At 41.8% G+C, this 144179-nt stretch overlaps 1 protein-coding gene, 1 long non-coding RNA gene and 1 pseudogene across 4 annotated transcripts; 1 reads left to right on the top strand and 2 right to left on the bottom strand.

Annotated features, from left to right (window-relative positions):
* Window positions 1–26772: 26772 nt before the first annotated feature.
* LOC148028681 (solute carrier family 40 member 1-like) lies at window positions 26773–85414 on the bottom strand. 3 transcript variants are annotated; one of them, XM_087687467.1, is made up of 9 exons: window positions 85107–85414; window positions 84492–84642; window positions 83645–83841; window positions 67276–67794; window positions 67013–67184; window positions 58784–58834; window positions 27495–27632; window positions 27215–27325; window positions 26773–27123 (listed from the first exon to the last, which is right to left on the bottom strand). In XM_087687467.1, exons 1-9 carry the CDS (start codon window positions 85412–85414, stop codon window positions 26992–26994), a joined length of 1779 nt encoding a protein of 592 aa, XP_087543593.1. In that variant the 3' UTR covers window positions 26773–26991. The 3 variants fall into 3 exon arrangements, with proteins under 3 accessions (XP_087543593.1, XP_087543594.1, XP_087543595.1); XM_087687468.1 differs by lacking the exon at window positions 58784–58834; XM_087687469.1 differs by lacking the exon at window positions 84492–84642 and having other exon boundaries at window positions 85107–85238.
* LOC148028682 (uncharacterized) lies at window positions 27178–85214 on the top strand. The gene is made up of 3 exons (XR_015692305.1): window positions 27178–27315; window positions 83637–84345; window positions 85079–85214. It is a non-coding gene; the product is annotated as an uncharacterized LOC148028682 (long non-coding RNA).
* A 50975-nt stretch (window positions 85415–136389) lies between the features above and the next one.
* On the bottom strand, window positions 136390–137468 carry LOC148028680 (plastocyanin pseudogene; annotated as a pseudogene).
* Window positions 137469–144179: the final 6711 nt, after the last annotated feature.

Below are 144179 nucleotides of genomic sequence, written 5' to 3'. Positions count from 1 at the left end.
TCTGGTTACCTCAGGTTATCATGCATGTCCATTGTGCAGGCCACAATTAGCTCCCCAAGGTCACAAACTATGAAGAAGATAGTATATCAAGGACATGCTGCTTTCTTGCCGGAGGATCATGAACTCAGGGAAGGTTTCCTTGGACGACCTCCAATACGTATGAATGCCGCAAGCTAGTACGAGCTAAAAATAGTCCACGCGGAATCACATCCAAATGGAATGCGACGGTTCTCAGTTTTCTACAAGTTGCCATATTGGACCCACTTACAGGTCAACCACTTGTTGGATCCCATACATATTTTCAAGAATGTGGGCAGCTTGTTATGGGACCACATCATAGGAAAGAGAGACACTATAGGGGCACGAATGGATTTAAAGGAGGTAGGTAAGATGGAGGCGCTTTGGCCGCAATCGAGTGTTGATGGTCGCGTGCAGCTTCCTCATGCTCCTTGGGTTTTGTCCACTAAAGAAGAGCGCATTGTGAAGCAAGTAATCAAGTCTATGCACACTCCGACGGGTATGATGCGTTCTCTCAGGCCCGCATTTTCTAAAGATGACCAATTATCAGGGCTAAAATCCCATGACTGGCATAAGATATGTCAGGTTTGTACTACGAATGGATTGCAATTAGCATGGGCATTTTGCTATTTGGAATGTAGCCATTATTCATAATGCTTTCTCATTTGTGGCAGTTTGTACTACCGATCGCGATTGCAGGATGTCTTACTCCAGAAATACGCGGGGCCATTTACAGGTTGTCGACTTTTGTGCAATGGATCTCACAGAAGGAGATTAAGACGTCCTCTATTGAATCTGCGAGGCGGGGAGCAGTGGAGACGGTCTGTCTCTTTGAGAAATACCTGCCCACCAGCATGCTCACGATACAAATCCACCTTTTTGTGCATCTTGTGGATGAAGTGGAGATTGTTGGACCTATCCATACGCGATGGATGTTCTTCTTGGAGCACTTCATGAAAACCCTGAAAGGCTTTGTGCGACAATGAGCTCGACCAGAAGGTAGCATGGCCGAAGGTTGGTTGGTGTCTGAGGCGCTAGTGCATATTTCACAATGGCTACCAACGGTGGAACCAGAAAATGAAATGCTATGGTCGCTGAAGGACGATGATAGACTGACTGGAGATGTGGTGGTTGAAAATGGGATAGAAAAAAGAATTGATGCCTCAATGGAAGAGAAGGTGAATCGCTTTTGTATATTGCACCATGCCTCTATGGAGACGTGGCTCGCCAAGTACCAGATCGCTAGGCAAGATCGAGAGGAAGTGCGAGCTGAATTCTGACGTAGTACGCGTCATCAACCGATTCGATATCCCGAAGGCATGGAGGAGATGCCATGGTTTATGTCAACGCGATGGTTGCATGGAGCTTTGACCGCAGCATCTCGCGAAGGAACAGAGGTCTCAATGGAGAAGTGGGAATTCTCGAGGGGATGTAGTCCAAAGGTGATGAGGGGTTTAGAATCTATCGTATCTAAATTTTATATGTGACATCTAATTTGAGTGTTTCAATGTACAATACAAAATATATAGTGCAGCCTGGTCGCGCGGACGACATTTTCGCGTGCAGCGTATTGACAAAATGCACTCCACAATGGACTGTGGTATCATAGCAAGAGAGACGGCGACGAGCAACAGATCCAAACACGATTGTGGATGAGATGGAGTATTTTGGGAACTTGCAAAGTATTGTTACGCTGGATTACCGTAGCTTCTCCATGATATTATTTGATGTGCAGTGGTTCAAAGTGGTACTTGGAGGAGCTGGAGCAACAGTTCGACGAGGTCCATCTGGATTTCTCGAAATAGATTCCGAAAAAAAAAAGGACGGAATTGCGCGACACATTTGTGTTGCCGGCCCATTGTGAACAGGTGCATCGACTCATTTGCTTGTTAATTTATTACGACATGGTTTATGTCACAATGGTTTGAACTCTCTTGTACGTGTTTGTGAATAGGTAATCTTCTATCCAAACCCCCCATAACCTCGATGGTGGTATGTTATACCTTCAACTCCCCGAAGTGCGAGAGTATATGATCAAAGTGATGTTACAAGCATAGATGAAGATAATATGCAAATAGAGGGGTTGATATTGCAAGGGGTGGAGGCCTCGAAAGCTTGGAGCCAGCATCGACTAACAATGATGGAAATACAGGAGTCCAAGAATTCTTTGAGAATGAGACGGACTCATTCTTTTGTGGTGACATGTCTATCGACCTTCCAGTGTATGCGGAATTGTGTCAGGAGATTAACATGTGACCATAGGATACTTCATACTTGGAGCATCCACTTACTCAATTCGTTGATTAATCGCTTATAAGGGTACATAAGATATGCATTTTAAGTGATATTTTTTTAAATGATTTATATTATTGTGCTTTGTATGATTTAAATTAATTATTCTAACATCATTTTTTATCTGTGCAGGTGATATTTTCAAGATGAGTTGAGGGATGAGCGATGATGAGTTACATGACATCTTTGCACGCATGTCTCCAGACCAGATCGCGAGATTCAGAGAGATGGCAGACCAGGAGCTGTCTCGGTCTTCGTCAGCAGGGCGCTCTGCTAGATCTGCTTCAGCGCGATCGAATGCTTCAGCTTCGAGCTGACGAGCTCAACGCTCATGACTTGGGCCAAAGGGGGGGAGTGCATCGGGATCAGGGGGATGCTGCAGAGATACAGAGGCAATGAGCCCGCAGTCGACACGGGATACAGGTGCGACTCCTCGCTCTCGTGGCCCTTCCAGGGAGTGTGTCTCAGGCTCAGGTGGATGCTGTGGAGACACGGACGCGGTGTCTCCGTCTCGTCATTCAACTAGAGCTGCGTCACCTCCAGGATTTGTCACACCTGTGGGGACGTCTACTCCAGTTACTCCGGCTTTTGCGCAGCTGTCAGCAGGTGGCATCCCTGTGGGTGCCACTCCAAGAGATATTACCCCCGTCGGTACACTGGATGCATAGGGGTCTCCTGGCTATGCCCAGGAGCGTGGACGCAGATGGAAGAGGACCCATCTTAGGCAAACTCCAAGGGGTTATGGATATCTAGTCAATAGTAGGTCAAGAGCCATCATCATGAATGATGAGGAAAGGAGGGTGATGGCTCGCATGAGAGAGTTGTGCCAACAAGTTTTTCGGCACAATGTCTTAGATCATTGGAAGAACGTACCGGAGGGGAGCAAGGACTACATAGTAGCATCCTTGCACGAGGAGTTTCTAGTGCCAGCCTCAGTAGATAGATTCTCTACGGGCTGGATGATGAATTGCATGCGTGCATACATGTCACATAGACGATCCGACGCACGCAAGGCAATCAAGAGTGGGGCTGCAAAGCCCGAGTGGTTAGATGCAGACGACTGGCGCCGACTGAGGGAGGAGGCTACAAATTCTCCAAGACGTTGGAGTCAGCAGCGCGAGGCGGCGAGGACATGACTCGAGGCCGGAGTGGTCCATCATCTTGGGAGTGGCGGGCCACTGGACATATTTGGAGGACTTTGTAATTTTTTCTTTTGTTTTGCTTGTTTATTTTTTTGAAATATTCTTTGTACTGACAATCATGTTTCTAACAGTTAGCATTTTGTTTTCTTTGCAGCACTCCATTACAAATCGCAATTCGACTGGCCTTGAGACTCGATATGCAGAGAGGCACGGTCTCACTGCATTGACCGACCAATTGTATAGACGTGGTGGCCATGTAAGTCACTCATCTTTCTTGTCCGTAGTTACCATGAGATATTTGAATGCATTATTGTATGGTGGACTGATGTGTTGTTTCTTTTTCTGCAGAGTCCGTTCGATGCTCCTTTGCGACGGGACGAGCTTTCGGGGGACGAGGATTTGTAGCTCGCCCTTGGATCCTTGGAGCTCACACACCTTTATTTTTGAGTCGCCTGATCTATGTAGACATTTTCTATATATTAGTGATATCCTGTCATGATTGTATCAATCGCTTATTATGCGATCATGTATTTATTTCATGTATCAGTTTTATGATTTCAGTATACATTGTTTTTGTTTGCAAGCGCATTGTACACATTAGTGCAGAAACTATTTTGTATGGCTCTCATAAAGCACACAGTGCTATATATGGCAAGGCAGCTTACTGCCCTGCCACAAAATTCTTTTTCCCTGTTACCGTCGCTATTAGTGTCGCAAATTTTACTGCTCGCGTCGTTATTGGCATTGTTATATACGTCGCAAACCATCGCTATCAGCGTGTCAGTATTGGCATTGGTACAATAACGACGCTTTTTGTGATGACGGGGGCAAATTTTGTTATTTGCATTTTCATTGCTTTAAACTTCGGTATAAGGCCCATGTCTTATAGTGCAAGCTCCTCCAATAACGTGCAAAGCCACACTATCTTAGAGGTGGTAGAAGACGCCACCTAATACTCCACCTCAATCGAATATAGGGCAATTGTGGGCCACTTCTTACTGCTCCATGAAATAGCACCTACACCCAAGGTAAAGCAATAACATGTCGTGGACCTCCCATGATCCACATCACTAGCCCAATTTGAATCACTCCATCCTGTAAGTACCAAGTCAACATCACTTGAACCTGTTGGATAATAGACCCCTAGATTAGGGGTCCCCAAAAGGAACCTCAAAATTCATTAAGCAACCTACAATGCACCATCTTGGGTTCACTTATGAACTCAACCAGCACACCTACAGCATAACATAAGTCAACACGAGTGTTGAGAAGCCAAATCAAGGAGCCAACCAACTACCTATATCGGGTAGCATCTGCCAACGGAGCATTATAATGGGGGTTGTGGCCTTCCAATTCAGATCCATAGGGGTTGTAATAGACTTATATCCCTCTATCTCATACATAGTCAAGAGTCCATGCACATACCGTTGCCAGGAGACAAAGATCCCCCTTAGAGTTTGATAGATCTCATGACCTAGAAAGAAGAGAAGAAGTCCCATATCCGTCATCTCGAACTTCTCAAGTGCTACCTTCGTTTGCTCTTCCATTTTGGCATGGTCACCTATCATAATTAAGTCATCCACATAAAGGACAAACAACACACGACCTCCACCCAAGGTGTGGACATAAAGTTGTGGGTTAGCCTTGGAATGATGATACACCAATCTCTCTTAGAGGAACAAGTCAATCTTCTTATTCCAAGCATGGGGAGCCTGCTTAAGGCCATAGTTGGCCTTTCTCAACCTATACACCTTACTATCAAAAGAACCAAAGCCTGGAGGCTGCTCAACATAGATCTCCTCCTTCAACTCCCCATTCAAGAAGGGAGACTTCACATCCAGGTAATTGACTAGCCATCTCCTATGGCTAGCCAAGGCAAGAATAGCACAAAGACTAGCCATCTGAGTTGTAGGGGCAAAGATATCATGGAAATCAATGTCGGGGTGTTGTGCAAAACCTTTAGCAACAAGGTGGGCCTTCTACTTGTCCAACATAAAAAGAAAACCTCCTAAAGGAAAGATTCCAAAAGAAAATGGAGGAGAGGGAGAGTTCCTTGAAGGTAGAAAGTCAAACTACCAATCAAAAGAAAGTAGCACTTTAGAAAGAGCTTGAGTATAAAGAGGGTGTCCTCCAAAACACCAAGGAAAGGCTTGAGGAAGTACAGACAAGTTACAAAGCATACTAGACAGAGAATGAAACGCTAATGGAAGAAAACCTACGATTGAGCCATGCACTCATAGAATTGAGCAAGTGCAAATGAGCTACAAAGCATATCAGACTGAGAATGAAAGGCTCAAGGAAGAAAACCTATGATTGAGCCATGTGCTCACTAAAAGTAAAGTGGTTATTTTTTAAGAAAAAGCCAAGCTACAATAGCAAGAAAGAGGTCACGAATTGCATCTACAAGAATGAGAATAGTGGAAAACAACCTTCAACACCCTACCAATAGACCATCATTAGTCCATTAGGGCAAGCTACAAATTCTATGGAAAAAGAAGCCTTGAGACTACAAGGAAAGATGCTCCTCAAATTGTCCAATGATTTAGTCATCGCCTTGTATCAAGAAACCTAGTGTAAGATCAAGATGGATGCTTATAAGTATATCCTTTTCAAACAATAGGAAATCTACGACGAGGCAGCCTGTAGAGCATGCATACCACTGTGCAAGAATCCCAATGAGCTTAAGGCATAGCTAGGGACAAATAGGATATGTAGGAGATTTTTGGGCCTTGCCTTATCTAACTTCATGCAAGTCTTCTTAGATGACTTTGGTGTCTGTGGAGTGCTCCTACTCCACTTATATCACTTTTGACTCTATTTCATTAGATATCAGAAAGTCAATCTCAATTTGAGTCCCATGAAGTGTTCCTTTATAGTGAAGAGCAATGTCCTATTGAGTCACATGATTTTTGGCGATGGCATTATCGTGGACCCTAGTGAGGTAGCAACCATCATGCAGGCCCTGATTCTTGACTCCTCAATTGGAGTGCCATGGTTTCTAGGGCAAATCCGATGGCACAAATGATAATTGCATCTTTTAGTGCATGTCACTATCCCCCTTAATTAGCTGGCGCACACTCCCAAGACTGAGTTTTGCTAGAATGAGATAGCAGACCTTGCATTCTGATACCTCCGATTGCTATTGTCTAAGGCCCTAGTACTGAACCTACAAGACTGGACAAAGCCCTTTCATCTCTTTGTGGAGGCTTTCAATAGTGCAATCAGTAGTAGTAGTGTGCTTATGCAACATGATCATAACAATTGGCTCTACCCCCTTTTCTATGCCACCAAATGACTGTCCACTAAAATTGAGAAGAATTATTATGTAATAGAAAGAAAATGCCTTGGAATTATCTACTCCATCAAAAAATTCCACCACTACTTACATAGCCACTCTTTTATCTTCCATGTGGATCACGTTACTCTTGTCTATCATAGGACAACTAGCTCGTTGCATTCTATTACTATAAGAATTTGATTTCAAGGTCCAATATTGGCTTGGTACCCAACATTGAATCTGTGATTTCTTGTACTAGCTTGATTCTAGAAAACGTCCGATTAGGTGATAATGATGACTTTTCAGATGTCCACTTATTCCATATAGTTGTTGGGGCCTAGAACCCAACCCACTCAATTCCCCCTGGACCTAGTATAAGAATTCTTGGTTTTTCTCGACTCAAGACAATTCCTAGATCACATTCTAATGGGCTAGCACAAGTGACTAGCTCTTCAGAGCCCGCACCTTGAATCCATCCCAAGCCATCTCTACCACAAAGCACTATCCGGAGTGCTGTAACATGTGGTTCTATTCAAGGAAAAGAATGGGGTCATGGAAGAAGCTCATTAGGGCATTGTGGGAGGTCACTTTGTGGCTAGTGTTACACTTTGGGAGCTCCAACAAGTAGGACTGTGGTGGCTAACTATGCATAGTAGTATCCCGCAATTTTTATAGGGCTACGACACTTGCGATCAACTATTATCCCACAACTAGCTACCCTGCATCTAATTCTACCCATGGAGCCCTTTCAAAACTAGGGACTTGACTTTGTCAGTCCTATCAAGCCTGTTGTAGCATACACCCACAATAGGTACATCTTGACAGCCACAAACTATTGCACCAAGTGGGTTGAAGCATAGGTACTATCCAACAATTCTGCACTAATAGTATCCAACTACCTCTTCAAGGACATCTTCACCCACTATGGTTCTATGATTGAGTTAGTCAGTCACAAGGCAAGCCACTTTGCCAATAGGATCATCAAACATATGACTTTCATCTTCCTAGTCCCTTATAAGAAATCCTCCTTGTACTATCCACAAGCTAATGGCTTGGCTAGATCTACCAACAAAGCTCTCTACAAAATACTTACCAAGTTGGTCCAGCATCATCAAAAAGTCTAGAGTACCAAGCTCTCAGTAGCCCTTTGGGCTTATCACACTTCATTTAAAGTGGCTGCTAGCCTCAATTCATTCAATCTTGCCTTTGGCATAGAGGCCATCACACCTCTCAAATTTGTAGCTACTAGAAGGCACGAATATGGCAAGTTTTGGTGCAAAAATTGCAGATTAAGCCTTTGAGACACAAGCGTAAAGCCCGAAATTTTAATAAGGAGGATTGGGTTGAATTGGATGAGTTATGTAAATCTACAATCGTTTTGCCACTCTCTAAGCAAATATTCCGCAATGTTGTTCTTGAAGGGCAAATTCCATGGCAACTATGATACATAGAGCTCTCCCTCTTAGATATCTTGGCTAAAGCAACTGATGGACCTTCACATGAAGGAGGAGACTTCCATGTCCACCCACTTAATTGAGTTTCATTCTATTTTTAGCCACTTCTCTTTGCAAGGGATTGACTTTAAGGAGGATCTTCCACCATTCTTCTTGCTGGTTACATTGCTTGAATTATGGGACACATTCCATCTGCTATATGTGCAAATATGCCTATTGATGGGCTAAAATTATAGGATGTAGAGGCTGTATTATTGAATGAAGAAGTTAATAGGAAGAATGTTGATGCTTCTTGTAGCTCTTATGCTTTGAAAAATTAGAGATAGTAATGCTAAGAGTGGTAATGATTGCCTTGGGAGAGACTCTCAAAAGTCTCGTTCTTAGTCACATGGACAATATCACAATAAGTCTTACGGCCATAAATTCACATTCATTTGTCATTATTGTGGAAAGACAACCAGAGTATCACAAAATGTATGATGATAAGTGTAAAGAAAATGACAAAGTGCACAGAAAGAATGATGATCGTAGCATTGTTCCCAATAAGTCCAGCATCAAGATTGAAGAGATTAATGTAGTGTTAGCACTAACCAAGAAAAAGAGGAGAAAACAACGAAAACAACAATAGTTGCAGGTGTTTGTGGATCCCAAGAACATTGAGACGAAGAGCACTGGAGAGTTGATGAATGAAGTATCGAGTTCATCCACCAATGAACCCATTGATGCCTTTCCTAATAGCGGTGAAACTTCAGACACATCCGTGTGCTCTGAAAAACCAAAGCAGTCGTTACCATCAATGGCTACTGGTCACACTCAATCCAGCGACAATAGAACTTGCATTGACCAATCAAGAGTGGACATAACGCTATCACAACAGGGTGACAAACCTATACTAGTCACATCCAAGGAGAACGATGACGCAATAACGAAGCCTCAGGAGAAACATGGAAACCCCAAGAGCGTAAGAAATCCTAGCATTGGCCAAACTTGCGCATTTGGGCCTGAGCCCCCAGCTACGCTAAAGCCTAGGTAAACTCCTAAAACCTTGTATGAGATAGCAACCGAGCAAGCCCTCGTTGAACATAGAAGTGTCACAGAGTGCTTAACTGAGTTGGATGCTAAGCTCAAGGTATTCGCACGTGTCTATGTCCTGGCAGACATACATGCATTCCCTAAAGAGCAGCTCAGAGAATACTTGCCATTTCCATTATCTTGGGAAGAGCAAGAACATCTTGATGAGCACTATAACAGGCTCCTGCATGAACGCATGCAACTCATCTCTGGCGAGGAAGCCAACGAACTGCGCTTAACTGTCACATTCAATGATGCGCTCTGCCAACCAAATCTCTTAGAGATAGGGATTCAGATGTTAATTACATACTTATAGTTTCATCTCTTGATGGTTCATAGTTGACTGTTACCTCATTTGCTTATGCTCAGTGTTGACTGATTGATTCAGAGGCTTCATTTCTTCATGTTACCCCTCATTGAGAGTGGTTCCACTCCTATCACAGCACGATAGGATCAGTCTGATTGGGTAATGACTTGGCATTCGATGTTGTTAATATTGGAGATGTACAACTGCAATTTGCTTTAGGCAACATCTTTACTTTGCATGATGTATGCCATGTTCTGGATTTGATCAAAAGTGTCTACTAGATAGCTAGATGATGCAGGTTACTTTATATCTTTTGGTGATTCCTCATAAAAGCTTACCCATGGGGATCTTGTCCTTGCACGAGATGCAAAGTTTATAATTCTTTATCCCTTAAAAGTATCCCGATCCATTGACCATGTTTTGGCTATGGCTGCAATACCACATATATCGTTATGGCATTGTTGCCTTAGGAACACGTCATTAAAGGGAATGAGAATGCTTACCCATTTACAGTATCTTTTGTTTCTTAACTCTAAATGTTGGGATTCTTATGATCATTGCCTTTATGGCAAGCAAACACGTAGTTTGCATAAGATGTCTAGCATTACAGGCATGGGCAAGCTTCTAGCTCTTGTTCAATCTAATGTTTGTGGACCTTATACCCTATCATTAGCTGGTGCAAAGTATTTCGTTAATTTCATCGATGATTACTTACATAAGATCTGGGCATACCCAATAAAGTAGAAATAGAAAGTCTAAGCTACATTTCAGCATTGGTTTGCTCTTGTTGAGAACTAGTTTGGGTATAGGTTGAAAAGCCTATGATCTAACAATGGCAGTGAGTATGCATCTAAAGCCTTTGAGTAGTTTTGTGATAAGAAGGGCATTAAGAGTCAATTGACCGCCCCATACATCCCACCCTAGAATGGTATGGTTGAGCACATTAATACAAAAATTTAGTAGAGAGTCTGTAGTATGCCTAACCAGACAGGATATTGTGGCATTTTTTGGTTAAGGCAATTGCAACTACCATACATTTGATTAATAGATCCCCATGCATTGCTATTGGCTATCAGGTTATAAAGGAGGTATGATTTAGAAAACCTCCATCCTATGCTAGTATCTTTGGTTGTGGGGCTTTCTAAGGACAAGTACAATAAGCTAGATTCTAAGTTAGTGAAATGCATCTTTCTCTATGGGGATATAGGTGAGATGGGCTAGCCTATAGGATTTACATGCTTGAAAGGTCATCTGTGACCATGAAGTTATTTTCCATGAAGAGAAAATGCATAAGTAGTCTAAGTAGGTAGTTGAGGTACATAGGTAATATTTTAGGAGGAGCCTGTTGCTCTCATACAACTAGCTAAATAGCTTGTAGTAGTTGATGCTCTAGTAGCCCATGATCATGATGTTAGACGAAATGTACAAGCTCCATAGCCTGCTTTGAGATGTCCTACTAGAGATAGGCATCCTCGTGAGTGGTTTGAATCCTCAATGGACTATGCTATGGTGATAGATGCTAGTGAGTCTTACTTATGATGAGGCAATGCGTAGAGGTGATAGTCACTCTTGGACAAGGAAGGTGCATCTCTCAACGACTCAGGACCCTGGACTAGGTCAACCGTTGATGTGCTTGGTTGGGCCTCAGTATTTTCTTTCTCTAGTGTGTCCTCATGGGACATAGCCGTGGCCTGCTGAATAGCCTCGCTAGGTTGTGAGGGTACAATTGTCTCCCTTTTGGGAGAGTAGCTCTTCAGCCAATTCCCATGTGTTTAACTCCTCTAGCCCAGGCTTTAGGCACTTTGGAAGGGCTGGAGTTGTCAAGGAAGTTGGTTGCGACACTTCCTTCACAGGTAAACTGCTAAGGACACGTTCCGCAAGGGGCATTGTTACAGCTAAGGGCTGTGACTGCTGTGATCCCTGATTGGAAGTAGTAGCGGCTAGTCCAGTGGGCTAGCTACTCTTGGTGGATTGCGGTGTCAGGTCCCTAGGGCGATCGGAAGTGGTCGCGTCTTTTGTTGCCCTTTGAGCATTCATCTGTGTAGATCAAGCATGAGTTGATCTGGTCACATTGGGTTGCACAGGCATATCCTTGGGCCGAGAGCTACGACTAGTGTCATGTCCCCCCTCTTGGACATTTGGAAGCTTTGATGGAGATAGAGATTGGGAGTGAGCAGCTGCCATTGACGACCGCTGTTGTGCTTCCTGTGTCCGTTTGGAAAAAGAGGATGTAGGAGATCTAGGACTCTTAGATGGACTTGGCATTGGGGCTGAATGATTTGCTCAAGGCTATTAGACGATTGTGCCATTTGCTTTGTTAAGCAATCAGCCTTGCCATGAGCAATGTTGTGCCTATGGTGCATGTTATCCTCTTGGAAAATCAAAGGCTCTTTGGGCACTAATGGCTTTCGTGCATGCTCAATGGCTACTGATGACATCTGCTTATTAAGCGTGCTAGGTTGAGGCTCTTTCTTTCGAACACTCATGTCTGGTTTCTTGCCTTGTGACCTAGAGTTTCTCTTAGATTTCCTCATGTGCTTCATTGCTTTTGATGCAATCTTGCCTTCAACTGATAGAGAGGGTTTAGCAGGGGATTTTGGTATCCAAATCCATTGGTTACCTGCATAATACCCTTGGGCACGTAGCAACGCTTTGGATATCCATCGTGGCGTTGTGCTGACTCTACATCAATGCCTTCGTCTATAAGGCTTGGGCTTCTTTTGGGGTCTTCTACGATATTTGTAAGTCCAAAGCCTCCATCCTTGGCATTGTCTCTTGACCTTCTTGTTTCAAGCATGGCCTCGCTCACTGGTTCTCGTTGTTCAACCTGTGCTTGTATCAACTTTTTCAATAAGTCCTTGCTCTCGTTAGTAGACTTGACTGCTACGTCAGCACCTTCCTTGCCTTTCCCTCGAGGTTCGATGAGGTCACTCTTGCTAAAGGTTGTGACTATCCTCACACCTGGTAGTGTCAGGTGTATCCTCTGTGCTGCATAGTCAGCCTCACATTTGGTCGCCCTTTTGAAGGGTCTTCCCAGGAGGGTTTCCTTACCATATTTAGCACTATTTGGAGGAACATGAAATAGGATAGGCAAGCTTTCAGTTCCAATTGTTGCAAGGACATTGCACTTTCCTATGAGTGCTTGTGGAGGTCCCCCATAAGGGTTAAGAGTTGCATTAGTCGGTGTCAGCTCTGGTTGGCCTAGTAGGGTCCATGCCTCATAGGTCAAGACATTAAAATCTGCTCCTTCATCAATCAGAGCATCGATAGTATGCTCTCTTTTCACGGTGAGTTTGACCCTAAGATAAGCAGGTGGTACTATGTCTTCCTCTTCCGGGTCTTGGCTTGTAAATTTAAGCCTTCTGACAAATGCCCTTGAGTCCCCAACTGCACGACCAGATGTGGATTCTCCACTGATGTCTTGGCTTGTCAGTGCAGTGCTATTCAAGGAGCATCTATTGTTAGGACTGTCATATCTAGTCATTCTCGCTATTGTAGCTTGATATTGTTGCCTTTTTGCCCTTGTTGGCTAGATTGGCCCCTTGAGGTTCTAGGATCTTTGTTTCTCTTGGTTCGAGTATGGGATTTTGGTTGCTCTTTTGTCAGTGAGAGTCCATGTTCGTGTAGAGCCATTACTGCACTAGGGTCGAATTTGAAGGACATGTCATGGCGCGCGTTTCGTCTCCAACCCACTTAGGGGAGGTGCAGAAGGGGCAGAGCCCCCTTTGCGGTGGTATGGGGTTTTTCTAATATGTTGCCTTGTTTGTTTTTGGCCAATCAGGTTTTAACTACTCAACGCTTTGCGTCTAGGTCTCTGGGTCTCGCTGTTGCCTACTTCAAGCTGTCAAGCGGCTGCTCCCTACGATTCTGTCTATTCCATGTGCCAGAATCAAGTTCTGAGTGTCAGAAGGACTTTCGACAGTTTGCGCTGCTGAGCTCCAGCCGGATTAGGTCAAAGTTCTGAGAATTTGATAAAAATTTTCACTCGGCCCAGCTGGTCCGAATTGCAGGGTCCGAATGGGTCACTCAGATGGGCCGAGGTACATGGGCCGAGGACGGGCCGAATGGTCAACTCGGACGGGCCGAGTAGGTCTGGGCCGAGGGCCAATTAGGGTTTCGGGCCGAGTGGGCTGAGCGAAAGAAGGCCGAGGGCCGATTCTGGGAATCGGCCCAGAAGCAGCCGCTTGGACGGCTGGCTGAGCGCGGCGCGACGACAACAGCGAGATGTCGATCTTGCTCGATTCTTGCAATTTAACCAATCATAGCCGGCATAAACCTCCAGATCCTATCTAGGGGGATAGGGGAAGGGATTCATATACCTAAATAGAGAAATAGGCTCGTCGATGGCGAGATCGAAGTGAATCGTTTGATGGCTCTCTCTCTCTCTCTCACTGAAATGGTCACAAATGAGCTCTCCCTTGGCTTCTTGGCTCTTATGCCCCTTCCCGGGTTGCTGTTGATGCCCCCCAATCACTCACTTGCTGATCTTAGGCATCACAAGCGAGCTTTTTACCGTTTTTTGCACGATTTTTGCCCTGTTTTACCCTATTTTGCAACAGTGAACCCTAGTGCTTATTTTCTTTTTTTTTTCTTTGTTTTCTCCTACTCTAATGTATCCAATTCACAAAGTAAATACCTACACTACTCCATCTCACAACATAAATCTCAAAAAAGCAAAAAACCTACTTGCCAAGGAGATCGAATACCATCTTCAACCCCCTCACTTCCTACCTATCTCAAGCACCGGTTCAGGGAAAACCCTACTTCAATGCTCGATTCGAAGCGCGCAAGCGCTCAAGGCTTGAATCTGTTGTCCCAGCAACGGAACCAAAATGTAGTGGGAGCTCACGCTCAACCGCCAAGACCCACGGACCGCTTATTGTTTCAAGCGTTCCAAGCCGAGCACTAATGGCTACCTCTCACATAGTCGACGCGCCATCCATATCTACGGGTGTAGTGAGCTTACCTCCATGCCGATCGAGTTACCTCCTCTCCCGCGCACTCTGGTAGCTCCACGATCCAAGTACAAGCTTCAAGCAAGCTCGATCCTCCCACTCCAAGCTCCAAGCTCCATCGCCGCGAGCAAGATAAGAGAAGAGAAGGGAAGAGAAGATGAGAGGAGAAGATGGAGAGCTTCTCCACCCCATGGTCCCTCACCCTCACACACTCACTCCCTCACACTCTCACACTCCCTCTCTCAAGCACAAGCTCAATCAAGCAAGAAGAAGAAGAAGAAGAAGAAGAAGAAGAAGAAGAAGAAGAGGAGAGCTACTTTTGGCCACACACAAGAATGAGCTTCTCATTCACTTTTCAACTTTATATACAAAACCCTAAATCCCTTTTGGGCGGTCATCCCCTTGTCCCCTTTTTTACATGGCCGACCGTGGCCTAGGCCCTTTTTCCCATTACCCTTCTATCTTCCTAGCTTCCTTCCTACTGCCCATCTACCTTTACAAATTGCACGGGTGAGAGCCCGACGCTCTTTAAATTAAACCATGATGCGCTTGCACTCTTTTACAAAAGTATTGATTCACGCTTTTTCTTGTGCGCCCTTTTCCTTTATTTAGGACTTTTTTGCATTTCTTGTGCTTCCATATTTTTCTTGGCGCGCCTTCGTCTTCCGTTTCACTTTTGCCTTGGCCTTTGTCTTTTGCTTTAGCTTTTTCAGATTTTCCACCTTGTTCGTCTAACGGTTAACAATTAGTATTGCATATCTTCAAAAGTAAAAAAGCTCTTTCTATCAAACTTGCATTGAATACTGTTTGATTAGCATAGTGTGCTACTACCATGTCTATTTCATATAAGGAAAAAGGTTGATGCCAAGTGAGCTGGCAAGACAAGAGTGAGGTGACCCTCCCTTGCCACTAATGACCCCAAAAGGATGCACAACCTGACTTGAGGAGGAACTTTACATACCCCTCAAGTTTTGGAGCCTACATACTTATTTGCAAGTGTAGGTACATGCCCTTTTTCCCATCCATTCTTCTCTTTATTCCATTTGAAGAGATTGATAATGGCAATTGGTGGTATACAAAAATGTATTGGCAAAGGAATGGATGTATGGCATTTTGGGCTTTTGCATGGGTTGCTCAATGAATTGCAAACATTCGCAGACAGTGTATTGAGTCCCCAACATGTTTGCAGTGATATGTACGCCTTACAATGGATCCGATATGGAATTTAGTCCCTAAGGAGGTTAAAGAATGGAAATTTAGCCATAAATAAATAGTAAATAGGGTGTAAGAATTTCCAGACAGCCACATAAATCTATTCACAAATTTTTTTGAATAATTATGTTGAGAAGCTTTATATCTGATTTGAAGGAGGGCATTATCTCCTTCGATTTGAATTAGAAAGGTCCTCAATTAGAGCTACAAGTTAAAAACTATAGTAGTTTTTGTGCAATAAGATCCTATGGATTGCACTAAAAATGGCAATACATAAAGGAAAAGAGAAAGCTCAAAAATAGGTTCAAAGGGAAACCAAATTCTCTCAAGCATCCATGAATGATGAGCCTAGCTCAGCCCATGAGTACAATGGAGAGATGGAAGAAGAAGTACCTAATATGGACTCCTATAGCATGCTCAACCACACCCTATATTAGCATTAACTTTACCATATGGAGAGATATAATGACATGGTAGCCATCCACCACCAAATGCTCTCTAAAATAGATCAGGTGATCAAAAAAATGGCCCTCTTCGACTCTCAAACTCAACAAACACTGAAGCAACAACTCACCATTCTTTTCACCCAGTTAGCCACCACCACTTAGGTGCAAGAGAAGGTGAATGAGTCCAAGCTTGAAGCATGATAGCCTCCGCTTGTTAGAGTAGGTACATGGCCCATAGGGGCATTATTGGAGCTGGGGGTATCCCATCTAGTACTTATGAGATTGGTGAGCCCTCACACAAAAATGAAGAGCCTCTTCTGAGCTCTCCTATTCTAAATGCAGCCAACCCCCAATGAGATGACAACGCACCATTAGTAGAATCTTGTGCTTTTATCCAAAAAGCCCTTTCAATAATGGTGGTCCAAATGGTAATTATCTAGCTCAAAAAAATCATGTCCCACATGGCATTAATGGACATTATGGCTTTAATGGGCAACATGGTATAAATTTACATCATGGCTTTAATGGATAGCATGGTATAAATGCACATCATGGCTTCAATAGGCAATATGCATGACATGGTTTTAATGGGTAGCATGGCATGTATGGACAACAAGGATTGAATGGGTAGCAAGGCCCTAATGACCTCCATGATAAGGTCATTCTCACTACATATAATGGGCAGAGTCACCATCCCAATTTGATTTGGAAGAATGGATCTCTAAGCTTGAGTCATACTTTAATATCTACATGCACCTTGATGATTAGAATATCATATTTGCTTCTCTTCATTTGGAAGGATTTGCTCACACAGGGTACTATTACATAAGAAGAGAAAATCGGCAGTTCATTGATTGGGAGTATTTTACAATGCATATGGTTCAAGTATTTGTATCTCTGGTGGAAAAGGAGCAGTTGCAAGGCAATGGTACCAACTTGACCATAGGAACCTCACAGAAAGAGAGTACACGATGAAGGGAGAAACCCAAGTCAAGGCACAGTAAGTGGAACAAGGGAGGTGCAAGCCATGGAGGATGGAGCAAAAGAGCAAGAGAGAGAGAGAGAGAGAGAGACTCAAGACGTGGGAACTCCCATAGTTACAATGTGTGACCAGCCTTCCCTTATTCGTTAGTCATTGAAAAAATAAAGAATGAAGTGATAGTGATGGGCACTTGCCACATGTAGTGTACAAGTATATGTGTACTATAAGTGTAGTGAATACATGGGCAGTGTAAGCACAAGTACCTTTACCCCTAACAACCTCCCACTTAAAGGCAAATGGGCCTCTAGTGAGGAGAGAACAAGAAAAAAGTAACAAAGTACAAATATCCGTTAAATATAATAGGATGAGGAATAGATGTCATCTCATCCAATGCCCATCATCTTCCTAAGGAAGGCAAAGCACTCCATTGAGAGACTTTTAGTGAGCAGATTTGTAGGATTTTAGTCAATTGAGCTCCTTGCAAGCTTAGTGGACTTGTCCTCAATGACCTCTCTGATAAAGTGGTAATTCACCTCAATGTGCTTTGTCTTCGTAATTGAAAGACCAAATTCTTGGCTAATTGAATAGCACTCATAGAATTCGAATGCAATGTAGGGACCACATCAGTGTATACCAAGGTTTGCCACCATGTATGACCTAACCAAAGAGCCTCCTTATAAGCCTTAGTAGGATACCAACATACTCAGAGGTAGACTTTCTATTGTCTACACATCTTATATAATCAGAGTCAGTGTACCCCACAACACATGTATCTTGGCCACATAATGTATGCGCATATCTACAGTGTCTTTAAGGTACCTCATGATACCATTCATGGCATCCCAAATGCCGCCTGCCAAGTGTATCCATGTAGCGTGCCACAACTCCCAGTGCAAACGCTATGTCAAGTTGAGTGGCTATCATGGGATACATCAAACTACCCACTACTATAGATGCATAAGGGATCTTGGACAACTTGGCCTTCTGCTGATGATTAGATTGCGGATAATCAGCCTAACTAACGTTTCACATGAGAAGGTAAAGGATAGCCAATAGGCTTAACATCGTGTATATGAGATTGCTTAAGGACCTTTTGAATGTACACAAAGGAGCCCCTTAGAGCGATCATTCATGATGCATATCCCAAAAATATGTGAGGCACGTCCCATGTTCTTCATCTCAAAGCTCTTCTTGAGCTAACTTTTCAAGGCATCCAACTCATCATCATGAGCTCTCTTAGTAATCAACATATCATCCACATAGAATACCAAAATCATAAGATTGCTATCACGAGCCTTCTTTTGCATAAGCCCAGTATATATCATTGTAGATATATCCCTAGGAATGAATGAAAGCATCAAAATTGTAGTACCATTTCCTAGGTGCTTGCTTAAGGCCATAAAGGCTCTTTCTCCATTTGTACACTATGTGCTCCTTGCCTTTTTTCTTAATGCCCTTAAGCCACTACATATAAATCTCATCATGCAAGTCCTCATGCACAAAAACCAGCTTTATGTCCATTTGATAAATGTCCAAATCTAACTAGGCAACCAATGTCATTACCAAGCATAGGGTAGTCATCTTGACTACATGAGAAAAGACCTCATCAAAGTTAATACCATGCTTCTGCTTAAAACCCCTACCAACCAATCTGGCCTTACATGTTGGCTTAGGGCATCCCAGGGTACTTTTCAACTTATACACCCACTTGTATTGGAAAGCATGCTTTCCATTAGGCAAAGGAACCAAATCCCATGTATGATTTTTTTGCAATGAGTCATACTTTGATTGCATGGCTCTTACACCTTTTTCCCTTCCCGGTCTATCCTTCCGAGGATGAGCCCTGCCCCAATCCATGATCACCAATCCCGTAACTTAGCATGAGCCAAGATCTGCTAATGGCTGAAGGCTAAATGAACATCATCATGGGGGCCATCCCTCTACAACAAGCACGTCATATACGCTTGATAACCCACACTATAATCCCTTACATGCGAATGATTTTATCCTATATCAAGGCCTAATCCTTGGTTCGCATCTTGTAGGTCCCCCTACGAGGAAGACATGGAGCACCTAGGACAGCTGGCTTGCAAAGACACTCTCCGCTATCGATGGGAACATGCAACACATGCCCCTCCGCTAGTGCGCTACGTGCCTACCCTCAAAAGGTATGCAAAGAAACGAGGTCCCAAGCGACACCGCCCCGGACGTAGGCTGAAGAATCCCCAGGTCAGGGGAGTAGAAGCTCAAAGAAGCACACAAGGTGTGGCAACACCGGTTGTGCAAGCCCCCAACAGGCGCTCGGGCATCAAGTGCTCAAAGGCTAAAAGGGCAGCTCGAGACAAGGAAGAATTCGATGCATTGTTCAAAAGCATCTTGGAAACGGTCACGGCCAGAGACTACACCATTCAAGTCCCGGCCGACATCTTCCCTACCCAACCTCACAGGAGCCCCTCACCAGCAGAGCCTCAGTCGCCTAACCACCCGAACTCACCCCGCCTTGTGCAAATCGAGTAGCTCCTATGATATACAAGGAGCTTAACAAGCCATCCTACCATAACTTTTTGTCTTTTGATGATTTAAGGGGCAGGCTCCCCACTTGTACACACTTCCTTTACCTATCGTTAATGTATGTCACATCTTTAACAAGCACTGGAATAGGCATTGCAATCAGCATCATAGCATTTTGAAAAGTTATATCTTGACATGATTGCATTTGTTCTTTGTACTTGGCGCATGCGACTTGCATATACTCTCATGAAGTGAGAAGTGGATGCAGGATGACACAGGTCTTTGTGCAAACGTGTTCAATGCCCAAGTCACCGCAAGACCACCAAAACCGCACAAAGAACCGCAACAAAGCCACACTGCCGAACGTGAAAAATCACTCGTGCGAGTGCCCACATCACACGAACCAAAGCATAGTCATGGGCTAGGCTCTCTTCTTGGGTCAAACTCTACAGTGAGCTCATGACAATTGTTACCTCAATCGTACCAACATCACAACAATGGCTTCTCTAACAACGAGGCTAGGGCACAATCATCACTGTTATATCCATTTCCTGAGCCTTCGAAGCTTCACATCTCCCAACCCATTGAAAGGGCTGATAGCCTCAACATATTACAATGGTTGTACTCAGGCAAGTCCAAAAAAATAATAATAATAAACAAAAGAAGGAAAAGATAAGAAGCACCCACGATCATAGCACCGCACTTAGGAGTCCTCAAACTAGGTGCAGTCCAGTGACCTTGGTCGGCTGGCTCCGTCCCTAGTCCCCTAGCCCTTTAGCATCACCCGTAATTGTTCAGGGCACATCAAGAACATGACATACCTAGGGAGCTTGTCTCGCCTATGGTTAGACCTGTCACCCTGACCCACTTGCACAATTCCCTCTTGCACTCTGCCTTAATACCATTGCAATCAATTGTGGTAAGCACCGCACGATTGGCCATGAAAATTACACCATCCTCATCAAGCAAGTCCAATAGCTTCCAGCTACCGAAAGTGCGGTGTCCCTGTATTCAATTATGCTACGTCGTGTAGTCACAATGCAAAGGATGGCTCATATACCTTCACGTGTACTTCTTCTCAACATGGACAACTTTGCTTCATCCACACATTGTTACGAGAAACTAGCCCGCAGTCTTCTAACTACGTAATATCTAAGTATGCACGAGCACTCACATAATATCTGCACCGAAGTATATACACAGTTTGGGTCCTCAAGTGCAGGACAATACTCTTAGCTTTCTTAGAGTTCGACCTGTCTCCCAAACTAATTGCACTATGTCTTGTGCACAATAGAGAAGACTAGCACTACCCCTAGGGAGAGACCACCTACGAGAGGTTTTCAATTGCAGGTATTGAAGACTCCAACAACAGTGTCATTCGCTCTTTATCGACACCTAACTCTGAATTCTTATCCTTTATCGTCCTCTGTAGACCCGCCAAGAATCGTCATGTGCCAAATCCCCAACAAAGAACAGCCCTACCACCAACTCCAACAATCCTACCACCAACCACCTAGGCCACCAACGTGCCCCCAACGACCTTCCTCCACACCACCACCAACACTCCTCCATGACAGCCACCAATGTCCCTGCCACCCACGTCTTCGGTGCATGCTAAAGCCTGCTACCTACGACAATGAGTGCCATGGGACTAGCACTCGTCTAGGAGGGGGGTAATGTTAACCGTTAAATGAACAAGGTGGAAAATATAAAAAAGCTAAAGCAGAAGACAAAGGCCAAGGCAAAAGTGAAATGGAAGACGAAGGCGCGCCAAGAAAAATATGGAAGCACAAGAAATGCAAAAAAGTCCTAAATAAAAGAAAAGGGCGCACAAGAAAAAGCGCGAATCAATACTTTTGTAAAAGAGTGCAAGCACATCATGGTTTAATTTAAAGAGCGTCGGGCTCTCACCCGTGCAATTTGTAAAGGTAGATGGGCAGTAGGAAGGAAGCTAGGAAAATAGAAGGGCAATGGGAAAAAGAGCCTAGGCCACGGTCGGCCATGTAAAAAAGGGGACAAGGGAATGACCGCCCAAAAGGGATTTAGGGTTTTGTATATAAAGTTGAAAAGTGAATGAGAAGCTCATTCTTGTGTGTGGCCAAAAGTAGCTCTCCTCTTCTTCTTCTTCTTCTTCTTGTTCTTGCTTGCTTGAGCTTGTGCTTGAGAGAGGGAGTGTAAGAGTGTGAGGGAGTGAGTGTGTGAGGGTGAGGGACCCTGGGGTGGAGAAGCTCTTATCTTGCTCACGGCGATGGAGCTTGGAGCTTGGAGCTTGGAGCGGGAGGATCGAGCTTGCTTGAAGCTTGCACTTGGATCGTGGAGCTATCGGAGTGCGTGGGAGAGGAGGTAACTTGATCGGCATGGAGGTAAGCTCAGTACACCTTAGATATGGATGGCGCGTCGGCTATGTGAGAGGTAGCCATTAGTGCTCGGCTTGGAACGCTTGAAATAATAAGCGGTCCGTGGGTCTTGGCGGTTGAGCGTGAGCTCCCACTAGACTAATAAGGAAAATGGGTTGAGGAAGGGATTACCTTAGTAGCTCAGTGACTCACTAGCTACTAACTTACATTTTACAAATTTTCTCAGATTTACTCAAATAAGCACACAACTCAAATGATTATAAGTTAGGATACAAATTTTGATTCAAGTAGCAATTAACCATTCATGGATATAGTGAATCATTGAATGGGGTTGGTGCTTTCATTTGATCAAATTCATGATATGTGGATGATTAAGTAAAGAAGAAGAGGACTAAATGCCTAAAGTCTCTCAAACATTTGACATAGGCTCAACAAATAGATAAAGAGAAATACTAGGATTCATTAGACATACCTCTTTCATGCTTGAAGAAATTGGATGATCATGGAATTTGAATCCTCCACCAAATCAGTCTGTAGGAGCAAAATGTCTTCAATATGTTATAATCTTCAAGAAAGAGACTTATGCATTGATATAGGGGACTCCCTTGAGGTTTTCCTAGCTTCCACTTCAAGAACATGAAATCTCATGCAATGTTTTCATGGCTGCCATGAAGAATCCTTCAAATTTTGAGCTCCATGTCTTCAATCTCGAGCAAGCTTAAGCAAGAATGGTTGTAGATAGGCCCTAGGGCTGAGAATCAGAGGTTCTCAAATGATTTTTAAGCTTAAGTTGAGTGTCTATGGTTGCCCTTTATTGTTCACATTAGGGTCTCCAAGAAGGTCAAAGATGTCAAGAAGGAAGGAGAAAAGCTTTAATGTTGACCATTTGTAGGTGCCCAAGCCCTGGGGAGGCCTTCAACTACTTTATGATGGTCCATGTGCTCTACAATAGCAACAAGGGTGCTCCTAATGCTTAAGGGCAATTGAGAAAGCCATTCATAGGTCATTAGTGTTGAAGATCATAGTTGGAAGCACGAGAAAGTGTGCACAAGAGGGAGAGAGAGAGCTCAAGTACAAGAATAAGATCTTGCTTAGTTAGTTGTTCAAGGTACAACTAGTACACTCTCCTCAACATTGAGTGTGTACTTTAGGATATTTATACAGCCTTTGGAGGAGTTAGGTTTAGGGTTTCCCTTTGTTCCCTTGCCCTCCACTCCATTTACACCTAGCTACCCTTATCCTCTCCAGTATAAGGAGAGTTCCCATTCTTACTTCTTAACACCCCCCCTCAATGCCAGGTGGCATTGGATAAAGTGTAATAGGATGCCCCCCCCATAATCCACAATAAGATGCCTTTATAAATTAGGCTACAAAAGAAGGTTATAGGTAGAGAGTGTTACAAGACTCAAAAGAGTCGATCATCTGTGGATTGGGAGGCAAAGTTGGCCTCCAATTCCTTAGGTACTTTTGGAACACTAGGCCACTTATTACTGGTGATATGCCTGGTCTTTTGAATTCATTGCACTTCATTTTATCATGATATTTCTTCCAGCAATTGCTTACAATATGTCCTTTTTTGTGATAGAAGGAGCACTTAGTAGAAGCTGTATGGACTAACACTTGCTCACGGGAAGTAAATGCTGAAGTCCCTTCAGTATGGTTTCTCTTCTCTTCATCCAAGCATGACTGGATGGTACTTGCCAAAGTTGGGTTTGGGATATTAGTTAGGATAGTCACAAGGGTTGGAAATACCTTCTTCATAGACTTTAGAAGGATGGCAATGGCAACTTCATCATGAATGGGTGCTTGAACGGAGGCCAGTTGTGCCATAAGTCCCTTCATATGTGAAATAAACTTGCTAAGATCTTCTCCCTGTTTATACTCCAAGCTAAAAAACTCAATCTTTAGAAATATCTTGGAGTTCTTCTCGATAGCGTAGTAGAGCCTTTCAAGTTCATCCCACTTCTCCTTGGTAGTGCAAAGTTGGTCAATATGATGAATTAAAGATTCATCCAAATGAAGCATGATGATGGCCTGAGCCCTTTCATCATCTTCTACATCAAGAGGACTAGATGGGTTAATAACTTTGGTCCCTTTTATGAAGGGACAATAGCCTCGTTTCATCATTTTATATTTTACTAGGACTTGCCAAGGATGGAAATCTTTTCCATTGAACTTGCGAATTTAAGGCCTTACATCTGCATAGGCCATGGCCACTATAGGAAGGTCTTACCTATTGCCTTGAGCAATGGCAGTGTCTAGTCCTTTACAAGTGGCCAAGTACAAACCAAATAGCAGAATTGATAGCCCTACAAATGATAACCAACTTTAAAGCTGTAGACATGAAAAAGGTTGGAAATCATACATATGTAATATCTCAAGATAGGATTTTGGAGGTCCTATTCTTCAAATAGCCCTTGATTTAAGCTTTACTGTTTTCCTAGGTTTCAATGAGGTGAGCTTTGACTGGACTTCAGGCTCCTCCTGATAATGTGGCATATTAGAGGAGTTCTTGGTGGAGCACAGCTTATCAATCAACTCTATGCTATGGGATGAATCAGAGGAGAGTACAATAACGCTCATATATTTGATTTACCAGCAACAAACAGTATGGAGCATCAGTTGAATGCATCAATAGTGTAAAGAAACACTCTTACCAACATCCATTCTAGTACTCATAATGTAGGTTGATCTTTACAAGCTTAATATTGCCCATGGATTGAGAAGCACTCTGCATTTAAGCTCCACAGGGCAGGAACAAATCTTGACAAGTGTTTTTCAGTGATTAAAATCACTGTTGATAATGCCCAAGTTGCGAAAAGTTGAAAATGAGTGAGCTTGAAGCTCCTTGGCTATGGCTGCTAGAAACCCACAGTTAGGGTTTGGCTCATAGCCACCAACACAAGAGGAAATTCTTCAAACCCTCTTAGAAGGAGATGGCCCACTGGGGGGGCTTTGAAAGCCCTATGGTGGCCCCCATGATTGCACCTTCTACAGATCGTGCTTTAGCTCATATCAGGCCGCCTGCAAATCTGCACTAGATTTCACGATTTGTGCAATGCTGCCCTCCACAACGCCTTATGTTGGCCTCTGATGTGCCACGCCAAGCCGCCCTGAGCTGAGGAGAATATCTCTAGAAGAAGTCAGGAGCTAAATGCTCTCCTCTGCTCTCCCCAAGTCCCCCAACAGAGGTGGGTCAAGCTGGCTATGGTGGAAATGAGGGCAAATGAAAATACGAGATTTCTTCTTGTGCACTTAGGTGTGTAGAAAGGCTTAGGGAAGCTGGGGATCAGAGATGGCTATGATACCATGTTGAAGATCAGAGTTGGAAGCATGAGAAAGTGTGCACAAGAGGGAGAGAGAGAGCTCAAGTGTACAAGAATAAGAACTTGCTTAGTCAGTTGTTCAAGGTACAACTAGTACACTCTCCTTAACATTGAGTGTGTACTTTAGGCTGTTTATATAGCCTCTGGAGGAAGGGTTAGGGTTTCCCTTTGTTCCCCTGTCCTCTTGTCCATTTACACCTAGCTACCCTTATCCTCTCTAGTATAAGGAGAGTTCTCATGCTTACTTCTGAACAATTGGTACATGAAAAGTAAAGATCCAGGAGAGAAGTGATGGTTTCTTGTGCTAAGAATCCATGGCAGCTTGATAGGAGTAAGAGAGAGAAAGTTTTCAACAAAAATGTGTGGTGGCCTCCTTTACCAAGAACCCCTAAAAATTACATGAAACTTAGTGATGACCCACTAAGTCAGCCATATTACCTCCAAATACATCTAAAGCTTTAGCCATGCCTCTTATGTGTCTTCTAAGAAAGTTGGAAGCTAATTGTAGTCTCCCATTGTTGTACCAAGTACTTGCTGTCTTGAGTAATTAGGGTTCCTTGTTTTGAGAAGAGAGCTAGATTGAAGAAAAGGAAATGGAGAAAGGATCAAAGCATGATGCTTTGATACCAATTGTAAGAAGAGGACCAAGGAGGGAGAAGATTGCAAAAGGAGAGACAAAGACTACAGAAAGAGAGAGAAAGGCAAGAAAAGAGAAAGGAGAAGAAGCCATAAAATCTATGTAGAAGATGGAGAGACTAGTTGATTTCAAATTCTAGATGCTCTAATTGAGTACCCTGTTAGTGTGATCACGTATTTTCTCATGGTTCCCATGCAATCCCACTCTTTACAGATGAGTGTTTTAAGTTTTATTTTCAAGTAAAAGAAAGTTCTTGAAGACTTAGGGTGGAGACCATTTGTGCAAAAGAAACACTCTCAAAATTGTATACCTTTACATCATAATGAAAATATCGATTGCAAAAGTTAAATCTAAGTGTAAAAAGGTTCTCTCTTTTTCGCATGTTTTGTGTGTGTGGAAAATCTTACCACATGCAACTAAATTTCATCTTAATCTTTGAACAGAAAGTCGAATTGCTCTTTTGACTTCTAGCTTACACATCACTCATGACGATTCTATTCTCTTTATTAGAGTGTTTTTAAAAGTAATAGATTGTAGGGGATTAAGTGTACAAAGAATGATGTCAAGATCTTTTATTCCTACACCTACCGCCTCATAGATCCTCAATCCTTGAGGTTTGATTAGCAAAGAGCCTAGAAATCAAGGAACAATGCACAATGACGGGAGAATTAGGGAATTCCTCCTAAAAAGGACAAATCATTGCTAGAAACATACTACATGTCCTCTCAAATCAACCAAAGGAACCTCATTCTTTAGTTTGAGGACCCTTAGCTATATCTCTCATATTTTTCACACGACATCCTATTCATATATAGAATAGCATGTGCTCTAATACATAATATAAATCCTTCATAGATGCCATTGTGCATGCTTGGAAACCAATAGCGCCATACACGACATCCTTAGTATTGTGTTGTCGTTCGTGCAACATAACTATCGGTGCTCTTGGTCATGACGAACAAGGATCGTAATAAAGGTATACAAGGAGTGGTCTTATAGGTCCCTCAACTGTCCAAGTCACATGAAGATTTGCTGAGAGAGGCTCCCCTCGACTGAGTGATGTAGACCTGGATGGCATATAAAATGGCTGCCATGGTGACAGATCCAAATGACATGCAGATTAGTTTCCAGAATTCCTGCAATAAGTTTTTAGCACGAGAAAATAATCAGCACACAGCAGGAGGGCCTTTTCAAGCCAGAACTAGAAGCTGCATATTCTTGGCACACCTGTGGATGAGGGATAATCATGCCCACAGCAAAGGATAGCAGCTGACAAAATGATTGAATAGAGTTTTGAACTCCTGCAACTACCCCTCGCTCAAGCTCAGGTACTGTTTCCTGCAATTTTGCAACTCAAACATATGACAGCCTTGTGGATAAAGATATTTCAATAGGTTTTGTTTTAGGTTATTTCCTGCATTTTCCAATCATGAGCACGGATTCCGAATAAGGTGTGTCTGTGCAAATGATTGATTGTTAGTGTTGTCCATGCTCGTGAATGTTATACCTGCATTAATTGTGTTACCGACAAATCAAACATCCAAAGCCCAGCTCTTGCAGCAGCAGCCCCACCCATAAGTAATGCTGTTGAAGCAGTAGGGCTCTGAAGCCAGGTTGAGATGACACAGAACGCAAGCAAGCTCCACTGATTCAAGGCAGAATTTTAGTCAGCTTAAATGGAGAGAGTGACATCAAGGATGCTCAGTGCTGTATTTTGGTACGAGTTCTCTCTTTAAAAATAGTTTGAAGTAGTATAAATTCACCACAGGTAAAGCCCTGACTACTGCCCTAAGCATTCCAGTTGTATTGTGGGCTCCGTAGTACACTGGAGTTTACATGCACTTTCACACAATTCTAGCAATTTCATATTATACTGCATTGCAATCACCCTGTCCTTCCTCAGGCAGAGGAATAAGCTATGGTTTTAAAAGTACACCAATAGAGAAGACATACGAGAAGCTGCAAAACATGAAATCCTTGTAAACCTATTGTTTCAAGTTGCGTACTGACAGGACACTCCTAGAGCACAGAAAACCTCTGAAAGGTAAAGAAGCAAAACACTACAAGTGAAACTACATTTGTGTTAAGCAAAGACCAGTTTTCACAAGCAATCACAGGTCACAATCACAATGTCTAAGTTATCATCAGCTGGCAGCACAGAGCTATTGGCAAAATTCAACATCAAATTATATTTGTGCTCCCAGCTGTATGGACATTCAAATTAACATTAACATCCTGTATTAAGATCTTTTCATCTCCACCTTCTTTTTGAAGTATGTGACTTATTTGATAGAGATTCAGATGGCCATAATAGTTTGAACAAGACATGTGCATTGCTCTGCAGAATGACTAATCAGTTAGTATTTGTAGCAGGCATTTTAAACGAACAGAATGCCACTGCCAGCCTGTTTGGGGATTGGTTTCTGACAACTCATGACTTGCAACCAAATGTTGCACCCATGAATCAGAACCTTTAGCTGTGAAACAAATAGCAGTTTTCCAAGAAACTGTGCAATGTAGTCTATCTGGTTGATTAGGGATGGGGCAACACTTTTGAGATCACTGGCTCTGTGTTGCCCAAGAGTGGGTGTTTGCAGACTCTGCAGTCAAGAATCTCAGGTTTCTAGGCACAGCCAGATGCTCAGTTGACTTTAGAGAATCAAGGATGACTAAACTTGGTAACCACATGTTTGATGGAAATTTTGAGGCGATGCTTGTGAAGCAGATGCCAAGGCGTTGAGTGGCAATCCATTTATCAGCAATCACTATGGCGTGTGTTGACATGGAGCAATGGTGGGTTACAACTATGAAAGGTTGAGGTGATTGTCAAGAAGTGTTAAAGATTTCTTTGGAAGTTGTTGAAGCATGATGTTGGTACATCATGACCTCAATTCATGCATTCCACACACACACACACACACACACACATTGTGAAATCAATGTTTTAGTTAATTTGATTTACAAAAGGAGGATGCTATCAAGGAGGTCAGTACCACAAAAATGTATCAAAGCAGTTGAGAAAACACAAGTGTATGGAAATATCTTCATCAGCAAGTGAAGTACAATGGTGTAGTGATGGTTATAAAGTGTCAAAGAAGAAAGGAAAAGGTTGAAAAGAAGTGATCCAAATTTTTTATTGCCGGGTGCTGTCTACATTTACCACAAGGCCCAAAATTTGGTCATGCAAAGAAGTAATAGGACGATGAATGATTGGATGGGGATTACCAAACTGCCATAAGTGTGGCCATGAATTAGAACAATTCCAGTGGAGATAATGCTTGTCTTCATAGGCTGCTCCACATCTCTTTCACTTGGCAGGTTCAAATTTTCTTTTCTGTATAACACCTTACCCTTTGGGAAAGACCCACCAAACATCTTGAAAGAATCAACATTGTTTCAAAGGGAACTTGCTTTTCCATTCTGTTTGAAAGTTCAAAGGTTTCATGTTGTTCCCTAGGTAAGAGACTCATGTTAAGCTACCTAAAATTGCCTTCCAAATTAAATTTTTTTTGGCTCTTGAAACAGCCCCAAAAAGCATTTTTCTCTTTCAGACACCATATGAGACTTTTCAGTAGGAAAACTGGCTTAGAATGTTCTGTAAAAAGGGACTCAGTGTGCAGTCCCCTTTTCATCCCACCTTCCTTGATTCTGAGCCAGCTCTCAATTGTCATTATCATCCTTTATCATCTCCCTCTTTGCTGCTGTCCCTGCCTTTATTCCTGCTGCCCAGCCAGCTGTGTCTTTGTCCTGCTCCGCCAGCTGCTGCCTCTGCTGCTGGTGCTGCTGCCTTTGCTGTTGGTCCTGCTGCCCACACTGCTGGACAGCTGCTTGCCACTGGAGGACTGTCACCTTCTTTTCCTGCTTTGTTTACCATCCTACCAGGCTAAGCGACCTGTTTGACCGCAGCTGCTTGTTCAGACAGCTGGCATTCCTTCATTTTTGACAGGTGTTGCTTCTGTTCTTAGCTAACCCATCAGATAGGCTGCATTTTCACTTCCTACTATGGTCTACATCTGTGGGCTGTTGCATTTTGGTTATCACAAGCCTTCTCTTGAGCTCCTCGATATCATTCTTCATCAACATTGGTGGTTTGTTGCATTTAGGATCTGTTTTCATAGGATGGCACTCTCCAATACTCTCCCTCAGTCCACTTCCATGAGAAAGAGTGCTTGTTGGATAGCCTTGGCTCCTTGAGCATCCTTAGTTCTCTTCCATGATCATTCATTCATTCAACTTCTTCTTCTTCTCCTTCTTTTGTATGCTTGTTTGAGTTCATTGTGTGCTAGTCATGTTTGTGCACTCTCAGTGTTTCTCTACAAATGCTACCATGTGAAGTCTTCGTCATTCTTTCATTACAATATCCATTCATCCTTCAATCTCCTCTTCTTTTGCGTGCTTGTCTGAGTTCACAGTGTGCTAGTCATGTGTTAGAATAGGGGGTAGCAATGCAAGCGAGAGATGCTGCTGTGATAGAGTGCAAGAACACAGAGAATAGAGAAGAAAATTGCAAAGAACACAAGAACTCAAAGAATGAATAATGGGCATTAGAATCCATAGCACAGTACAAGAGATGTATCCTGGCATGTGTGATGACCAGTAATACCTCTAGACTCCCTCTCTCTAGATGGATGTGATGTGACACAACTAGAATGGAGGAGTGAAGTATAAATAACACTGGGGAGAGACCTGAGACAAATGAGCTAGCCCCGAAATGGACTGCTGGATTGTCCATTAGGTGTGAAGTGGGTGCAGCGATGGAAGCATGAGAATTTGCTGTAATAGACTGCACAGCATGAGAGAAGAAAAGAGAAATACTGTGAAGAAAAGAAGAGTATTGCAAAGAGAACTTAGAAGAAAAGAGATGCTTGGGAGATGGAATCCATATACCAAGACGAGACAATATAGAAACAATAGTGAGTTATGGATTGTGTGGGCACTAGCACCAGCTTCATCTCTCCAGTGGAACCTATTGTAGGAGTATACAAAATGAATAAGAGAGGAGGGAGCGCCTGGCCTATAAATAGGTCATAAACATGAATTGGTTAGCTAGCGTTTTGGATCACCAGAAATAAAGTCAATCAGCATAAAATATGCCACTTGGCCACAATCCAACCCAAAATAAATTGGCGTCCAAAACCGTATCATGATTGGAAAATGTGTCCATCCCATTGGGACATGCACAGACTCGCACATGAACTGAAAAATCTGCTAACATCCTCTCTCACATCATGGGTAATTTGGTACAATACAATATACAATTTAAGTTTCTCGTAATAGTACATACAACAATAACACTTGGATGGTACCATGGATACCCAAGCAGTGGATGGCCAATCCACCACCAAGGATGCCTTGGAGAGAACCTGATGTTGATGTTGATCATACCAGCTCTTGAATATAGAAAGAAATCATAGCAACTCTCTGTTTGCAATAATGCCTCAGAAGTAGTACGTGACCATAGTTTTTTCCATACGTTTTTATACAGCATATGCAATGTAGGTATGGAAGTATGATTGGAGTACGGTTCATATGTGGGCCTAATTTTATCTTTAAAAACCTAAAAAATAAAAAACGATACACATTTCTAATCTTCAAAACTAGTAACTTTAAAGTAGCATAGAAGATCAAACTTCAAAGCATTATAATCACAAATTACAATGTTACACAATTACACACTCATTGATCACATGTTTTATGAACACAAAGTCTCAACATTCAAAAAGTAATAACAAATTTGATTGGGTGAGGGGAAAAAAGTGACATATGATATCCCCAGAATTTCCCACTCCCGTTTTTTCGATATCCCATGTTTGGTAAACTTTTCCACTCCACTCCCCCTTTTTTTTTCAAAAAAGTCAAGTATGATATTTTTTCCATACCCCACACCTGGAACAAGTTTTCCCATGTGGGAAATTTGTATATCCATATTTGGAAATCCAACTATGCACATGAAATCCTGCCACCAATACCGTAGTGCATAAGTGACCATGGATTCCCCTTCTTTGGGCGGTCTTTGGCCAAGATCGCCAAATTGTCCCCTCATGTAAACTTGGACTAGGAGCCAATCCCACTCTCTATCACATAGCTCATCATGAACGTGGATGTCAATTGTAGCTCCAGGATTTCAAACTGCTCGATGCCTCAAGAAAAACCCCTCTCTGGATCTTGTGCATCTATATGAACGTATAGAGGAGGCTTGTCTACCTCTACCACCCTCTCACACTCTCTCTTTGTCATTGGAGAGTTGTAAGGGATGACTTGCATCACCTATACTAGCAAGTTGGAAAGAAGGCCCTTGTAGCCATTGTTGGGGCTGCATGGCTAGAGCTAGAACTTGGACCTATAGACAATGAGGACTCATCGTTAGAGTTGTCACTTTTGCTTTGTCCGCTCCTCCTCCTTTCGCAAAGCTACTAATGTCTTGTAGTCCTTCTGGAGATGTCCCCTCTTTCCACAATAATAGCACTAAGACTTCTTTTTCTACTTCTGTATGTCACCCCTCTTTAAAGCTGGAAGATTTGGAGTACCTAGAGATAGCATCCTCATCGAAACCTAAATTTAAGTATAGCAAGTCTCCAACATAGCACTTGTAGATGAGTAAACAATGTTTGCATGCTGGTCATTAGTAGTAGAAGCTGAAGGAGCCATGATGAGGTAGATATAGAGAAAATAAATGAAGAAAAGGGATCTTGAGGGATAGATGTGTGCCAAAATAGACTCATATTGTTGGCCTAGGTATGGAGTAATTGCACAATTAACTTAATAGAGAACGAATGAGAATGAAAGAATTGATCAATGCACAACAATATTGGATTACAAATGAGAAGAGATGTATTAATGAGTGAGAGAGAATACAACGCTCAAGGTAACTAAAATGACTAATGACACACTTGTGTGCTAGTGATGCATAAAGTGTCTTTCTATAATAATAGAAATGCTAACAGTTTAATTGTCATAGAAACCCCAACCCTATTGTCACTTAGTGTCTAGGACACTAGCTAAGTGACACTAGGACACTAGGGGCAACAACTGCATTTAATGGCAGTTTAAATGCCCAGGGGGCTCGAATCATGGATTAAAGGGCATCAACAAGTAGCCCATAACATGGCCCACAAAACTCCCCTCCATGAAATGGGCGGATTGATCTTGGAACAATAACAAAATCCTAGAAAAAATGATATATGTGGTCATAGTTGCATATGATCTTTCATGGGGATGTGAAATTTTGAGATGCTTTAATCTTGCCAATAACATTTGGTTAAGTTTTTAATCAAATGTGTAAGATTGTTCAGCACATGTGATACACATGGTAGTTTTTCCATGGTAATAGGCTAAGGACCCTAAGGATCTAGTAGGTGTTAAAGGTAGAAGTTGTGATTGGTGTCAGTATTGACCCTAGGACAGGTGTTTAGCCAATAAGTATGAGTGGTGACACTAGGGACTAGCATTAATTAAGTTAATGCTAGTTTAGGGATCAACAGAGGTCGGGGATTACTCCAGGTTGCAAATGGCCTAGCCAATTGAATTATGGATGGGTACATTTAATTTTGGGTAAGGTTAGAAGGGCTGAAATTAATTTTTTAGAATTATTTAATTTTGAAAATTAATTTAATGGTTAGATAATGCTAAAAAATGGGTTTAGAAGGCTGCCACTTGGCAAAAATGCCCATGCAAACTAAGGAAACGTTTTTGGGGGTGGGTCTCAGCCATTCAGTCTCAATATTTAGCTTGGGAGAGAGGGAGAAGGTACTATTGGTCAGATTTTAGACCGTTGTAGACAGCAGCTAGGAGGTCAAGAGCAGCATGCAACAACAATTCTAGCACTAGGAGTTGTTGGCGACAACATTTAATGTAGGTGGCAGTAGATTGGAGAACTCTAGGCAGAAGGAGGTGACAAGATTAAATGCTGATTGGTGTAGGCTATAGGCTGAATCTAGGGTTTTCTCATGTGAAATTTTGAGTTTTCTCTCTCTTTGACATTCTCTTACCTATTTCAGCCCATTCTTAGGAGACCTCAGCATTTGGAGCAGAGCTCAGCTATATTTGGTGGATAGTATAGGGTTTCTTGTCGTAAACCCTAAAATTTTGCAGAAATTAGGGTTTAGCAGCCACCTGGGGACTTGTGCCAATAGGAGAGGGCATTGTACATTGAAAATCTGCACTTGCAATTTGTTGTATTATCAGGGATTTCAGATGCCTAGCCATCTATTGTAAATTTGGGGTAGCATTTTGTTTGCTGATTGTTGGAACATCAAAGGGCTTTTGGATTAGCCAAATAGATCATGGAATCTCAACTTGTATTCAATCCATTGGCAATTGAAGTTAAAGAAATACCAAAAGGGGCGCTTGTTTTGGGGCCAACAAGGTGTCCAATGTCCAAGATTATTAAGGTAAAGTGTGCATTTCAATTTATGTTTATTCATTGATTGTTGTAATTAAGTGCTTGATTAGGTAATTACCACCCTCTTCGAGAAAAAAGGCTCATCTTGGTGGATATAGCAACCTATGACAATACAATGAATGACATATCATGTTTTAAATTTGATGGAGGAATAGCCTTCATAAAAAGATTTGTCAAAATGTCTTGTGAATAACCAGCCCAATCACAATCCATGAATCCATGCATAAGTGAAGAAATGGACTTGAAGAAAAGGCTTAAATCCTTGGTGTCCTTGAGGTCATTGAAGACACTCTTGGCTACTTGCCAATGATTTAGAAAAGGGTTGTTAGATGATGCTTGATTAAGGCAGCTGAATACTTTGTTGGTGATGGAAGTATGCCCCCCTCAATGGTGACAAATTGGGGAGCCAAGGTGGGCAAGTAACCTCAATATAAATGACAGTTGGTGGTTGCAGGAAATGATGCTATCATGCTACGATTTGGACACATTGATCCCAATATTAAGCAAATCGTCAATATATGCAATAAAAATCAGCAAATCTGAAATATATGAGATTGAGAGAACATGGGCCATAAAAGGATCACTCGCTTATGGAGCATGATCAAGAGAAATTTCAAGATGTTGTTGATCATAAGTATCAAGACAATAAAGTCTTGGTATGAGAGTGCTGAGTAATACAATGAAAGAAGGTACCTGATCATCATATACCGCATGCTGAGGACCATCAAAGAGAACCCAAAAGCCCGAAGTAGCAATGGTTGAGATGAAAAGAAGGTTCTTCTTAATGCTTGGCTCATAGAGGAAATCATGTAACATCATGGAAGTGCCTGAAGTAGTATTAACTTGCACATTACCAATGCCTTCAATTGCTTAAGAGGCATTGTTTGCACACATGACTATACCCCCCTTAGGCATATAAGAATGGAGGAGAATAATTCTCGACAAGAAGTGATTTGCTTAGACGCACCACTGTTGAAATACCAAGTAGTAGCCACATTAGTGATAAAAGAACAATCATCATAAATAGATGGATTGTACTGACACTCCATGAAGAAAGTATATTCCTTGTGTGTGGCAAGGTTGGCCGGTCATGTTGGTGACAACAAGAGAGGACGACTCCTTTTTCTTATTCGATGCAATGCACTTATGACATTTAGTGATGTTGTGCCCTGTCTTTTGGCAATAATTACACCTTTTGGGTTTATTGACTATACCCTTTGAAGGGTTGGAAGAGGATGGACCTATATGGAAGGATGTTTTGGAGGAATTATTTCATGAAGAAGATGAATGACCAGCATGGGTATTTGCTGGTTTTTGACCAGCATGCTTGTTGTTCACTTGATTTTCACTTTTTTCATGATGGTGGATAGAAAAGGTTTGTTCGGTTGCCATGATAGCATTGTGGTTGGGACGACTTTGTTCTTCCTACAACAAAAGAGACATAAGTCACGGACACAAGTCGATCGAAACTGTAGGTAACTTGGTCGCCCATAGTTACTAACCGCAAAGTGGTAGCAAAATCTTGATATGACTTTGGTAGACCATTAAGAGTAATGAAAACAAGCTGATTATCTGGGACTACTATGAGAGTACGCAGCCCATAGCCTCAATGAGGGCACCAGATCAGGCTGATGATGATGACAGCACCAGAGACGGAGGAAGATGATAGAGTTGGAGTGTGCACTTGCGAGGGAAGGAGGAAGATGAATGATCTACCAAATGAGTGGGGGAGGCTATAAATAACAAAATATGCCTACATCTGGCGGGCCTAAAATCTAGGGCTAAAAATATGGCAGATAACATTTGGTAAAAATGCCAAAAATGCAAAAAAAATCCCAAAAAGGATGGACAATGTCCGGTAGGTGTCTGCAAATTGTAGAAAGCAATAATTGCTCGGGAAATGCACACAAACTTGAGTGCTCTAGAATGAGCTACCTCCTCCATCAAAACAAGTGAAACAAGTTAGAGCTTCTAAAGTCCTCATCTAACTCAGATTGAGGCTCACATGTAGGAGATGACAAGGCATGACAAACATGACTGCTAACACCTCCTTTCAAATCCTGGATGTGGCGGAAGGCCAAGGAAGAAACGGATCCTGGGGTGGCAAGAGGAATGCCAATTTCGATGAAGTCTGCTGTCGATGTAGACTACTGATGAGGAAGCTTCTCATGATCTTGGGAAACCCCCTCTAAAACACTAGGTGTTAAGGAAACTGCTAGGGTTTGCACTGAGGACACACAGAGTGTATGACCACGACAGAAACACAAAGAGACAGACACAGACACAGAGGGCAAAACACTAAAACTCAAACCCTAAACGCAAAACTCAAAACTCAAACACAAACAGAAGAAGGGAGAGAGAGAACACGACTCTGAAGTGAATGAATGCTGTAAATGAATGTAAGAGTGTACAGTGTGCTCAAGGGCAGAGTAAACCGAAGATGGATCCCAAGTCAGTGACCACCAGTCGGAGTGTAGGAGTACTGAATAGTGAATGGCAGTAGGCTGGTCACCAAAACGCAGCAGTCTGGAGGCTGGAAACTGGTAAACACAGCAGTGTATTACCGATCGGGGGCTGGAAACTGTGCACAATCCACTGTAAACAGCAGACTGAAACAATGTTTAAGTATCAGGGCCTGCAATGCTGAAAATGCAGGCTGGCTGACCGTGGAGATGATGGACAACAGGCTGAACAGTAGTCTGGGATAGTCTAGAGCAGTTGTCAGCGGCTGAGAGCTATCGCCTATAGCAATGGACAGACTGAAGATAATGTGGTTGCAGTTGATGATGGCTGGACAACAGAGGGAGGCAGGCTGCAGGCTGGAAACTGGGTGCCAACAGCAACAGAGGGTGTGTGGGCTGGTGTAACCTGCAAACAAGGATGATCGCCGCTGAATGGGAGCAGCCTGTCTATTTATAGATGTGGAAGGGTGCCCCAAAAATTAGTGTTTCCACTAAACTCTCTCGAACAGTTCCCCGTTTTAGGGTTTCCATTGAACTCTCTCGAACAGCTCCCCGTTCTAGGGTTTCCACTGAACTCTCTCGAATTGCTCCCTGCTTTAGGGTTTTACTCTAAAAGAGTATTTTTAGTGTGTGTTGGGGCTGTTTAAGAGGCTAATCAGCAAGTAATGCATATTTTAGCTCAACACTAGGGGCCAAGGAATCCATAGCTGCATCACCGAGATCGTCCCTCTCTAAAAGGGATGGGGGGTACAAGGGAACCACTGGAGGAGAGGGTGGGGGATGGGAAGGAGCCTGTGGAATAGATGGTGCATAAGTGGGAACAGGTGTAGCAATAGGCAATTGCCTCAGAGGACCCTACATAAGAGAAGGGACATGGAGTCTATAAAGCCCGCTCTCCTGCCAACGTATCACGATAACAGCACTCGTAGAAGAATCCTCAATACAAACGGCTTCCTTGGTGAAGACAACTCGAGTACCAAGCCTTGTAAGGCCATAAACTGAGAGGAGTGGAAAGCCCAAGTTTGGAACATAAAGGGCATGTGAAAGGGAGCTCAAAGTGCAGTTGGGAAACAAAGGCAAAGTGCCAACACCATAAATATGCATTGATACAATATCACCAACAGTGATTGAACCCTCAGAAGGGCATAGATTCTACAACAAATCACCTCGTGGAGTCATATGACTAGAAGCTCCACTATCAACCAGCCAAGGTTTCTCAGAAGATGAGGCAACCATTGAAGAAGGCTCCTCCAACTCAACAATATGAAGGAACACAGACTCATGGGTAACTGCTGGAGTAGAGGTAGAAGGTTCAGATGTTTGAGCTCCATTCTTCACTCTTGGACGAAGGTAAGGGTACTTCTTCCAACATTTCTCCTTTGGACGTGTCTACTTCCCATAGTAAGGACATTTGGGCTTCTCCAAATTGGAGTCAAAGCTTCAAGAACTCTCTGATCTCTCAGGCTTTGACTTCCCTTTCTTATTCTTCTCCCCTTCCAAACCCACAACAAAAGCTTTGGTGGAGGTGGATCCATTGGCAACCTCTTCGGCATGCTCGTCATGCTCCAAAACAAGCGGGGCAAGCTTCTCCCATAAAAGCTTCTCAAGGGTCCGCGATGTAGGAAGGCTGGTGTAGAAGACATCAAACCGTGGAGATGGCAGCTGAGTCAAAAGAATCTTAGCCATATCCTTTGAAGAGATTATCTTACCAAGGGATGCAAGCTCATCCCTCATATCCTCCAACCTATCAATATGATCATGAAAGGAGAATCATCAGCAAAGAGCATTTGTAGTTTCTTCTTGAGAGTAATCCGGTGGGCAAATGTCTTTTGATGGTACAAAGAAGCAAGCTTTGTCCACACTTCCTCTACTTTTTGCGACCTGCACACATGCTCTAGGATAGAATCTTGTAAGCTCATAAAGAGGAAAGATCGGGCTCTAGAATTGAGCCAATCCCATAAGGTTGCACAATCCATCGGTCATCCAACGGTGGGATTCCTCCATGGGACGGGGAATAGGGTGGGTAACAAATTTCCAAAGATTGAAGGTATCAAGGATACACTCCACCTTACGTGACCAAAGTGAGTAGTTTGAACCACCAAGCCGGTCCTCTCTGGGTAAAGAAGGGAGTACGGGCACTTGCATAGAGGGTGCCATGGATGGCATATGAAGGCTAGTAGAACGGGCCGTCTGTGAGACGTGTTGGAGCTCAGCTGGATGGAGCAATTTGAGGAGTGAGAGTGACCGTTGGAGAGACTCAGAGAGGGAGAGTGAAAGTATGATTAGATTTGAGTGTACCAACAATGTGTTGGTACAAAAAAAATAAAATGTATTTATACTTAGGGCATGTAAGGGTGCATTCACATGTACAACTAAATAATGTGCGTGTACTTTACATGGAGGTCAAACGGGCCTTTATCCCAACAAGGTCCAAAGTGAACCTCTAACCAACACCCACTAGTCGTATGCAATGCTCATGCTGAGCTTTGCTTAGACTTTTAGTGAGAACATTTGTAGGGTTGTCCTGTGTTTTGATCTTGGTCAATGTGATTAGACCATCTTCTAGAATCTATCTGATAAAGTGATATCACACATCTATATGCTTTGTGCATGAATGATACATAGCATACATAGCACTCTGTCTATCACATCCCAAAACTGCAGTATCCATAGACATGCCGAAATCCTCTGCAAGTCTGCTCAACCATATAGCTTCCTTAGAAGCTTCAGTGGTGGCTGATATGTATTCAGCTTCAGTAGTACTCAGTGCGACGATGTTTTGCAACCTGGAATACTAAGAAACAGCCCCATGAGAGCAATTGTAACGACATATCCGTTGGTGGGCCTACGAGTGTCCAAGTTATTTGCCATGTCTGCATCACAATAACCCTGCAAACTAAGTGCACCTTGCCCATAGTAAATACACTTGCTTTGTGTACCCTTTAGGTATCGAAGAATACACTTGACATCCTCCCAATGTGTTTTGCAAGGATTTGACATAAACCTACTAACAACTCCCACTGCATGAGCATTGTCTGGACGAGTAGCAACCATAGCATACATAAGAGAGCCACAAGCTGCCATCTGTATCCTTTTTCATGTACAAGCAATGATTTGCATGGCTATGTGTAAACTCATGAGATAGCATAAAAGTGTCAAACTTTTTGTACCACTGCCATGGTGCTTGCTTCAGCCCATACAAGCCCTTTGGGCAACAACACAAGATCCCAAGTATCATTTGTATATAGAGATTTAATCTCTTCTTGCATAGCTAACTTCCACTTATTGCTGAATTCGCATGACTTGGCCTCTTTGTATGTAAGAGGCTCACCCTCATCTATAAGCATCACATAATGCAAGGAGGGGTAAAACCTATGTGGTTGCCTTCTTAAACGTATAGACCTACGTACCCAATGATCAACATTTTTAGGAATTGGGTCTACATCTAGAGGTATGTTATTTTCAGCATTTATTGGCTGCTGTAAGCCATTTTCAGCATGCTGTTCATGCTATACAGGACCTTCATTTTCATTACCAGCACCTGCAATTTCATAATCAGCAAGTCTATTTGCTGTCCATGATCTCCTTGTGCTTCTATTTGCTGTATCATTATCTGGCTCAAAAATAACCGGCTGATCATCAGTTTCAGCGTGTGGTACAATACCATGAGGCTTATTTTTTGAAGTAATAGGTGGCTGCAAATTCTGAAATTTGACCTTTTTCATATCTTCTTAAGAGGCTAGAGTACCTTTCAGCAATTTTTCCTCATTAAACACAACATTATGGCTGCGAATAATTTCCTTGGACTGAGGTAACCATACTCTGTAGCCAAATTTACCCTCATTACCATAGCCCATGAAAATGCCTTTGGTGGATTTTGGGTCAAGTTCGTTCCTCAGCTTATCTCTAACATGCACAAAAGCCTCATAGCCAAATATGCGTAAATGGTCATATGAGGCTGATTTGCTAGACCAAACCTCCTCAAGGATGCCATTATTTAAGGACCTGTTTGGAGAGTGGTTGCAAACGTGAACTACGGTTTTGAGTGCCTCTCCCCAAAATTCATTAAGGAGATTAGCAGTGGACAGCATGCACCGCACTCTTTCACATAAAGTCCTATTATATCTTTCAGCTGTTGGGAATAAAGGCTCTCATGCCTTTAAATGTGCTCGGGTGTGAACACATCCTTAGCACTTGTACTTACACATATATATCTATCTAAAAACCTAAAGGTACATACTCGTCATTGTATCTAAAAATGCGCTCACTCTCTACTCTGCTCTATCTCACTCTCTTTGTCTCTCCACGCCTGATGAACACCTACTGTCTCGATCTTCGTGCCTGACCCGTCACTACAAATTGGTATCAGAGCGTTGGTAACGGTGTTTGCATTTCTAAAGGAGTGTCAGGTCGCAACACTTGACAAGTGAGCTAGGAGGAGTGCATGCTTTTGGAGGAGAAGTGCGGGCAGGCGTAAATAAGTGAGTAGTTGACTGGCTAGGTGAGCAGGCAATTGCTTGACGAGTAGTTGACGAGCATGGGGCGGGCTGGGCGAGCAAGCAACGGCCTGGAGAGCATGCGACGAGTGGGACCAGCGGGGCATGACCAATGACGAACTGTAAGCGACCAGACTAGGGTCAAGTTGACGGGCAGGCGAGCTGACGGGCAACAACTAATGACTAGCGGAGGGGGACCAACCAGCGCTGACGATGCGCAATAGTAGGCACGCGACAGACTATGTTCCGCCTGAAAAAATGGGACCAGCCGCAAACCTTCTTCCACAATCGCTTCAACGACGCGCATGCGGAGCCGCAGGACATCAAGCAGGTCTGGTTCGCCGGCGTGCACGCCGACATCGGCGGTGGCTACGCGGAAAAGGAAAGCGCGCTGTCGAAATATCCGCTGCTCTGGATGATCGCGGAGGCGGCGCAATGTGGCCTCGCCGTCAACCAGCAGACGGTCAGGCAGCTTGCCTGGGGCGTGCAGCGGAAGGGCAGCCCGTTCTCCTATGAATTCTTTCAATTTCATTGAAATTAGTGCACGCAATACTTAGGAAATTTGGGGATTTGTTTAGATTTGGTGCAAGCAAGATGCAATAGTGATATCTGTCCTAGAAATTGTAGGAATTTTATGACATTTTGTCCTTGACATTTGGGGCTTTTCATGTACATGCACAAATTGGGCTGAAAGTTATCCAATTTCTCGACATTGATGCACATTGAACCCCGTGCAATTAGGGGCTTTTGCAGTTTGGGCAAAATCTGTGCAGCATTTGGTCATTTTATGTACATGCAGGTTCAATTCCATGCAATTTGGACATCAACACATTGTAAAATTTGGGGGTTTTGCTGAAATTGCTCTATTTTGGCAAAATTGACTTGTCCTATGCATGATAGAGAAAATGCAGATGTGTGGTTGATGCTTTGAGCACAAAATTTTGGGGCTTTTGACCGTTCGTGTCAAATTTTATGCCCGTGGGTACATGTACAATAGAAATTGCAGCTAAAATTTGGGATTTCTCATGTAATGTGATGCATATCCCCTTGCAACAGTTGTAATCAGTTGGATAATGCTGTAGCACATGGCTTGGTGCTTCTAAAAATTTAATCACAGATCTGAAATCTATACTTCTATGTGGTTATTTATTGCTGGTTGGTACTTGTTTGTACCTTGGTCACTTGGGTGACAGTTTGGGCCTGCATTTACTGGTTTTTTGGTCACATTTGGGCTGAAAACCATGGCTGGCAACAATGACAGCAGTAATTTGATGCATATAAAGAAGCTTGAAGGCGCACATAATTTTGCAGTTTGGCAAAAACAGTGCTACAATATTCTGTTACAAAAGAAGCAGGCAAAGCTGATCAAAACTAAAGGGGCAAAGCCTGCGGACATGGATCAGGACGATTGGGATGAGTTGAATGAGCTTGGACGCTCAACCATAGAGCTATCGATTTCTGATGCCTTGCTCTTCAACATTGAAGGTTTGGATTCTGCATATGCTATATAGACTAGACTGGAAGAACTGTATGCACAGAAGACTGCTGCAAGCAAAGTGTATTGGCTGAAAAAGCTTATGGATTTACGTATGAAAGAAGGTACAACAATGTCTACCCACTTGAGTGAGTTTAACTCCATTTTCAGCCAGTTGGTTGCCTTGAAGTTCATGATTGATAAGGAATTTAAGGCTACTTTCTTGCTTTACACTCTACTAGAGAGTTGGGATACATTCAAGACTGCTATGAGCAATTCTAATGTGATCCTTTTGTATGCTGATGTAGAGAGTGCTCTACTCATGGAATAAATGAATCAGCAGAACAATGCATCCAGTAAGTCTTCCAGTGCTTTGCATACTAGGGGCAAATCACAGCAGAAAGGCAAATATGATAGCAAGGGACGTAGTAAATCACGTGGCAAAGATGTTGAATGCCATCATTGTGGTAAGAAGGGTCACTTTAAACGTGACTGCTACAAATGGAAGAAAGAGAAAGGAAAGGGTAAGAAAACAAATGATAGCAAGGAAGAGAAGAAAGACAATCAGCCTAAGAAGAGCAGGGTCAAAATTGAAGAGGTGAATGTAGTGACTAGGCAGCTAGATGATGATGGTTTTCATACAACCTTTGGTGATGGAAAATGGAATATCTGTAAGGGACCTAGAGTGATTGCCAGAGGTTGCAAGAGTGATACTTTGTATCCACTTCATGTATCTAGTGTGCGTGACCATGTTGTTGCTGTGAATGAGCAGCCAAGTGTTTCTTTGTGGTATGTCCGGTTGGGACACATGAGTCAAACATGAATGAAAGTGCTTTCTCATTTGGATTACTTGCCTTGTCTTCGTTATGCTGATTCTGAGCACTGTGATCATTGTATTTATGGCAAACATGCACAGACGTCTCATAAAAAGTCTCTTTCTTTGAAATCTTCTCCTCTAGAGTTAGTACATTCGGATGTATGTCAAATGCTAGGATTATGTTTAGGGGAAAAGAAATATTTTGTCACCTTTGTCGATGATGCTACATGGAAGGTATGGGTTTATCCTATTCGTAGCAAGGATGAAGTGCTAGATAAGTTTAAAAAATTATTGGCATTGGCTGAAAATCAAATAGATAAGACACTTAAGTATCTTCGCTCTGACAATGGTGGGGAATATGTGCCCAAGGCCTTTCAGGCATTTTGTGACAACAAAGGGATAAAGAGGGAGCTCACTGCCCCTCATAATCCACCCCAAAATGGAGTTGCAAAGTGTATGAATCGGAGCATACAAGATAAGGTTCGTACTATGCTATCTCATGCTGCATTACCCCATGGTTTTTGGGCAGAGGTTGTTATGACAGCCGTTCACTTGATTAATCGGTCACCAAACAGGTCTTTGGAGGGGGGAATTCCCCAAGAAGCGTGGTCGAGCAAGCCACCTTCATATGCTCATGTGAAAGTGTTTGGCTGCGAGGCTTTTGTGCACATTCGTAAAGAAAAATGCAGCAAACTTGAGCCAAAGTCCTGTAAATGCATTTTTAGGATATGGCGATGAGAGTGAAATGGGGTATGGATTATGGGATCCCGAGAAAAGGAAAGTAATACGCAGCAATGACGTTATCTTCCGGGAAGATCGCATGCATAAACAACCTGAAAAGACAAAGGAGGTCCGTAAGGTTGTATTCCGGGAAGAAATACCTTTTGGACAGCAAAATGTGCCCGCTGTACAGCAGCAAATACCTGCTGTAAATGAACCTGTAAATGCAGAAAATGATGCTGGAAATGATCAGCCAGCTATTGCCCATGATAATGAGCCACTACATGTGCAGGAATAGCCAGGACAACAAGCTGTTAATGCTGATTTGCAGGCTGAAATGCCAGGACAGCATGCTGAAAATGGTAATTTGCAGGAATAGCCAGTAAACAATGACCATTGGGTTAGGATATCGTCTAGGGCTCCTAGACAGCTTGACAGATTTATTCCTGGTGCAAACAATGTGGTTGATTATGTCATGTTGATAGACTGTGGTGAACCGTCTTGCTTCAAGGAAGCAATGGACAGACATGACAACAAGAAATGGTATAAAGCCATGTTGTTAGAGATGGAATCTCTTGAGAAAAATGGCACTTGGGACTTGGTGCAGTTGCCTAAAGGGCAGAAAACACTTCCATGCAAATGGGTTTACAAGATGAAAGTCACTTCTGGTTCCTCACCAAAGTACAAAGCAAGATTAGTTGCAAAGGGGTATAAGCAGAAGCATGGAATTGACTTTGATGAGATTTTCTCTCCTGTGGTCAAGATGACTACATTGAGAACCATTTTGAGCTTGGTTGTAGTTGAAGATATGGAGCTCATACAGATGGATGTAAATACTACATTTTCACATGGTGATTTGTATGAGGACATATATATGTAGTAGCGTGAAGATAAGAGCATTGAGCTTGTCAAAGTGCATACAGATGATAATCCTGTAGACCTTCTCACGAAGGGTCTTCCAACAGAGCGGTTTGCTCATTGCCGACAGATGATGGGAGTTGGATAGATATATGTATTTCAGCTTTGTACATACCTAGACTTAGACGGTCCAACCCTCAGAGACTCGCTCGGGACCCCCTGGGGACCCCGTCTAGGCCCCGGGGCAGCACTAGACCCTTCCCATAACTTTGCCATCTCGACCCCTCAACACGTCACGGGGCACCCCAACACGTCACGGAACGCGACACGGAACATAACACGGCACAAGATTCACCCAAGGGCCCATCTTGAGGGCATCACGTCATATTCATAGGTAGAAAGCATTTACAAGTTCGCCGGGGCTCAGCAAGGGACTATGCCACAGTGGGTGGGTGGAGCTATCAATGCGCTGCGACACGACGCCTACACCGTGGATGAGGGAGCTCAAGAAAGCCGATTCTTTTCTCCTCTTAAGGCACATTGCCTTTAGGTGGGGGGTTGTTGGGAATAAAGGTCCTTATGCCTTTAAATGTGCTCGGGTGTGAACACACCCTTAGCACTTGTACTTACACATATATATCTATCTAAAAACCTAAAGGTACACACTCGTCATTGTACCTAAAAACGTGCTCATTCTCCTCTTGATGAGGGGACTATCCATAAAAATTTTTGGTTTATGAGCAACGAAGAAGACAAATATTTCTTTTTGAACTCAAAAGAAGGTATGCAATTGAAAGTAGAAGCTGTAAGTATCCCTTCATCTCCTTTTTCTTCAAATGCTTTTGTTTCTCATGGTCAGAGTGTAGTACATGTATCCTATTAGAGTGCGCAATGGAAAAGAACGGAAACATAGAGACAACATGGTAGACAACGAAAGATGACGGAGCTTGAGTGTGCATCTGCGAGGGAAGGAGGAAGATGAATAAATGATCTACCAATTGAGTGGGGGAGACTATTAATAGCAAAGTATCCCCATATCTGGTCGACCTAAAATTTGGGGCTAAAAATATGGCCGACTAGCATTTGATAAAAATGCTAGAAATGCTAAAAAAAAATCCCAAAAAGGGTGGACAATGTCCGGTAGGTGTAAGTAGACTATGGGAAGTAGTAATTTCTCGGGAAATACATACAAAAACTGAGTGCTCTAGAATGAGCTACCTGAAGGGGGGGGAGTGTGCAATGGAGTGCGAGCTGCAAAGTAGAGCTGAGAGTTAGAGGGAGTGAACGTAGAGATAGGTGTACCAGATTGTGATGGTACACAAAGAATAAAAGAATGTATTTATATGCTAGGGTACAAGGTACAATAAGGGTGTGTTCACACCCGTAAGACTATTTACACGGAGACGAAGGGACTTTACACCCAACAACCTCCCACTTAAAGGCCTGAAGTGGTATCTTTAAGCTAACCAACTCCCACTAAACGAATGCAATGCTCATGCTGAGCCTTTGCAAGATTCTTAGTGAGAACATTTGCAGGGTTATCTTGGGTTTTGACCTTAGTCAGTGTGACAAGACCATCATCCAAGACCTGTCAAATAAAGTGATACCGAACATCTATGTGTTTGGTACGTGCATGGAACATGGCATTCTTAGCTAGACATATTGCACTCTGGCTATCACAACCGAGCACTGGAGTACGTGAAGAAAGACCAAAATCCTTGACTAGACGGCCAAGCCAAATAGCTTTCTTAGAAGCTTCGGTGGCTGAAATATATTCAGCTTCTGTAGTACTCAGTGCCACAATTTTCTACAATCTTGAACACCACAAGAGATAGCCCCACCAACCAAAGTAAAAACATACCCACCGGTAGATTTCATAGTGTCAAGATCTCGTGCCATGTTTGAATCACAAAATCCCTACAACTCTAGTATACCCTTTCCATAGCATATACACTTTTCTTCTGTACCTTTCAAGTATCGGAAGATATATTTCACTGCTTTCCAATGTGGCTTGCCAGGGCTAGACATGAATCTACTGACAACTCCCATTGCATGAGCAATGTCAGGGTGAGTTGCAACCATGGCATACATCAAAGATCCACAAGCTGATGCATAAGGTATACCCTTCATGGCACTAGCAGCTGCATCATCCTTAGGGCAATCAGCTTTGCTAAGCTTTGTATGTGGTGGTAAAGGCACACCAAGAGGCTAAGCATCAACCATATTAAACTCGTCAAGTACTTTGCTGATGTACTTGTCCTGTGAGAGAAACAACAAATGCTACCCTGTGTCTCTTTTAATGCGCATGCCCAAAATGTGTTCAACTGCCCCCAAATCTTTCACGGAGCAGGCTGAACTCAGCTGCCTTTTAAGAGCATTCAAAGTACTCTTATGCTGTCCTGCAATCAGCATATCATCCACATATAAAACCAGCACAATAAGGCTTCCATTATCAACCCTTTTAGTGTATAAGCAGTGATCTGCATGACTGCGTTTAAATCCATGGCTGAGCATAAAGGTATCAAATTTTTTGTATCATCGTCTAGGGGCTTGTTTCAGCCCATATAAGTTGTGTTTCAGCTTACAAACCAAATGCTCTTTTCCTAGAATAGCAAATCCTTCAGGCTGCTTCATGTATAGCTCTTCAACCAAGTCACCATGAAGAAAAACAGTCTTCACATCCATCTGATCCAACTCTAAATCCAAGGATGCAGCAAGAGCAAACAAAACATGGAGCGTAGTCATCTTCACCACTGGTGAAAAGACCTCCTGGAAGTCTATGCCTTCCTTCTGTGTATAGCCCTTAGCAACCAGTTGTGCCTTGTACTTAGGCTTCCCATCAATACATTTCACTTTGTAAACCCATTTATTAGGAATAGCTTTCTTATCCTTGGGCAAAGGTATAAGCTCCCATGTGTTATTTGCATATAGAGACTTTACCTCTTCCAGCATAGCAAGCTCCCACTTTCTCTTGTTTTCACATGATTGTGCCTCTTTAAATGTCAGAGGCTCACCCTCATCAGTCAACAAAATGCAATCCAAAGATGGCTGAAACCTCTATGGCTGCCTTTTGACACGTATAGAGCTTCTTACCCAATGATCTGTATTATTAGGCAGTGGGCCTACATCCTTAGGTATGTGTACACCATCAATTGGTGACTGATTTTCAGCATTTTCTTGCTGCTGTAACCTGTTTTCAGCATGTTCTTCTTGCTGTCATATTCCATCATGTGCATCAATTTTCTGTCCATTGTCTTCTGGCTGTAGCAGAATAGGTTGCTACTCATTTTCAGCATCAAAAGGGACATAACTTTCAGCTAATGGCTGTTGAATGGTTGGCTGTTCATGCTGAAATTTGACCTTCTTTTTGTCAAGATCACCATATGTAGCATTTTTCAGCAGCTTTGCCTCATTAAATACTACATCTCGGCTGCGTACTATCTTCCTGCCATGAGGAAACCAAACTCTATAACCCATCTCTTCCTCCCATGAAGATTCCCTTGATGGATTTCATGTCTAGTTTGGTCCTTTGTTTTACAGGTACATGCACAATAGCATCACGACAGAAGACACGCAAATGGTCATATGAAGCAGGTTTGCTAGACCAAACCTCTTCAAGAATGCCATTTTCCAATGCACGATTGGGAGAGCGATTGCATACATGAATTGCAGTTTTAAGAGCCTCTCCCCAAAATTGTTGCAAGAGATTAGTTGTGGACAGCATGCATCTGATTCTCTCACAAAGTGTGCGATTAAATCTTTCAGCCACGCCATTATTATAAGGGGCTATCAACCCCCTCTTAATGCTATACATCTCACAAAACTTGTTAAATTCATTTGAGACATACTTACCCTCATTATCTGTTCTTATGGCTTTCAACTTAAGCCCTTTTTGTGTGGTAACAAAAGCATGAAACTTTTTAAAAGCATCCAACACTTCCTTTTTGCTCTTAAGTATATACACCCATGACTTTCTACTACTGAAATCATCAATGAAAGTAACAAAGTAGCGTGCACCCCCATACGAATTAACAGGCATAGTGCACACATCAAAGTGTACTAAGTTAAGAGCATTAGACTTCTTGACGACACCATAGTAATAAGGAGAATTCACTTATTTTCCATATAAGCAATCATTACAAAATTCAAGACTAGAGCCTTTTACATCAAATCTCCCTAAAGAGGGGAGAACTTGAAGGCCTTTCTGGCTCGTATGACCAAGTCTTTTGTGCCAAAGCTCCATCTGTGAATGGACTTCAGCCACAACTAAGAACTTACCAGGTAATGCTTTACAATGGAAGCAATATAAAGTCCTCTCTTTACTGCCTTTAACAATTAGCATAGAGCCCTTATGGACCTTCCAAGATCCACCGCCAAAGGTAGTAAAATACCCTTTAGAATCAAGTTGCCCAATTGATAGTAGACTTTTCGTTATGTCAGGCACAAATCTGACATCCTGCAAAATCGGCTCTTGGCCATTTTCAAGGGCTAAGTGAATGGTGCCAACACCCTCTATCTCACATGCATAATTGTTGCCCAAGTAAACCTTGCCTAGACAACCTGAAGTGTATTTAGAAAATGACTCCAAAGAGGGAGTGACATGAAAAGAGGCGCCGCTGTCCACTATTCATGACTGAGACAGCCCATCATGGGCTGAAAGTAAGGCATCAATCACCTCCTTTTTAGTGATGTGCATATCACTTGCTGTTGCCATAATATCTGCATCATTACATGAGGTTGCAACAAGTATCTCTCCAGTGTTAGAGAGTTCTTCAATAACCACACTAGATACAACATTTGCCTTTGCAACTTCAATTGAGGGAGAGCTGTTATCATCTTTCTTGTCATCCTTCTTTTTCTTTCCTTGTTGTTTCTTTCTTTCTTGCTCTTTTTTGTAGTAGCGACGGGCTTTTTATGCCTTTTACGTCCACATTGATAGCAAGTGACATCCTGTTGTTTGCCATTGCTTTTACTTCTGCTTTTGCCTTTATTTCTTGCATTACCCCTCTTTTTTGACCTGCCTCTCAGATGATAAGCTGAACCAGTGCTTTCTCCACTGGACTTTCTTCTAATCTCCTCATTGAGAATAGAGCCCCTAACAACATCGAAGGTTAAGCAGGATTGTTGCTCAATGAAACAACCAAAGACTCCTAGCTATCAGGTAGAGTCATCAACAAGAAAATGGCCTTCAATTTATCATTGACAGGCTGCAAACTAGAGTCCTGTAACTAGCTCAAAATCCCTGTGAAAGCACTCAAATGCTCCGATGTGGGCTTAGACTCATCCAACTCCATGTTTATGAGCTTGCGCATAAGATGAACTTGATTTACTGGAGTTGTATTTCCATAAGTATCGATCAGCTTTTCCATATGGCATAAGCTATATCAAGATGCTTAATGTCCGTAAGTACATCATCAGATACGGCCATTTTAATGTATGCAATGGCCTTCTTGTTGAGTCTAGCCCAATCCTCATCTGTCATAGCTGCAGGCTTGACTTCCAAGAGAGCATCATCACAATCTTTGAGAAACAAAATGCCTTGCATCCTGTCCTTCCACAAATCAAAACCAATGCCATCAAATCTCTTGATTTCAAGAAGGGATTTTGTGTCACTGCTGCTTGAAGCATTTGCAGCCATTGTTCAGCAATGTACCCAAGAAAAAACTGCAATTTATAACAGCAAAGGATGAGCTGAATATTCAGTTAATATCAGCCCAAATTTTCAGGCAATGAGAGCAAGGTTTAATCCAAGTATATGTACAACAGTAGGACTGATGACTTTCAATAGTATAACTGAAATTTCAGCACATACTCAACGCATACATCACTGCCAAGTGACTCCCACTTCGGCAATATCACCAAAAGTACATTTGCAATAATCCCAGATTTGCAAATGATCACTAAGACTGCTGCAAAATGACTGTTCAGCAATACATCAACTCAATGGAAGCTGCCCAACATATGTACTGCATATATATGTAACCAAGTACTTCTGATACACAAAAGAAACCAAGATTCTTTGCAATTTCTTCCATATTTCACAAGTGGGGAATGAATCTCACTGCTTATAGCACCAAGATTTCATTAGCAATGTTTCCAATGTACATTTCAGACATCATTTTTGCCAAAATTCTCAAATTTCAGCAAAACCGCCAAAATTTTACTGACAAATCTGAAACAATTGCATCATTACATAAACCCGATATCATAAAATGGGCAAAACTAGCAAAGTTTGCCAAAATTTTGCAAAAGCCCCCAAAAATTCTCAAGTCAATTGTGCATCAATGTCAACAATTTGACTCTGCTAAGCAAAATTTCATTGATATGAGATAAGCCCCAACATTTTGGAACTAGTGTGTACACTTTCTTCAATTTTCTAGTCAAATTGTCTTGTTATGTGTAACCAACATCAGATATGGGAAAACCCCCAAATTTATGGGTATAAAAATGCAATGGTTTGAAGATTGTGCTTGCACACGCGAACTAGGGCTTAGAATAAACCACTTCACCATAAAATTGAAAGATAGTCTGCTGGTCGTCGCCTGACACGTGACGTGGTTGACTGTGCTTGTCCCCGTTGTGCTTCCGTTAGGTCTGAAAAACTGGTCGCCCGTTGGTCCCTGTCGTATCTACTGGTCGTTGCCCGGCACGTCAGGTTCGAACTAGTCGGCTGCTGGTCCGACTGGACCTTGTCAACTGTCTGCCTTACGTTGCAAGTAGTCCCTGCCTCGTACAGCCTCAGTCTCCTGTCGCCGCCTGTCTGCTTGCCTACTTCTCGCCTGTCTGTTCGCTTGAGGCTTGGTCATGCTCCTGCGTGTTAACTGCAGGAGTCACCTTAGTCTCCTCTGTCTGCGTGTCACCTGGGTCTTACAACTGTCGTTGTCCTGTTGAGCTTGCAACTGGCGAATACTGCCTGTGGTCTGCGTGAACCAATAAGCTCTGATACCAGTTTGTTGCACTTGAGTGCTAAATAGAATGCGAGCTCGGAGTGAGTAGAGAGCTTAGAGAATCGTGTTAGAGTGTATCGGTGTGTTGCATGGTACACAAATAATAAAAATGTATTTATATGTTAGGGTACAAGTAAAGGGTGTGTTCACAACCGTATATTTATACACGCGGGAGTTTACACCTGAAGGGGCTTTACACACCCAATACTGCTAACACATCCACATCCTCATCACAATCATCTTTTCAATTTCATGCATTTAATGGACAAAAGGAACCCACTTTATTTTCCATTTCCATATCCATCACAAATCCTTTTGGGCTCCTACCCATCCTACCCTCACATTTTACCGCACCTTTCTTTTAGCCTCTATTAAGTGTATCACATGTTCCATCACACAACACCTTGGGGGGTTTTGCACACTTAGGCACAACCTTTAGGACACCTTTCCCTATTCAGGCCGCTTCCCCTTGATGGAGGCCCAATCTCTTTCTCCCCTTGGGAAAAAAAAAAAAAACTTTTTGGGTGTTCCTTTGGGAGTGCATCCCGCCTCCATGGCCTTACCTAATGGCTCGACTGATCATTCTTCCATTTCCCAGCCAACATTTGGATAGGGCTTACGTGTCCTGGTGCCTCCATCCCCCCCATCGGCACCTTATGGAAACGTTCATGTTCCCGTTCCTTTGTATCAATTGACACCCATTGGATACTCATAGCCTATTTCTGCCATCCCCTTCCTCCACTAAATCCACCTTATCCACCTCCATATTCTACACCATCCATGATATCCCCCTAGCTTTCATCTCATTCACCAAGCATGCTTTTTCGGAGAAGACTCGTTTTAACGGGTCAAAATTTACCATTTGGTCCAATTTGATGATTCACGTATTGGATTCCCAAGGTTTGTGGGAACTTGTCCTTGGACAAGGACCTCAGCTTGACCTTAGCTGGTATCCATATGAGATTTGTCACTCTTGAAAAAACAGAAATGCCATGCCATTGTCAAGTTGATGCAAGGTCTCCTTCTTGAATTGCACTCATAGCTCTAACACTTTGATCTTGCCTCTGATATGCAATGTGGGATCGAACTTGTTGCATCAACTTAGATTATGAGCTTTAAAACTTCACTATCATTGATAAGGATGACTTGAAAGTCAAGCTGGCTGAGTATCAGCGTTTCTTCGCTAAATTCTCAACCACTGGGATCCCTGAATCCTGTGACAACTAGGTTACATTGTTCCTTAATAAGCTGCTATGGAAATATTTCCATTTGGTGTATCAAGTGATATCACAGTCTTAGATGCCCACGTTCTATGAATTTGAGTGTCACCTATTGTGTTACACTCGCTGTTCAATCAGTTTCATGGGACATCCTCCATAGAGGGGGTCTTTGTTGCATCTTCTCTGAAGGGGCAGCAAGGGAAGGCAAGCAAACTCAACCTTCCAATCAACATCCAAATCCAAACCAACTAGTGAGTTACAAGGAACTTCCTCGTCAAAATTGAAATTTGGGTGGTAGAATGTACGAAAGGAAAATCAGTATTGTCAACATTGTCAAAAGGCTGGTCACTTTGACGACGAGTGTCGTTTAAAGTCTAAGGGGAGTCCGCCCAAGACTCATGTCTCGAGCCCATCTAGTGTGGGCACTCCTGCCCCCCCTCCAAAGTCGATACAACAAGGTAGATCCATTGCTCACATGGTAGTTGGTTCTTCTACTCCCTCTTCACATAAGGAGTCGTCAGCAATGTGTACCCACCCTACTGTTATGGAATTTAGTTATCCTCGGGCATGTGTTGTCTCTCTTAAGGACTGACTTGTTGAGTCCCCTTCCCTCTCCTTTGAGTTCATAGCTAGAAGCACTTGACACAACTTTCTCTAGAGATCATTCGGTCCAGCAGATTGTGGAGCCTTCCTTTGGTTCAGATCTCCGTGATACTGACCGTGATTCCTTTCCACTCCCCACCTACACATCACTTGATCTTTGTAGGGCATGCTCTAGATTGTCTTCTCTTTTCTACTACACATTTCTACTTTTACTTTCTTACATTCTTAGCGTGTCTACCTTTTGGTAGTGGGAGTCCCATTCACATTTTTCCATAGTACTCACTTGCATTTAACATTGAAGTCGAGGTTTGCATGTTTTATGATCTTATGTAGTTGTTTTTGCTTCCTTTTGCTGGATGACATTTGCTTCTATAGGATCTACCAACTAGCGAAGCCTTGGATCGTTTGGCACTCCTTCCCATGGTTGCATCTTTTGGTTGTATTTCTTTCCCAAGATTTGTCACATCCTCTTTGGAGGCCACCTTGGAAGCTATTTGTTTCACAGGTTTTCAGTTGGACATGTACCTCACTCTTCTTCTTTGGATGCTACTCTTTTTTCTTATCGACATCGACATTTTGGGGATAGAGGGGGTGCTTACTTCTCCTTCCACCATCTGATGGTGAGAGGGGGTAGTTTTCAGTTTTCACTTCCACTTTGAGAAGGGGCAACTTCTTCTCTTGATAGTGACAATGATGATACTTCTAGATTTTGTTTCAGATGTATTAAGTGACCCAGCTATGTAACATACATACACAATAAGAATAATGTGATTGGGGGAAAAAACCTTTCTTATGGAGAGTAAAAAGTGCCCTAGTGTCCTGTGCGGATCATCGACACTCCTCTGTGTGAGTGTAGGCGTGAGTAAAACCCAACAAGCCTGGTCAATGTGTATTCATGGCTGGCATATGTGATCCATTTATTTCTCCATTTTAGCCTATTAATAGGCCACCTCTCCTCCATCATCATCATTCATGCATGAAACATGAGAGTAGTCTAGGAGCACTCTGTTGGTTGCCTACGATCTATGTGGTTGTATAGACTTGATCTGTCTGAAGATCGTGGTCTCCTCCACTTCTGATTTAGTGGCACAAACTGATTGGAGCTATTCCTTGATAAGGATGATATGCAAGGCATTTGATTGTGGGACACTTGTTGAGTGCTATGGCATCGAACTGGAGGTTTCCATTGCGTGTTCTCCAAGGACTCACCCATGCGTGTTGCTAATTGCTAAGGGGGAAAGTTGCTATAGAGGGAGGGAGCAGTTGCTATTTAACCAATTGAGGGGAGGGGAGCGTTAGTAGATTAGTCTTCTCATGAGTGGGTCTGAGCATTGTAGGCTGACTACTTCCTCCTCTTGTCATCTTAGTATTCACCATACTCGTAGGATCTCTTGGAGAGAGGGAACCAATGCCCACAATGTTGCCAGGTGGCACCTATAGCACCTACACGAGGAGATGAGCGCTTTCAATGGTTCTTCCTTGTGTGCATGTTAATGAGATGAGTGCCTTGAATGGTTCTCCGTTATTGCGGGGCACGTTTCTAAGAGCAAATTACTTTTCGTCTTGGCTAGAAGGTTGATGGGGACGCCTATCCTTTCTAGACATGAGACTTGTAGATGTGAACGCGGGCGAAGCGGTATGTGGGTGATGCCACAATATTCATATCTCAAGTGCTAACGTCTACGTGATTTGATTATTTAATGGAATTCCAATGATTAGTTAATTTATTATGGCTCGCTACATTTATTCAGTTAATTATTTTTCTAAGATGATTTTCTGAATTTTTGACAGTTGATGTTTAGAGCAATATGAATTGGATACATGCGGCAACCACAATTTATTCCAAAGACTCATTCATTGAATTATTTAAGTAGACACACTGCCGTTTATTCTAAGGCGTATGTACATTCTCTTTGTAAATATTTATTGATACTTGAGATTTTAGGAGATATATTGAAGATATTTTAGAAATATTTTCTTTGTAAATTTTTATTAATACTTGATTTCAGGAGATATATTAAAGATATTTTAGAAATATTTTACGACTCTTAGCAGGTGTGAGTTGTGCAATAGATTGCAATCATTTATTTAGTTAACTCAAACTCTTTTATCAAAAGAGTGATTGTAAAGGAAGCAAGATTCATTTTTAATATTATAAATATGGCATGGAGGAGATGCCCGCTCCATGTATGGGGGGAAATTGCAACCAATAGTGTATTGCTCAATTTTGCTTTACTCTTCTTTAAGTCTATTTTGAGTTTTATGAGTCGTGCTTTTATTTTTTTAAAAAAAAGAGAGTGAGAGAGAACTTTTTCTACTTGCTGCGTGCAAATCTCGCATCTGATTTGTGCAACAATGGTATTAGAGCTCAGCTTCCAATCACTTACCCTCTTGTGCGAAGGCAAGCTTTCTGAAGCAATCGAGCTCTATGGCCTGCCTCAGCTCAAACCGACTTCATGGCTAGATTCCCAGGGCTTCAAAACCCCAAACCTCTCTATCTTTGCTTATAAATTTTGCAGTTTAGTTCAACATACCATGGTGCCATTATTCTAACAGTCTGTGGCCAAAAGAAGGCTTATACAAGCTTAATTAAGCCTTATTTAAGCTTTAAGAAGCTTAAAGCTTTGTTTTTAAATTTTGGGGGAAGGGGGGGTGTTTTGTTGGCCACCATGATTAGTGACGATATCCTTAAGTCCTTTAAAGTCAAGTTTTTCTTATAAGGCTTTAAGCCTTGATTAATCTTTGTTCACTTAATTAGCTGCAATCTCTTCTACATCAAGTCACCTATTTACTTCTTTGATCAGCCTAAATCACCCTTTAAGAGGGGATTCTTGTGTGGTCATTCTAGGGCTGCGAAACTTCATCAATACACCATCAAAATTCCTATTTTTCTTACCTATTATGTCTCATTATTTTGTCAAGAAGCCGCTCTTTATTTTGGTGCCTAGATGCCACAATTTTATTGCCATGAGTGAAGCGTCTTTACAAGGCGTCTTTATTATTAAGATATCTTCATTAAGCCATAAGTAATCACCATGTCTCATGAAGGACCGTCCAACATTGCAAATTTTGATTTCACATCGCTGCTTTTTGCTCCAACCATGGAGCACCATGGATTTATTGGCCATGCAATTAGAAGAAGAGCGCCAACATCGAGCCTAACTGGAGCAACAACTGCAACCTCTCAAGTGTCCCTCATCCCAAATTTCCTTTGCTGACGATGCTATGGTCCACACCAAATGCCACCCTTGGAGCGCAATCCATCCACAAAGAGGCAAAGATAAGCAAACGTACCTTTCAATTTAATACTTATGATGGCATTAAAGATGGTCGTAAGGTTCTCTCTTGGCTAAGTCAATTCAACTCATATTTTAATAATGAAAGTTATGCTGAAAATAATAAAAGCAAGCTGCTTCACATTATTTTATTAACAAAGTTTCTTTATGGTGGGATGTCACATGCAAGAGCATAGATTGTTCTCTTACGTGGGAAGCATTCCGTAAGAATGTTCTCACTAAATTTCTTTCTATCCAATTCAAGCTTCACGTGCAAAAACAATTGGATATCTTTATGCAGTGAGAACAAGAGACCATTTCTCAATACACCGAAAGATTACAGAGTACTTTGTTGCAACTTCAGATGGTCGAATCTGTAGTTGGATTGACTTTTAAAAGGAAGTATATGTCTGATCTTCTTTAGTTTTTCTAAGCTGAAGTCAACATGTTTAATCTCAACACATTGGAGAGGCTATCTCTTTGGCACATGACACCGAAAAGAAACAAAAAGTCCACGACAACTTCCAACTTTCACAGAAAATAATATGGGTAATAACTCCTTTCTTTTTAATTCTTTTTGTGTTTCCAACTTTCAATTGGAAAGAATCGTTCTAATCTCCCGACCTTGAATGATAAATTTTTATAATAATGTAAGCCAGTCTACTTCAAATTTTAATCCCAATATTTCTCATCTACCTTCTACTTTACCTAAGTTAACTGAACCTAAAAATATCAATTCAAGTGTTTCAAATGTCAATTCCAAGAATATAATTTATTACAAATGTAATCGCTTTGGCTATATTGCGAGTCGTTGTTTTATGGGCAACACTTGTGATTGAAAAAAGTCTAATGCATATTTAATTTATCTTGAGTTGATGAAGCAACTGAAGACCTTGAAGTGATACTTGATTTTGATGAAGCCATGTTTATGGAAGAAAACTCTAATGACGCTAACGAAATTGTTGGTAAAATTTCTATCCATGTTTTATTGAAAATGAGATGAAAAATCCATAATAATGAAATAATTGTTTTACATGATGACATTAGCATTCATGACTTTGTTTCAGAAAAGGTAGTAAAAAAATTGCAACTTAAAACTATTTTGTCAACTTATAAAATTAAAACTGCATTTTTAGGGCAATGATTTAATGGAACTAAAGAAGTACATGGATTAGAAATTTGCATTGAATTTTATAGAGAAAAATGAAAATTTTTAGAAGCACTATTACAATTTGTCGATGTAATTTTAGGTATGCCTTGGCAGCGTCAATTTAGTCTTAATATTGATTATGACACACATTCGATGCGTATTCAACATGAAGATAAAATTTTTCTTTTTGAAGGACTAACAAATCTTGAGCTATATTCATTAATTAGTCACACTTAGATGAAGCGTGCCATTCGAAAACAATCTAAGGCTTTTCTCGTATTAATTAATAAAGTTGAAGCTGCTAAGTCTAAGTTAATCATAAGATAGTAAAATTTTGTTAATAAATTTTTTGATTGTTTTTCTTTTGACTCACCTCTTCAACTTCCTGCATCACGATCCGAGGATCATCAACTTGACCTTCTACCTGATAGTCAACCTCCCTGTAAAGCTCCTTATTTCCATAATCAAGTAGAACAAAAAGAAATCCAAAAACAAGTTGAAGAATTATTAGATAGAAAATTAATCCGACCTAGTAGTTTACCTTTTGGAGCTCCCGTTCTTTTAGTAAAGAAAAAGAATCAAACCTATCGTATATGCATAGACTATAGAGCTCTAAATAAAATTATTGTTAAAAAACTGATATCCAATTTCTCATGTGAATGATCTGTTAGACAAATTGTAAGGTGCTACTATGTTTAGTAAGATTGATCTTAAGTCTGGTTATCATTAAGTCCGTATGGCTACACTTGATATTTATAAAATTGTCTTTAGGACCCAATTTGGCCATTACGAATTTCTAGTAATACCCTTCAGTCTTAGTAATGTAAGTGTTACTTTTAGTAGAATGATGAATTGAATATTTTTAAATTTTCAGTATTGTGTTATTGTCTTTTTCGACAATATAATTGTTTTTAGTAAAATCGAAAGAATATGAAAATCATTTATTTTTAGTTTTTGGTTTACTAAAACAAAATTATCTTTTTGCTAACCTAGACAAGAGTACTTTCTTTCAAATAGAAATTGAATATTTAGGTCATATTGTATTTGCTAAAGGAATACAAGTTGATCCACGCAAAATTGAGGCTTTTAATATATAGCCTACACCCAAAAATATACATGAAGTCCGTTTATTTTTAGGCCTAGCTAGTTTTTATTGTAAATTTGTTAAAAACTTTTTATTACTTGCTTTGCCATTAACTTTGTTATTAAAGAAAGGTTTTGTGTTTCATTGGAGCGACAACCAACAATGATCCTTTGATTTACTAAATCATGCATTAACTCACGTACCTGTTTTACAATCCCTTGATTTCAGTAGACCATTTTTTCTAGTCGTTACTGACGCTAGTGGTTTTGGCATTGGTGCCATATTGATGCAAGATGACCATCCAATTGCACACTTTAGTTGTAAATTGAAACCCTTTAAATTAAGAATAGTACATATGACAATGAACTTCTCATTGTAGTACATGTATTACGAATATGGAAACATTATTTAATGGGATCAGAATTTATGATTAAAACAGATCAATAAAGTATTAAACACTTTTTTTCTTGTATGACTTTGATTTTTATGATTCTTGGTTGAATTTTTTTCAAAACTAATGGATTATTGTTAATAATTTTTGTGTCTCTGATGGATTCCTCTTTTATGAGAAATGTTTGTATATTACTCACCCCTTCTGTCATATTATTCTCTAAGAAGTTTACAATCCACCTTGTAGGGGTCATCGTGGCATCATTTCTCCTCTTCATAATTTGCAAGACGATTTTTATTGCCTTCACATGAATCAATATGTTTCTGTCTTTGTTTCTGAATGTCTTGTTTGCCAATGCATTAAAAGACATCATAGTAAGCAGTATGACTTGTTAATGCCTTTATCTATTCCTAACTCATCTTCGGAACAAATCTCAATGGATTTTATTATTGGTTTGCCAATGAATTCTTCGCAAAATAACGTGCTTTGGATGATTATTGATAGATTTAGTAAGCAAGCATATTTTATTCCATATAAGAAAACTTCAACTGCTTCACAAGTTGCTAATCTTTTTTTTAACCATATCTTTGTATGTCATGGTCTATCAAATATTATTGTCTCTGATCGTGATTTTTGTTTTTGCAATAAATTTTGGATAACTCTATCATCCAATCTTGGTACTAAAATTGATTTTAGTTCAGTCTTTCATTTTGAAACTAATGAGTAATTGAAGTTACTAATAGCATCATTCTTGATTTAATTTGTGCCTATACTATCTCTTCACCGAGCACATGGGATCGAGATTTATATCTTTTACAATTTGCTTATAATAATACACCTCACTTTGCCACCCACAAAGCACCTTTTGAAATGATCTAAGGTTGTAACATGGCAACATTGAAATTTCATTTAAGTCAAAAAGTGCCTTCTGCTGATGATTGGGTCTATACTCATTCCGCTATTTTTGAACGAGTTAAACAATTAATTGCTAAGACCTAGCAATCCTATATTACGCAAGCTAATAAGAAACAACAAGCTATGTATTTTAAATAAGGTGATTATGTTTGGTTGCGAATTGAGAAATGTAGATTGCATAGTGTTGAGAAGAATCCTAATGTTAAACTTGCACCTAGATTTTATGGCTCTTTTAAAATTCTTCATTGTATCAATGCTAATGCTTTTAGCTTAGAATTGTTTGCGTATTGGAAAATTCATAATACCTTTCATAGTAGTCTTCTTCATCCATTTAAAGGTTTATTACTTGCCCATCCTATGTATGATTCTCCACCATTGCTTGAAGATGATCACGAGCTTTTAATTCTTGAATCTATTATTGATACTAATTATATGACCACTTGCACTGGCAATACTTATCCTCGCTATCTTGTAAAATTTCACAACCATCCTATTGAGGAAGCTCAATGGGTAACTACATGTGCTTTGCGTGGTTCTCCACATTTATTGACTCCACATCTAGCTAATAGCAATTGAGGACAATTGCTATTCCACCCCGGGGATATGTTGCCAAGTGGCACCTATATCACCTACACGAGGGGATGAGTGCTTTCAATGGTTCTCCCTTGTGTGCACGTTAATGGATGAGTGCCTTGAATGGTTCTCTGGGGCACGTTTCTAAGAGCGAATTACTTTTCGTCTTGGCCAGAAGGTTGATGGGGATGCCTATCCTTTTTGGACGTGAGACCATAGATGTGAATGCGGGTGAAGCCATATGTGGGTGATGCCACAATATTCATATCTCAAGTGCTAATGTCTATATGATTTGATTATTTAATGGAATTTTAATGATTAGTTGATTTATTATGGATAGTTGCATTTATTCAATTAATTATTTTTTAAACATGTTTGATATGTAGAGCAAGATAAATTGGATACATGCGGCAAGCACAATTTATTCCAAAGTGTTCTTTATTGAATTATTTAAATAGATACATCACCGTTTATTCTAAGACGTGTGTACATCCTCTTTGTAAATATTTATTAATACTTGAGATTTTAAGAAATATATTGAAGATATTTTAGAAATATTTTATGGCTCTTAGCAAGTGTGAGTTGTGCAATTGATTGCAACCATTTATTTAGTTAACTTAAACTCTTTTATCAAAAAGGTAATTGTAAAGGGCCTATCTTTGGGCAAAGTAAGATTCATTTTTAATATTATAAATCCGGCATGGAAGAGATGCCTACTCCATGTACAAGGGGAAATTGCACCCAATAGTGTGTCGCTCAATTTTGCTGTACTCTTCTTTAAGTCTATTTTGAGTTTCATGAGTCACGCTTTCATTTTTATAAGAAAAAGAGAGTGAGAGAGAGCTTCTTCTACTTGCTGCGTGCAAGTCTTACATCTGATTTACGCAATACACAGCCCATGACTTATTGCTCGATCTTATATTGTCTCATCTTGGTATATGGATTTCATTTCTCGAGCATTCTTTTGAGTTTTCTTTGCAGTGTTCTTCTCTTTCTTTACAGTCTCTTTCTTCTCTCTTGTGTTGTGCATTTGTGAGCTGTCCTCTGTGAAGAAGTATTTGGGATGTTTGGAAGTAACTTGGAGTTTCAATTCTACTTTTTGTCTAGTCATGATATCTAGTCTTGTCTTGTCTTCCATCATACTCCTGTTGTCTTGTCACCTTGTAATCTTGTCCAGTATTGTCTTGTATCTTCATTCTCGCCGAGGGAGATGTTGTAATTCTGATATCTTGTATCCATATCTACAGTCCCAGATTGTGGGATCCTTCATATCCTATTGAGTCTTTTGGTCTATACCTAAGGTCTCGGATTATGGGATTTTCCTATCTTGTTAAGTTATCATTGTACCTTGTATCCTTGCATGGGATTACTTTGCAATCGGAATTCTCGTAACAAATCTTGTATCTAGTCTAGTCTCTTGAGCATAGTTTAGTACTCCCATAATAGTTTGGTAAGACTACTTTCTAGCCCTATTGAGCACCATGGAGGCAATCCTTGAAAGAATCATGGCCTCCCTTCAAAACCTCCAACAACAAATTCAAGACTTAAATGACAAGGGCAACTTCAAGTAGAACATCCTATGCATCTAGGCCTTGCGCTTCAAGAGATACAAGACTAGATCCGAGACTTGTAAAATAATAGAGGAAGTGATCAGATGATTCTGTGTGTTTATTAACCCTCAACAAGAGAACCCAAGATTAGCATGTCAGAGAAGTTCAATGGTGACCGTTCGAAGTTTAAGGGATTCCTGCAATAAGTAAAGCTCTATATCCACATGCAACTGGATAAGTATCCAGATGATGCTTCCAAGGTGGGATTCGTTGGGACTTTGCTTTGTGGTCAAGCTTTATCACGGTTCGCTCCAATCTTGGAAAAAAATATACCAGTACTTCATAACTATGAGGCATTTCTTTGCAAGCTCACTTTCACATTTGGAGATGTAGACACCGGTCGACTAGCAGAAACAAAACTTTGGAAGCTACGACAAGATAACCGCCCTACCTCTACTGATGCGTTTGAATTTAAGTAATTAATCAATGACCTCATTTGGCACGAGGACTATTTTATCAGTCAATTTAGATGGAATCTTTGAGATAACATCAAGGATCTCATGCTCACTATGCCTGAGGCAAAAACACTCAATGATTATATCATGCAAGCCATTCAATGTGATAATAGATTGTTCGAGAGGAAGCAAGAAAAGTGAGAAGAATTAAGGTCTCGCCAATGGAACACAGCCCCAATTAGAGATGAAACTAAGCCCGAACTGATGAAAATTGATAATACCAAATTCTAGCCCTTAACCCCACAAGAAAAGCAAAGATGAAGAGAGAATCATCTATACCTATATTGTGGAAACCCTAGACACATCACCCTAAATTGTCCAAATAAGAGGGCAAGAACCCTAAGAGTTGCTGCAACTATCCTCGAGTAGGAAAACGAGGATGTCCTGTTGTGAATGAGACCGTACAACCGGACCTTGATATAAGAAAGGGTCTCTTGATTCTAGCCACACCCATGGAAACTTTCCTTGTCATAGTCCAAATGATCCTGCCGAGAAAGACTCTTTTTCTCAAAGCCCAATTCTACACTAGTTGAAGTTGTGGATGGAAGACCTTTAGCATTTGGAGATATTACCAAGGAAACCCAACCACTCATGGTAACTCTTGGCGATCACAAATCTCGTGTATGCTATAATGTCATATCCTGTTCCACAAATCCAATCATCCTTTGGATGCCTTGGCTAAAGAAACACAACCTAGAAATTGATTGGATTTAGCAAAAGATTACATGTGAAAAATCAAGGAAAGTCGGTATATCTAGGAGCCAAAGCCTTTATGCACACAGCAAGGTAGGAACTGACCTACATGATATATCATATACCAGCTCAAGAATCTAGTAAGGATGAGACAATCAAGTTACCAAGCCAATATAAAAAATTCCAAGATGTCTTTGAAAAAAAGAATGTAGATCTCTTGCTCGAGCATAGACTATATGATTGTGCTATAAAACTCCATGAGGAGGCTCAACCACCTTTGGACCCCATCTACAGGCTATCCCCTGATGAACTAGCTGAACTATGCAAGAACATTGATGAGAACTTAGCCAAGGGGTTCATTAAACACTCAAAGTGTCCTGTTGGAGCTCCAATTCTATTCATGAAGAAGAAAGATGGGTCACTTCGAATGTGTGTGGATTATCGAGGACTCAACAAGATAACAATCAAGAATTGATACTCTTTGCCGTTGATACTAAAGCTCTTGGAACGCCTTAGAAAAGCCAAGATCTTCACAAAGATTGATCTACAAGGGACTTACAATCTTGTACGGATTAGAGAAGGAGATGAATGGAAGACGGCCTTCCTCACAAGGTATGGTCACTTTGAGTATGTTATGCCATTCGGTCTTGCCAATGCTTCTGCAGTGTTTCAACATACGATGAATGATATCTTTTGAGAACATCTAGATGATTTTGTAGTTATATACTTACATGATATCTTGATATTCTCAAAAGATCCAAAGGAGCATGAGCACCATGTAAAATTAGATTTGGAAAAGCTCAGAGAAAAAAGACTATATGCAAAACTTGAGAAGTGTTTTTTTCATCAGACAGAAGTGGAATTCTTGGGGTACAATGTCTCCCAGAGAGGAATCTTCATGGACCCCAAGAAGATAGAGACTATTCTTGACTGGCAGACACCTACATGTGATGTGGGATTACTTTGTAATTAGAATTCTTGTAACAAATCTTGCATCTAGTCTAGTCTCTCGAGCATAGTTTAGTGCTCCCATAACAAAATGTCTCTAATAGGGTTCCTATTGTAGATCTTCGTATGGCCGTTTTGGTACCATTAGTGTAGGTAACCGTTCTTTCTTGTTTTCACAAAGAAGACCTCCTTGATGGCTCAAATTACTCCCATTGGTCTTGCAAAGTGGAGTGCATCCTTGATACCTTTGATTTGTTACCTCCCCATACCCCATTTAGTGGGGGATCCCCGTACTGGTTCTATGATGGATGAAACTACTCATTGGGATTGACTCAACTCCAGAGCTTGATTTTTTTTCTTCATGAATTTGTAGGATTCTATCCTTGTATATGTGTGGAGACTTAGGACTCCAATGGAGGTGTGGACAAAGCTAGCCTCTCTCTATGAGGTGAAGATCTTTGCTCACTATATTACCACAAAGAAGAGACTCTAGATGCTTTCTATTGACGATTCTCCTTCCATGAAGGATAACATCAACAAGATGGAGGAATTATGGGATGAGCTTGCATCCCTTGGCAAGCGGATTTCATTAGAGGATATGGTGATGATCCTCATGACTCATCTCCCCTCGCCAAAGTACGATGTCTTCTATACTAGCTTGCTTATCTCCAGTGTTATGGGAGGAGTTAGCTCTGCTTGTTTTGGAGTACGAAGAGCGACTCTAGAAGATTGGAGTTGTTAGCAAGCATGTGTCTTGCAGTGTTATCTCTTGCCTATGAGCTTCAGTTTGAGTTAACAAGGACATTAGGAGCTCTAACATTGTATTTGTTTGCCACTTTATGTGCTTTAGGTACTTTACATGGAGAGCACATTAGTGCATTTCTTTTTTGGCACTATAGGCTGTCTTGGGTGCCCACGTTATGGGCTTGGCCACTTTATTACCAGTTATAGGTGCCCACATTATTGGCTTGGCCACTTTATTACTACTTGTAGGCCCCAGTTTGCCTATTTATAGGTGGCCTGCCCTCTCACTCTCATCATCCATAATTGATTCTTTGTGATCAGCCAGCCCTCCTCATTCTCTTATCCCCTTGCTACCATCTGGCACCCATAGTAATGTGTAGAACTGCGTTTTGGGGTTGATTGTTGCAGCCTTGTATCTTTCAGCCATTGCAGTCAGATTGTTCCATCTATTACCTGCGTTCTCTTTTAATCTCCTCTCCATGTTTGCTTTCCTTTGTGCTGTGCACTCTCACATGGTATCAGAGCCATGCGTGGGAGCTGGAGTTCTTGAAGAGGAGTAGCTGTCCATTGTGCAAGCCAGCTGGGTGACATTTCTCAGGCACGAAGATCTGCATTCGATCTACAATCAGTGCAGGATGGCCTGTTTCTTAGCTCCTCACTTCAGCGTTTTTGCAGGGACAGGCTCTATTTCACCTGCATTTTCTGCAGATCATCATTTTAGGTACTGCATTTTCTCTCTGGGATATTTTAGCTGACTGTGGCGGCAGATATACAGCCTGGGCACAACATTTTTCAGGTGGACACAACTCATTGAATTGCGCCTTTCAGCCTTCATACCGAATGCCCATTGCCTCTTTGAATACTGAAAGCAAACGTACTTTTTGGCAAAAAAGTGCATAAGGGTGAAAATTTGCTTATAAGATTTTAAGCAGAGAATGCCATTTAAAAGCGTGTATGTATGCATGCTGTGACTAACTTCAAACTGGAGATCGATGCAAATATATGCAGACAAACTAAACCATGTTTTTGAAGAAAGCTGTTAAGGTGAATTCCATTTCAATTTGGGAAAGAAAATTGTTGCAAGAAAGTGTGTGAGAACTCATTATTTTGAATGTCTTTCCTTTTGGCCCTTTAAAAAAGAAACATACGAATTATGGAAACTACTAGAGAGAGGTCACTATTCTCTTACCTGCAGTATTATGGCACATAGTCCTGCTTTTAATGTTTGTAACCGAGCATGTAGAATTGGATAAGACAGGGTAGCACATATTCCTACAAGAGCAGCACATCCACGAGCAAGGCCCAAGGCATAAGCAGGGACTCCTCTCCATTTTAAGCTTGCAGTCATCAAAGTGCCAAAGCTGTGGAGTAACAAGAAGCGCTTAGGAGATAATCTTTCCCACTCGAAGCAATTTGAATTCAGTAATAATTCTAATAAATTGAAGATTCAACCTCAAGACACTGACAGATAGAAGGGATAAAGCAATCCCTGCAAGCATCATTTCCTGCCTTGTGTAGATTCTCCAACCTTCAAACAAGGGTTGCCTCCAGAGTTTCTCCCATAAGGTGAATCTTTGCTGGACAGTATACGATAGCTTTTCTTGAAAGGACTTTAAGTTTTTTGTATATGACTCATCAGGGGAAAATTTTCTATTGTTTGCTTGAGAAAAGTCCTTAAATTCTGAAACTGCCAAGGGGTTTACTTCCAGTTTTGCTGCTAGGTGGTAAAACTTTCTTTCACGAAGTCCTGGTGTCCCATTGTACACGTGCAGCAAAAGCCAGTACTCAATTCCAACGCATGCCACATTCCATGTTGCAATCAGAATTGCAGATGCTGGAACTGATGCCAAGCTCATCACAAATCCAACAAAAATTGCAGCAATCAGTTTGCACGAGAGATCAATTCGACGCATTGTAGCATTCATCCTTGTAAGTTTCCAGGAAGGATTGCTTTCAGCCATTACAACTACCCTGCCAAAGACAAACAACTCAAGGTGACAAAAGAAAAAAAATATTTAGCTTAGATTGCCTTCTCTCTTCTAACCACATCACAACTTAATTAGAGGTCTAAGATAACCAGGTAGCAATACTTGCTATGTTACAGGCAGCTAAGTCAGATGCATCTTTTCCTTCTTGATATTTTGTTGAAAATAAATGGAAGAAGCATAGAGGCCACTCAACTAGGAGCAATGGTACAGGTAGCTAAGTCAGCTGTATCTTTTCTGTCTCAATGTTTTGTTGAAGATTGAATTGAAGAAGCAAGGTGGTGCTTATAGAAGGGTTTAAGAGTCCATTTGGAAGCTAAGAGAATTAAAGGCTGCATTGTATCAGCCTTCTTTATCACTTTTGCTGATGATTCATTGCCTCCATCAGCTCTTCACTGTCTAGTCATTCTGTTCTCATTTTCCTCTTTATGCTTACATTCTAACATGAATAGAGCACATCCCTCATATGCAGGAGATGCTGAGCAAGGAGTTTGAGATGATAGATCTTGGCCTACTTCATTTCTTCCTTAGGCTAGAGGTGTTTCAACTTTCAATTAGTAGAGCATTTTCATCTCACAATAGAGATAATGTAGCTGAGTTGTTATCAGCTTTTGCAATCAACTTGCCATCAATATTTTGCATGGCTGCTTGTAGGGCTATCTCTTGCCTCGTTACCCAAGGTCCAAGTTGCCCAAGCACATACAAAGTGCTGGTAGATGCCACTGAGTGGGAGATTAGTGGATCCCTGATTTGGCTTATTGATACCCAATTGGATGTTTCCAGTATCTACTTCAATAGCCATCTTGAGTTCATTCATACTGAGGTGATTGCAGCCTCATTGGCAGAGGTGGCAATGTGGATAGCGATACTTATTGCACACTGGAACACATGGGACTATGTGTGCTGGTAGATGCCATTGAGTGGGAGATTAGTGGATTCCTGATTTGGCTTATTGATACCCAATTAGATGTTTCTAGTATCTACTTCAATGGCCATCTTGAGTTCATTCATGCCAAGGCAATTGCAGCCTCATTGGCAGAGGTGGCAATGTGGATAGCAATATTAGATTGGGGATGTGACAAAGAGGCCCAGAGATTAGTACAGTTTTTTGTTTTTTTTTGGATTAGGTGTGATAGTAAGTGACAGAATACCATTGCTCTTTCTTCTATGGACACAGCACAAAGTTGCTTGTTTTGTAGCTTAGGATGTTGTTTAGTTGAGGCAGATGCTAGCCGAAATTACTTTTCCACAAAGATAATTCACAATTCATTGGTATGATAGTTTAGAGCTATCTGTCCATAGCCATGTTTCACGCTCGTAGGAAGCATATAGAGGTCTATAACATTATTTTTGACACAGGATATTGGATCAAAAGCTGGAGCTTTTATACAGTCCTAGTACTTATGATGAGCAATGTCATAGACATTTTCATGAAGGGTCTTCTATTGCCTTCACTTCTCCCTCATTCATGCTCCTTGAAAGTTCAAGCGCACCTGGGATCTGACAAGGGGTGTTAGATGTCATGTTCAACTCCTATTTCTGAACCATACATTGAGTCATCGATGAGGGACATTACGAGTTATTGTCTAGTTTGGCCCATTTTCTCTAGTTTTGCTAAGTGTGTCCAATATCTTTGGTCTGCCCAAACTTTTTTGGGGCTAGTAGGACACTCATATGACAGTTTGCTCATTGAGTCGTGTGCATCTATTTTTGGACAAACTACAAGTTGGGTGACTGATAACTATCCACTTAGTCATTTGACCTCCTATCCTTCACTCTCAATGCTCCTATTGCAGACACAATGTAGCATACAAAAGTTGCATGATATCAGCCTTATTCATTGCCTTCATTAGTTCTTTAGTGTCTAGTCATCTTGTTCACATATTCTTGTTTATGCTTGCATATAGTACACATTAGGATTAATGGACATGCATATGTCATTTGTGTGCTATAAGCTGAATGCTGACCACATCATACAAGATTTGGGTTGAGATAGGGAGATACTACGGAGAAGTCTGTGGGGGATAGGATATGTTAGAAATACTAGAGGGGAGACGTGGGGATGGAGCACTGCACAGGTGGGGTAAACAAGAGATGTGCACTTTCTACAACTATGTTTTGGTTGTGTACATAGAGGAGGTCTAGACTTTGCTGATAAGGGAGGCAATACTTTGATACTCATCAATGCTGATGATATGTTGAGCCATCTAGATGCATTACAAGCATATGTTGAGGCTAGAGACCTTAGAATGAACCTTGAAAGACCAAGACCATGGCCTTTACTACTAGTACTTGCTAGGTGAGCTACTCAATACCATCGTTTACCTATAGGTGTGTAATGGTGAAGTACACTTCTTATACATACTTGAGAATTTTCTTAATTATTTGGGTGAAAGCATGTTAACCTATTATATTTTTTGTGCTTATTAGCACTTACAACTTGTAAAATGGACACGTAGTAAAATTGCTACAAATAAAATTATAATTTGTTGGAGATTGTACATCAAGATTCTTTGTTTCAAGAGCATTCTAATGATAGAGTGAGATGAGAAATTTCACATTGTGGATCATCCTTAGATCTATAGTTAGCATAGCCAAATTTGTGCTAATTAGCATTGTCCATGGACAAGCTATTTTGTAATAGGTTAATAGGTTTTCACCCATTTGCAAGTCTAGGAGCCCAAGACCAAGCTTTGAATTTGGACCTTTTGATTTGAAGTACATCAGTAGGTCTAAATTGTTAGGATTTGGTAATTCTAGGTAAAGCCCAATGTATTTCATGTGGTGTGGGCAATTATTAAAGTGTCAAAGTAGGGTATGTACACCTAGTGTCTTAGGAACTTAAAGTAGGGACACTAGGCTCTAGAGTCAATAAACCTAACTCTAGTTAGTTCGTGGAAGGTTGGTTAGGTCAACCCATGACCTAAATAGGAGTTGTACTTTCACTCTATCTTTCAGTTCAGCAAGTACACTATACTCTTGCTTCACCTCACTCGCAGTCGATCTCATTTCTCTCTCCTCCATAGCTGATTTTGATTTCTCATAGTTGGTATTAGAGCAGCTGTTGTGTGGGTTTTGAATAGCCATCGCCATTGGTGCTGCTCCGCCTGAGGTCCTGCCACCATCAATCTTGGTTAGTGCGAAGAAAAGAAGGAATAGTGAGCCGCTGAGCTCTGCTGAGCTTTTATAGCTCTCCGGTCAGCTTAGCCCGCCAATGACACCACCACAACAGCTCAATCCGCCTGCTGAAGGTGCCACCCAGTCACTAGCTCTCTGTCCGTGCCGCCAGCACAGCCATCTGTGCTCGGTTTGCTCGCTGTCCTGTGCCACTTGTGCCCAGCTGGTGCTGCTCTGTCTGTGCTGCCCTGTCGGTGCTCTGTTCAGTTGCTTGTGCAAGCGCCATTGCTGCCACTTCTGTGCCTCCTGTTCCGAACTGTTGCTGTTAGTTACTGCTTCCCGGCCAGCCGCCCATTTTCTTCCTGCTTGATGCCATTGGTGCCTACTTCAAGTGCTGTTGCCACCATCTCCTCAATGCTGCTTGTGCTGCCTCTACAGCACTGCTTTATGGACCTCCATAGCCCTGCCTATCTGAAGCCCTACGCATCGTCTGCTGCCACTATCTCTGCCATATCTGCCAATGCTGCCGTTGCCACCCTGCCAAGCAGCACCGACTACTAAGCTCAGCCCGTGGAAAGGGTTAAACTTTGCATGTAGATCACAAGGCATCCCAAAATTTGGGGGTTTTGCTTGATTCCTCTTCCAATATGCGAATCGATGTTTTGACAACTCGACATTTTGTAATTTCTACCTGATTTGCACAAGAAATTTGGGGCTCTTTGGCCTAGAGGCTCCAACATGCATTCCAAGGTAGATTCCAGTTGTTATTCATTGTTAGTGTGCATCCCGAGGTGACATTCTGCAGAAATTCAAGCTGTAAGGTACAAATTTCTTCAATTTCTTTGAAATTTCAAAAAGAATTTAGGGCTTTTGCCCTACATGCATTCCAAGGCACGAAACAAGCTTTACAACAACATTTAATTGCTACTATAGTCAAATTGACCAGAAAATTTTGGTGAGAATCGGCATTAAGTTGCTATAATTTGTACTTTTGTGGGCATGCGTTTTGAGGTAGATGTGGTACAATAGTGTATGGCAGTGCATTGCTGTTATTTCTTGGCAGAGTGCTGATTTGGGTGACATTGTGTACACTTTGGTATATGTGTGACAATTAGATACTTGTTTCTTAATCCTGTGGGGATTTTTGATACTTTGAGGACACTATATACTTTAGCACTTAAATATTTGGTTGTAGATTTTTATTCATTACTAATTGCATGGCACATCAGGGGAATAATGATCAAAACAACATTCTTGGTGTCCTCACTGAGGAGGAAAAACTTGATGAATCAAACTATCTATTGTGGAGTTTTATGGTTTGCAACCTTTTTGTTTTGCAAAGGACTCGTGGGACTATGTTACAGGTGACTTGCAGCGACTAGGAGGTCTCACATCTCAAATTTCTTAGCGTCATGCTTAAGGATAGGTTGCTGGTGTTGGTGTTGCCCCTCCTTCCCCTCCTATGGAGAATCAGAGGAAAGGGGATTCGAAGGATGCATAGGCACTTTCTTTGATTGTATTGTTAGTAAAAAGGACCATTATTCTGCACATTCGGCATGGGATATACTTGAGTGTATGTTTGCAGCTCGCAATGAGACTAGGATCTCCTATCTTCGCAGAGAGTTGGCCAATGTCAACATGCATGAGGGTAATAGTATGACAAATCACCTTACTTACATACAAGATTTACGTGAGCAGCTCCTCAATGTTGATGAGGCTATTGAACTCTCTTCTAGAGTCGTATCTTGGTTTCCACACCTCTTTGATGTTTTGGGGGGTGGGGGTGGGGGAAGGGACAATAGCCTCTTACATTTGTCGGTTGGAAGACCTCTTATTAGAAGAGGAGCAGACTTGGAAGAATGTTATATTGCGTTCAAGTGATGTGGCTATGCTTTTCAAGTTCAAAGGCAAAGGTAAAGTCGGGCGAAATGAAAAAAATCAACAAAAGGGTGATGTTGGATATCAAACAAGGCTGTCTAAGACTCATAAAAGTCTAAAAAGAAGGGGAAATGCCATGATTGCAAGAAGCTCGGTCACTATATTGATGAATGTAGAAAGAGATTGGCCAAAGAGAGGAAGGACTTCGGTTTGGTTGTCCAAGAGACATCAGCGAGCAAAAACGGATGGTGATCCCTCAGTCAACTTTGTGGAGGAGGATTATGTATTTCTCACATGCAGTTATGATTTTTCTATGGCTGATTCAGCATTTAATGTTGTTGAAACGCAGCAAACATGGCATTTTGATAGTGGAGCATCAAAGCACATCACTTCTAAGAAGTGCTTGTTTATCTCTTTGCATTCAGTCCGTGCAGGGAAGCGTATTACATGTGTGAACAACAACTGTTATGATGTATGTGGCATTGTGATAGTCCCTATTACTAATGCAAATGGTTTTGATTTCATGCTTCTAGATGTTTTGTATGTGCTTGGTATTACAAAGAACTTGTTGTCTATCTCTACTTTTAATAAGCATGGATTTTAGGTCATCTTTGAGGATGACAAATGCATTGTCAAAGACAAAGAGATGGATTATACACTCAGGTTGTCTGGCACCTTGTATAAGGGTCTCTTTTTGTTGGATAACTATGATAGATAGTCTCATGATGCTCTGATAGTTACTACTCTTTTGCTTGCAATGTAGAATGCGGAGCTATGACATGCCTGCTATGGACATGAGTTTTGGGAGTTTGATGACCCATAAGATGTGTCATATGGTAGATGTATTGCCTCTAGTGGAAACCCCACCTCCTCATGCATGTGAGGGATGCATTTTGGGCAAAATGCATAGGTTTGCTTTCAAAAAGGAAAGTGCAGTGCGTGTTGTGGAAAAAATGTAGCTTATTCACTCTGATGTTTGTGGTTCCATGAGGACACATGCACTTGGGGGTCATCTTTACCTTGTCACATTTTATGATGTGTAGGCTAATTAATTCACAATTTCAGACCAAGGATGCCAAGCAGTCGTGTGGATGTCAAAGTTTAATATTAGGAACTAGGCATTAATTGATAAATTAATGTCAATTCTGTTGAAATATCAGAGTGAGAGCAAGAGACTGTGCAGAAGAGGGAGAGAGAGAGCTCAAGTACAAGAAGAAGATCTTGCTTAATGAGTTGTTCACAAGTACTACTGGTATACTCTCCTCTATATTGAGAGTGACCTTTAGGCTGTTTAAATAGCCTCCGGATGTCTACCCTCTAGTTCATTCACACCCCCTACCCTTATCCACCCTTGTATACATTGGATTCACATGCCTATCTCTCAACACCCCCCCCTCAATGCCAGAGTGGCATTGGACTACAAGACATGTTAATGCCCCCTCTCAAACAAAGTGGAATGCCTTTATAAATTAGGCTACAAGAGTGCTTATAGGTAGAGGATTTGTAGATTTAGAAAAGTCGATTAGGTGGGTTGGAGAGAAAGTTGGCCTCCAATTCTTTTGGTACTTTAGGGATGGTAGGACATTTACTGTTAATATGCCTTATCTTCTTACATTTGTTGCACTTCATTTTGTCAAGATATTTTTTCCAACAATTAGTGACAAGATGTTCGTTTTTGTTGTACGAGCATTTAGTGGATACAGTATGAACCAAGAGTTGGTCATGGGCTGTTGAAGTGGATATTTGACTAGTGTTGCCTTCTTTCTGATTTCTTTTCTCCTCAACTAAACAAGATTGGATGGTGCTTTCCGAGGTTGGATTAGGGATATTTGTAAGAGTAGTTACAATGTTTGGAAATACCTTCTTTATAGCTTTTAAGAGAATTGCAATGGCATCTTCATCATGAATTGGAGCTTAAACAGAGAATAGTTGTTCGCACCCGTCCCCCTTCTATTCATATTTCACAGAAGGCTCCGTCCTTAGTGAAGATACCGTCCTTGATACCTTCGATCACAGTTGTCAGGTAAAAAAAGTACGGTATGGTACGGTACAATAAAATACGGTACTAAATGGTACCTTAAGATTTTATAAGGTACGGTACGATATTAGTACAAAAAAAAAACAACTTCATTATTTTGAACTATAGATGATAGAATAGATGTTTAAAGTCTAAATAGCAATGCTATTGGAGTATTTAAGATGAATACTTGAGGGTAACATGCCAAAACCTCTATAGCATATGCCGCATGCGCAACATGCGCTACAACTTACAAGTACATACATAGGAGTGGATACATCATACATGAATGATCATACAAATAAGAGGCATGTATGCTTGAGAGAGAGAAGGTTGAGAGAGAGAGAGAGATGAAATGACATGAGATGCTTTATTAACGTCTACAAGAGGCCAAAATGACTTGTGAGACCAACAATTACCAAACAAACCACCAAAGGTTTTGGTAAAAGATTTATGAATTTTGTTATGGTTTTGTTTGGCATTGCTAAGGCTTAAGTAGCTACCGATGGTACATTCACTAATTCGTGTACTCTCAGAAGGTACATTAGGCTAAGCTATCCTCTAGCCTAGTTTTATTAGCAATGTGTACTAATGCTTTGGGTTGGGTGGTGCAAAATGAGTTGTGAACAAAGGTAAAATCAATAGGATTAAGCTACTTGATGATTCTCAAATGGTGCTGAATTTATTTATTGATGACACTAATATATTGTGAAAAATGATGGGACATCAATTAGAAACGTTTGGAACTGCTTGAATACCTTATGTATGGCCTTTGGCTCTAGGATAAATCGTAACAAAACATGTTGGTACGAATTCGTACGGTACGGTACTACGAACCATATAGTACGAACCAGTTCGTACTACGTACGAGTGCAACTCTGCCTTCGGTACATGTGCGTGTCTTACCTTCATTACCCAAAGAAGACAAAATCGGTGGTTCGAACTATGTGTTGTGGCTGTGTAAGGTGGAGTGCATACTCCACACCTTTGATCTTTGGGCTCTTGTTTTAGATTCCATTTCTTGTCCTAAAGAGGATCCCTCAGATGGAATTTCTATGGACTGTGCAGACTTGTGGGATTGGCTCAACTCTTGAGCCCGATCCTTCCTCTTTATGAGTTTGCAAGATTTTGTCCTTGTGCATGTCCGTAGGTTGAAGACTACAGCGGAAGTGCGGAAGAAGCTTGTGTCTCTGTATCAGCATAAGATGTTTGTCCACAAGATTTTCTTGAAGAAGTTGCAGATGCCCAACCTTGTTGATTCCTCCTCTATGAAGGAGCATATCATGAAGGTGGAAGACATGAGAGCTGAGCTTGCCTCTCTTGGTCGGATGATGCTCTTTGAAGACATGGCTATGATCCTTTTGACTTAGCTGCCATCTCCTTGGTTCGATGTCTTCTACACTAGCCTTATCACATCAAGGACCCTTGAGATGCTCCTATGGGAGGAGCTCTCACTGCTTGTCTTGGAGCATAATGAGCAACTCAGAGAGGTTGGGACTTGTAGTTTTGGCTCCAAAGTGGCGGGAAGAAGAAGAAGGTACAGGCCAAGGACAAGAAGGATGAGAAGAAGCCGCCCAAGTGCCCACATTGTAGGAAGGGTACTCATCTTAAGGAGAAGTGTTTTCAAAAGTATCCCCATTTGAAGCCAAAGGAGAAGGGTTTGAAGGATTTGACGGTTGCCCTGGGGACAATAGAGTCTGTCTTTGTGTATGTATTTACCGAGGAGGATATAACTCTTGCTTCTTTCACTTAAGAGAAGCCTTGGCTCGTTGATAGGGGCCTCTTCTCACATGACTAGGGTTGTTTATGTTTGATGGATGGGTTGACTTGTTTGATCTCTCCTGTCCCATCTGAAGGTGATCGATGGCTTTATTGCGTTGGTCCTGTTCGAGGTCAAAATAGTTGTTTGTTGACCATTTTCAGTTCTTTTTCCTCCTGTTTTCTCCAACAGCTCTCTCTTCTCTACCACCTAGTCTCCTCCAAGAGCTCTCTTATCTTGTCTCTCTTATATAGAGTCTCTTTTTTTCCTCCCCCTTTTCTCTCTCTCTCTCTCTCTCTCTCATGCCACATATACAATGTGACAATGCAGCCACCTTCTCTCTCTCATCCACACACATACATCCAAATTTGAAATCTCTCTCTCCTTCCCTCCCCCTTTCTTTCTTTCTTTTTGTCTTCCTCTCTCTCTTCCCCCCCTCTCTCTCTTTGGTCTCACCAAATCTAAACCATAAAACACACTCTCTCTATAAAAACCTCTCCCTTTCCCCATCTCATTCATCCTTTCTACTATCTAATCACTTGACTCTTGAGCTTCCCACACTCTCTTTTGCACTTACTTTCGAGTAAAATCTCTAAATTTATATTTTAAGTCCAAACGTTAAGTATAGCCTTTAAATTGCACGTTAAATTTTTTTAATTGGATGTAGCATCGGACATAGGTCCAAGATTTATTAGTCTGATTAGTATTGTACTAGTGTCGGACGGTACTAATCGGATGCCATGGGACATGACAACCCTGCACATGATCTATAGAGAGGATTGGCTTCAGGACGACCTAGAGTGACAGAGGGGGCACAATCACCATTGGTGATAACTCTACAGCTCCTGTTTGAGGAGTGGGGACTATTCCTTTATTGCTTGATAGGCAATCTTCTTCGGCCAAAGTTCTCTATGTATTGTATTTAGGTTTTAACCTATTGTTTGTTCATGGTCTTACACGGCTTGGTACTTGTGTGGTCTTTACACAGGACACAATGACAATGGAGAATGCTTCTACAGGTACTGTTCTTTGGACAGGCTCCTAGGAGAGTGGGCTTTACACGCTCACAACCTTAGCTGCGATGTCTTCCCATGAGCTTGGGCTCATTTGGCATGCTTGTTATGGTCATCTTCACTTTGATGCGATTAGACAAGCTTCTCGAAAAAAGATGGTGGAGAGACTTCTTGATTTCCCTCCTATTCACACTTTGTGCCCTCGTTGTTTGAGGGGCAAGCAGTATAGGCAGCCCCATCCCTAGGTTGCCACTAGGAGGTCCCTGCTTGAGTTGGTCCACACCGACCTTAGCGGCCCTATGGTCATGACCTCCCTTGGGAAGGCCAAGTATTTGATGCTAATTATAGACAAATTCACTCGTTATGTGTGTGACCTTATTTTCTAGAGTATAGGAGTGAGGCATACTTCCGTTTCTACAAAGTGGAAAGGTGTTTGTGGAGATACATATTACTTCCAAAGTTCGTGGCGTACAAGCAGATCATGGTGGCGAGTTTACTTCTAACCTCTTTTCTCAGTTTTATAGGGATCATGGCATACAAGTGGAGTATACCTATCCGAATACACCTTTGGAGAATGGTGTGGTGGAGCATGCGAATTGGACCATTCTAGAGATGGCTTGATTGATGCTAGAGCATTGGGGTCTTCCTCATACCTTATGGAGTGAGGCTGTGGCTACTGCGGTTCACATATGCAATCGCTTCTCGTCGACTTTTGCATTACAAGACATGACACCTTACAAGGCTTTCTTTGGTCGCAAGCCTTCCATGTCTCATTTTCGCATCTTTGGATGTGATGCATTTGTCTATGTGGACAAGAAGAAGAGGAAGACGAAGCTTGACTTGGAAGTCAAGGAAGTTTATCTTCATAGGCTGTAGCACTACCACGAAGGGCTATTGACTCTACGACTCGACGACACGGGAGCTTGAGGTCATTAGGGATGTGATCTTCGATGAGGCTTCAGCCTTCGAGGATCTTATTCATGGTTCTATTGCAAGTAATTCTTCGTTATTAACTATACATCCCCCCCCTCCCCCCAAACAGTTCTTATTCTCCCCTCTAGGTTGCCTTCGCACCCCTTCTTTGTCTTTGGCTCCTCCCCCTCCTCCACCTCTCTGTACTCTGGCTTCCCTATCACCATTGATGGATGCGACTACTTCTACTTCGTTGCATACTTCCATCCCTTCTGCCTCTTTTAGAGTCTTCTAGGGGTGCTCAGCCTTCAGAGGGGGAGTCTTCTTCAAATAAGGAGGATTTACATTCCCTTGGTGAGGGGGAGTCCCTACCCTAGACAGGTGCATTATAGGTACTGGAGACTAGTCAGTTTCCCTTGTAGCCAGATGTGCCTATTTGGATTTCCCGTTGGTACTGTCAACTCATGTAGGATTCCGGTGTTTCTCACTTTCTTGCTTCTCCTACAAGTCCATGCAGATCAGCTCGCTTATAAGCCCAGTGTAATAGTTCACATTGTGTGAAAGAACTATACTCTTATGTCACAGATTCTTCATGACAGTGAGCCTACTACCATTGAGGAGGCTCTTGCACAGGATATTTGGTGTCAAGCCATGCAGGAGGAGGAGCCCAATTCCATCGAGTATAATCAAAATTGGGAGTTGGTTCTGTGTCCTCCAAGCGGAAGGTGATAGGTGTGAAGTGGGTCTCTAAGACCAAGTACCTTGCAGATGGTTCCTTGGACAAGTATAAAGCTTGGCTTGTTGCCAAGGGTTTTGCTCAGAGGGCAGGGTTGAAACTATTTTGAGACTTTTGCACCTACGGCTCGGATATCTACTATTTGGGTTATTTTGGCTCTTGTAGCCCACCTTTGCTGGCCTATTTATCAGATGGACGTAAAGTCTACCTTCTTGAATGGTTATTTCCCAGCCTCTTGGTTTTCTTGTGTTGGGGAAGCAAGCTCCAAGAGCTTGGTACAAGAGGATTGATTGATATTTTCTTTAGATTGGCTTCCATCGATCAGCTCATGATCCCAACCTATACTTTTAGGTAGGGGTGACTGGTGTGTTTTGCTCATCTTGTATATGGATGTATAACAAGTATATTTTTGAGGTTCTCTCGGAGTTTGGTATGGCCGATTGTCAGCCTATTTCATGCCCCATGGACCTAGAGTCCAAGCTTTTGGTAGCCGGAGTTCCCCTCACAAATGCCATACGTTTTAGGTATCTTGTGGGCTCCCTTATTTGGCTTATTCACACTCTGATGGATATTTATTTTGTTGTGGCTTTGTTGTCTACTTGCGTGAAGATTCCTACTTAGGAGCATTAGAGCACAGCCTTGCATGTTCTTCGTTAATTATAGGGGACTCGATCCTACGGGATCATGTATGGAGAGGGGGTTACTCTCTTTGGTTAGAGTGATTCTGAATGTGCAGGTGATGTGGATTCACGGAGGTCCACTACAGGTTACGCCTTCTCCTAGGATCTAGAGTTATCTCGTGGAGCGGCAAGGAGGAGCCTATTGTGGCCCTTTCTTCTATAGAGGCAGAGTATTGTGCCTTACGTTCTATAGCTATGGAGGCGGTTTGGCTTTGCCGCATGTTGGCAAAGATTGGCTTTCCTCAGCTGGGACCTACGGAGTTGTGTGTGGACAACGAGAGTGCTCTACCTTTGGCCAAGAACCTTGTGTTTCATACTTGCACGAAGCACATTGAGGCTTAGTACCACTATGTTTGAAAGCGGATGGTGGATTTTGAGTTGGCGGTGGCCTATTATCCCACGGAGAACAATCTAGCAGATCTCTTCACGAACCCTTTGCCCCAAGCTTCTATGCTTCATCACATGAGGTTTTTGGGTCTTTAGACATTGCCAAGATCTGAGAGGGGGTGTTAGCCTACTTGTGTTAGTCATGTCAGTTTGTCATCTCTTGGTTGTGAGCTCCTGCCAAAGTGTGACAAAGACATAGGAGCTCTGGCAGTTTAGGTGCATTTTCTTTATTTGTTAGCTTCTTGTCATTCCTAGACTAGATACTGCTTTCCATAGTTTGCCTACACCCGCCAGACGTCGTCTTTGTCATTTGGAATTTTTTAGGGTGTCCCCTATTTTTTCACCATTTTTCTTCAATGGCCAGCATTTTTGGCCTCCATAGGTGTAGGTTGGCCAGATTTGGGCATTTATAGCTATTTATAGCCAGCCCCCCACTTGGCACGCACACACTCTTTAGTCCTTAGTCTTCCCTTTGCAGTTGCACGCTCTGACACTCCGACTCTCCGTGCTTGGTGCTACCATCATCATCAGCCTGATTTGGTGCCCTCACTGACACTTAGGGTTGCGTGCAGGGACTGATCAGTTCATCATCATTGTATCAACATTCTTCTTAAGTCAGTGCAGTATTCTTCCCTCATTTTTTGCTCTCTCTCTCTCTCTCTCTCTCTCTCTCTCTCTCTCTCTGTGCTTCTCTTTGTGTTCGTTTTTCTCTTCCGTTGCACACTTTCACACCAACAACATGCTTACCTATCTTCATGATCATCCATCACGTGACCTTGCTGCCCACGATTTGCTGCACACCATGTTCTGTCTCGCCTTTCGCCTTCTGCGGATGCATCTCGCCTCTTGTGGGGTCCTTCTTGCGCATGCTTCCTTGGCCATGTCATGCACCTCGACCAGTCCCCTCTCCCGTGTGGCATGTAAGCACGTGTATGTGGCATAGTAACATGGAATGGCCAGTTTTGGGTCCCCTGTCCTGGTTCCGTGTCCCCATTCCCTGTTCCATGCCTATTCCATGTAACTATATAGCCACATGGAATGGCAAATCATGGCGTTCCCCGTTCCCGTTTGCTGTTCCATGTTGCTATGGTATGTGGGTTGGGGCTGGGTGTATTACGCCTGTTGAATGAACATAAGGTGGCTTTTGACTACCCCATCTTCCTTCAACTGGTCTCTTTGTAGAGGCATGTGGTTTATTCCTAGACTAGCTTCCGAATCAGTGCTTTCATATCTAGTCTCAGCCTCTAGGGCCTTTGCAGTGTGTATCAATGATTCCCTGATGGTTTCCTATAGACCTGTAAAAAGGGCGCTGCAACTGCTCATGGAATTATTGTAAGTTTTGACATTTGTAGGTTGGTGATAGGCTTGGGAGTCTCTGCTTTTCCTTGAGCAAGCTACAACCTGCTTTCTCAGCACTAGCTCTCTCTCTAACTCCTCCATTAGGTGCATGATTTCTTCCTATCGACTTCTAACTACTTGTTCCTGTTCTTCCAAGGTTGCTTTGAGAGTGTTGATCTCTTGAGTCGCCTCAAGGAGCTCTCGGGCTGCCTTTTTCCTGTTTGTTTGTTGAAAAGCTCTTTCCTCATCTCAGCAGCCTTTGTGACTCCTGCCTTTCCCCTATTGCTCTGTCCTTGTCCTCTTGCAATTCCTGATAAAGTTCATCAAGAATGGTGGCAGAGGTGTTTGCTTTTGTCATCTTGGTGAGGTAGCTTGTCTTAGTGTTCATGTCAGCTGGCCTTTTGGACATGGAGACTAATGTAGTATCTTCTGTGGGTCTGTTCTCCAAACATCTACCTTTCCCACATTTTGGGTTGGACCAAAAATGGTCAGCTTTGTTGGCTAGATTTTCCTATTTTTCGTAGGTTGGCTAGTTTTTCACCCTTTTGCCTATTTATAGGCTGTCACACACTGGTACACATTTCAGTATTTTCTGCACCTGGGATTGTAGCCTGAGAGACTTTTGATTCCTGCCTTCCATTCTCTTCATCATGGTATTAGAGTAGAATGCCTATTCATTCCATTGAAGCTGTTGTGGAATTGGTGCAACAGTGTTCAATGCTTTCCCCTCCTGCAGCAACTGTCGGTAGCAGTAAGGAGGTGCCTTTTGCTGATCTTCAGACCTGCCCTCATTCGTGCAGCTGCGCTTTCTATTGCATGCCTACTTTGAACTGATAGGTTGTACCACATGCCTACCCACCCTTCTTCATTGTGCAGCAGTTTAATTGGTCCCCTCCTACCTGGTGTTTGTCACTGTAGCATGCTCGTTGGTACACGGGAGGCAGGGTGCAACACAGATCTTCATTTTCTAGCATGTCCAACATGACTGATGACTACTACAGCATGTTTGAGGTCATTAACATGCAGTCTGAGGCAAAGAGTCCTTTTAAGAAAACAACCAGCAGCAGGGTGGCACCATATTTATCCTGCTTTCTTGCAAATTTTCATCTCCTACTACAGATTTCTACTCTCGACTACCCCTCCTCTCCTTGTATCGGCCATTGCTTGAGACCTACATTTGGCAGCCCTTGCAGTGCCTCCCAAAGCCATGATTAGGATACTGCTCCCTCTAGCTTTGTATTGGGTGGATCAAAGATGCTGGAGGAGGCGAAGGAGGAGGAATATGTGCAGAAACTGGAGATGGTGTCTCACTTTCTCTCATATCTATGCATTCTTTATTGCCTTCAGCTATTTCTTTAATTCTTATGAATTATTTTAAAGTAAACAAGATTCCGTTGTAGTAGTTCAAACTTTGGCAATTCAAAAATTTTAGATTATGTGTAGGATTAAAATGATCTGTGATTGTGCAGAATGGACATGATCTTTTGTTTTCAAATGCTAGAGACTTGATGAATTCTATGCATATTCAGTTGGATTATTTTAACCTTTGACAATCCAAAGGTTGTAAGCTAGGGTGATCCTTGATTTTTAAATGCTAGGGACTAGCCCATTCTATGCAAATTAGAGTCCATCACATTGGATGGGAACTTTGTATCTTGTAAACTCCTTAGTTAATGGGCGGTACTTCAAAAACCTCAGTCATGCATTGTTTGGGTTCAAATTAAAGGTCAAGTTATGTTCAATTTCATGGGAATAGAAATCTGATGAGATCAATTTCCTGTATGTAATGCCAGTGGGATGGAGACTTTGACCGAGTCACTTTATATATGGTTTCTCTGAGGTGAAACGTTTTGCTCTCCTCTCACAGAAGGGTTGGGGGACTGGAGTGACTCAATATGTGTACAAGTCAAGAATGATTGAATTCTAGTTCTTTAATGTTCTCTTCTTCTTGTTCTTCTGATATTGACAATTTCAAAATTGAGATATTGCAGGTTGTTACCAATCACGCTCTAGGGCGATTTTTGTTGCAAGACTTGCTAATGCTGATATTCCACCAAATACATTTACCGCTATGACCAGAGTGTTGAAGCCTTTGCAAATCTTGTGGGTTGGCCATGAGTGCAGCAGTAGTATGAGTATAAGCAGTGTTGCAGTAATGGTAGATAAATTTTGCACTACCAGGGATGCCCTTATAACCTGCATGCAGTAGAGGAAGCGTTACACATTTTCTGCTTCTTGTGCATGAGGCCCTATCAAAGAACAAAAAATTAAAATGCAGATTTCTGGTTGTGTGAACTAAATTAAGCTACAAGAAAACAATTGCCATTGTATATTGACAATGGAACACAAACGTAAAGCTCTGTTCTTCAATCAGCATATCAGTGCCTTTCCCCTTTTACTTTTAGTAATGAAGCAGGGACATGCAGGAGAGGAAGCATTACACAGCATATCAAAGAACAAAAAATTAAAATGCAGATTTCTCTGTTGTGAATTAAAATAAGGTACAAGAAAACAATTGCCATTGTATATTGACAATGGAACACAAACGTAAAGATTTGTTCTTCAATCAGCATATCAGTGCCTCTCCCCTTTTATTTTTACTAATGAAGCAGGGATGAAAGCCTTTTACTAATTTTTTTCCTTGGTCTCTTCAACCTTCCGAGAACATAGAAGAGATGTGGAGCATGTCAATATTCACAGGTGCTCAATTCATCCAAACTATCTGCCATGTTTTCATTTTTCTCATTTAGATAAAGTTTTACTTCACTCATCTCCACTATAGAAGGAAATATGTGTGCAAGGTTTCATAAGGTGGTAGTTGAGGAATTTGAGAATCTTGGCCTAACCTTAAGTCGGGGAAATTTGTCCACCCATTCTCCAATAATAACTCCCATAGCTACCACTGATGCAGTTTCTACCAAGCCATATAGTGAAGCCAAGACGAGGGAATGCTTCCATATCTCAATCATAAACAAGCCAACAGCAAACTCCCACATCCTGCAAACTCAGGGCACAGACATGTTATTGGCTCTTTGAAGATGGTTCTCTAGTGACTTGTAGCTGACGAGGAACTTTTCTCTTTGAATCAATGTTCAGTGCAATGCATGAGATAGACAGAAATGATTGTATTTGTGGAATCAGAGGACTGGATTGTTTTGCAATGTTTTTACATGATGATTAATTATTTTTAAAAGCAGAGCATTGCACTGCACTCCTTTCTTTCTCAAATCAAGTAGTTTTTGGGGTTTAATAGACAAAGGTTGACATGCTTGACATGCATGCTAATGGATGAACCAAGACAGCCATTTAATCTAACTTTCTCCAAAATGAAGCTGGTGTGCATTGGTGCACAATTATTTGTTCTGCCAAATAGAAATGCCATCTTTCTTTCTGTCTTTCTACACTAATGGCAGCCTCTTGTCGTATTTGGCAGTAGCGAGATGCTCAGAGTTTGCCCTCACCTGTCTCCCCAACGACATAGAAGGTAGCTAATGTAGAGGTAAACGAGGAGATAATCTGGAGTACTGGAGGTTTTGGGCAATTGGGTGGTGGAGGAAGGAACAGAAAAATCTGCAGCATCAGCAGGGAGGTGGATATGCAGTCTAGTGCTATTACTGAGAGGAGGCAGAAGGGGTTGAAGGTCAGGATCAATGGTGGGGGATGGTTGGGGAGACGATGCAGCTATGACCATGAGGGTGTGTCCAGATTGAGCTGCAGGAGTGAGGGAGCAGCCATTATCTGGACTTGGGCTGTCAATTTTTGGTGCCATGACCAGCTGCTATAATCCTAGCTGCAGTGCTTATTGCAGACCTTGAGGAAGCTGCTAATGGTGTAATGGGCGTGCAAACTTGTACTCTACTCTCAGCTGACCAATACTAATAGCAGTAACAGCTACTGCTTTTCTGTCATAACCACTTCCATCTCACAGCCACCTTTCTCACGTAGTAGATTAAAAGGGTACTTCTTGTTTGCTAACCTTAATAGTATTAATCGTGCTATCAATACTATTAATAATGGCACTATCTTACCACCTTTCTTACGTTACCCCATTCCACTAACAAAACGGTCTCTCCTTTTTCTCTCTTTTCTCATATTTGGCTTTTCCTATCGTGGAGCACCCACTAATCCCCCTTTCCGAATGAGCTTCCGCCTTTTGATCCACATCCTCATCCCCTAATCACATATTATATCTCCCTTTTGTCCATTCAAGTATTAGTACGACCGATCCCATCATAATGTTTCCCGTATTCTTAACAAATTGGATAGCCTTCCATAAAGCCTCATTTAATGCTTTATGCTTTCTTAAAGACAAAAGTCCTAGGTACTTCTATAGCTTAATGGTGGATGCTCCTCCTTTCATCGTTCCTTCATAAACCCTGAAAACAAGATTACTGCACTACGATATAAAGTAACCCATTGGTCATGTCTGATAAGTTTATGCTTGACCTTCCTGTAAAAGATGGTATTTCTCAAGTTAGATGGTTCATACTCCCCCTATCAAGAGGAGTGCATAGCCCTTTATACAAAAAAATGGGGGAGGGGTGGTGGTCCTGATAGAACATAATAGAAAGGATGTGTCCTCCTAAAACGTACCATGCTTCATTGTCATGGAATCTTCAAATTGAAGAATCACTCCACAAAGAAAAATTCTTGTTAACGATACACTTAATATTCCTTAAGGACGGCTTCATTGAGTGAAAGGTTAAGATCTTTGTACTTCCATTTGCATTGATAGGGTTTTTTTGTTGTTTCTAGTCTTAGTGCCATTTACTTTCTCAACTTTAGAAAACTCTATAACAATTTTCTATTTTGAATCAAATGCCATGGTGCCAACTCATGGGGTCAAATGTTATGGTGGTTACATCATGTAATTCAGGTAGGTCCTCTTAGCTAGTCCATCCTATATCAAATTTATAGTTGTTATCATGATTCATAGCCTTTGATTGGTTATGGCCTAATTGATACTCACAACTTAGGATCTTTAATCAATAATCAATAGTACCTACTTTAATACATGTTGAAATCCACTCCACAATATGTTGATGGACCTAGTGCATTATCATTACCTCGAGCAAACGTTGATGTACCTTATTGTTGCCAGAATACAAAGGATAATATGATATTTCCTTTTTATGAATTAAAGTATTGTGGGACACTTAGTTTTTGGCATAAATTAATATGATGTATTGTAGTATATGTTTAGTGAAAATGACTCACTTGGAAGCATGTAAAGTGACTAGCTTATGGAAAAATCATTTATTTTGTAATGGAGTATTTTATGATCCTAATGTATGATACCATTTTACGGTTGCATGTATAAACTTAGGAAAGCTATGCCCCAAAAGGGCATTTGCACCCCAATTATATGGACTCCGCGTTCGATAAATATATGAAGCTAAGAGAAAGACCCTAGAAGTACTTAAGTCATGTAGTAATAGATATTCCAAATAGTAAGAGAGGGTAGGGAAGGTGTGCTTGAGAGGAGTTTTATTCAAGGAACCATCCAATTCTTTTCTTAATTATTAGAGGTTGAATGATATAATGCCAAATATCTATGTAGTAAGAGACTTAATTTGAAAACTCATTGACAATCGCTTTGAAGTATTTTACATATGAGCAAGGAGAAGCGTATGAGCTTTTTACTATAGAAATGATTTATAAAGCCAAGGGATTTAACATGTCTAGAAAGTGTATGGGATAAAACGATTTGTTCATGTAGAATTGTGTCTTTGTAGTCTATTATGTATCCACTATGGATGTTGACTTAGTTGTGGAGCATGTGAGCTATGCATTATTTTATGGACGAAGGGAACACTAACGTGTTATCACTAGAAATTGTTTCACTTTTAATGACAAGACTTCATGACAATGTTTGAAGTTTCCTCAAATATAGAAATATACTAAACTGGACAAACATGCCTCAGAATTATCCTTACAAGCACTCATCCACATGATGAGGAAGATGCAAATCCATGTCCCTTGTAGAACTCCCTTTCGATGCTTTTTAACTAGTCTTACCTCCAACACTAGCAGTGACAAAGCAAACATTATAGTTTTCTCATACAACGATTATACGTCACACATAGGCAGGTATGAAACTATAATTGGAGTACAATTCAAGTCTTATGGCAAACTCATGTGTTGCACTAGTTTTAATTTTGAAAACTGGACTTTACTTTTTTCCATAACTTTAGATTCCACAAAATAGTCAACTACCAATTAGACATTTAATGATCAAGACACGATATCGTACTCTAGATTTTATATCTATTTTGTATGTTTATATTAGCAATCATAGGCACTTAATAAAACCTATAGCGAACATAGCATGGTTCTCTTGAAATATGATATTAATACACTTTATCATGAAATGGAAGCTATACAAGATTTGTGAGAAAATTGTTAGGATTTTTGATTGAGGTTGGTATGAAATAAGATTTAGAAAGAAGAGTATTACATGAGTGTTAACCATAAATAGTGACAAGGAAGCAAGCTAAGAAAAAGTGTACCCTACTAATGTTAAATTGGAATGGATTACATTTTTTAGATTGTGCTACAATAATTTAGGTGCCATTATCTACAATATACAACAAAACAATTGCATTATATCTTTGTAATATAAACATGAGAGGTGGGCTCGCTCTTGTGTAAATTGCAAAATATCTTGGAGTTAAATACTTAGGACATCTAGTTAAGGGCACATAGGTAGCACCTCTATATACACTTTAGGGGTAGGTTCACGTGTACACACTAGAGAGCAAACCCTTGTATTTAACACCAATACTCATTCTTACACCTAGGAGTCATTGTAGGCATTAAGTAGTTGCACATGAAGGCCTTAGATACTACTTGGACTTAGAAGTACATTTAGCCTAGGCCCTTTTTGCACGTGCACTCTAATTTTAGCTTATTGGCAACCCTACTCTTTGTTTAGTCACATGTGTAATATAGCAGACTTAGAAATCTAGTTGTTTACGTCTTATACAACCTTAGGACATACTCATAACCCCTTGCCTTAAGACCTCAAGACCCTTCGGAATAGATGCTTACACACAATCACACATCCATTCCTCTCTCTCTCTCTCTCTCTCTCTCTCTTTGCCTTAGGAACTCAAGACCCCTGGGAATAGATGTTTATACATGATCACACATCCATGCCTCTCTCTCTCTCTCCCTCTCCAAACCATTGCAGTGCCCTAAATCAAGTCACACTAGCCCTAGGAAGTCCACAACTCACTTAGGTCATTCATCTACATGGTGTGGTAGGCATGCACTATATCTAGTGAATCTAGCCATAGAATATCACCTCCCTTGGTGCACTTAGTGTTAGGCTCATTCCCCATCACACACATATCGACTAGTGGGACTTTAAAAATCTTGGTATCATGGAGCTAGGCTTAAGGTTTTACAAGCTTAAGAAGAAGATGACCTCTCATGTGTCTTGTGCCATAAGGCTAGCTCACATGGATTGCACCCTTAGATTAACCTATTAGTGCATTATGATTATAGGGAACCAAGGTTTCCAACCTTTGACTATTTAGTACTGTACACAAGGACCATACACAAGGAGTGCAAAGTAAGTGCAAGCCCTAGGGTCGAGTCTAGATGAGCAAGATAGAATGAGGGATGCAAGATTTGAGACCATCAAGTTGTCATCCCTTGCAGCTCTCAAGGACCTCCTTGATGAGTAGTATGTTGAAGCTAAGTAGGGGATATACACAGAACAATAGAACAAATAAGACATACATGGAAAATGTGCAAGTGGTGAGAATACTAAGGTGATATCATCTCAATATGAGAGTGCTCTCAAATTCAAATAAGGAACTACTAATTGTTCAAATGGATGGAACTTAGAAAAAGGACACATACTCATGATTATGGAAATCCTTGCTCAAGTCCATAATGCTATGTTTTGAATAGAGCTTGAAGTGTAGAGAGTATGTACTTCAAGGGATAGTACAACACATGGATACCACGCACATGCCTTACTACTCCAAAAGTCATGTATCACACAACCACACAAATTTATAGCTTGTTGAACTATAATTAGGGAAGCCATGTGGCTACTAGTTTCCAAAATGACAAGAATTGACCCAACTCAACACAAAAGACCCTTGATACATTGAGTGATATTTCACTCACATATATCAAGATTGTTGTGAACATAAGGCGTCTAGTAATACTCCACCTAGGTCAACAAGGCCTAGCATTTGAAGGGCCAAACCCACAAAAATTGGCCCCAAAGAGGAAAAACTAATATCATCAGCCTATCCTATCTTAAGTTCAACCAATCATAAAAAGAGAGCATGTCATCAAAGCTCTAATCGATGAAGGAGTAGACTTTAATGTCTTAACCTATGTCTGAAAAATGGAGCTATCCAGCTTACCAAGGATATCCATATTCCAAAGATCTTGGTAGTACCATCATAAACATCAACAATGGAGAGTTAGCACAATGCCACGATGGACCTCCGAAGCACTACTATGTGCTCAAGCATACTATACATTAAATTAATGGACCTTGTTGTCTGAACCACCCATAAAACCACCTCTATTGACCATAGTGTGAGTTTTACTAAAATAAAAAAAAAGGGAAAAAGATCAAAAGGTAGATCAAGGTTAAGGACCAAAACAATTGAAGAGGACAAAAATACAAATCTTATCTATTGATAAAAGATGCATGAGTCTATCTTGACTAATGTGAAACAACCTAAGGTAGTTATGAGTTCAAAAGAGAAATTGGTAGTGTTTGAAAAAGCATTTACATAAATGGAGAATATGAAGTAATCTCTTTCTCATGATGGTGCTCAATCTAAAGAAGGAAATCCCAAGAAGGATACAAAACATCCATCTAGTGTTGCCAAGAAATAGCCCAAGCTAGTTGCTAGTACTTGTGAGTATCAAAAGTTCCCAAAATCAAACACCTTTGTCATCTAAGGAGAAACAAGCAATTTAGCAGTAGTAGCTAGAGGAGCTACCCAATCTAAGAAAATATATCCAAAGGCATGACTAAGGAAACTACCATAGACCAACAATTCCTCCTTGAGCATATCAATAAGATCACATCTAAAAAGTCCAAGAAGTCATCCCCTCAAGACAAAGAGAAAACTTCCAAAGTCCCAACAATACCACCTAGTTCAATCAATTAAACGTTGATAAGGAGACAATACAAAGTATCAAATGTGGACAAGAAAAATACGAGCTCCTAATTCAAAGCCATCGTCACTGAAACATGAATAGAAAATATGACATCAACAGGCTTGCATTGCTGCTCAAACAAAAAATGTGGATCTTAAGGAAAAGGACAAAGTGCTAGTACATACATAATACGATAAATCCAAAAACACTATCTCTCATAATCTCAAAACAATTGAGATGTAGAATAATTCCGACCAACTCTAATATCCCTACTGGTAGTTATCTGCAATTATCTACACCACCAAATCCTCCAACTAGATAACTATTGCTTCAACCCAAAATCAAATCCAAACAGTTGCATCCCTTTGGCCCATGACTAAAATAATCAACTTCACCTAGCAACAACCCATAGTGCCCTAATGAAACGAGATGCAAGTGCTAATGTCAAAAGTGACATTGACCTAGCGCTTTAAAAGAAGTGATTTTCTTTCCCAAAGCTTCCAAGGAACTTCAAAAAGGGAAATATGTAATAGAAATGTCAAAAGAGAAGGTGCAAAATGAGAATCACTGATTAGTGGTGATGAAGTGCCTCAACGAATGAATCAAATGGAGAAATTACTTGCATACGTTCTTGTTCATGCAACCTAGGAATGTTGGTTGATGAGTATCAAGAATACTTAGAATGGCCCATTGACATGGGACAAGTAAAAACACATTTGCATGCCTTGCCCAAAAATGATATGCATAAGTCTAAAATTGATGCAAAAAAAGTTTGCTTGATTCCTTCGTACCACATTGAGGATTGCCAAAAAAGCATGGATGAAGCACATGCATTCAAGAAGTTGCAAGTACAAGTACAATGCAATTTTGATAAAGAATGGTTTATGATGTGAGCTCTAGTAGCAAAACCTAAAGCTCAACTAATGGCTCCTATTGAGGAACAATGAGAAATATGGGATTCTAGGAATGATATGATGTATGTAGCTCCCTCTTCTCTATGAGTACTTGCAATTGCACTAGATGTTGAGCTAGTAGAACTAGTCCAAGATCCCTGTATGTTAATTAAACTTCTCATAGAGGAGGAACTACATGTTGCTAACCGATTGGGCTAAGGAAACATGGTGCTTGATGTGATTGTTTGTGTACTCTATTTTGAAAACATCCCACAATTTTTGGATGCTTACACTACATTCCAATACGGTCCCCATTTCTACAAATGGCTTGTCCCTAGGTGGAGTAACATTGTATCATAGTTCATTAACTTGTATATAATTAAGTAATTCATTGCAATTATTATATGCAAACAATTTTTCTAGAAAAGTCAAGTAATACCCTTGTAATGCTCGAAAAGCTTTGCAACATTTTTGTGTCGGCGGGGAGAGAATGAGCCAAAAATCATGGCACAGATAATGTGGTGAAACTTTAATTCATAAAGTTTGAGATTTTTTGAACTAGAATCAACTGCATATACTCTCAAATTTTATGGTGAATGCAAGACAAAATAGGTGGCAAGTAGTACACTTGAGTTTAAAGAAAATCAATGAAGTAGCAAAGCAAACAATACCTGAGAAGTATACTCAAGCCTAAAGAATACATCAATGAAGCAACAAAGAAAATAATATTTGCGAAGAACTCAAGAAGGAAAAAATGTTGAAGACACAAGGATGTGCGCAAACCTTAACCACCCTTAAGGGCATGCAATAAAACAATTAATATCAAGTAGCCAACTTTGTCAAGTAGAATCTACTTGGAGCACTATATTATCCTCTATGACCTTGGGAGGATTGGCAATGGCTCCTTCAAATATTTTAGTCTTCATAGTTAACTATGGTTCTTCATCAATAACAATTACTTCATTAACCAAGCTTGTGTATCAACCATTTCCGCAACAACATTTGTAGGTTGAAAATCTCATTGTATATATTCACAAAAGGAGGGACAAAAAGAATTAAACATGCTCCCATGGATTTTTCATTGTACATAGGGGTCCTCAAGTTAGGTATGTCTGAGGGACTCAGTTGATCCACTCTATCACTAAATCCCTATCCCTTCTTCCAATTCTCCCACACTTGCTCGAGGTTCATCAAGGACATGACATACCTAGGGAGCTCAACTCACCTATGGTTAGATTTCTCTCTCTAAGTCACTTGCACTTTATCTTTATATTTTTCATTCACCTCAGTGCCATCACAATCAACAATGAAAGCAAGGTGAAAAGGTGATGGAGAAGAAAACCAATTTCTCCATCTGCAGTAGTTCCGGCCCACTATAGACCTTGTTCTTCAAAATCACTTAGCTTGGATACATTACCTTGTCCAACCTAGTAATGGCATCTCCCCATAATATTCTCCAAGTAACCTTTTCCTCAACATTGGCAATTCTTCGCATTGTTAACTTTGGAGATCCCTTGCTTGATTGCTTAGGTGACTATGAACTAGTGAAGCCACCTTCTAAAAAATGCCTAAGTATGCATGTGCCCTCACAATAGTAATTGCACAACAAGCTATGCACAATTCAGTTCCTCAACTATGGGACAATACTCTAGGCTCGGTTTGACCAACAAAATATGTCTAATGCACGAAAAAGGAGATTAACACCTACCCCCATGGAGAGAATATACGGAAGGTTTTTCATTGCAAGTGCACACAATTGAAAGGACATCCATACCATCACCTATTCTTCAACACTAACTCTTCCTTCTTCTACAAACTTCAAACAAATCCTCTTGCTCTTCAATGGTAATCCATTATTGGGCATTATCTGCTAAGGATACCATAAATTTCCTAATCTTTAGTAAAACTGTGTCACCTACTACTTCTTCAACCATCAATCGCCTAGTATCAAGAACCATTCTTTATTAATAAACACCACCACTCTAAGGATAACATCATGATGTCCCTAGCATCCACATTTTTGATGAAAATTGGACTATGCCACCTACAACAGTGAGTGTTATGGGACTAGTGGTTGTTGTTTAGGAGGGGGTAATGTTAATCATAAATAGTGACAAGGATTGCAAGGCAAGAAAAAGAGAAATGTGATAGTATTAAATTGGAATGGATTATAATTGTTTAGTTTGTGCTACAATAATTTAGGTTCTATCACTTGTGATGTGCAACAAAGCAGTTGCTTTATTATTTATAATATAAATTCAAGAGCTGGGCTTGCTCTTGTGCAAATTATATAATCCCCTCAAGCTAGATATTGGTCATAGGTATGCATTTATGGCACTTAACATGTGTTATGATTAAGGGAAGATATTGCTATACTAAACTATACAGTGGGTCATTTTTTGGTCTCTTTGGTTCTCTCTTTGCTTCCACCCTATTCACAAGGGAGGGTCTAAGGAGAGCTAGGAGGGGAGAGAAGGGCGTAGACATTGGATTGGATTACAATAGAAAGGAGGGATGTTTCTTTTGGATTATTCTCTTTTAACTTTGGAAATCCCTTGCTTGATTGGTGATTTTGTTCCTTGTCAATTAAATATCTGTTGTTCCAGCCACCCTTTAATGTTGTGCACTCTCTTTCCTTGCCAATTTATTCTTCATTGTTCAGTTACCATTCAATGTTTAGCACACCCTTTTCTTTAAGAGTCACTACCTTGTTGAACATCAACTAAGGAATTAGAGAGCACTCATAAGTGCATTGTGCACTAGTGCACATAGCCTAGTGTATTATATGCACTATGCACTGTGCACTCTTGCACTTGATCTTACTGCATACACCTCACTCATACATGTTGTATCCTAGTGCACATGCATGATCATACCATGTGCATACACCACTATGCACATGCCCTGGCACTTTAGCATACATCCTACTCTTGAGATAGCATCATACTTTGCATTCACTTTACTGCACACATGCACTAGTACACTTGCCTTGTTTAGTCACTAGACACACCTCTTGGTGTACCCCCAAGTGCACTACCTTGTATACACTTCTATGCAGTTGCACAATAACATCCTCAGTAGTGCATATAACCAATGCACTATCTTGCACAACAGCATGCTCACACTTAGCCTAAGACACATCACGATCCCCTCACCAAATCCTAGTGTACATGCACACTAGCTCCATCCCTACACACCAAGCATCATGCACTATCTTGCACAGTGCCATCCTCACACTTAGCTTAAGACACATCAGGATCCCCTCACTAAATCCCAGTGTACATGTGGACTAGATCCATCCCTGCACACTAAGCATTGTGCACAACCCTTGCACACTAGTGCACTGACGCACGCTGCACATGTGTACTACACTAGTGCACATGCACACATATTAGTACACTAGTGTACTGGTGCACACTCCACACCAGGAGAGTGTACTTAGCTTGCCCTTCTAACCTCAAGACAAGTGTACACTGCTGTGCATTATGCTCTGTGCACTAGCCCTAGTGCACTAAGTGTTGGTTAGTGCACTAATGTACTACACCTACATATACGATGCACTACCTTAGTGCACTAGTGTACCCTAGTGCACATACATTGTGCATTAGCTCCATCCATGCATGTTAACCCTAATGCACTATACTAGTGCACTACTCTAGTGCAATGTACCCTAGTATAACACTGCACCTTAGCATACTATACCACAATGTACTTCACCTTAATGGACCGCTCCTCATTGTGCACAAGTGTTTCAACCACCAATGCACACATCACCCTTGCACCTTAGTGCACATGCATCATGTTAACCCCAACATGAAGAAAGCAAAAGGAAGTGGAAAAGACGCAGGGCAAAGGCGGAAAAAAAAGGTAGCCCGATTGAAGAAAGAAAAGGAGAAAAGGCCAAAAGCGCAAGGGCGACCTTAAAAGTCCAAGGCAAAGGCAAAAGGGGAAAGGCGCATTTTAAAATAAAAAGGCGCACCTTGAAATCTTGTAAAAGAGCGCCGGGCTCTCACCCGTGCAATTTGTAAATGTAGACGGGCGGTGGACAGGAAGCTAGGAAGATAGAAGGACAATGGGAAAAAGGGCCTAGGCTATGGCCGGCCATGTAAAAAGGGGATGACCGCCCAAAAGGGATTTAGGGTTTTGTATATAAAGTTGAAAAGTGAATGAGAAGCTCATTCTTGTGTGTGGCCAAAAGTAGCTCTCCTCTTCTTCTTCTTCTTCTTATTCTTGCTTGCTTGAGCTTGTGCTTGAGAGAGGGAGTGTGAGAGTGTGAGGGAGTGAGTGTGTGAGGGTGAGGGACCGAGGAGGAGAAGCTCTCCATCTTCTCCTCTCTTCTTCTCTTCTCTTCTCTTCTCTTGTCTTGCTCGCGGCAATGGAGCTTGGAGCGTGGAGCTTGAGGATGGAGCTTGCTTGAAGCTTGCACTTGGATCGTGGAGCCACCGGAGTGTGCGGGAGAGGAGGTAACTCGAACGGCATGGAGCTCATTACACCCGTAGATATGGATGGCGCGTCGGTTATGTGAGAGGTAGCCATTAGTGCTCGGCTTGGAACGCTTGAAACAATAAGCGGTCCGTGGGTCTTGGCGGTTGAGTGAAAGCTCCCACATTTTGGTTCCGTTGCCGGGACCTACGGATTCAAGCCTTGAGAGCTTGCGCGCTTCGAATCGAGCATCAAAGAAAGGGGTTTCCCCCGAACCGGTGCTTGAGGTAGATAGGTAGGAAGCAAGGGGGTTGAAGATGGTATTCGATCTCCTTGGCAAGTAGGTTTGTTGCTTTCTTGAGATTTATGTTGTGGAATGAAGTAGTGTAGGTATTTACTTTATGAATTGGGTGCATTAGGGTAGGAAAAAATAAAGAAAAAGAAGAAAAAAACAAACAACCAGTAGGGTTTTCTGTTGCTGTATAACAGGCTAAAACAGGGAAACAGGTGACCAGATTCAAGTTCTGGGTGAGGCAGGGACAGGGAACTAGCTGTGAGGTTTTGCAGTGCTGGGAAAGGACCTTAAGAGGCCTGGGAGGCCAGGACAGACCTCATTTCCTTGGTTTGCCTCGTGAGAGAGAGAGAGAGAGAGAGAACTTCTGGTTCACAGGGCGAGGAAGCGCTGCTCCGATTTCTAGGCGCCAGTGATTCGTACTGCTCCAGGTGAGTCTAGTGTTTTCCAACAAGTGCCCTGATCAGACCTAGGAAATCTGTGGTGGTTGTGTGCACCAGACAGTGAGGAGGGGACAAACGCGCGGGAATCGTGCCCCCCGCCGACGCGCTCGGACCAACTCATTGTGGTCTGATTCCCAGAATCGGACCACCCGAGTTCAGGAGTCAGACCGTCCGATTCCCAGAATCGGACCCGCCCGATCGGAAGTGCCACGTGGCACTCGGACCAACCCGTCCGATTTTGAGAATCGGACGCTCGGACCAATCCGTCTGACTCGGATACTCGGACGAGTCCATAATCGGACCACTCACAATTGGACGAGGCTGTCCGAGTCCCAGACTCGGACCAGCTAGAATCGGACCACCCTGTCCGATCCGATTTCCAGAATCGGACGTGACCAAAATTGGACCACTGGGCCGATCGAACCCACCCAAAATCGGACGTCCGATTCTGATAATCGGACTCCTGAAAATCGGACATCTGAGAATCGGACAGAAAACTATCAAAATCGGACAGGTACCTAGAACACAAATTTTGACACATCTAAACCCCGAGATTGACCCCGAAGGCTACGTAGAGCTAAAGGCACATCACAGATCCATCATCGGGCTAAAATTTAGAGCACGTAGTTCAAAATTTGGCTATAAATGGTCCTCCAAATTGTGCATGGATTTTACCGTAACGGCCCTGTGGGCCGGGGGGACTGCCCCCCCCGGACCCCCGCAGAGGGGGCTCTGCTCCCTCCGCACCTCCCCCGAGTAGGTTGGAGAGAAAACGTGTGCCGTGACAGGCCTTCCAAATTGGACCCTAGTGAAGTAATGGCTCTATGCCAGCATGGAGTCTCACTTGCAATAGAGCAACCAAAAGCCCATACCCGAACAGAGACAAACGGAGACCCTAGAATCTCAATGGGCCAATCTAGCCATCAAGGGCAAAACGGCCACACCACGAGAACACAAAGACATTGTGTTCATACCATGTTTAGTCAGAGCGAAATGCAACATCAGCAAGCTGCGAATGCGAAGATGACTAGACATGACACTCTTGACGAGAGATGTACCTTGAATAGCACTGCACTGACGATCCAAGACAGTAGTGGAGAATCCACATCTGGTCGTGCAGTCGAGAACTCAAGGGCATCTATCAGAAGGCTTAAATTTACAAGCCAAGACCCGGAAGATGAAGACATAGTACCACCTGCTTATTTTAGGGTCAAACTCACCGCGAAAAGAGAGCATACTATCGATGCTCTGATTGATGAAGGAGTAGATTTTAACATCTTGACCTATGAATCATGGACCCTACTAGGCCAACCAGAGCTCACACCGACTAGTGCAAATCTTAGCCCTTATGGGGGACAACCACAAGCACTAATAGGGAAGTGCAAAATCCTTGCGACAATTGAAACGAAAAGCTTGCCTATCCTATTTCATGTTCCTCCAAAAAGTGCTAGCTGTAGGAAAGAAACCCTCCTAGGAAGACCCTTCAAAAGGGTGACCAAATGTGAGGTTGACTATGTAGCACAGAGGATACACCTGATACTACCGGGTGTGAGGATAGTCACCACCTTTAGCAAGGGTGACATCATCGAACCTCAAGGGAAAGGCAAGGAAGGTGATGACATAACAGTCAAGCCTACGAACGAGGGCAAGGACTTGTTGGAAGAGTTGATACAAGCACAGGTCGAACAACGAGAACCAGTGAGTGAGGCCAGGCCTGAAACAAGAAGGTCAAGAGACAATGCCAAGGACGGGCTTTGGACTTACAAATATCATAGAAGACCCCAAAAGAAGCCCAAGCCTTATAGACAGAGGCGTCGATGGAGAGCCAGCACAATGCCACGATGGATATCCAAGGCGTTGCTTCGGGCTCAAGGGTATTATGCAGGCAACTGATGGATATGGGTAGGTCTCGAGGTAAGAAACCGGACATGAGTGTTCGAAAGAAAGAGCCTCAACCTAGCATGCTTAATAAGCAGATGTCATATGTAACCATTGAGCGTGCACAAAAGCCATTAGTGCCCAATGAGCCTTTGATTTCCCAAGGGGAGAACAAACATCATAGGCACAACATTGCTCATGGCAAGGCTACTCGCTCAACAAAGCAAAAGGCACAATCATCTAATAGCCTTGAGAAAATCATTCAGCTAGTGCCACATCCACCTAGGAGTCCTAGATCTCCTACGCCCTCTTCTCCCAAACAGACATAGGAAGCACTACAGCAGTTGTCATGGGTGACTGCTCAATTCCAATCTCTATCTCCATCTAAGCTTCCAACCGTCAAAGAGGTGGGACATGATGCCATCTGTAGCTCTCGACCCAAGGATATGCCTGAGCCACCTAATGCGACTAGATCAACTCATGTTCGATCTACACAGATGAGTGCTCAAAGGCCAACAAAAGACAAAACCACTTCTGATCGCCCTAGGGACTTGACACCGCAATCCACCAAGGGTAGCCAGCCCACTAAACTAGCTGCTACTACTTCCAATCAGGGATCACAGCAGTCACAGCCCTTGGCCGTGACAATACCCTATGTGGAACGTGTCCTTAGTAGTTTACCTGTGGAGGAAGTGTCGCAACCAAATCCCTCGACAACTCCAGCACTTTCAAAGTGCCTAAAGCCTAGGCTGGAGGAGTTAAACACAAGGGAGTTGGCTAAAGGGCTAGACTCTCCGAAAAGGGAGGCAGTTGTTCTCTCACAACCTAGCGAGGCTGTTCCACAGGCCACAACTAGGTCCCATGAGGACACACTAGAGAAGGGAAATGCTAAGGCTCAACTAAGCACATCAGCGGTCAACCTAGCCCAAGGTCCTGCGCCATTAGATGCACCTGCACTGACCAAGAAAAAGAGGAGAAAACAACGAAAACAACAACAGTTGCAGGAGGTTGTGAACCGCAAGAACATTGAGATGAAGAGCGCCGAAGAGCCGATGAATAAAGCATCAAGTCCATCCACCAATGAACTCATTGATGCCTCTCTTAATAGCGGTGAACCCTCAGACACATCCGTGTGCTCTGAAAAACCAAAGCAACCGTTGCCATCAACAGTTGCTTCCAACACTCTATCCACTGACAATAGAACTCGCATTGACCAATCAAGAGTGGATACAATGCAAACACAACAGGATGACAAATCTATACCAGTCACATACGAGAAGAACCATGACGAAATAGCAGCAAAACCTCAGGAGAAACGTGAGAACCCCAAGAGCATAAGAAATCCTAGCGTGGACCAATCTTGCTCATCTAGGCCTGAGCCCCCAGCCATGCTGAAGCCTAAGGAAACTCTTAGAACTTTGCATGAGATAGCAACCAAGCAAGCCCTCGTTGAATATAGAAGTGTCGCAGAATGCTTAACTGAGTTGGAGGCTAAGCTCAAAGTGGTCGCGCATGTCTACATCCTTGCGGACATGGACACGATCCCCAAATAGCAGCTTGGAGATTACTTGACCTTTCCTCTATCGTGGGAAGAACAAGAACATCTTAACGGGCACTACGATAGGCTCCTGCATGAACAGATGCGACTCATCCCTGATGAGGAGGTTGACGAACTACACTTAACTGTCACGTTCAATGAAGTGCTCTGCTGACCGAATCTCGTAGACATAGAGCTACTAAAGCGACTGTAAGCAGGCCAGACTCAATTTGAGCAGCGTTGGTGCGAAAGCCGTGTTGTAATGGCCGAACTAGGGGCTCAGATTATGACAGTCTCTGAGGAGCGATTGGCCAAATGGCGATCCCAAAGGGACCCAACCTATGTGGCACCAACGTCCCTTCGAGTACTCACTAACATTCGGGGTACGGACTTAGCTGGGACTAGGCTTCAGGGCCCTTTGATTGATAAGGTTCTCACTGAGGAGGAGTTACATATTGCCAGTAGACTCGGTCAAGGTTCCATGCTACTCGATGTGGCAAAATATCTATCAGTATTAAGTCAGCTGCCACGAATACTAGATGCGTGTGCCACGCTCCGGTACAACCCCGAGTTCTACACTTGGTTCTTATCCTCGTGATGTGGCATGGATTCATAGATATGTATATAAATAAACACTGATTTTTGTGTCACCTTGTATAAACAATATCAACACACACAAGTAATGATAGTCAAGCGCAGGGAGAAGAGTTGGTTCTAACAGGCTAACCTCCTCAAGTCCTCTTCTCATCACACATTTAAAAGCCGTGTGACCATTCCCACCCCAAGTGAAGTGCATGCAACCCACATTACCGCCATAGGAGGCCTTGACCAACAACACTAATGTTGTAGACAGGGTGCAGTCCCTTTCTATACACCGTCTTTCCGTTTTGGTCTACCCTTCCGAGGATATGCCCTATCCCACTCCATGACAACCAGTCCACGTGACTTAGCATAAACTAATAACTGCTATTGACTGGGGGCAACGCGAACATCAGCATGGGGGCCATTCCTCTACCACAAACACCGCATGCCTCACCCATTCCCTCCTTGTCATATGCACTTCATGAACCATACTAAAATCCCTTCCATGCAAATAGTTGTATCCTATGTCCAGGTCTAACCCTTGGATTGCGTTTTGCAGATTTTCTTTTTTGGCGGAATGCATGGAGAATCATGGAGAGTTGGCTTGCAAAGACGCTCTTCGCAGAAGGCGGGAGCATGTGGCACACGCCCCTCCACCAGAGCGCTATGTGCCCACCATCAAGAGGTATGCCAAGAAGCGGGGCCCTAAGCGACATTGCCCAGGGCAAAGGCCAAAGAACCCTCGAGTCAAGAAAGTCGAGACTCGAAACCCGCAACAGGCCGCAGCACTAGTAGGACGTACTTCCAGCTCCTGCTCGGGCCCCCGACGCTCAAAGGCAGAAAGGGCAGCTCGAAAAAGAGAAGAATTTAATGAATTATTTAAAGAAATTCTGGAGACGGTAGCGAGCCGGGATTACATCACTCATATCCCGGCCGACATGTTCCCTGCTCGCCCCCACGGGAGTCCCACACCAACAGAGCCCCACTCACCCGGGCATCCGGACTCGCCCCGCCTCGTACAAATCGAGTAGCCCATAATGCATAAGGGGCTTATCAAATGATAACTGGCTAGGACTTTTTGTTTTTAAATGGTTAAGTGCTCCCGACTTGTTAAGTGTTGACTTGTTCCCGACTTGTATGAACTTATCATATCTGCGTCTAATATATGCTATGCCTTTAGCAAAAGAAAAAGCTAATCAAGCACAGGTGATAAATGTCTAGTCAACACCATAGAATTCAAATAAGTGATGTCTCCTTGCATTGCACTGGTTTATTATAGTTGCGGCATACACAATGCATATGCTCTCATGAAGCAACAAGTGGATGCAGGATAATACAGGTCCTTGTGCGAAAATGTTCAATGCCCAATCACCGCAACATCCACAACCCCACAATGAGCCGCGGCAAAGCCACGCTGCCGAAAGCACCCTTGCCAATTGCCCACATTGCATGGCCCACAAAACATTCCTGGGCCACGCCCCCTTCCTGGGTCAAGTTCTACAGTTGGCTCACGGCAGTCGTTACCTCAACTGTACCCACATCGCATGTGCCGCAAGAAGGGTTGCAATATCTCAAGTGTATCTCCCCCTTTTCGCCAACTGCTTCTCTAACAACGAGGCTAGGGCACCATCATCATTGTACTATTCATTTTCTGCGCCTTCGAAGCTTGACATTTTCCAACCCATTGAAAGGCTGATAGCCTCAATAGATCGTAATGGTTGTACTCAGGCAAAAAAAAAAAAGGAGAGAAGAAAAGAAAAGAAAAGAAAAAAAAGAAAATGAATGGAAAAATAAGAAGCACCCACGATCACAGCACAGCACCTAGGGGTCCTCAAATTAGGTACGTCTGGTGACCTTGGTCGACCGGCTTCGTCCCTAGTCCCCTAGCCCCTTACACTCACCCACACTTGTTCAGGGCACATCAAGGGCAGGACATACCTAGGGAGCTTGTCTCGCTGGGTTACACCTGTCACCCTGACCCACTTGCATAATTTTCTTTTGCACTCTGCCTTAGTACCATTGCAATCAGTGGTGATAAGCACCGCACGATTGGCCATGAAAAGTACACCGTACTCATCAAGCAAGTTCAATAGTTTCCAGCTACTGAAAGTGCGGTGTCCTTGTATTCCATTATGCTACATCGTGCAATCACAATGCAAAGGATGTCTCATATGCCTTCACACGTACTCCTTCTCCACATGGACAACTTGGCTTCATCCACGAATTGTTATGAGAAACTAGTCCACGGTCTTCTAACTATGTGGTATCTAAGTATGCACGAGCACTCACATAATATCTGCACCGAAGTATATCCACAGTTTGGGTCCTCAAGTGCATGACAATACTCTCAGCTTGGTTAGAGTTCGACCTGTCTCCCAAACTAATCAAATATGTCTTGTGCACGATAAGAAGACTAGCACTACCCCTTAGGGAGAGACCACACGTGAGGTTTCCAAATTGCAGGTGTTGAAGACTCCACAGAACGTGCCGTTCGATCTTCATCAACACCCAACTCTGAATGCTTACCCCTTACCATCCGACAAACCCGCAAAGCATCGACATGTGCAGAATCCCCAACAAACCAACACTTGTGCTGGCCATCAATGCAATCCCCTACAAAGCATAGCCCTACCACCAACTCCAACAACCTTCCACCAGCCACCCTGGCCACCAACAGGCCCCCAGGACCTTCTGCCACACCACCACCAACACTCCTCCATGGAAACCACAGGCGTCCTTGTCACCCACGTCTTCGGTGCATGCTACAGCCTGCTACCTACGACGGTGAGTGCCATGGGACTGGCACTCATCTAGGAGGGGGTAATGTTAACCCCAACACGAAGAAAGCAAAAGGAAGTGGAAAAGACGCAGGGCAAAGGCGGAAAAAAAAAGGTAGCCCGACTGAAGAAAGAAAAGGAGAAAAGGCCAAAAGCACAAGGGTGACCTTAAAAGTCCAAGGCAAAGGCAAAAGGGGAAAGACGCATTTTAAAATAAAAAGGCGCACCCGGAAATCTTGTAAAAGAGCGCCGGGCTCTCACCCGTGCAATTTGTAAATGTAGACGGGTGGTGGACAGGAAGCTAGGAAGATAGAAAGACAATGGGAAAAAGGGCCTAGGCTATGGCCGGCCATGTAAAAAGGGGAAAAGGGGATGACCGCCCAAAAGGGATTTAGGGTTTTGTATATAAAGTTGAAAAGTGAATGAGAAGCTCATTCTTGTGTGTGGCCAAAAGTAGCTCTCCTCTTCTTCTTCTTCTTCTTGTTCTTGCTTGCTTGAGATTGTGCTTGAGAGAGGGAGTGTGAGAGTGTGAGGGTGAGGGACCGAGGAGGAGAAGCTCTCCATCTTCTCCTCTCTTCTTCTCTTCTCTTCTCTTCTCTTGTCTTGCTCGCGGAAATGGAGCTTGGAGCGTGGAGCTTGAGGATGGAGCTTTCTTGAAGCTTGCACTTGGATCGTGGAGCCACCAGAGTGTGCGAGAGAGGAGGTAACTCGAACGGCACGGAGGTAAGCTCACTACACCCGTAGATATGGATGGCGCGTCGGTTATGTGAGAGGTAGCCATTAGTGCTCGGCTTGGAATGCTTGAAACAATAAGCGGTCCATGGGTCTTGGCAGTTGAGCGAAAGCTCCCACACATCAACACACCTTGCGCACACCACTATGAACATAACCTTTCAGCTAAGTACTCACACTTTATTGCTAAGTTAGCCTCACACCCCTCGCATCCTCCATAGTGCACTATGCACTGTGCACGCACCATGCACTAGTATACCCTAGTGCACATGCATAATGCACACCATCCTTGCACTTAGCTAATATACACCATGACCTCTACTCCAAAACTCTAGTACACAAGTGCACTAGCCCCACACCATTGAATAGATGCTAGGAAACACTAGGACCATGGCACAATAGTGCACACACACCATGCACGTCATTGTTGCAAACTATCCTTGTGCACTTGTGCATTAACCATGACCTATTTGCACATTGCATATCAGTGTACTCACCCAACGTATGGCATAGCACACATGCATTTATACACAACACCTTGCACACCATTCTTGCATAGCACTTCACCTAGACATCAACAACCTTAACCTCACTCCTCCTATACAAGGAGCCATGCATCACACGACACATAGTTCTAACACCTAGACTTTTGTGCACATGACCCTACTAGAAAGTTTTCATACATAAGTACTTATAGGTATATGCCTTGTGTATGAGGGTCCTAGACATTTCCATGATAAGTCCACTCATAAGAGGCACTAGGATTCATTTATGAACACCTCACTTAGCAACCATACACTAGTGCACACGTGCACCCTTAGTCTAGCCTATATTGCACACATGCACTACTAGAACCATCCATGGCACCAACACCACCAGTGCACTCACCTTGCACCTTGACTAGTGTACACATCCCTTAGGACAGACTGTACGTGCACTACCCTAATACACTACTCTAGTGTACACGTGCACTAATAAGTCGTGTACACTAGTCAACTTACCTTGCACTATCCTAGAGCATACATCCTAGTGCACTTTCTTGTGCACAATCCACCTAGCATTCTAGTGCACTCCTAATATACACATCCCTCTACCAGACTACACTATGCACACATGTACCGGTGCACCTTGTATATCCCCTGCATATCATCATGCATATATGCACTAGTACACATACACACTAGTGCACCACCCTACACTTAGTCCAGTATAGTCTCTACTGTGCATACCTTGAGTGCACACCATTGCACTTCAATCCATACCCTTGCACTCCATAATCCACTTGTGCACTAGAACACATCAAAACATTCATATTATTGCACACATGCTCATGTGCACTAGTGTACCGCCCCTAGTGCACTAGCACACCACATGTGCACTAGAACCCAACACATGTGCATTGGAACCCCACACATGTGCACACGCCTTGTGCACTAAAACCTTGCACATGTGCACACACTTTGTGCACTAATGCACCACTTCCACATACCATCTTGTGTACTCCTTTGGCACTCATAATCTAGTGCACCCTCAGTGTGCACTTGTGTACTTAACCATCACATGAACATACCCTAGTGAATGTGCACTACACTTTGCACTAGTGCATGACCCTTAATGCACTATCATCACATGTGTGCACATGTGTACACTACAACCTTCATGCACACACATGTGCACACAACCCTTGCACTCTAACCCCTGCATGTCACCTCATTGCATACATATAATCTCACTTGACTCATGCATCACTATCATCCAATCTAGAACATGTAGAGTTGTGCACACACATGTGCATGTGCACTAGTACACCCCATGCACATAAATAGTGTATGTGAGCTTAAAAGCTAAGCTAGACATGAAAGGACACACACTTAAGAAAAGCGGGTAAAGCTTTGGATATTGAACATAAACCAAAAAGGTGAATCACAATAACAAAAAGCCATAAAAGAATCCACTATAAAAAACAACCAAATCCATTGAAACCAAAAAACTACAGCGACATTGACTAGTGTACTAATTGTCTAAAAAATCTTGAAAAGTTACTATATTGTGAAGTCACGAATTTTTTAGAAAGAGAGAGAACTTTTTGTGCACCATGCACTTAAATGCTTATTCAAATGTGAAGTTCAAAACATGCAATCCTTGCTTATGATAGTTAGAAGAAAACCATTTGGCAAAACCATAGAAATTGGATAGGGTGCAAAACAACAAGATTTAGGAGATGAAAATGATAGCCCAGAAAACCAAATACTTAGGTCAACTAGAGAGAACCTAGGACTCAAAAACGTCAATGTGGGTGCATGTGCTTAAGAAGTGGACTTGAAATTCCAACTTTCACAATGAGTAGAGACCCCAGTCCTAGTAGGATGATTGATATTGAGTACATCTCTTTTTGCAATCTCATAAACCAAGTCATTGAACTAGTCAATGAACATACCGCTATAGGAACCAAAATGTGGGAGATTCTCGCTCAACCGCTAAGACCCACAAACCCCTTATTGTTTCAAGGGTTTTAAGCCAAGTGCAATGGCTACCTGCTATCTTCAAGGGCCAATCCTTCAACACTCTGAATGGCTTGACTTTCATGCCATTAGCCAGTGTGACATTAAACTTTCCATTTTCCACTGGCGAGTTACCCCAAACTTGCAGAACTGCATGGCTAAGCACACAAACTCCTGCTCCTGTGTTGACGATCCCCTTTCTCGTGGCACAATGGAAAGAACCAAAAACTTGCGAGGAGCCTCAGATGACTTCCAAGATACCATTAACACCTTTCAACATACTACTAGCTTTGATGTCTCAATTATGATCCCTAAGGACATGGAATGGAAGCTCATAAAGCTATAAGGCCAAGGTATAAATACTCTCAATTGCTTCTGGATTTTTAAAATGCTAGATCTAGAACATGGCTATGGAGGTTGAAAGAAGAAGAGTGAGATCATGAGGACATAGACATTTAGACTGACTGTCACACAAGTGAATTAGGTTCCAAGATTGAGACTTGGACTCATAAACACAATCTTGTGTGCTGAAAATGACACAGACACTTTGCTGGAAGTACAAAAGTACTATGACATTGCATTCAAAAAGAGAGTTCTTTATAGGAATAGACTAGGCTACACTTTCCACCACTGTGCCTATGGGATTTTGCATCCTAAGCCCACACTGCTCTATACAAAGAGGTTCCTCAATCACAAAAAATACAAAGTGTGTAGAGACTTTAGTGAGCAACCATTTGCAAAGTGTAGAGACTTTAGTGAGCACACCACAAACATGGTAAAGATTAGAGGCTATCATAGAAAAGGCTAAGTGTGGGTACCAAAGACATGTGGACATCCAAAGGTTATAATAGGGGCCTCACAAAGTGTATAGAGGCTATAGTACAAGGTTACATAAGGAGTTTACAAGCTTATCTCAAAAGCATTAGGTCTAGGCAATACAAGGCTAAAAAAGTCTATCAGAATAGCAGTAGAAGGGCTGATGAGGCTTTTCCTTCTCTTGGTGGTCTTCTTTTTCTTCTTATTCTTTCTTTCCTCCATGGTCTTCTTTTTTTGTTTTTAACAGCAAATAGATAGGCTTTTTGAGACCTCTTCTTAACATGACAAAATGTCTCTGTGTGCTCGATCTTTTTGCAGAAGTCACATATCAGCTGATCTTTCATGCCCTTGTACTTGTTACCGACATATAACATTTGTTTATCTTTAGAGGTGCTTGGTTCTTCTTTGGATTTTATATTCTTTTCTTCTTCTAGCAGGGAGGCCTTAATGTCAACTAGTTTAGGACTAGGTATGTTGATTAATGTAGTTGACACATTATTGTAGTCAGGAGAGGCATGCTTTTTAACAATACACCAATACAAATATCTTCATCCATCTTGAGATCAATCCCTATGAGCTGAGTTAGGAGACTTTCCATGTAGTTTAAATGAGTTGCAAGAGATGTGTTAGGTTTCATATCTAGCCTAAAAAATTCAATCAGTAATCCATACTTGGATGACTTTGATTGTGCACCAAACAAGGTATCTAATCTCTTCCATGTATCATTAGAGGTTTCACATGTATCCACATGGTGGATGTAGCTATCATCCAATTCCAACTTAATGATGGCATGTGCTTTATCATCATTCTTCTACCAAGTAGTTGCAAGGTCCACATCTTGATGCTTCTTCTCTTTGCCATTGGTAATGGCCCAAAGACCCTTTTTCATCAGGATGAGCTTGATGCGGGTTTGCTAGGTGTGAAACCTAACCCCTTTGAACTGAATAGTTGGAGAGTCTTTGTCCATGCTAGAGCAGCAAATTAGCACCAAAACTCTCAGATTTGAGCAGTAAAAGATTTAATTGTGTCAAGAGACACAAGGAATGTAGTGCCAAATAACAGTTCATAAGTATTGATATATACTATGCTTTCAAGCACTTGATGTTGAGTTTGATGCTTGGATTTCTTCCCTCCTTGTTGATTTGATGGGAAATGCTTGTTAGGTCCAAAATTGAATGGAAATGCCTATCTGTGGAAACTTCAATTCTCAGTCAAATCAGAGTGGTAGAAGATTGATTTGAGTGTGGCAGGAGAGAGAAAATGAAGTAGTTTTGAGCTTAACATAAGATGGCTATGGTGGCTATTAGGATTTGAAGCAGGCGACTGATCTTTTGGTGACAACAGCTCGTGGAGTTGATTATTTGCCGAGATATTTGAGCTAGAGAAAGCTTAGAAATTTGGCTTGCTTTTCCCTATGCTTGTAGGACATATTGTGGCACGCAAGAAGAGAATTGACAGTATGACCAAGAGGGAGCAGATAGGCAACGAGCACAATTTTAAGCAATGCTAGAGCATACAATGGCCAATGTTGCACTCTAAGGTGCCAGGAACTAGCACCTTGAGCAGAGGAACAACCCTCCACAAGGAAACACTGAGAAATATGGCCTATAGAGAGAGATATGAAGGCTCCAAGTGGATAGGGTATAGGCTGGCTATGGCTGCCAAACAGTGGGTATGAGATTTAGGTGAAGAAACGGGGTCATGCCTTCAACTTGAGCGGGGTAGAAGTTTAGCAAATTCAAGAGGAGTGAGAGGAGAGTTGAGCCATACTTGATTGAGCTCCGATACCATGTTAAAATGCTAGATGTAGAACGTGGATATGAAAGTTGAAAGAGGAAGACTGAGCTCATGAGGACATAGACGTTCAGACTGACTGTCACACAAGTGAATTAGGTTCTAAGATTGAGACTTGGACTCATAAACACAATCTTGTGTGTTAACAATGATAGAGACACTTTTCTAGAAGTACAAAAGTACTATGACATTGCATTCAAAAAGAGAGCAAGTGCAATGCTTTATAGGAATAGACTAGGCTACGCTTTCCGCCACTGTGCATATGGGATTGTGCATCCTAAGCCCACACTGCTCCATACAAAGAGGCTGAGCTGGGTGGGATTGCAAATATCTCAACATTGACAGATATCAACAATGATAAAATACAACATATTTCAACCATGTAAGTGGAAATGGATAGCATCCAAGTTACGTTGTTCAATATCAAATCCATAATTTCCTTTGCAAGGTTCATAATCAAATCTTAAGTAGCAATGTTTGTTTGACCTCATAGATATGATTCAAGTAGAAAATCACATTGCACAAACCCTCTTGAGACTAGGATGGGAAACCAAACAAGAACTAAGAATCAAGCAAAGATCCCTCTTGGGGCCAAGCAATTGGACAAATATTGGGCTAAGAATGACCCTTACAGCTTTATTAGACAATTTGAGCAAGTTTGTAAAGTGCACAACCTTAAGAGTGATGCTAAGTAGGTGCAAGAATTTCAACTATGTCTAGGACCAAAGGACCAAACTTCTTCAGCCATAGAAAATCCTCATTCACTTTGCTCAAGGATCTCTTTATCAAATGCTTCACAAGAGTTGGTTACAGTGATAACCTCATTGTCTGGCTAATGAATATCAAAAGCAACAAGAAGAGGAGAGCATATGAGACTATGTGTCAAAAGTAAGGAGCCTTTTTAACTCAATCCCAGTTGTTGCAGAAAGAATCATTGCCAAGACTATGACTAAAGCATTCGTTAAGGGCACGTGTGATGAAAAAATTACAAGACCATGGTAGGAGACTTGAGTCTTAATCACTCTAGCATCAATATTGTAGTAGATGAGGCTATCAGTGTTGATGATCATGCAACACATATATTGTAGTGGAGACCATCTCCCTTTGAAGTGCTCATGGCTAACATGCACTTGCACCACTGACTGCAGATGCTTTAGACATAAAGCTACTTATTGTAGAGCTCCTCAAAGACTCCCAGGACCTAACTTGATCTATTAACAATTCAATAGTAGCCTCAACTATCCAAAACAATCATAGTCATGCCACCCTTATCCTTATAGCTTTGTAGAAGTAGAAACAAATAGTGCAAATAACTAAAATCAATATGTGAGGAATCCTTAGACCACCAAGTTTGTTTGTTACTCACCCTCCTAATGATGCTCTTATTTATTACATTCAAAAATGAGTTGAGGATGCAGAGTACATGAACCTATTTGTTTGCTATGATGAAGAGGGTCATTTTTCCCTGATGAATTATTGACCAATGCTAATCATGATGTTGAGACAAGAACAAAGGCATGGAATAAGCCAAGGTTGAGACACAATAGCTTGCTAGAATCGTGATGTTGAGACAAGAAAAAAAGCATGGAATAAGCCAAGACCGAGTGACAATAGCTTGCTAGAATTATGAATAACTAGGACAAGTATCTTCATGGTGTCCTTAGAGACAATAGTAGCCTAAAGAAAATGAAGTGGACCAATAGTGCCATGAGTTTAGAATCACTTCTTGTATCAGGATTTCCCCATAAGTAAAGCTAGTAGTAGCTTGTACCCTTGGTACCCTAGATGCCCTTAAGTGTCATTACTATTGAGACGATTAAAGATGAAGATGTTATCCGGATTCCATTTAATGCCATCATTTGAGCGAAAAGAAAGAAAGGTGGATTAATATTGAGGGCGCAAAAATGGTAAATGGATCAATGATATAAAAAAATAATGTTAAGAGAAGGCGAAAACATGCTAACATTAAGTTAAAAAGAAAGACATGACCCCAGAATAAGAAATTTACTACAACCAATGTGGAAGAGTATCCCAACCCTAAGTAGAAATTGGCCACCATCAAGAAATTCAAGGAATGGGTTAAGGTAGCATAGGAGGAACCACTTGTAGAGATAGCTATGGAGACCATAAGTCTTCCTAGTCTCTCTCATGTGTCACATGTTGTTACCCTTGCTAAGCCCCCAAACCTTCAAGATTCCACTATTGAATCACTTTATTTTGGCCAACACACACATGAACAAAAGCATATGACTACTCATGATGCAAGGTATCACCAATTTTAGTGTTAGGAAATAAAACCTAGCATTATCTCACCCTCACATCCACCAACATCTCGATTTCTCTAGGAGTCTTGATGAAAGGGGCATTGAAAAACATGATGGAAAAAATAGAATAACAAGATCACCTCCCCTTTTACATGCACCTATATTATCCCAATATTGATTAATTTTCATGTTTCTAACCTTAGGTGCTACTCAATACTAATACGATTGCACAAGAGGAAGCTTGAGGGTCCTCATTACAATGTTTTATGCAATTATTTCTTCTCAAACTTAGCAACAATTACTTTTTCTATTTTTAAAATTATGTGTCTTTTGTAGGTCTTCCATCTATGTGCTATTAACATTTGCCCCCTCCTAGATGAGTGCGAGTCCCATGGTTGACAAGAGACACTGGGATGGTTGATGAGGAGGTCTTGGTGAAGGAGGGATATTGGTTAGTGGTGAATGAGAGGGTAAAGAGGGTGAAGTTTGTAGGTTTTGATGAAGGGCATGATAGCCTACCACAACAACAATATAAGAAGTCTAAAGTAATTATAGGTAGTAATGAAGGAGAGGTTTAGGAAGTTGGTGAATTATTGTACAAAGTGAGAAAAGAAAGATATTAAATCTAATGGTTGGAATAGGTTACATGATTTATTTACATGTGTAGCTTTGATATTTGGAATCCTAGGAAAGTTGTATCTAACCTTTTTTCCTTCCTTAAACTCTTTGCCATACCATCAACAGTAGGGACAATGAATCAAATTTACTTTTTCAACTTCACTTGAGTAGATAAAGGCCTCCCATGCCCTCTTGTCATTTTCAAGAATGGAATACTTCCCCTCTTCTTGGCTACGCTTCCATTGCCTTTAAATCAAGGTACCTACACTTATCTCCTATGGCTTCACATGCCTTTCTAAAGGCCACGAGGTCTAATAGGGCAGCCCAATTTTTGAGCTATGCTTTTGTATAAATGATTACCTGCACTATGTGTAGAGGGAGCGGTTTCTTGAATTTGGCTTCTTCATTTATTTTGAAATCAAATAGCATTGTCTCTTTGGATCTTTCTTTTTCCTTGTACCTTTCCACTATCTCTTTTGGGTTATCCTCTTCTTCATGTTGATTACCTTTTGTGACCAAGCTCTTAAATTTTGTATCATGGCTTCCAAAACTTGTTTCTTCTATGGCTCTTTCTCATCAGTTAGTGCTCTTGTGGCTCTCTAGAGTCAAATTTTGGTAGGTTTGGCAATCCACTAGTGGTGTCATGATTGTTGATGGCTCTAAGGAAATAGGGGATGTTGGAGGAGGTAAGTTAGGTTGCAATATCCAGATTGCATGTAGTTCATAGTCCTCATATCCCTTCTATTGCAAGTGATGGTGGATGAGATTTTGCATGGTTGGTTTTGAGGTCATTAGGTTAACCTCCTTGATTTAATGCATGTATTCCAAGAGGCTTATAACCATTCCCAATCGGTCCTTGAGTCTTATGGGTCTTCTATTTGTGGAATGTAGGTTGATGGTACTATATCTCATAACATCTCTTGTTGTTTGCCATGATGAACTTATAAGCATCCAATCTGACCTTATGTTGAAGTTCTCCAAACAATGTACTTCCTAGGTTAGTGGAAAGATTCATAAGTGTCATTTCATGTAGGTGTTGTATTTCCCCTCCCATAGAGTCAACTTCCCAAGGCAAGCTAGTAGCTACTACTTTTTATAGATAGACAAGTATAGGTAGCTTTCCACTATCCCCCTCGGCCTACAAGTGCTTTTGATTTTGCTTGCCCTATGATGCTACTTTTGCCTTTTCTTCGAAGAGCTGGAACTTGATTTCTTTTAGTTGACGGTTCATTTCAAAATTTGCTTGCATAGCTTATCTACTTCTGCTTCCCTAGCCTTTAATGTTGCCTCCTTTTTGTTGAGATCCACAGGCCTCTCTTGAAGAGTGGATTCCTCTTGTACCTATTCTTTTGGATGTATGATAAAATTCTTGTAAGCTCTTTGAACTTCCTCCAATTTATCTTGAATCTCTAATTTCTCCTTGAGGACTTGTGCTTTGTGAAAGGTGAGAAGGATCGAAGCATGCTTGGAAGAGCTATGGCAGGAGAGTAAGAGCAAGAAAGAGAGAGAGACCAAATGGGAACTCCAACCATTACAATGTGTGACCGGGCCTTCCTTTATTCAAACTGTCACTAAAAGAATAAAGAACAAAGTGATGGTGATGGGTGCTCGCCACTTGCAGTGTGCAGTGGTAGGTACTGTCAGTGTAGTAATACACGGGCAACTAGGTAGAGGCACCTTTACCCCCAACAACCTCCCACTTAAAGGAAACTCTGCCCTAGTGAGGAGTGAAAAGAAAAAGAAAAGTCAGTACAATGTACATATATACAACAGGACGAGGAAAAACGTCATCTCATCCAATCCCCATCAATCTCATGAGGAAGGCAAAACACTCATTAGTGAGGCTTTCCATGAGCAGATATGCAGGATTTTTGTCAGTGGAGATCTTGACAAGGTCAACCGACTTGTCCTCCATGACCCCATGTATGAAGTGATACCTCACCTCAATGTTTTTTGTCTTCACATGGAAGACCTGATGCTTGGCTAGCTGAATAGCAGTCATAGAATCCGAATGCACCGTAGGTATAGAATCAATCCCAAGGTCATGAACCAAACGGTCCAACCATATGGCCTCCTTGCAAGCCTCAGTGGCTACAACATACTCGGCCTCAATGGTAGAGAGAGTTGTACACTTTTGAACCCTAGACATCCAAGAGACAGCACCTCCAACATAGGTGAATACATAGCCAGAAGTGGACTTCCTACTATCTGCATGTCTTGCATAATCGGAGTTTGTGTACTCTACAAATCATGGCTGCCATAGAAAATACACATATCTATTGTGCCCTTTACATATTTCATGATACCCTTCATGGCATCCCAATGTTTCTTGCCAGGTGTAGCCATATAGCGTGCCACAACACCAACTGCAAATGCAATATCTAGATGAGTGGCTATCATGGCATACATCAAACTGCCCATGACTAATGCATAAGGGATCTTGGCCATCTTGGCCCTCTTCTCATCTATTTGCGGACAATCGGCATGTGAAACCTTCAAATAAGAAGGTAATGGACAGCCAATAGTCTTGACGTCCTGCTGCATGCGGAAACGCTCAAGGACTTTATGAATATACTCTCTTTGTGAGAGGTAGAGTAGTCCCTGATACCTGTTGCGCTTAACGCACATACCAAGAATGTGAGAGGCCTGTCCCAAATCCTTCACCTCAAAGCTCTTCTTCAGCTGAGATTTAAGAGCATCCAACTCATCATGGCCTTTCCCTGCTATCAGCATATCATCCACATAAAGTACCAAAATAAGCAATGAGCCATCACTGGCTTTCTTCGTGTAAAGACACGGATTCATAGTGCTTCTATTGTAGCTCTGTGACTGCATAAAGGCATTAAAATTATGATACCACTCTTAAGGTGCCCATTTCAAGCCATAAATACTTTTCTTCAATTTGCACACTAGGTGCTCCGTGCCAGGTTTTGCAAAGCCGTTAGGCTGCTCCATGTATATCTCATCATGCAAATCCCCATGCAAGAATGCAATTTGACATCCATATGATACATGTCCAAGTCAAGCTACGCGACTAAGGCCAAAACCAATCGTAGGGTGGTCATCTTGACCACAGGAGAAAATAATTCATCAAAGCCAGTTCCATGCTCCTGTTTAAACCCTTAGCAACAAGTCTTGCCTTATAAGCCAGCTTGGGGTTTCTAGGGGTACTTTTCAGTTTGTACACCCATTTGCATGGCAAAGCCTTCTTGCCATTAGGCAATGCAACCAAATGCCAAGTCATATTCTTATGCAAGGAGTCCATCTCAGATTGCATAGCCCTTTTCCAGGAGTGACTATAACCCCTGTGCATAGCCTCATCATAAGTGAGAGACTCTCCTACATCTGTAACCAAGACATAATGCATCGAGGACTCAAATAGGCAATCGATTTGAGACCTTCCATCACATAGGTGCTCAAAGGCACGTGACACATATTCTTCCCCATTATCAGTTCGAAGGCATTTCAGCCTATGCCTAGTTTGGTTCTCAAGCAATGCAAGCCATCTTTGAAACACTGCCAAGACATCAGACTTAAGCTTAATGGGATAAGCCCAGACTTTACACAAAAAATCATCAATGAATGTCACAAAATACTTTGCACCACCCATAGACGGATAGGGCATGGGCTCACAAACATCTGAATGTACCAATGCTAGGGGCTCACTCATGCATGTCCTACCAAACTTCTTATGCATATTCCTAGTCTGTCTGCCATAAAGACAATGCTCACATGAATCAAAACATGCATAGTCACGGGGCGGTAAGTACTGCAAACCAAAAAGCATTTTCATTCCCTTCAAGGACATATGGCCCAAATGGACATGCGAAAGAGATACATATGGGATGGAATGGATTGACAAAACATGGTTAATAGAGGACCCATCAACTACAAGAGGATAGAGGCTAGGCTGACAGCCTCTAGCAAGCACAAGTTTTCCACAGGTGATCTTCCAAGTAGAATCCCCAAATGAAACATGATATCCAACATCATCAAGCTGCCCTGCAGACATAAGACCGTGTGTAAGCGCAGGTACATGACGTATATCCTATAACAAAAAAATACTGCCAGTAGAGAACTGTAGTCGTACATCCTCAATGCCAACAATAGCAAGTGACTTGTCACCCAAGCAAACTAAACCACAAACAGTGCGGTAGGAATGGAACCACTCACGACATGGTGTAACATGAAATGAAGCACCAGAATCCAAAATCTAGCACTGCACATACATAGAGTGAACCTCAGTCAAACAATGTAGCATCACAAGGACTAGTTGCAAGTATGTATTCCCCATCGGAGTCATCAATCTACATGATATTTATCTCCTCAATTTTCACACTAGATTTCACAGGCATAATGCTGCAATCAGAGGTCTTTTCCTATACTTTGTCTTTCCCCTTCTCTTTGCGCTTCTTATTGCTCAATTCATGACACTATGGGCATATATGACCCTTCTTGCCGCAATGATGACATGTCACATTAGCATTTCTCTCATGAGACTTGCTATGCGACTTACCACACGACTTAGACCTAGACTTTTGTGAGTCTCTGCCACGTCCATACCCACGGTCATTCTTTTTGTGAGTCTCTACCATGTCCATACCCACAGTCATTCTTTCCATTACCATCTCTGCCTTTAATAGTCAAAGCATGCGACACACTAGAGGCATTCAAGGTCTTATGGTTGATGTCTTTCTACAGAAGAGCACTCTCTACATTAGGCAAGTTCAAAATAGTAACCAGTCAGATCACATATGGCAGTGTGGAATACATCCCATGACTCACTCAGAGTCCCAAGCAAAACCAATGGAGTAACCTCATCATTGAAGGTAATGCCCTGCAAAGTCAAGTTTTTGAGAATAGCATGGAACTGGCTCAAATGAGCAGACATCGTCATATTCTCCTTCACGCGCAGTTCCATAAGTTGCTTCAACCAAAACATCTGACTTGCTGGACTTTTCTTTAGAGGTTCTTAATTTTATCCCAAAGTTGCCAAGCACTCTATGCTTCCTCAACCACATTGTAATGCACTTGTTCAGTGAGAGACAAGATGAGGGTGGACTGGCATAACTCATCAAGCTCATCCCATTCGTCATCAGTCATAGTTTTAGATTTCTTGTCATGCATCCTTAGTGGCTTGATTTGAGATTTTTGCACAAATACCTGCTAAACTTGGCTCTTCCAAAAGGCATAATTTGTACCATCAAGTTTAGTGATGTTGAACATAGCACTGTCAATGGAAGAAGATGCCATACTGTAGTCCAAAATGGTGTAGATAGTTCAAAATTGCTTGCTATTTTATGTTTGTAAACAGCCAAAATACTACCAAAAACCAAGGCAAATGACCACGAATTGATAGCTAATGATGCGCCCATCAAGTACCATCAAAAGTACATAAAATCAGGATGATTCAACATGAAAATTCCATGTCAGTCCATGCATAACTGCTTGTTGTAATAAATACAGTCAAGTACAATGAGAGCAAATTGTAGGCAAAATGAATGCACCCAGTCAACCACTGAATGTCAAAGCATAACCAGCATCAAGCGGGCATAAATCAACATGTGACACACGGACATTAGCAAACATATATAAGGTGTTTTCAAGTTGCCAATGAGTGCCAAGGGAGGGTTGAAGTAAATTTTTTTTTTTTTGTAGGTCTTCAAGTTGGCCCAAACTGATTTGGGGCCTATGGAAGGGTTGGGCAAGGTCAATGCAAGGTTGGGGGAGTAGTTAAGGACCCCTAGGAGCTCCCTCTTGAAGGGCAAAGTCACCGGTAGAGAGTAGGCATCACAAGAAGCAAGAGGACATGGATGCCTTTCTTTAGAAAACCCGTGCACTGAAGTAAAATAATAAAAGAGAGCTCTAAAACCCGTGCCTAATCTTTGAGTTGGATGGAGTAGTTAAGTTGGTAGAAACTCAAGGCACATTGCATCGAGTTGCGGGGTAAGGGAATTATCAGGGGGCCCTATTTTGGGGTCCAGGGGCCATGGAAGCGGCGGGCTAGTGGCCCCCCTAGCGGCAAGGGTCTAGGGCTAGCGCCCCTAGCCCACCGACGGTAAAGGGAATATTCCTTGGGCCGACTAGTGGAGGCTTATATGGTAGGTCAGTTAGGCCGACCTAACTGCCTTTATGGGCTATAAAAACTAAACCCCTTCATAGCCATCCATCACCCGGTCAGAGTTGTTCCTACTAGCCTTAAGCTCTTCACCTATCTTCTATCTAGATCGCCATCTAAGCTTCACAGTGGAAGCGCATGGGTGGACAGAGCCATCTTTGTATCAGTTGTTTGGAGCTAAAGAATTATTTTAATTCTCCTCTTATCTATTGTGTACTCTCTATCTCTTTCTTAGATTTGGTTCACTGCATCGTATAATTTTTACATGGTATTAGAGCCCAGGGGGATCTAGGGATCGAAGAGATTGCGCAAGAGGAAAAGGCTTCAATAGTAAAGAGGAATGATGTTGTCTTTCCAGAAGTGGTTCTAGTGCATCAAGAAGCGGTGCAGGAGGTGTTGCTACTGTACTGGCTATTCAAACACTAAGGATTCGTCCACCAACCTTCAACAAAGGCAAGTGAGATGGTACAAACTACACCTTGTGGAAGTTCAAAATTACAACTATACTTGATTCTTATGAGCTTTTGGAGACTGTGCTAGGGACTGATACATAACCACCCCTTTCCCATCAAATTCTAGTGTGATGATTCCTCCGAATGTAGATATTCTACAAGCTTGGAAACGAAGGAATGTAGATGCATTGTGTGCCTTAGTTACAAGTTGTTCTGACAGTGTTTTTACTTTGATTCAGTATACAACCAAAGCATTAGAGGCTTGGAATGTATTGAGGAGTCGGTATGAAATAAGAAACCAAAGAAGGATTCAAAACTTGGAGAATCAACTAGCAGCGAAGAAGTTTACCAAAGGAGAGACGGCCGAAGCATTCATCACTCAAATTAAGAATCTGCGCGACTAGATGGTTGGCGCTAGGATACAAAAGACTAGCGAGGAGCTAACTCAGAGGTGTCTTTGGATTTTTCCACAAAATTTTGATGGACTATTAATTGCTCTTAATACTTAGGTGAGACCTCAAGCTTTGACTTTTGAGGAGTTTTGTGCATTATTGGAGGAGAAGTTGAGGCTAAAAGCCTGAGGAAGGAAGCAACAATGGAGATGCTGCATTCTCTACCAATGCAAAAGGCAAAGGTGGTTCCTCCACCAAAAATGATGGTGACAAAAAGAAGAAGGGCGGTAAGAAGAAGTTTCAAGGAGAGTGCTTCTACTACAAGAAGAAAGGACATGCAATCGCAGATTGTCATGTCAAGAAGACATATGAAAATAATGGTACCCTTAAAAGTAAAGGGAAAGAGATAGCCAATAAGGATGAAGCAGAGTTGGAGTTATTCACGGTGACCATTGAGAAAGTGTGCTCCTTGGCACAAGAATAATTTGCCACTGACTCATGGGTGTTGGATAGTGGGACCTCCCATATCACATGACCAACAAGAAAGGTCTATATAGTTCTATGCAGTATCTACAAGAATCCTTCACTGTGACAGTTGGAAATGATGCAAAATGCCTTGCTATGGGCATAGGTACTATTTCTTTTGTTGCTACAAATGGTGAAGTCAAAAACCTTTCAAATGCTTTGTATGTTTTAGAAATTAGGAGAAATATGTGATCTTGGTCATGAAGTGAGGTTCAAGAAGACAGGTGTGTAAAAATTATCGGCAATGCTAGAAATTTTTTTGGCAAAGGAGAAAGAAGGAATAACCTAGAGTGGGCACAAGTAAGCTTTGGCATGAAAGGTATGGATGGATTTGCACTGTTGAAGGAGATGCACAAGCAAGGTATGGTTGCTCACCTACATGCAATGACTAAATTGAAGGAACCATGTGAAGCTTGTATGATGGGCAAGCAACAGAGAAAGGCATTTCCATAGAAAAGCAAGAATAGAGCACAGGCTCCTCTAGAGTTGGTTCATGCTAACTTGTGTAGTAAGATGCCTACACAGGCCTTGGGGGGATCTTCTTATTTTATGTTGATTGTCGATGACTACAGTAGGAAGATGTGGGTGTACTTCCTTCGTGATAAGGCTCAAGATTTTGGTAAGTTTAAAGAATGGCTAAAACTTGTTGAGAATGAAACAAGGAAAAGTGTGAAGATATTTAGAATAGATGGTGGTGGTGAGTTCAACTCAAAGGAGTTTGAAGACTTTTGCAAGAGCAAAGGGATCAAGTGTCAATTGATGACACCTCACACACCTCAGCAGAATGGTGTTGTGGAACATAGGAATCGCACCATTGTGAAGATGGCAAGATGCATGCTGAAGGGCAAGGGATTGCCTAACCATTTTTGGGTTGAAGTTGTTGATACTACAGTCTACATTCTAAATCGGAGCTACACAAAGGCTCTCAAGGGAAAAACACCTCACGAGGCTGGCTTACACTGGTAAGAAACCATCTATTTCACATTTCATAATCTTTGGATGTGAATGCTATGCACATGTTCTAGATGAGAAGAGAAGCAAGTTAAAGCCAAAAAGCATAAAATGTATATTCTTGGGTTATAGTGATGAGCAGAAGGCTTACAAATTATATGACCAAGAGGCAAAGAAGATCATCATGAGCCGTGATGTGGTGTTCAAGGAGTAGCTGCATACAATGGAGGAGGAGAAGGCAAGTTCTTCCACTTTATCATCAAGTGAAGTAGTAGTCCACTATGAACCTATCCCGAGAGCTGTCCCTATCCTTAAGGAGGAAGAAGCATCATCTTTAGATGATGAGGAAAAAGTTCACCAACCTGACATCACGCCACTGGAAAAGCCATTGCCGTGTTGGGTGAAGCAACTCTATGACCACAATAATCCTATGCCTACATCTGTTGAGGAGAAGGCAAACTGACCAAGAGGTCTTAGAGAATAGAGGAGCAAAGGAGGGCTTCTACTCACATAGTCAATATGGCCTTGATGGTGGTTGAGATTATGAGAGAAGTAAAGGAGCCAACTGACTTAGAAGAAGCACTTGCAGATCCAGCATGGAAGGCATCTATGCAAGCCGAGTATAATAGCATAATGAAGAATGACACTTGGGAGCTAGTGGATTGACCAACAAAGCGAAAGGTTATTTGGCACCAACTGGATTGAAGGGGATGCAATGGTAGTGGAGAAGGAGAAGAGGAAGATGCGGGAGAGAAGAGTACACACAATGTAGGTGTTGTCCAATTGAACTGATAGCCTTATTGCACTATCATATTATATATGAATAAAGAATGGGCGGTCATAGTATACACGGGTAGGCCCAGAGGCCTTTTACCCCAACAACCTCCCACTAAAAGGCCAATGTGGCTAGGGAGTGAAAACAAAGAAAAGAAAAGAAAAAGACAAGGTGAGGAATCATAACATCTCACCCAACGCCCAATTGGAAAGTGAGTTGTGCAAGAAGTGTCGGGAACCTCTATAGAAGAAGAGTCAAGCATCCTTGAGTCCATGACATCCAGGAGATAAGCGATCCCGCAGCTCCAAACAACGGAGCAATCCAAGAATGCTTCTCATGAAGCAAGCACAACTCATCAGTGCACAACTGTAAAGCATTAGAGTCGTGCATAGCTAGCATCAGTGTGGCACATATAAGACATCAGAGAGTAGTCAAACTCTCCAGAGTCAATAACTGAAAGAGGGCCAACATCTCGGACTCGTCCAATGGGGTCTCAAGACTACATGTGGCCTCAGCGAAGCGGAAGACTCTGACATATGGCTGGCTGTCTAGCCTGCAAAACTACAAGAAAATGACTCTCATGAGCCTGCAAGGGGTCTAGACTGACCATCAACATCTGACTGCTATGCATAGCTACGTCATCTGGGCCAATAAGTGCCTCATTTTTAACATAAACAGCTTGCTGTAATGGCACTGTAGCTACTATAAAATCAACCATAAAGTGTATTGAATGCTCATCAAGAGGGCTAAGAGTTGTTTGTGTCTCATAGAAGACAGCATGACAATTGCGTATGACCTGCTGGGCATCCAAATCCCATAATCTGTAGGCCTTAAAGTCACCATCTCCATAACCAAGGAGGATACATCTATGTGACATAGGCTATACGTACAGATGCTTGGCAGCCAAACATCCTCAAGTAATCATAGGAGGGTTGCATGCCACTCCATGCCTCATGGGGTGTAATACTATCCAAGGTCAAGCATGACGTCCTGTTAACCAAATAGACTGTTGTTATAAGGGCCTCAGCCCAAAAGCCATAAGACAACCCAGCTGTGGTAAGCATAGAAGCAACCTTTGCCTGTAAGGTTAGACACATGCCATGAGCAATCCCATAATACCGTGGGCACAAGAAATCAATGCCATACTCTTGACAAGAGGTTCGAAAGCTGGGAGAGAGAGCATGACTCTCATAATCCATATGCAAGCACCTAGGCCTGCTACCAGCAGAATCCATAAACTTGTCAAGCATAACTGCAGCATCCTCAATCTGCACCAATGGAAAAGCCCAAACACGATGGGTAGCATGATCAACAAAGGTCACAAAGTACAACGCTCCACCAAGTGATTGGGAAGGCATAGGTCTATATACTACACAATCGACAAGATCTAGAGGCGCATGCCTCATACGATCGCCATAAGCCAAGGGGGCTATGCAAGGACCAAGAGTACAATCAGGGCAAGCATCAAGATCTGTAAGTGACATAGGAGGTAGCAATGAGTCTGAATGAGACAAGATCTCCATCTCTCTGTGGTGCATATGGCCTAGACGATAATGCCATAACAAAGCATGTGGTATCCAGGTAACTGCAACCATAGAATCTCCCACATGAGAGACATGCACTAGGTAATGAGAACCAACTCGAAAACCTCTGGCCAAAACCAAGCAACCATGACAGATCTTCCATGACCTATCCTGAAGAGAAACAAAGTAACCTGCATCATGTAGCTGATTGACAGAAATTAGGCTCTTACTGAGCATGGGAACATGTAGAACATCCATGAGCATAAGAGAAGTCCCATTAGGCAAAGCTAGGTGTATGTTCCCTGTACCAACTATAGCATGAGTCTGCTCAAGGCCTAGATCAATACATCCATCAACCTCAGTGTAAGAAGAGAACCATGCTCTATGAGGGGTAACATGACAAGATTCCATAGAGTCGAAAAGCCAATCAAAGGCATGGGCCTGATCATTGAGAAAGTAAGCTGTAGGGAAACTAGATGACAGGACGACATGCTCAACTACATCATCATGGGTAATTGCATGTACCTCACCACTAGAAAGAGTGGTAATACCTGCTGCATCGCTGACTCTTTGCTCATGTCAAGTCCGTCTCTATCTCTGCTGCTCTCTAATCCATCTAAAGCATTTTCTTTGAACATGCCCAAGCTTCCCACAATGGAAGCAAACAATGAAGTAGAAGAACCTGTAGAAGATGACAAAGAATCCAAGTCATCATGAATAGGGCTATCCATAGCATCCATGGAGCTCAAGCACTCGAGGGCTGTCCCAACATAGGGAACCTGCTCATAAAGACAATCATCTGCTCGTACATCAGTGGTAGAAGCATGCTGCAAATGCTCGTGAAACCTCAATGGATGGGAAGACATAAAGGCATCAATCAAGGATGCAAAAGCTCCCACATGAAGAAGAGTTGTAGCCAACTGCATGACATAACCAACCATAGTACAGTAAAGCATAAGACATCTGTCATAAGAGCATATGATATTCAGCCATGAAATCAGCCCATAACCATATGCATATTCATAGCTCTGCAGTACATCATGCCACCAAGGAACATCCAAGTCAAGTAAAGACCGACAAGTGGCAAAGCATCCTGCAAGAGTCAAGCTCCAGGTGAAGCCTAAACATCTATACAACAACATCCAAATAAGTGGATCTGTAAGGTATACAACAGTAGACCATGTGCATAGACGGGTAAGCATACATAGCATCTGCTCTCTAACATGGACGGGCAACAGGAGCCCAACTAGCATAGAAGCTAGACAACAGAGGAGCAAGAAAGCCATAACTATAAATCCCAAGCACTATCCAAGTCCACTGATCAATAAGTATCCCGCATATCAAATGCAAATGAGCAATCATAGCTCAATAGGCAACTGCCAAAACAAGGGAGCAGTTCACTGCTCAATACATGTAAGTGCATCCAAGTAATAGCCAAGATCCATAATCGGAGCATCAAATCCCATATAGCATCCAAGGTCGTAATGGAAAAAGCCAAGTCGTAACAGAAAAAGCCAAGTCAATGTCCAACTGCTCAAGGGAATACTCAAATGAATGTCGAGACAAGCTCATCAAACAACTGCCATCCACAGCCAAAGCATAAAGCATTCACCAAGACATCATAACCCGTACTGGGTAGCCTAGGCATAAACCATGTCATAGATGAAATGCCAGGTGCAAAGAAGTGATAGTCAAACCCAAATCGAGATCTAATCTTAGCTCAAAAGCATTCCGGAGCATAAACAAGACATGTGGCATAGTCCAGATACATCGTGACATCATACCAAGTAGCCGAGAGCACCTCGTAACCAATAGGCATAACCCAATTGTAGCATAAATAGCTTCAGCCCTGAAGTTTCCAGCAGCATATAACCTGTATAAACTGAACAAATTAGTGCTCAATCCAAGCTCAAATCCATAGGCAAACCATAGGCATACATTCCCGTATGTATAGGCACCAACTGGGCATAATCGGACATCAAATGCCAAGACCTGTAAGCATAAAATTGAAGTAACAAGTGGCTGCCCTGTTTTGGATAGATCTAGGATTGTTCAAAATAGTCAATGGTGGCTGAGCTAAATCAGCTCCAAATGCGTCTCACATAAGAGGCATAACATCCACAAGTGATCCGGTATCAATAGACATCAGTAGAAGCATCACATAAGCCGTATGCATACAAATACATGCTGTCTCAGACCTGAAATCTATTGTAGAATATTTTATTATCATAATTTGGCAAATCTGACATCACCATCGCGTCCTGAGCATGCAAAAATCCCAACTTAGACTCTTACCTTGCCTGAATCGGGTTCCGAATGCCCGAGATATGACAAAAAGAGTGATTTTTGGGCCAAATTTTGAAACAGGCGCAAAAAAAATGGGAGCTGGTTGGGGGGGTTTGATGTCCCACGTGTCAACAATTGGGCCCAAAGGGGGCACAAATGGGGGCCAAAGAAGGCCTACACCAAGCCTCAGCAAGCCTTGATAGGTTGGAAGCAAGATCCAGGTGAAGAAAGCTCCAAGAGGTGTGAGCTATGGCTACCCACAACGTGTGAAAATCCTGTTGAGCTGAAAACTGAGTGAAAATGAAGATCTCATACCTCATGTGGAAGGCTGGGATAAGCTCTTGAAGACCTGCTCTGATACCAGTTGAAGGGGACGAAATGGGAGTGGAGAAGGAGAAGAGGAAGATGCGGGAGAGAAGAGCACACACAATGTAGGTGCTGTCCAATTGATCTGACAGCCTTATTGCACTATCATATTACATATGAATAAAGAATGGGTGGTCACAGTATACACAGGTAGGCCCAGAGGTCTTTTACCCTAATATGGATTTGGAAGGTAAAGTACAAGATTGATGGTACCTTAGAAAAGTACAAAGCCAGACTGGTTGCCCAGGGATTTTCACAGTTGAAGGGTTTGATTTTCAAGAGTCGTTTTCCCCAACTGCCAGAATGACCATTTTTTTGCATAATACTTGTAGTGGCCGCCCACAAGTAGTGGCCAGTTTACCAAATGGATGTTAAGTCAACATTCTTAAATGGTGACCTCAAGGAGGAGATGTACATGGCTTATCCACTAGGGTTTAAGGCCCCTCATTCTGAGAACAAATTGTGTAAGCTGAAGAAGGCATTGTATGGGTTGAAAAAAGCCCCCAGAGCTTGGTACCAACAGATAGATTAGTTCTTTTTAAGCTTAAAATTCAAAAGATGTGCCTTAGATGCTAACTTGTCTATTTACAAAGATGGTGAAAAGTGTATAGTGATTGTCTTATATGTGGACGACCTTCTTATTACAAAACCAAACTTGAAAGGCTTTGAGTTCTGAGTTTGAAATGACAGACTTGGGCTTACTGTACTATTGTTTGGGGATTGAAGTCTGGAGTGGTAAGAGCCAAGAAAGATCTTCATCTCTCAAAAGAAGTATGCATGGGAGATCTTGAAGGCATTTGGCACGACCGAGTGCAAGGAGATAGCTACACCTATGGAGGTGAATGCAAAGTTATCCGTTGAGGATACATCAACACTAGCAGACATTGGGAGGTACAGGAGGTTGGTCGGCAATCTGTTGATCTACTTGTGTAACACCAGACTAAATATCAGTTTTGTTGTTGGTGTTTTGAGCAGGTTCTCAAACAAACCTCATGAGAGTCATTGGAAATCTAGGATGTGGGTGCTCTGACACTTGAAGGAAACTCTTGACTATGGTATCACATACAATTCTGAAACTTCTCTTGTGGGGAACTATCTCAAATTGGGTAGAAGACAATGATTCCAGGAATTCACTTTTTGGTTATTATTTCTCTTTGGGTTCAAGAATTTTCTCTTAGATTACTAAGAAGCATCCAACAATGGCATTGAAGTAGAGTACAAGGTAGCTTGTTTTGCTGCATGTGAAGCAATATGGTTGAGAAGGATCCTATGGCATATGGGAGTGTAGGATGAAGAACCAACTATGCTGAGATGTGACAATCAGAGTTGCATCGCCATTTCCAAAAATCCAGTGTTTCATGCGTGCACCAAACATATAGAGATCCAGTATCTCTATGTGCATGATTTGATTGAGGATGGGATAGTGGAACTGGTCTACTGTCCAACAAAGGAGAATGGAGTGGATATCTTCATCAAAGCACTTACGAAGGATTTGCTTCAAGTTCATCTTTAGAGAATCTGCATTGAGTCGAGGAGATAGTTCACGTGTAGGGGGTGGACATTGAGGGGGGGTGTAGATATGCTCAATGCCCCACCCTCATAAGGTGCCACCAATGATCCATGGTGCTCAAAGTTGTAAGGCCCCCATTATGAGGAGAAGCCATATGTGAGCCTAGATATTGGTTGAGTCCTAACTTGTATGTCAGATGAGGTTTATGTGATCGGATGGCAAAAAGATGACCATTGTGGGTCTAATCTTTGGGTTAACAGAGTAGTTAAGCTGGTAGCAACTTGAGGCACGTTGCATCAAGTTGTGGGGTAAGGGAGTTATCAGGGGTCCCTATTTTAGGGTTCGGGGGCCATGGAAGCAGACCCTGGTGGTTGGGGGTCCCAAGGGAGCCAACAGCCCCCCTGGTGGGGGTCCGGGAGCAACGCCCCTGGCCTGACAGTAAAGGGAATATTCCCTAGTCGACTAGTGGAGGCTGATATGGTAGGTCGGTCAAGCCGACCTAACCACCTTTGTGGGCTATAAAAGCTAAACCCCTTCACGGCCATCCATCATCTATCTTTCACCCAGTTAGAGTTATTCTAGCTAGCCTTAAGCTATTCACCTATCTTCTGCCTAGATTTCCATCCAAGCTTCATAGTGGAAGCGCATGGGTGGATAGAGCCATCTTTGTATCAATTGTTTGGAGCTAAATAAATTTTTTAATTCTCCTCTTGTTTATTATGTACTCTCTATCTCTTTCTTAGATTCTGTTTGCTGTGCGGAGTAATTTTTACATCCCCAAATCTTCAAAAACTGCCACCATCTCTCCTTCATCATCAGGACCCCTCATTGACCATACCAACGTTCATTTTTGCAACAACAAGCTATGTATGGTGTGGGCGACATGGAACAAGCACTCATCTAGGAGGTGGACCCATAATTTATTGAGAAAAATATTGCTGTATAAGTTAGTTGGATATTTAATTGAGAGTTAAGCTCCTCCAATGAAAATTGTATCAAATTAAGCAACATGATGGTACATTGGTCAATTATTTTATTAAGGCTAAGGTCTAAATGCATGTAATAGGAGGAAAGACCTGTCATGTAGTCACAAAAGGGGTTGGATGTCCAAGGGGGATGGGGAAACTCTGACCCTAAAAGTTATTTATAAAAGAGATGAAAATAATAGGATAATCTATTTATGTTTTTGAAAACTTGACCTTCTAGCTTTCTTGCTACTTTGTTGACTTGGAGTGGGAGTGAAGGAGAGGAAGCGTGAGAGTGTATGTGGAGTGAGGGACATAGCAGTGAGAAACCTTTTGCATTCTTTCCCCTTATTTTCCATCCCATTGTCTTAGTGAGCTAGAAATGCAAGCAAGAGTATGTGAAGTTGAGAGCATAAAGGAGTGAGGGATATGGTACATGTTGAAGCTCTTTTCTTCTCTTCATCTCCTCAAGATTGTCATTCCTCTCAAGCATGGACAACAATAGAAGAAAGGTCCTCATCGAAGAGTGTGATTGTGGATCATGGAATGTGGCTTGCCAACACGAAGGATTACAATGTGGTGAGTATTGATAAGTGCATTCTCGAGTTCATATCGAGTCATTTAGGTCCATTAGGCATGTGAATAGGCTAGGTGAGAGATAGCGACATATTCCATGTATTGATATCCTTGAATGAATAAGGACATGTCCAATGGTCCCAATGTTGAGCTGATCCAATCTAGCCACTCCCATAAGATGCATGCATGCCCTTCACCTTTAGATTCACAAGCAAGGAGAAACATACGAAAAGAGATGCACCAAGTCAGGACATGGTAAAAAACTTTCTCTACAAACTTGAAATAGCAAAGGGAAACATGAATCTGATAAGTTGCACAATAAACCATTAATCGAGATCTTTTTCAATAGGTGCTTTGCCCATGAATTAAGAAAGACCCTAGCATTACAAAACTCAAAACATCTAGTGCAAACAGATTCAAGCGGTAAGGAGATGCTAGCCTTATGCTGCATGTAGGGACGAAGCCTTGGATTCGACTAGGGTACAAATTGATTATGGCACTCTCACTGGATATGGTTAAACAAAGGTATGTGACTCTTTTATTTGTTGGTGTGTTTCTATATTTCTTGGAGAGACCCCCTCTCGAGAGGCAAGTTTAGTTGTGTTGGTTTGAAGCCATATACAATGGTGAAGCCATGCTAGTCCAATATCACTCCATTAGCAAAGGATTTTGTCAAGTGTTCCTTGTCTCTAAGTTTGAAAAAGATTGGGAGCCTTGGCCTCAGTTGTTGGCCATCAAGGAAACTTGGGGTGCGCTCTTTCCTAGTCCACTTTATTTTCTCCTCAAGGCATGTTACAACATGAATGTTCTATATGGATATCATTCACTAATCTTCCCACTTGGTTGCTGCATTGGGTAGGGTCTTGCATGCTCTACTGAATGCCACATCATGGGGCTTGCTTAGGGGTGACCTGTAGAGTCTACATTCTCTGGGATAGATGTAATGAACTACATGACATGCTTCATCTTAAAGATGTGAGAGGCTTTGAAGCATTGTTGGGTGTCCATTTCTCTCCTTTCCATGCATGCAACCCCATGATTGAAGTGTTCCAAAAATTGTGGAATGTCTGCTCCCAAGATCTTTCGGATTTGGCCAATAATATGAAATGCTCAAGCAACATGATTCCCTCTTTCAATGTAAGATTCAAAAATTAATCCCTAAATATCTCACTACGAGAAATCCCTCTAGCTAATGCCCTCTCACTCACAATGTTAAGCTTTACTTACAACGTTGTAGCCAAGGAATTACTATTGTGGATCAAGCATCTACTAGCCAAGATTGTGCACCATAGACAATTTGAATTGGTCCATGAAATAATATTCATGATGCAATGATCAATTTAGTTTTCTCCATCAATCGTGCAATGAGCCTCCAATTAGACAAAGCGTATGACAAAGTTAGCTAGAATTTCATCACTAGGGTTCTCATTACCTTTAGATTTGGCCCAACTTGTAAATACCCTATTCAGGCATGCAACATCAAGGATTAATGTGGATGGCCTGATGTCTAAAACCTTTTTTCTGAGGAGATCCATCAAGAAAGGTTGCATGTTAGCATTGTTGCTCTTCACATTGGTTAGCATTGTTGCTCTTCATATTAGAAGAAGCAATTAAGGGTCTATCGATTGCTAGATGACTCCAACTTGACAAAACAATTCTTTGTGGACAACAACACAAGCATTGTTATAGCTGCGAAGGATAGTGTTGCTATTAGCATTTGTTGTTGAGTTTGCTGATTGTCTACTTGTAAGGTCAACTAGGCTAAGATTGAGCTCTTACTATTCTCATGGAATGATTCTCATGGAGTAGCTATTGTCTTATAGTTTTCACATTGTCAAGTGGAGGAAATAATCTGATAGTTAGGTTGCCCCATTGGCCTTGGCATATTCGATGCTTCCTTTGGTTTTACTCTAAAGTGGAGTCCAAGTTTAAAAAGTGAAAGTCTCATCCGTTGACTTTTCCTGGCCGATTAACTGTGACCAAAAATATTCTAATGGCTTTTACACTCTACATGGGTGCATTGTTAACCTTTAGTAGGTCAACATGGCAAAAAATTGAGAAACTATCTCGAGACTTCATTTCATCTCAGAAAGTTAATCCTGGATGTGCTCAAATTGGGTGGAATATCCTCACAAAGGATAGGAAAGATGGCGGGGCTGGTTTGGAAGGCTTGTTTGGGAAGTTTCAAAGGCTCACCTTTCAACCCCTAAAGAGGGTTGATGAATCTCAATCATGGGCAACTCTATTCACAAACTAGATTGTGCAACTCTACTCAGGAACTAGATTGTGCAAGACCCCATCAAGAGACCCTTCTTGCTCAACTTGGATTGGCAAGATGTAATTTCGTCCACTCATACTTGGATGTCAAAATCCCACAATCTCTAGCATCATGGAAAGAGGCACTATCTTATGTTAGCTAGCTAGTTGCTAAATATAGAGTAGGTGATCTCTCCCTCTCCAAAAGCTTATGGCTCCTTCCCTATGCCTACAACCCCCAAGAGCCCTCATTGACAAGTTTTCCAAATTCCCTCGCAAACTGCACTCCAAGGGCTTGAGAATCTTGCTCGATGAATGGAATTCTAAAAGGCATGAATTACATGACATTGAGCAGATTCAATAGAAATATTTTTGATGTAGATAGATGTTGACTGGAAGGAGTCCTTTTGGACACAAGGGAGGATTGGCCCACTTCCTTGGTTATGAACCAAGCTAGTATCATATGCCTATATCCATTCCTCAAATAGATGGCCTCTTGTTAGGTAGAGTCATTGGCCAATGACCTATTAACACAATTAATCTATATTGGCTTCCCTAGGTTTTAGTCAAACTCGATTTTATTGAGAACCTCTTGACCATCCTAGAAATCTCAAACAAATTCAGTAAGCATGAACTACATGTCCCAAGTGACTGAGGAATCTCTCCCCTTGAGACATCCCTCCAAGTCTAAATCCTTCCCATTGGGAGATAACAACTTGCCTTCCAAATGTCATTACTCTAGGATAGGCATGTTGTCCCCCTAGGCCCAGTCCAAGTTCTTTGCCCCAAAAGGGAAACAATCTAAAAAATAAACTTCATTGCATAAAGCCATCAAAATTATTTCCTCGGGGAAGTTACTATATGATATCCTCTACATCAGGTGCACTCAAGACCTATTTATAAATATCCTTATCTATGAATATTTCCTAAATCAAACATAACCATTTTCTATTCAATTTGTAAAAAACCCCTTTATATTACACCCTTGTATATGTAAAAACTGTATAAAAATGGTATTTTAAAAATACCTTAGTTTGAACCCACGTGATGCACACATGTATTCATGTAAGTAACTTACTTGAGATTATTTCCTACAATGCTAAGGCTATTTCTAACCCTCTATTAGATCTAAAGCCATTAAAACATAGCTAAGTTAGAATTCATTGTCTCCCAACTTTATCTATTTGCAAGAAGTTAAAATTGGATGCAAAGATTTAGACTATAATCTAAAAATATTCACTCGACATATTGATCAGAGAGTGGGAACTATGATTGGAATCTAGGCGAGATGTGGGCTAGTGCAATCAAGTAGGTATGCTACCATCCCAGTAATCAATGTGATCCCTATATGCTACGTGTTCTTTCACCAATAGACCTACCATACAAGACTCCCTAATGCAATTCAATTTCCCTCTAATTCTAATAGGAGAATTCAATATGGTAGAGGATATTAACGACATATTTCAAAAGAAATGCTAAATTATCTCTTGATTGTGAAAAACTCTTCACCTAATCTAACAAGAAAAATGGATAAAATGTTTAGAAAGCCAAGCTTGATCAAGCTTATATTTCATTGAGTCTCCTTTCAACCTTTGTTAGTGCCAACCTCAGGGAAGTTACGATATGTATAACCTCCACATCACGTGCATTCAAGGCCTATTTATAAATATCCTTATCTGTGAATTTTTACTAAATAAAACATAACCCTTTTCTGTTCAATTTGTAAATAACCCCTTTGTATTACACCCTTTTGTATGTAAAAAATGTATAAAAATAGTATTTTAAACATACCTTATTTTGAACCCATGTGATGCACACATATATTAATCAATAACTTACTCGAGGTGCCAACACCAAAACCCTTTGAGATATAACCCTATCAGACCATTTTCCTATTCAACTTATACTCTCTAATTGGGATGGCATCATCAAGTCACCTAGTTTCATGTAAACCCCGAACTTGTTAAATTGGACATAGTGAGGTCAAGCATAGGCAAGATCTAGGGGTGGGGGCTTGGAAACAAGTGATTAAGAAAACTCAAGACCTACTTAGAAGCATCAAGAAGGAAATGATTGCTCACAAAAAATCTATTAGGGCATAGAAGTATGCTCAATGAGAAGTCCTAGATGGAAAAATAGAGTAAGGATGGCTGGAGAGTTCGGATGTGCTCATTACCCTTCAAGAAGTTGAACTTAAAAAGGATGAAAAAATAGAAGCACAAAAGCCAATTCTCTTCACAAAAACTTGGTAGGATGGGAAACTAGATTGCCCCTCTATGGAGATGCTCCATCTCATTAGGAAGAAGGAAAGAGAAAATCTCCCCCTTCTCATGGATGATAACAGTAATAAGGTAGTAAATGAAGTAGAAAACTGGGATTTGGTACCCATGCTCAAGAATTGAAACAAGATTTAATATTTTTCAAAATTGAATTTGTCACAACATATGACAGATTAGAACGAGGTTTTATTTTTAAATCCCTTCAGGATATGGGTTTAGGTAAATGATTTATCAAATTTGTTATGACTCTTTTTAATAGTGTTTCAACCAAGTTGCTTGTAAATGGCTCCCTAACTACCCCCTTCCCTATAAAAAAATCTATAAGATAGGTAGACAATAGGGTGTCCCTTGGCCCCAGTCCTTTTTGCCATTTCTATTGATGCCTTGGGATGGTTGCTATGAAAAGATTGATTCGGTAAACATCAAAGGGATTACACTCCTAAGTGGTCAAAAGCAAATGATTCTAAATATCTTTGTTGATGACACTAATGGTATGGTAAGCGACAATTATAGATCACTAAGATCTTTCTAGTGCTACATCAAATAATTTTGTTGGACCTCAAGGTTGGTTGTGAACCCATGTAAAACATTGATAAAACACTTAATCAAGCACCCCCTAAATTGGTTATTAATGAGGGATGCAAAATCATTGAAGATGGCTAGATCTTCTACCTCCTAAGCATTTCTATGGGTTTCATGTCTCCATGAAATAGAGATGGCAATGGGTACTTACCAATGTAAGGGGTAAGTTACAATACTTGAAGTATTTTTGAGGTAACCTTGCTACTAGTAGGGTGGTTGTGGCCAAACATATTTTGATAACATCCACTGCCTACTTTTAGTCTTATTAGAGGCCCCTAAAAACTCCCATCAAAGAACTTGAAGGCTTGTGTAGATAATTTCTATGGGGTAGAAAGGACACTAATAGAAAGATTCCTAAAGTTGGAGGGACCACTTGCACCCTCCCCAAAGATCAAGCCTTGGCATTCCAAAATTAGAGAGATTGGTTGACTAATTGGCAACCAAGTGGATAATTAGGAGCTTCATGTATCCTTAAGAGGTTTGGGAAATATTGCTTTATTAGGGAGTTAAGTACATGTCAATTAAGGCTTGCTCCAAGTGAGCGTGTTTATACAATATACTTTTGCCAAAATTCAAATTACCATAAGCAAAGCTTCCCCCACTTTCAAAAAATTTGTGGGAAGCCACATTCAAGTTCAAACCTTACATTCCCCCTAATCACTCCCCAATGTTCAAACTAACATGGGCCTCATTGAAGTCTATCTTGTTTAGTATCAATTATTGTGGAAATGCCTCAAAAGGCCTCTTACTTGCTACTTGGCATACAACTTTGAGAAGACATCTTACTTTTCCAATTGAAACATTGGCACCAACCAAGAACCATCAAAAACATCTTCAAATTGTCTTGACCAAAACTCCAGTTGTGCAAGTATTACTATAATTAGTAGCATGATCTCGACATCTTCATCAAGCTATCTAGTTGCAAGGAAACTTCAATCTAGTATCATTCATTTGGGTGGGTGAATAGCCTCTATTCCTAATTGCTAACCTTATTTCCTTATCAAACAAACTCGCAACCAAACTTAATGAGAAATGACATGTTAGTTGAAACCTTGTTCAATGGGTTTCTAGGTTCTTCTATATTGAGTCTCCCTCCATATCTACTAAAAACTCCACCCTTCTATGGCTTAATCATTCATAAGGGTTTACGATGAACACGTTGTCAAGATTGGTTTCATGACTATAGGTGCCCAAGATACAAATAAGAATTGAAACTTTAAACCACTCTTAACTACAAGTTCAACACAATAATTCTAGACTACTTACTTGCAATCATTAAAACCTTCCCTCCCCTCCCTATGAAGGTGTGGCTATTAGGAGAAACTAATGCACTCCCATTGGGCTTGTAGACATTCACTTAAGCCTACTTTCCATGGGTCATATATTCTCACAAAATGTTGCACAAGTATTGAAGATCATCTCTTTTCATTTGTAGTCTAGTAAATCTAAATTTATTTGGCATGTTGATTTAGAGAAGAAAGATTGGAGAATTGAATATGGAAGATACAACTACCTCAAAGAAAGAAAGCTGAGGTGCAAGTCATTCTAAATATAATAGCTAAGAGTTGTGAAACATCATCATGTCCATTACAAATAAATATGACCAATCCATGCTGATATGCGATGTCACTGGTTATTCCCATCACTACTTTTGCCTCACCTCTCATAGACATTTATCTACATGCGAGAATGCATCTATCTATTTTTCTTCACCCATTATTTGCCTTTAGAAGATTGTCTAACTTCTAAAGACACTAAGCAAAGATTATTTGGATCTAAGAATTAGCTAAACCTATCCTTTGTTTTGTCAACCAACAAGGTTGTACTATTTCTTTCTTCCATTGGTGGCTCCTTGACAAAGGCAACTTTAGCCTTCCCTTTATCTTGATGAAGCTTCACATATTTTCCTAACTACATTACCTTAATGCTTTTCTCAAAACTATATCAAAGTGTTAATTGGGACACTTAACTAACAGCTACCTTGCTTGAAGATGCGAAGCTATAAGGAACTTGCAGAACACACACACACACACACACACACTCTCTCTCTCTCTCTCTCTCTCTCTCTCTCAATCACTTGTGAGTCGTAACTCCCCCCTATTTCGTACTTTAGCTACAATCCTAACGTTAGTAAATTGATGTAAAAACAGGATTGGTGCGTATAAATATCGAGTCGCAATGAGAAGGACATCGGTGCAGAAAGACGCGAGAATAAGTAGGTAAAGCGATGAAGGTTCTTACGCAGCGCAGTGGAGGGGTGGGTATTTGGGAGACAAGTTGCGGACGAGAAGAGATAAGGAAGAGGATTTTGAGATCTCACTTAACAATGACGGTGCGTTACAAAATTAATTTATGAACAGATGTGCGCAATCGTAAAATTGATCTACATTCCCACTACAAGGGCTTAAAACCCACAAAATGTGCAACGATAGATCGTTAGTTCAGACCCTGCGGGTGCATATCCAAAAGGTATGATGCAATATCTATCAGCTACTAACATATTCGGGAAACAAGAATCAACGCTCTTTCTGTAGTATCAATTGAAAGAATACTGTACTGCAACCACCTTCGCTGCAAATCTCGCATCAAATCCTAATGATTTTCCCACAATTAACATGTTTGACATGCCGCCCACCATCAAACGGAGGAAATGACCGGCAGATAAGTTGGCAATACTCAGACTGTTGAGCTACATACATCGGTAGAGTAGTAACAACACATCTAAGCACGCAAAGAAAAGGAACGGTACATAAGAAATGGCAGGGGTCATACGAGAATTTCGTAATCGAAAAGAAGTCGGAGAGGAGCTCAGAGCTGCAGCTGCAGATATAACGGGGGCGGGGGGAGGGTGAGGAGGTAAGATGGATGGAAGAGGGGAGGGGAAAATTGGGTAGAGGAGTTTATATACTCTTTACTTAACAATGATGGTGCCCTTCATGTTGGCGGACTTGTGGGGGGTACAGTAGTAGGTGTAGGTGCCGGGGGTGGAGAGCTTGACGGAGAACTTGGGCTCGTCCTCGGAGAGGAGGTCGTTCTCGCCCATGGAGTTCGCGGAGAGCTCCTGGGCGACGGCGGGCGGGGCGCCGGCGGGCAGGTCGAAGACGACGTTGTGCCCCGTCTCGCCCACCAGCTCGAAATCGATGGCCTCCCCAGCCGCCACCGTCACGGTCTCCGGCGAGAACTTGAAGCTTCCCACCTCGTCCCCAACCTCCACCTTGGCCGCCCACGCCGGCCCGGCCGCCAGCGTCGCCGCCGCCGCCAGTACCACCGCCGACGTGGCCGCCTTCTGCCACGGCCCCTGCTGATCCCGCTCCAGCGACGCCGTCACGCTCAGTCGTGGCAAAGGCGTGCAGCTCGTTGTCATCTGTACCGGTGTTGAGGCCTTGGCCAGCTCCGCTGCTCCCTTGAGGCCACAGAAGGACGGCACTATCAGTGTGGATGCTCCTGCTGTGAGAGACGCCATCTTTCCTCCCTTCTGTGCTTCTTCACCGAGCTTCTAACTCAACTGTTGAGCCTGATGAGTCTTCCGTTCTGCCTCTCCCTCTGCCCCTTCGCAGTCCCCTCTCTCTCTCCAAAATACTAGCTGCTCTTCCTTATCCAAATATCTTTACCTTCCTGCCAACCATAGCTCGCCATTTGTCAGATTTCCCCACCACCCATTCTGCTTTGTCCACCGTTTCCCAACACCACATCCTTCCCTAGGCTACTTTATGAAAGCAGATTGTATGATGTATCTTTTATCTCACCATCTTTCCACGTTTTGGACACAAATCCGTAGACATACCATGATCCATCAAGCGAAAAGGTTTTTGAACATTTTACTTATTTTCTTTCACTTTTACAAAAGGGGCTTGTAAAGCTTGCTATTCCAATCCTACCTAATAAATAGATTTACTTCTCATTAAAAAAAAGAAAACCTTCCCACGTCTCACTTTTTCCAGATTTTTGTGTGGCAATAAGAGTATTTGTATTATCAAGAAGATGTTAAAAGTTAAATATTTGTAGTATCACATACATGCAACTAGGCCTTAAGCGTAAGAGCTTGACTTTCGCCAAAAAAGCTTGTATATCCCCATTGCTTCAACCTAATTGGCTTCAAAACAACAAGAACATCATGCAATAGGAGATCTAAATATTCATGTAGGGGTTTGCAAGGCCTTCATCCAACAAAACAACATCGTTTCTTTTCTACCAATTTACAAACTTCACGGCGAATCTAGTAATTAGAGTAACAAGCTTCTAGTTGGCATCATCTAAATTAGCTTTGTCACCAAAAAGGGCAATGGCAATACCAAAATCTTTCCTTAGATTCACATCATCCAACCGTTTTCTTATCTTCCTCCACATTGGATGTGAGTCTGGGCAGTCCAAGAACAAATGGTTTTCATTCTCTTCTTCAAACCTCTTATAGAAGGGACAAAAGAGAGACATGGGAGTGTGTTTAGACAAAGTTCCTCATAGGGGAGGTTCTTCAAAGATAAACACTATTTGAATACATTGACGCAAAAAGGAGGGAATCACCGCCATAGCCCTTTGAGCTTGCACTGCCATGTTCCCATTCTAATTATTGAGAATGCTTTGCCCCATCTTCTATGCACCCCATGGGGATCAAAGACAAGGTCTACTAGTTTAAGTAAGCATAGGATACTGGACTACTAGATGGGGCTTCAAGTGGGCATATGATACTAGCTTGGTTCACTACTAGGAAAGTGGGCCAACCTCCCTTGTGTCCAAAAGGGATCCTTCCAGCCAATGCCTCTCTACATAAAATAGATTTATGTTGAATCCACTCAATGTCATGGAACTCGCATCTTTCAAAATTCCATATGTTGAACAAGGTTCTCAAGCCCTTAGAGTACATTTTGTGAGGGAAATTGAGAGACTAATCACTAGGGGCACTTCGGGGGTGATAGGCATAGGGAAGGAGTCATAAGCTTTTGGTTTGGAGGGATCACCAACTCTAGATCTAGCAATTGGCTAGTTAACATAAGACAGTGCCTCTTTCCATGACTTCACTAGAGCTTGGGTAGCCAAAGATGGCTGGATTTTGACATCTAGCTGTAGTGGGAAGCATATTACATCTTGCCAATACAAATTGAGCAAGGGAGTCCCTTGATGGGGGCTTGCACAATCTAGTTCTTGAGTAGACTTGCATAATCTAGTTCTTGAGTAGAGTTGCCCATGGTTGAGATCCGTCAACCCTCTTTAGGGGTTGAAAGGTGAGCTTTTGAGACTTCTCAGACAAGCTTTCCAAACTAGCCCCACTATCTTTTCTATCCTTTGTGAGGATATTCCACCCAATTTGAGCACATTCAGGATTATCTTTGTGAGACCAAATGAAGTCTCTTCTCAAAATTTTGCCATGTAAGTTTTTAACAAAGAATTGTGTTGTCAGGTTGGAGCTATGTGGCAATTGGTAGACCCTTAATCACCCCTTCTTAGATCTTCAATCTACTGTGGAATGTGAGGGAAAGAAGATGCACATGGCTAGCATCTCCTTACCGCTTGAATCTCTTTGCACTAGGTATTTTGAGTTTTGTAGTGCTAGGGTCTTTCTTAGTTTCATGGGCAAAGCACCTACTGAAAAGGACCTTGATCAATGGTTTACAACAACTTATTAGGCTCATGCTTCCTTTTGCTATTTCAAGTTTATTTATAAAGTTTTTTATCCAAGTGATATTGGGTAAGAGAGATTGGGTTCTATCATGTAAGGGGTGCATGCATCTTATGGGACTGGGCATGTTGGATCCCTTACGTTGCACTCTACAAGCTCAACGTCGGGACCATGGGACACATCCTTCTTCATTCAAGGATTTCAACACATGAAACCATGTGGCTATCTCTCGTCTAGCCTAATCACATGCTTAATGGATCTAAATGACTCAATATCAACTCAAGCACACAGTAAACAATACTCACAATGTTGTAATCCTTCGTGTCGGCAAGCTATGCCCCATGATCCACATGTACTCTTTGCTCCTAATCTTGCTTTTGTTATTGTCCATATAGAGGAATTGCCAATGACAAGCTTGAGGAGATGAAGAGAATAAGAGAGCTTCATGTACCACATCCCTCACTCCCTTACGCTCTCAACTTTACACACTCTTGCTTGCATTCACATCTCATCAACAGGATGAGATGGAAAAGAAGGGGAAAGAATGCAAGGAGCTTCCCATTGCCATATCCCTCTCTCCTCTTACACTCTCACACTCCCTCTCCTTCACTCTCACTCCAAGATTTTCATCTCTTTTATACATGATTTTTAGGGTTAGGTTTTTCCCATTCCCCTTGGGCATCCAACCCCTTTAGTGACTACATGACTACATGCACCTAGAATTTATCCTTAATTAAAAAATTGATGAATGCACCATGATGTTGCTTAATTTGATACAATTTGCAAGGAAGGGAGCTCCCCTCTCAATTAAATATCCAATTGACTTATACAACAATAAGAAATAATGGGCCTTTTCTTCTTGCAATTAATATTATGCCTCCCCCTAGAAGAGTGCCAATCCCATGGTATCCATGCCATAGGTATCTTATTGTTGTAAATGTGGATGCTAGCATGGTCAATGATGAGTCCTAATAAAGGAGAGATAGTGGTAGTTGTTGCTGAAGATCTAGGGAAAGAGACTTGAGCTAGCAAGGATGAAGGGTTGCTCTTCCTCTAATAGGTTTCATGGAAGAGAGGGGCAGTGGTGGTTACCTCTGACAGATCATGGTCAATGTAGGTCATCAATGCTAATGGGTTTGTAGGAGGTCTAGTAAACCTATTATGCCACTCATGCTCTTCCCTAGGTGTGTGTCTACCTTACTTGTGCAATGATACACATGCATGTGCACCTAAGAGTTGGGTCAAATTTGAAGTAAACTTGAAATGTTATTCTACAATTGAGCATCCATTTGGTGTGGAATAATTGTAAAATGGTTATCTCAGGGTGATAGCCCATCCGAGCAAGCTCAATATATACTATCCTTGATATGCCCTAAGATTGTGATATGGGGGTGTGGACTAGGGGGTTAGGAGCTGACCATAGCCTCTAGATGCTTCTAACTTGAGGGCCCCTAGATGTAGTGAAAGTGTGACATGCTTTTCTCTTTTTCTTTCATTTTCTATTTTCTTTTCCTTTTCTTTTTGAAACTATAATAAAGTGAGTATATAAGATATGATAGATTACTTACGAAGTGGCCTAAGGATTCGCTATAGATATCCTTTATTGAGAAGATACTTCTTTACAGATTTGCACAACTATAACGAGGACTTCAGGTAGAAATGGTGTGCACACATGGAAAACCTCTTGTTCACCATGTCTTCCAATGATTTCTCACAAAATGTTAGTAGTAATATAGATCTAAGGTGAAGCCGAATCATCACCACTCAATCAATGCTTGTATTGATGTTGAAAAATAGTGGTAGAAGCTTGCCTTTGTATGGTGTCTTGGATTGCTATAGCACCTTTATGAGGAGCCTTAGGTAGTTGCTATTGGGGGTAAAAGTGCCTCCGCCTAGTTGTTCATGTATTACTACACTGACAGTACTTGCACTTGCACACTGTAGGCGGTTGGTGCCCATCACGGTCACTTCATTCTTTATTCTTTTAGTGACATTTGAATAAAGGGAAGGCCGATCACACATTGTGGCTATTGGAGTTTCCACATTTGGAGTCTCTCTCTCTCTCTCTCTCTCTCTCTCTCTCTCTCCTTGCACCATAGCTCTTGCTCCCGCTCGCGTTTTCACTTTAGGGCTCACCTCCATTCAACTGGTATTAGAGACTTCTTCTTCGTGAGCTCGAGCTTGGTTTAGTACACTCTTAGCTTCCATTCGAATACCTACAACAATCATCTCTTAGCCTGGTCTGGTACACTCTTAGCTTCCATTCGAATACCTACAGCAATCATCTCTTTGTTGGCAGTCTAGCCACTCCGTTCGAGCTTTCTATCAGCTGCATTTTTCTTGGGCACTCTTTTAGCCTCTCAAGCAAGTCTTGGAGCAACCCCCGATAGCCCTCACCTTGCTTGTGTAGCATCATGTTGTGTGGAATAGGACCTTTTTTAAGCGGCATCTCACGTTTTTCATTTCCTACAACATATCTTCTTCATCAGGCAACTATACAAGCACTTATACACTTGGTTTTGATGCTTGGCATTGATCCTTCCACTCTTGGCATTCGATTTGAGCATCAAGCTTCAATTTTGGATTATTATAATAGTCCACAAGTTGTCATAAAATAGGGCAGCACCTTGTTTGATGCTTCTATGGTTAGCTATTGGTCATATGATGCTTGGTTATGCTAGGCTGATGTCTACATATACGGGAATGTTATGCCCGTGTTATGGGTTGTATTTGGAGCTAATTTTGGTATTGAAATAACTTGGTTTAATAGTGTATTCACTGTTATATACAATAGGGCTGAACCTCTTTTAACAAGGATTTTGTATGCCTATTGCTCTTGGCTATGATTCGGGTGTTCTATATGCATCACTGATGTGTACCATGGAACATGGATTTTACATGCCTATTTCTCCTAGTGAGGAAAGTCATCCACAGCCATGATGTAGTCTTCCATGAAGACAAGATGCATAGGCAGCCTGAGAAAGTGGTTGAGAACCCCTACTTCCGCACAACTAGCTAGACAGCCTACATTAGTTAGCTGATGCTCATGGTCAAGATGTTAGACAAGATGTTGGATATGTAGCACAACTTGCCTTCAGGTGTTCTACTAGAGATAGATGACCTCCTAATAATTATACACCCTCCATGGATTATGTCTTGGTTACAGATGCATGAGAGCCTTTCACCTATGATGAGGCTATGCGCATGGGTGATTGTCACTCCTAGGAGAGGGCTACGTAGTCTAAGATCAGACTCATTGCATAAGAATCATACAATGGATCTGGTTTCCTTGCCTAGTGGCAATAATACTTTGCCTTGCAAGTGGATGTACAAGTTGAAAAGTACCCCTGGCCACCCCAAGCTGGCATACAAGGCTAGATTGGATGCTAAGGGTTTTAAGCAGAAACATGGTGTTGACTTTGATGAAGTCCTTTCTCCTGTCGTCAAGATGACTATCCTACACTTAGTCCTGAATTTGGTTGCCCTTGACTTGGATCTTTATTAATTGGATGTCAAGATGGCTTTCTTACATGGGGACTTGCATGATGAGATATACATGGAGCAGCCCAAGGGTTTTGCAGAGCTTGGTAAGGAACACCTAGTGTGCAGATTGAGGAAGAGTCTTTATGGTCTAACGTAGGCACCTAGGGAATGGTACTACAAGTTCGATGCTTTTATGCAATCACAGAGCTACAATCATAGTGCTATGGATCCATGCTTGTACATGAAGAAAGCCCATGATGGTTCATTATTGATTTAAATTTGGTACTCTATGTGGATGACATGCTTTTGGCAGGGAAAGCTCATGATGAGCTAGATGCTATTAAGGCTCAGCTCAAAAAGAGCTTTGAGATGAAAGATTTGAGACAAGCCTCTCATATACTTGGTATGTGCATTATGCATGACAGGTCTCAGGGAGGACTACTCTATTTGTATATCCATAATATCATTGAGCGCTTCCGTATGCAAGATGTGAAGCCTATTCGCTGTCCATTGCCTTCTCATGTAAAGGTATCACATTCCAATTTTTCACAAATAGATGAATAGAAGGTCGAGAAGGCTAAGTTTCCCTATGCATCCATAGTGGACAATCTTATGTATGCCATGATAGGCACCTGTCCAGATATTACTTTTGCAATTGGTGTTGTGGCACATTATATGGCTACATTTGGCAAGAAGTATTGGGATGCCGTGAAAGGTATCATGAGGCACTTGAAGGGCACTACTAATATGTGTATTTGTTATGACATCCAACATATAGGAGTTGTGGGATACACTGACTCTGACTATGCAGGACATGCAGATAGTAGGAAGTCCACTTCTGGCTATGTGTTCACTTTTGTTGGAGGTGCTGTTTCATGGATGTCCAGGGTGTAGAAATGCACGGCCCTACAAAGGCCGAGTATGTTGTAGCCAATTGAGGCTTGCAAGGAGGCCATCTGGTTAGGCCATTTGGTTGTTGACCTTGGTATGACAGATGCTCTCTCTACACTACATTCACATTCTTTAAGTACTATCCAATTAGCCAAGAATCCGGTCTTCCATGTGAAGATGAAACACATTGAGATGAGGTATCACTTCATTCATGAGGTCGTTGAGGATGGGATTGTTGATCTTGTCAAGATCTCAATTGACCATAATCCTATCGACGTGCTCACGAAAAGTCTCTCAGTGGAG

The sequence above is a fragment of the Lygodium microphyllum genome, chromosome 11 (assembly GCF_053477565.2).
Source record: "Lygodium microphyllum isolate KBCC chromosome 11, Lygodium_microphyllum_v1.1.10, whole genome shotgun sequence".
NCBI classification, from domain to species: Eukaryota; Viridiplantae; Streptophyta; class Polypodiopsida; order Schizaeales; family Lygodiaceae; genus Lygodium; species Lygodium microphyllum.
Note: the sequence above shows the minus strand (reverse complement) of the source record. Positions and strands in the feature narration are given on the sequence as shown.

Bases quoted from the DNA above. Each gene is read 5' to 3' on its own strand.
- LOC148028681 (XM_087687467.1), bottom strand. From the start codon at position 85,414: ATGGCACCAAAAATTGACAGCCCAAGTCCAGATAATGGCTGCTCCCTC. The intron at 67,795-83,644 runs GTAACAACCTGC...TGTCTTTGGCAG, and splicing joins ATCGCCCTAGAGCGTGATTG to GGTAGTTGTAATGGCTGAAA. The intron at 27,326-27,494 runs GTATAACATTCA...GCAAAATTGCAG, and splicing joins CGGTAACACAATTAATGCAG to GAAACAGTACCTGAGCTTGA.